Source organism: Eulemur rufifrons, chromosome 2 (genome assembly GCF_041146395.1).
Source record: "Eulemur rufifrons isolate Redbay chromosome 2, OSU_ERuf_1, whole genome shotgun sequence".
Lineage (NCBI taxonomy): Eukaryota > Metazoa > Chordata > Mammalia > Primates > Lemuridae > Eulemur > Eulemur rufifrons.
Window position 1 is genome coordinate 82,923,259 of NC_090984.1, and position 144,179 is coordinate 83,067,437.

Genomic DNA, 144,179 nt, shown 5'->3' on the forward strand with positions numbered 1-144,179 from the left:
TTTCAAGGCTTGTTAATCAAAATACCAAGGAGTCATATTGTGGGATAAAATTTCCTGAGCTTCTTCAGTATAACCCATATAAACCAAAGCCCTAATAATTTGAGGAAGTCCTCAATAATTTTTAAAAGTGCAAAGGGATCGTAAAGTTTGAGAACTGCTGTTTTACATAATGTCTTCTAGTTCAACTCCCTGTTTGCAGATGGGCAAATTTAAGTGTCATTCAAAATTATATTGCTATTTAGTGATAGAGTTATAAGTAGGACATAAATACAAGGAGGAAATATTCAAAATGGCAAGCTGGGGCCGGGTATGGTGGCTCACACCTGTAATCCTAGCACTTTGGGAGGCCAAGATGGGAGAATCGCATGACCTCAGGAGTTTGAGACCAGCCTGAGCAAAAGTGAGACCCTGTCTCTGCTGCAAACAGAAAAATTAGCTGGGTGTTGTGGCTCACGCCTGTAGTACCAGGTACTCAGGAGGCTGAGGTAGGAGGATTGCTTGAGCCCAGGAGTTTGAGGTTGCAGTGAGCTATGATGATGCCACTGCACTCTACCTCAGTGCAATTGAATTAGACTGTCTCAAAAAAAAAAAAGTCAAGCTGGAAGTGCCTTAGGTTATCCCCTAGGATGCTGTTCAAATATTTTATAGAAAAACATCCCGGAATTCAATCTCACAATTATATACCATATTAAAAGATAATTTTTGTCTTCCGGTCCCAGGCTCTTCAGCAGCTGCGGGTTACGGTGTAGACATGGCCAAGTCCAAGAACCACACCACACACAACAAGTCCCGAAAGTGGCACAGAAATGGCATCAAGAAACCCCGATCACAAAGATATGGATCTCTTAAGGGGGTGGACCCCAAGTTCCTGAGGAACATGCACTTTGCCAAGAAGCACAACAAGAAGGGCCTGAAGAAGATGCAGGCCAACAATGCCAAGGCCATGAGTGGACGTGCTGAAGCTATCAAGGCCCTCGTAAAGCCCAAGGAGGTTAAGGCTAAGATCCCAAAGGGCATGAGCCGCAAGCTCAGTCAACTTGCCTACATTGCCCACCCTAAGCTTGGGAAGCATGCTCGTGCGCGCATTGCCAAGGGTCTCAGGCTCTGCCGGCCAAAGGCCAAGGATCCAACCAAGGCCCAGTCTAAGGTCCAGTCTAAGGCCCAGTCCAAGGTCCAATCTGCGGCTTCAGCTGCAGCACCAGCTTCAGTTCCAGCTCCAGCTCAGGCTCCCAAAGGTGCCCAGGCCCCTGCAAAGGCTCCAGAGTAGAGGCCTCTGTCTGCCAACATGAGGACAGAAGGACTGGTGTGACCCCTGGGCTGCTGTCTGCATGGGGCTGGGGTCCTCCTGTACTATTTGTACAAATAAACCTGAGGCAGGAAAAAAAAAAAAAGATAATTTTCCACCAAAAAAGTGTAAAATCATGACGACTATACAGGTGTTAAATGAACACATGTCAAAGGCTTTGTTTAAGTCATCATTAGTAAGGAAACCAGGCAGGTGTTACAACTGGTAAAAGCAAAAGTTAAAAAGCAGATACAGTTGTAGATAAGGAATACTGAAATGAATTTGCAAATGGATGCAATACTAGCTTCTTTCACAAAGGGGGTGACAAGTCAGTAGAGCCTCCGCTAGACAGAATTTAGTTGCATGTCCAAAGCAAGAATTATTTTGCTTTGCTATCAGTTATCTACAACTTACAGCATTATAAAATAGCTCAAAGCAAAGAAAGAGACAGAGCTCCCACAGAATCAGAATTAGGTAACACGGAAGACTATACTCTGGACAATGCATAGTTTTCCATTGAAGTGTAGGTTTTTCCTTACAATTAATTCTCTAGGTGCTAGGCACTGAGCTGAGCTAAGTAAGTCAGAAAAAGAACAACTTGGTGTTTACTCTGCTCTCAAAGATTTTTAAAAAATTTTTTTCAACCATCCAGTGGAATCAGATTGATTGATTGATTGATTGATTTTCAAACCCTCAAGTAAAACCAGATCAAGGATCTTGCAATCCTTTCCTATTACATAACACATTGATAATGTTGGCGAGTACCCCGGTTCTCTCATAGCTAGACATAGGCATTTCTTAGGGTTCATCTCCACCTATTGGCTAATAAAAGCTACCACAGTGCCTGCTGTGCTTCTTGACATCCTACCTAAAGCTCCACCAGGTAATAATATCCCCTCATATTGCAGAAGAGGAAACAGAAGCTAAGTCACATGTCCAAAATCTCAACCGGTAAGGTTCCAACAGGTTCAAACCCCATGTATCCAGCTCCATCTACACTCTCTCCCCTAATTTGATGCCAATCCAGTGGAGGGCCTCCTTGGCAAGAAATGCATTTTGCGGTTAATATTCATACCAGAAAGGACAGTAGTTGGACTGACCATGAGAATCATGTGTTTTTTATTAACCCTTCAACTCAGTCCAGAATTTTTAACAGCTCTCTGCTCAATAATAGACATAGTAGGACCTCAAAAATATGTTTTGGATCCTTCATCTTTCTTGGAGGATGACTACTTCTACATGGTCCCAGGGAGAAGAATTTACAAAGATATTCTCTCAGAGAGATTGTGGACATTGTAGATGGAGTTTAAAGGTTAGGCTGAGGGTTGGCTTAGAGCAGGAGTTGGCAAACCAGAGCCCAGGGGCCAAATCTGGTTGGTTTTTATGTAGCTTACAAGCTATTAAAAATAATGGTTTTTACTGTAAGGGTGTGGAACTCACTAGGAGCTCACAGCATGGTAGAGAAAGATTTCTCACACAAAGATTAGGATATAAAGAAGTAAAAAGTTTATTTTGATTTCTTAGAAAGAGAGAGAGAGAGAGAGACAGAGAGAGAGAGAGAGAGAGGGAGAGACAGAGAGAAGGGAAAGAAAGAAAAGACAGAGGCCATGAAAAAAAGAAAGTACCAGTCCCTGAACAAAAGGTACACACATTTTTTTATGGAAACAAAAAAAATAGTGATTACTATCAGCTGATAATAAAAATGACGTTAGAGTCATTGTGTCTAGATTTTCTCTTTTTCCTTTGCCTGGAGATGTTCTCATTTATATTCTGGCGAAACTGGTCTGATGAGAAAAATTCACAATTCTTTTCTGTCTACTCAACTCTTTTTAAATACTATAAAAACACTCTCAACATGTGATCAATTAACAAAAAATCTCAGATGATTAATCTTAAAAACAAAAATTAAGATACATGCCTGTTATTTAACAAGAGTTAGATAATTTATTTTTCCCTGTTAGTTAATTTATTAACAAGGCCATCCTATCATTTACCTTTATTAATGAGTGAAAAAAATTAAAAGGAAAGGATGCCATTTTGTGACATGAAAATTATATGAAGTTCAAATTTCAGTGTTCATAAATTTTCATTAGAATACAGCTTCACCCATTCATTTCATATTTTCTGTGCCGGCTTCGAAGCTCTAAGGGCAGGTTTGAGAAGTTGTAACAGAGACTGTATAGCATGCAAAAGTGAAAATATCTATTATCTGGCCCTCTACAGAAAAAGTTTGCCAACTCCTGGCTTAGAGTCACTTTCTGTTTGAGAATAATTTCTCAGGAACCCCAGAGTGAGTAGTTCAGAAGGATTGCAACATGGCATGTCCTAAATGTTAGAATTACTTGAGGGAAATGGTGTTATTGCAAGAGTCTTGGTAAGAAGGCCAAGCCCCACCAGAGGCTTGAAATCCTAGCCTGATACCACCGTGGGAAGGTTCTCTGCTGGGTTTCCCGCAGTTGGCACCTCTATCACTCCATGGCTGGTTTAGGTCCTGTGGAATCCGCTTGCATTTAGCATTAATTACAATAATTAAAATTAAGCGGTGCCTCCTGTGTGGGAATTTGCCCGTCCCTGACAGAAACGCTTGCAAACGGTTCTTCTTTCTTAAGAGCACCCTCTGCTGGTCAGTTCTCAGAAAGCGCCACAGCGTCACATTTCCATCGCAAATGGGTTTGCTGCCCGGAAGAATCCAAAGGTAGATTTTTACTTTATTATTATTTTTTTTTTTAAGACGGGATCTTGGCATATCGCCCTGGCTGGTCTCAAACTCCTGGGTTCAAGCCATTCTCTGGCCTCAGCCTCCCCAGTAGCTGGGACTACAGGCGAACACCACCACACCTGGCTCAAAGGTAAATTTTGATTTACAGACAAAAGCACTTTGGGTATTATCTCCGTGCCTGGTCGAGGTTTTCACAGTACATGGGCATTAACACCTGAGGATATAGAACTTCATTGTAGAACTTGGTGAGGGAACAAAACTGTGAATGCAACCTTTTGCATGCAAACCAGCAATCCCCTAGGTAAGCAAGTGAGCCCTAGGTAGGTAAAGCCTTGTTGCATGCTGGCTGCCCAGACAACCTGTTAATAGGGCAGAGCTGAGTTTATTGCTCCCACCATAAGAAAGTCTGAAAGAGCCTCAATAGAAGAGGAAGGTCTGATTCATTAAGACTCTGATGTCTGGTTTAAGGCAGATCTTTTCATGTGGGGGAGGGAGGCCTGATTAGGATTGGGTAAAGATTGTGATCTATTAGTTTAGGGTTGTGGACACAGCAAGGTTTGAGTCTAGGAATATAAACTGCCTGTGGATGACTTGATGAGACTTTCCAGAAATTCCTACAATGAAACATGAAGATTTGCAACCTTGCTCTTCCAGGACAAGAGTCTCTGAACTAGTAAAGTTGTGCTAAGGAAGGTGATGGAATAGTAGATAGTTTTGGTTTTGAGCCTCCTAAGATGGTAAGTGTAGTCTGGGAGGCCCAGTGGGGATGCAGTGTGGGCAGACTCAGTGCCCTGGTGACTTGGGATGAAATATTGGGTCTGCTCTGGGTTTGCAGCTTTGTTAGGAGTGAATGGAACTGTGTTTATAACTCTTTGAGTGTGGGGATGTGGAGATGTGGGGATTCTGCAGCTAAAAGGTAGCCTGCCAGGAAAATTTGATCCTTGTAGGCCACTACAGTGTTGTTTTGACATGAGCATCTGCTTAAGGCTGGAGGCTGCCAAGGTGAATGAGAGACAGCCCCTCGGGATCCCACCCCTACTTGGGAGCAGCTCTACAGAGGCCCTCGTTAAAAAGCTCCAGAAGGTGCACAGACGATAGCATTCAGGCTTGGCTGGATGTGGGGAAAATCAGGGAAACCTGTACAGAGTTGATGTCAAAATTGAGATTCAAAGGGTGATGGGAATGCACCAGGCTGGGAAAGGATGAAGGCAGGGAGACCTCTCAGTCCTAGGAAACTGGATCAGGAATGCTCCCAGCATGTTCTGGGAACAGCAAGTGGTTCCATGTGGCTGGAGTCCAGTGTGCTTTGGGAACAAGGGAAGGAAAGGAAGTTTGAGGCCAAGTGGTCACAGGCCTTGTTGGAGAAGGTGTTGGGCTTTAACCTGGAGGTGGCATAAAGCCCCTGGAAAGGTTTTAGCAGACAAGTGCCATGATTTGATTTGTTCTTTAGAATTCCACTCCAGCTGAGTGGTGAGTGGGTGCAAATGGACTAATAACCAGGAAGTTGTGGTCTCAATAACAGAGGCTGAGGACCTTCACAAAGAAAGTGGCCTTGAGAATGAAGAAAAGGAAAGATTCATGATGAAGAGGTGAGACCACTGTGCCTTGGTGACCCATTGAAAGTGGGGAGGAGGAAGAGAGAAGGATTTCTAGCCCGGATGGTACATTAGACTTTGGTTTCATTAGCTGTGATGGGAAATGTGAGAAAACAAGCGGGTTTATTTAGGAAGGTGGTAAGTTCAGTCTCGGACACGCAGGCTCTGAGGCACAGAGGACGGGGCTCTTCCAAGAAATGCAAAAATGGAGCTTCTCTGAGAGGTGGGGATTGCACAAGCAGATTTAGGCTTCACTGACAGGTAGAAAGATGAAGCCATGGAAAAGACATGGAATAGCTGAAATCAACAAAGGAGAGGATAAATCGAGAGTAAAGATAAAGGCACCCCCTGAAGGAATGCAGGGTCAATAGTTGAGCAAACCTGGCCACCTTAGAAGTTCCTATGCTTCTCCCTCCAGGGAGAGAGGTTCTTATCTTAGGACATGTACCTGCACCAAAACTGGGGGGGCACCTGCCCAGTGAAGAGGGCCATAGGACAATATAGAGGCGTGTGCTTGGAAAAGGAAGGAAAAGAACCCCCCCTCCCCCCTCACAGGATAGAACAGAGGAGGACAGAGAAGGTAATTAGTTTTTGTGGAACAGAGAATTTGGCCTATTTCTTACTCTGGATTTAATCAACTCAGTGCCTGAAAGGCTGGGAAACAACTGAAGTGGGAAAGAAATGCTTCCAAATGAAAGCTGCCTCTCTGGGGACCCAGTGTGCAAGCTGCAGGGGAAGCAGGGCTGTGCCTCAGCTGTCACTCGGGTCTCAGCGGCTGAGCAAGAACAAATGAATGGTCCTGAAGGGAAGCAGGGCAGAGTTGGGAATGCCTGTGTAGAGAGGTCAGCCCACGGGAAGCCCACAGCGTTCCCTGGGACAGCTGTTCTCAATCTCTCACGTCAGGGTCACCTGTAGGGCTTGGGGAAATGCAGATGGCTGGCCCCATGCTCAGAGGTTCAGAGCCAGCGAGTCTGGGGTGGAGCTGGAGGACGTGCAGCTCCAACGAGTTCCCAGCTGTGGCTGAGGCTGCTGGTCCAGAGACCGGTCTTTGAGAACCGCTGGTCTATGAGATCCCTAAAGCAGGGTGCTATGGTTTGAATGGATCCCCCAAAACTTCATGTGTTGAGAACGTACTCTCCAATGCTGCAGTGTGGAGAGGTGGGCCCCCGTTTGCAGTCTGGGAGGTAGGCAGATGGGGCTGAGCGGCTCAGTTTCACAGGCCACACCATGGCAGAGGGTCAGTGTTCCCTGGGCCACAGAGGGCACAGAAGCGGAGTTCCTGACACGGCATGGTATGGAGCAGTGGGATGTTCCCACATGGCTGAGAGAACCTGCAGACCTGGCAGGGGGCACGAGGCAGGCACAGCAGTGACCCAATAATCATAGACTGGACAGAAATGAGAACGTCCTAGGGGGTGCCAGGTTGGGCCAATGAAGACACCAAACTGATCCGCAAGCTGCCATCCACTTCTTGGCATTTCAGAAGTTCCCCCAAATTTAGGTGCAACCCCTGAAAAAAGAGATCATAACTGATTCATCATAAATCGATGGTGATTTATCTTCCACCATGTGTGGAAAGGAGATGTGAAGCATAAGTAAGGTTCACACTGTGGACCGTTGTATCACTTTCTCCAGCAAGCCTTGGAAGGAACAGGCTGGGACAGACTTTATTTCCCAGGGTGCTATCAATGACAGCCCATGACCAGAAGATCCATACTTTTTTGAAAACCAAATTCCAAATATTAATATTTCCTGACTGAGAAGGAAGAGCGTAAAAATGGCAGCAGCTTTAGAAACACACACTCCACTGCACTCTAAAGTCTAAGGCTGCCAGAAAGCTGGCTCTTGGGGGAAATAACTCAAACCCTCATTAACAATCTAAATTATTTATTCCTACAGAGTCATTAGTGGCACCAATGAGGTCAGGTCTCAGGTTCCACAAATGCCATCAGGGAAACTGTGCGTGATTACAGCTGGAAAGGAAAGGACGGGAGAGATTGTTTTTCCTCGGCATTTGCTAACACTTGTGCCCAGCACTGAATATTAGAAACTGAGCACGCAACTCCCAGGGGGCTGCTGCTCTTATCTGCCAAAGCTAAAGTAGGAATGACCCAGCAAACACGCAAAGTAAAGGGAAACAATGTGTTCAAGTAGAAATGAGTATGAACAGCAAAATTTTTCCTCTCTATTATTAAACTCCAATATAGTAGCCCATTTACAATATTTTCCAGGGAGCTTTTTAAAAGAAAAGATGTAGAGGTAAACTGCCTTGCTTTTTCTGAGCCTAGGACAGGAATTGAGGCCAGCATCTCTTTGGAAAATAGGAAAATCTCTTTGAATTAAGAGTCACAATGGTATAGCTGGGAAATATGTCTTGATTGATAGCAGCTATTTCTCTGCCTTTCTTTCTAATGTGCTCATTCTCTCAGCCTTAGAATTTATTTTTCTATAATTGGAAAATTATCCACATGGCTGTCCTGCTCTTCTAGCATTGTCAAGTAGTCAGTGGGAGGCATGAAGGTGAGTAGTTCACACAGCTGGTTCTCAATCGCCCAGATGATGGCTGAAAAGGGAGCAGAGCGCAATTTTCAACAGATAATGCCCCATACCTTAGGCTACTAGACTATGCACACAGCTTTTGACACTTAGCATTGCCGCTTTACCTGACCTCTGCGACAGCCTCCTAAACTGGTCTCCCAGCTTCTTACTCTCTGCCAGCTACATTCTGTTCTCCACACGGTAGCCAGAAGGATCTTACAGCCCAAGTCTCAAGCTTATCACCCTTTTCAAACCTTCAACGGCTTTCTGTTGCACATGGAATAAAGTCCCTACTTCTCGCCCTGGCCTTCAGGCCCCTGCAGGGCTGTCCCTCCACTCTGTCATGCCCTCCTCGCTCCCCACCGGCACCCCCACCCTGCCGGCTCACTGCCCTCCCTGGGCTGGTCTTCCCCAGTGCCCTGACAAAAGGGCCTTTAGCTCCTGCTTTTGCTCACGCTCTGCCCCTTTCCCTCCTTTGGAAACCCAGTAACAGCTCAGATTTTATAACCAGCTGAGATTATAAAATATACGAGGCCTCCCCTGAACACCCTATTGAACGTAGATCCCTTTCTGTGGGTCCCTATCTCCTTTGCCTTGTTGTTGTTTCCTGTCTCCCTGTTGGCCTGTAAACGCCATGAAGGGGAGGATCAGGTCTGTCTTCTTCATCATTATATCGCCAGTGTCTAGCATGGTACAAAAGAGGTGCTCAATAAATACCTGCTGAACGGATGAGCAGATGTTCTCCACCCTCACACTTTACCCAGGTCTGACGTCCCCCTTAGTGGACCCATCATGAACTACCCGGGGCTTCACGTGTCATGAGCACAGAATAGTTATGAGAGACTTTGAAGGGGAAGATGGAGTATCTTGTGTTTTCCATCAAAACAGAGTTTTACTTAAAATATCCACAAGTCTGAGAGCCATGATGGGATCAGGGCAAATCTGAAGGAGCTCCCCATCCCGTCCCCCACCTTCTCTGTAGCTTGCAGGCTAGACTCAATGCTGTGGTTTTAGAACCCTGGAGGTCTGGCCCCAAAGTAAAGCCTGCCATTTGGAGTTTGCCTGTCAGGCCAATGCCTTTTCCAAGATGGTCAAAGGTTTTTTGAGGACCAGGTTACCCAGCACTACAAGTATTTCCCTACAGTAGCAGCCCCTGCCTAACTCCTAGCATTTGGGAGAAAGACCAGTTCTCAGGAATTTGAAACAAAGGGAAATGGCTGAGCCTTTGTGGGCATCTCAGAATTAGCAAGTCTGTCTGCGGATTCACTGAGGTGCTAGGGAAAGGAGAGAGAGAACAGGAACATGCACAGGAGATCAGTAAAGCAGACGATACAAGTTTGGCTATATGTCAGTCAATAGTATATGACATCATAATCTCTGCCTTATTCATTAACTGCATTCAAGAATTCAGAGGTGGCTTTTCTATAATTTTTAGGGGAAGCATCCATAGAATTCTATCATCCAAATGTTGATCTCTGTTGCTCCACCCCCAACCGTGCTTCTCCAAGCCCTCTCCTCTTTTAGAACTTTTTAAGGACACTACATATTCCCTGTTCTCTTTATCCTTCCAACCACTTTTCCCATACTCCAAGTCTCTTCCTCCTACTCCCACTTGAATATGAACACCGGGTTTTCCTAATACGTAGTCTTCAGCCCTCTTTTCTTTCCCTCTTTCCTCGGGGAGCTCATTGCAATGCTTTCAACTACAACTTTATGCTGACGACTCCTCAATGGACATCTCTAGTCATGTCCACCCACTCATGTTCATTCCTGGCATCTCAGGAGTGACTATGGGCTGCATCTACTATCACCTCAAACTCAACAGGTCCAGAACCTGATTCTTCAACTTCCCCAGACTGGTTCCCTCCTAGCTGCACTCCTGTTTGTATGCATTTGTAGGGATTCACACTTCATCACCTCTCCGATGCTCAACCTTCCAGAGATTCCCTTTAAGCCATCCGTCTCATTCTCAACCTATGTTGAGTCCCCTGTGGATCGTTTCTTTTAAATCTCTCTGGACCTTGTCCTCACATTAGGACTACTTCAGTTGTAAGTGACAAAACCCCAAACCAGTCTAGCTCAAGCACAAAAAGGAATTTATTGACTTGCATATCTGAAAAGTTGCATCTAGCCCCTCAGCAAATATTTTTTGGAATGGCCTCTCTCTACCTCTTGGCCCTGTTTTCCTCTGTGTTGTTTTCACAGTTAGACAAGCTTTTCCCCTGCAGGATTAGATGTGGAATATGAATGCTTTCTGTTCCCTGTATGACTATGTAGGTTCCTATTCATTCCTATTCAATTTCTACCAATAAAATTGAACTCCACTGCCCTGCTTTTTGCTTTTAATACTAAATCATGAAATTCCAGAGCCTGACCTTAAAAAAAGAAAAAAAGCAAGTCTTCATATTTAACAAAAAACAGTCTCAGAAAGAGAGGAAGGAGATGTTCTCTCTTCAAGAGACTCCCCCAGGTAGAGAGATCTTTCTGCATTATACAACTTGTTCAAACAAATCTGATTTCATGGAGTGTTCAATTGATAACATTCATTAGAATATAAAACTTGTTTTTCTGTGCACTATAGAGACTTCTGTGGATATTCCTAAGTGTTATCAACTTGTTCTGTTCACTGTCTTTGGAAGAATAATTTGAACAAAGGCATCTAGTAAAATTGCTAAGACTTTAAAAAATGTTACAAGCTGTGAAAATAACCTTCAAAGAGTGACTCGTACCTCTGATGGTTGTCTTTCTTGATAATGTGTTGCCCTGGTGATAATGTGTTGCCCTGGTAATAATGTTGAAATTGCCACCTCTACATTTCTGAAACCATATATACTCTTGCAAATATTTTAGGTTTTGTGAGCCACATGGTCTCTGTTGCGTCTATTCTATGGCACCACTGTAGCACCAAAGCAGCCAGTAAGAAAATGGGCGTGGATGTGTTCCAATATGACTTTACTTATGGACACTGAAATTTGAATTCCATATAGTTTTCATGTGTCACAAAATATTAGTCATCTTTTGATTTTTCAACCATTTAAAAATGCAAAAACCATTCTTATCTTACATAGAACCCTCTTCCCCCAGATACTTATGGGGCTAACTCCCATACCTCCTTCAAGCCTTTCTTTAAAGTTCACCTTCTCAGTAAGGCCTAACCTGACTGTCCCATCTAAAACCACAACCCTTACCACATCCCACTCTCCCAACCATCCCCACCCCTACTCTTTACCCCCTTACCTTGTTATGATTTTCCCATAGGACTTAGCACCTGCTAAAATAGTAAATAATTTACTTATTTATGATTGTGCTGTTTGTCTTCCCCTGCCACATGGTTAGCTCCCTGAGGTCAAGACTATTGTTTATTAGCTGTCAGATACCTCCGAAGTGCCTAGAAGACTGTTTGGCATGCAGTTGACACTTAAAAATTTTGTTGAATAATTCAGCAGATGGATTAGTGGTCTATCAAACCCCTGATCAACCATTAGATTAGAGCTCAGGTCATTGGATAATAAAAGTTAGTTTTCTCTTCTTGCAGTGCATAGAGGGCTTGGTCTTCAGAAATGGGATTATCTACAGTTCACTTCTTGTTGGACACTTCATTCAGGATAGGCCAATTTGACTCCTTCAAATTCAGAGAAAAAATGACAAATGGTTTTTCAAAATAAAAAAAAGAGATTGAATATTTATAATAAGCTACACTTGTTTTCCAAAATTTGTTTTATCCCCTGCCCAAGTCTGGTGGGCCCTTTCAGTGTTTTGTTTGTGAATCTTCCTCCAACTTCTCCACCCCTGGGGATGGTCCAGGCTGACAACCAGGGACAGTTCAAGTGGTTGACAACTTGGAGCCCTGAAATAAAGACTAGGCCAGGAGCAAACAACTTAGTTTTTTGCATTAAAGGGTCACTTTCAGGAAACAAATGGTCAGAGCTGCTTTTCCCCTTTTTAAAAGAAATGCATTATTTGCAATTATATGTATTTCTTTATTATTTTCTTTTCCTTGATAAGTTTGTTTTTTCTTATTTTTTGGCTAGTATTTCATTAATTCTACAACTAGCATACACCACAGTATTTGATTACAGCTGCAACTTTGATCAAATTTTGTTGGAACTGAGACACTCTTGAACTTTTAAAAAATTTATTGTTTAAGTATCTTACTTGCAAAATATAGATTATCTTACAGTGGCCCCTTAAAACTGTATTCTGGCCTTACAGTACATTTTGTATTTCCCATAATTCACTTATCACTTTCTAACTCTAGATTATAAGTATTTATTTACACATGTTTTTTATTACACTTAAATTTCCTGAAAATAGACTATAGTTTACTCATTTGTATGCTCCATAGATGCTAACAGTGTTTAATTAAAATCATGTTGAGATGAAATGAAACATATATAGTTGGCTTACCCCCAAGAACTTCAGTAGCTCCCCTTAGCTTATAATGAGAGGCCTTTCTTAATCAGACCCCTGCCTTTGGCTATCGTCTCATCAGCTGTCTGTCATTCTTTCCCACCCTCCAGCCCCCAGAAGCTCTAGCCCCTCTGGGCCCTCTTGTTGCTCATTTTTTGCCTTTGTACATCCACTTCCCTCAACATAAGTTACCCTTTTGACTGCATGGTGAACCCTCACCACCTTCAAGCAATAGTTCATACTTGTTTATTTGTTAATTGTTTATTTCCCTCATTAGCCTTTTAAACTCCATGAAAGCAGGGGCTTGGTCTGTCTTGCTCACTGCTGTCTCTGAAAATCAGGGGGACTACTCAGGAAGGATGTTAAATATAATAAGAGTTTTTACTATTTCTAAGAGGCATCCAAGAACCACTGAAACATATTAAGCAGAAAAAGTTATGGGCAGGTTTTTGCTTTAGAGAATATTCTTGTTGCAGGGTGCGGGGTGGATGAGGGGAGTGGATTGGAGAAGGCAAGACTGGCCCTAGTTAGACAATTAGAGTAAGCAAAAGTGCTGAGATCCTGATTTGCAGTAGTTATCAGTGAGGTCAGGGAGGAGGTGAGAGAATTGAGAGTTAGGAGAAACAGAATGGCAGGAATTGGTGACCTACTGGATGCTGTGACTAAGGATGCCAGGAGGAAAGGAGGACTCCCAGTTTCTGACTTCACTCAGCGGCCACTGATATCTGGAACTATCACATAGTATTGCAGTTTTATGTTTACCTGTGGCCTACTTCCAACTAGTCTGAAAGCGTCTTACTACAGGGACCTTGCTTTTCAGTCTTTGTATTAGCAACTTTGGAAGAGCACCTACTAGGTAGGAAGAGCAATAAATAAATGAATGAATGTACTCAAACTACTAAACAGTAATTCTATAATCCAACGAGCAATGTAGCCAACAGTAAAACAAACCTCTATATACTATATTCCCTGCACGTTGTATCAAGAAGGGGAGTAAACCAGCTTCCTAGTTGCTTTCTGCCTATTGTACAACTGGGAAGCTGACAATAAAGTTTATTTGAGCGTCGACGTGCCCCGCCGTGGCCCCGCCTTCCCAGCCGCAGCCGCGATTGGTGCGTATTTGCCGAGGGCCGCCGTTCTTAAGCGACGATTGGCGAAGGCCGCCGCCATTCCGGAGCGTCCCGGCGCCAGCCCGCCCTCTCGCCGCGTCGCCGGTGCCTGCGCCGCCCGCTCCACCTCGCTTCTCCGCTCCCGGCCGAGGCCCGGGGGGACCAGAGCGAGAAGCGGGGACGATGTTCCGACGTAAGCTGACGGCTCTCGACTACCACAACCCTGCCGGCTTCAACTGCAAAGGTGAGGCGGCGGCCCCTGCCCGGTCGCGTGTCCCTGACCCGGGCGGAAGTCCCCCCCTTAGCACTCCCACCCCGTCTCCCCTCCGGGACCCTCGGCGGCCTTGTGTGCCCCGGGGCCCTCTGGCCCCCGTCTTCCGGGCCGCCGCGCACCTCGGCTCTCTGCAGTCCCTCTCCCCACCCCGGCCGCGCCCCCGGCTTCGGAGCCCCCTCACCCACTCCAGCCTCGTCATCTCCACTTTCTGCACTTGCTTAACTCCATACACCACTACCACCCGCTGCCCCACCGGCCCACCCACACGCTACCGCCTCGGCACACAAAAGGGAAAACCTTGCTCTTCCTCACTTACCCTTTAACTCCATGTAATTGGACGATACCTTGAACACCTGCTATTATGGACCAGCACGGTGCTGGATTCTGAGGAAGGTGCTGAGTAACTTGAAGACTAGTTCACTGCCTGCCAGGAGCTAAGGGGTCGGGGTTGGGGGGCAGTCAAAACCCACGAAGCAGTTTGAGATCTAGATGGTACACAGTGAAGTCTAGGACCGGCAGTGGAAGGGTAAGCACGTATGGTAACGGGCTAATTACGTTTTGTGGGTCGTGCAAAAAAGTTAACAGCAGGTGAGCAGGAGATTGAATTGTAAATACAAAGTTATTTGGGATTTTACAGCATTAAAATTTTAAAAAGTAATAACACTGCTACTCACTGTAACTCAACTACCTTCCAGTACTCATTTCCTTCTAGAGTTCCTGGCCAGTTGTAGACTCATAAGTTTGAGAGCAACTAAGTACAAGTTGTGATGCTCAGACCATTGTATAATTCTCAAGACCTCGTAATAGAAGCTTGAATTTCACTCAGAAATTGAAAGTAATTTCTAAATAGGATAGCAGTGTTTTATTGATCTCCTGTAGAAGCATATCAAATTACAGTATGTTGTTTTTCTACTTTAACAAGAAAGGATTAGTGGCAATAGAGCCTAGATCTGGATTTGAATCTTTGAGTCTCAGTTTTCTCATCTGTAAAATGGGACTATTACCTACCTCAAAAGAGTGTGGGCAGGATTAAATAAAAAAGTGTATGTACTTAATATGCAGATAACATTACATGATAATAGTAGTCACAGTGTCTGTCTTTCTGAGTTTTGTCATTTAATTTCTTATACTGTATTATTATTTATTACTTATTTATTTTACTTTATTATTTGCCATAAATTTAAGTCTCCCTTCTGCTCCCAAAGGAACTGGAATATTAATAACACTTAAATGGCAAAACCTTGTGCCAGGCAATGTTTTTATCCACATTTATTTCATGTAATCTTCATAACAGCTCTGTGAAGTAAACTATTATTACCCTCATTTTGTAGCTGAAGAATCTGAGGTATAGTAAATATAGGTGATTAGCCCAAGTTCACACAACCACTAAGTGTCTGGACCCAGAATTTGAATTCAGACCAAGATTTGAACAGATCATTGTTAATCTGTGGCTCCGGAGTCTGTACTTTCAACTCCTACTTCTGTCAGCTCAGTTAATTTAGTATTCAGAGGTTAAAAAAATTCCACAGGACCCATTTATCTGTGGAGAAAGAAGTATTTTATCTAATGCTTCTAGTTATTTATATAATATTTTTTGTTGCAGATGAAACAGAATTTAGAAACTTTATTGTTTGGCTAGAGGACCAGAAAATCAGACACTACAAGATTGAAGACAGAGGTAATTTAAGAAACATCCACAGCAGTGACTGGCCCAAGTTCTTTGAAAAGGTAATAAATTAGGAAGTAAAATAAAAATACAGAGAGCTTTTCTAAGAATTTTTATGAAGATGAGCTTATGGTTACTTTGTTCTTTTAAGATAAATAATAATGATCTGTGTTAAGAAAGCTGGATTTCAGGGATGTAGGTTTTTTCTTACCATGTTTCTTTTGATTTTAGAACAACTTATCTTTTCCTACCAAGCTTTTAATATTAGATAGAAATAATTTTCTCCAGAAACATCATGAAGTTTCTTAAATAATGGTGTATATTTCATTTAATGGCCAAAATCAGAATTTCTATATTAGACTAAAAATATAGCAATAATACATTTATAGTACTATCTCCTATATTTAAAAAAGACATTATTGACATACTTGAAAAGTAGAACTATATTGTGTTTATGCTTATATTTAACATATACAGACATGCCTTGTGTATAGTAGAGATAGTCCTGAAACGGTCTGTGTGTATATCATATTTTTGCAGCTAGAATAATTTTCCCATTGACTTAGTTTAATTTTGGTAACATTTTTGAAAAAAAGAAATTGTTTTAAAATTAGTATAAAAATCACATTTTACAATGTCATTATTTACATTAGACATTTTCATCAGCTATATTACTTTGAGTAAGATACTTTTCTTTAAAAATATGGAAACAGCTCAATTTTTCATTTGGTAGAGTAATGTGGTAGGTCCCTAACTTTCTTCTTAAAATCAGTGATTTTATGAATTAGGGGATTGTATAAATCGTATACCAGGGCAATGACCTTGGGCAAGTTTATTAACCTTTCTGTGCCTCAATTTTCTCATCAATAAATGGTAGTAACAATGGTACCTGTCACATAGGGGTGGATTTTTTGTTAATGAGTGATATACCTGTTCACAGAAGGGCTTGGCTCATTGCAACTGCTGGATACTTATTATTGCCACCGCCTCTACTACTAGTGAATTATCTTCCTTTGCTCTTAAAGTATTTTTGAAGTTTTCAGTGGGCTTCTTAAGACTTTGAAATATATAGTTAGGATTTTATATTTGTTTATATTACATCTTATGGCTCATTCATATGTACAAAATAATACAAACTTCTACGTGTAGAAGGGTATTTGAAAAATGTAGAAAAATTCTCTGAATGTAAGTAGGATAACTTAAACATAAATGTATCAGAACTTACCCAAACAGATATTATCCTTCAAGTTGGTTTCTTTGGAATGGTTATGTCATTGCTTAAAGCATATTTGGAAATTCTCTTTTGGAATTACTTTTAGATCATGAGTTACATCTTTTAAATATTCTTAGTATTGACAAATGTTTTATAGTTTGAAGTAGATTTTCTTTTTGAATCATAGCCAAATCTTGTGAATGAGGGGATTACATTTTTGATTAGAAAATAAATTATGGCTAAAAGTTACTGATTCATTAATTATTCCTGAAAGGATTTCCAAAAGGGAGTTGTAGAAGTTTTGACTATTAACATTGTGCCGGAATTAGATTTTAAGGTCTGAAGAGGCTTATTTGAAGGACATTCATTTGGATATATAGCTTCTGATATTTACTTAAAATACTCAGTTCCACACTTCTTCTGTGTTAACATGGCTTACTCTATTCAGTGGCATTTCCATAATATGAAAGTTAAAGTTTAGATAATAATTAACTTATTTGTACTTCCTCCTTTTTTAAATTGTCCTTTTTATTTAATTGTTCTATATGTATTGAGACACGGAATCAGCAAGTTTAGATTCAAGTCCCAGATCTAAGTTGTGTAACTATTGGCAAGTATCAGTATCTCTAGACCTCGGTTTTCTCGTCCGTAAAGTGAGGAAGTTGTTCTAGATCAGTTCAAATTTCAAAAAAGCATAATGGAAATAATTCATTTTTTTCTTAAGATGGTACGCTTAAATGTTTCCTTTCTTTGGGTTATATAATCACATCAAAAGTGTAGTAATATAAATGTTATAAGAAATTTTTAGAGATCCAAACTAAGGTCTCTTTCAACTGTACCATTCTTTTGGTTCCTTGACTTTAGGATAATAATGAAACTGAATTTTTTTTTCTCACAGTATCTCAGAGATGTTAACTGTCCTTTCAAGATTCAAGATCGACAAGAAGCAATTGACTGGCTTCTTGGTTTAGCTGTTAGACTTGAATATGGAGATAATGGTATGTTTTGGGGGGAATGTGTGTTTTAAAGAGAGAGAGAGAGAAGAAAGATAGGAAAGAGGGAGAATGAAAATGTAGGGAACTTACCGGTTTGGTTTTTTGCCTCATACTGTTTTACCTTTAGTTCATTTTTATCACAAGATGTTAGAAGTACTTTCTGTTGTCTTTCATTGATATTTACATTTTTCTTTTAGAATTTGGAAATGATGTCTTCTGGAGAAGGCTAATTGACTGTCTTCTTACAAAGTAACATTACTTTGGTAAATTTGCCATCTTTTGTAGTATGCACCTTAGCTTTCAAATTAAATTCTTGTTAGTGTTTGAGAATTGATGGGATTTTGGGGTGTTGCTGCAGCAGGTCATTTCATAAGAGACTAAAAAATGTCTAATGCCAATATACATTAATACACCATAGGCCAAAATGTGTTACTTATGTTTGATGTCTTATCACAGATACTTCTATCATTAGAAGCTTCTGGATATTAGTACCTATAGTAAAAAAAAAAATTCCATTAAACTCATGTTTCCCCCATTTTATTTTGAAAGGCCTGCCAACATCTGATCATCTTATCGTAACTCCATACTCTCTGTTTTATATTTTTCTCTTTTATAGTACTGTCAGTTCCAGTCCTTCTTATCATTTGCTTTTGAAGCCTTTTGATATCTTTGGCTTCTCCCTTTCCTTCCCGTCCTGCTCCCATTGATCTTTTTCCATGTCTGTTGTATCTTATCTTCTTCATTCCCACTGCCATCACCCTAATTCAGGCTCTTGGTGCTTTCTGCCAAGAATATTGTTATATCTTCCAAACTAGCCACCCATTAGTGTCACCTTCTATTCTTAACTGCATGGCCCACCAAGCTAACTTTCTGAGGTATAAATCTGTTTTGGAGTGCTGCTTCTGGTTTTCAAAGAACAGCTCCGGTTCCATATTGAGAAACATTATTTCCCTTTGTCTACAAAAGGAATTTTAGCTCCTTAGCCAGGTCTTTATGGCCTTCGGTGACTGGTGTCCAACTAGTATTTACGTATTTGACATCCCAGCCAAACTAGAATAACACTGATTCCTGTTTATATCCTTTTTTCCCCGCCCTGAATTTCTTTGTTCACTTTTCCCTTGACTTAATAATGCCATTTCAGTCTATCTCTACTCATCGAAATCCTACCCATCTTTTTAAGATCCAGCTCAAATGCTGTCTTAGTAGCAGTAATATTTCCCTCTGAACTTTCATAGCTTTTAACTCTATGCCTTTTAAGTCATTTGCCACTTTGTTTTGCTTCTATGCCTTATTTGCCCAGTAAATTGTAAGCTGATACTCAGCTTTGTTTCCTGCATGGTACCTCTATTAGTTTCCTCTCACTGCTGTAACAAATTACCACAAACTCAGTGATTTAAGACATAATTAAGTCTTATTTTGGAATCAGAAATCCAAGATCAGTCTCACTGTGCTAAAGTCAAGGTGTCAGCAGGACTGGTCCCTTTTGGAGACTCTAGGAGAAATCTGTTTCTTTGCCTTTTACACCTTCTAAAGGTTGCCTGCATTCCTTGACTCTGGCCCCTTCCTCCATATTCAAATCTAGCAGCATAGCATTTTTCAATCTCTCTGACTCTGCTTCCATTGTCATCTTTTTCTCTTTGACCCTCCTGCCTCCCTCTTATAAGAACATTGCAATTACACTGGGCCCACCTGGATAATCCAGCATAATCTCCCCATCTCAGGGTCTTTAATTTGATCATATCTGCAAGTCCTTTTTGCCATGTGAGGTAACATATACACAGGTTCCAGGGATTGGGACATGGATATCTTTGGGAGAAGTCATTATTCTGTCTGTCACAGTACCTGACATACTTTCTTGCTCACAATAGGTGCTTATCAACTTCAGTAGTTGTTTAATGAATGCAGTATATATGAATGTTTACATGTACTGATTTGGAACATCAGTTTTTACTAGTGCCTCAGACTTAAATTTCAGAAGCCTTATGACAAAAATCTTAAGGAAAACTGTAATTTGAGACTTTTTCTTAACTTTCAATATTAGTTTCCAAAAAAAATACTTGTGCTTTTATTCCTTTAGAAAATAAATGTTGAAATAAATCATAAGCCTTGCGGGCTTGATGTAGTATTAATTGATTTTGAGGACCTTTAACAAGGTCTTTTTATTTATCCTCCTCAGGTTGGTAGGAACTATAGGTGAGCTAATTGGTAATAAAGCATTCTCAGGTTTATTAAAAGTGTTTTTCAGCTATTCCCAAATAAATTCTTAGTCCCATCTCAATTTATTTCCATTTTACTGTTATTTATTCCATTTGTTCTATTTTTATAATCCTTCAGTCTTCAGTGGTAGGTGTCATATGATCGTGTATCTTTACAGTTGATTATAAGTACATCTATTTCTCAGTAATAGTGTGGTTTAATGGATTAATAAAAAGCTTATATATGAAAATGAAATCAATATATAATTGAAAGGTAAATGGTATCAAGAGTATATTAAAAGTCTAAACTACAAAACAAGTTTTGTTTATTAAAATTTAGATTTCAAGAACAGACTTTTGAAAATTGGTTAAAGTAATACTGTTTTTTATCAGTAGGAGGTGCTGATGTTCTTTTGTGGTTTTACATTAATATATTGCCTTCTTGACTTTTAAGTTACTTATTTGAAATTTGCTGAAACCACTGTGAATTTCTATTATTTCTGCTTTACCATTTTTAAAGCCTTTTGCTAGCTTGTCGATTAAGATGATTAAAATCTGACTTAAATTGTTTTCGTTTACTTTTTTGATATTTCAGATTTGTAGAAAAATTGCACAAATAGTACAAAGAATTTTCATATACCCAGGTTCTGCAAATTTAACATTTTACTTCATTTGCTTTATCCCTCTCTCTATACAGACACACACCTGATTTTTTTTTCCTGAACCATTTGATAGTAAGTTGTAGGTGATTCCCTTTTACCATTAAATATGTCAATGTGCATGTCCTAAAAATGACTGTCTTATATAACCCCAGTATAATGACCAAAATCAGAAAGTTAACTCGGATAAAATACTGTTATCTTTAGCTGTTATTCCCATTTCACCAACTGCCCCCGCTCCCCCCAAAAAAATCCCCAAAGCAGACCTGGATTATGCATTGCATTTAGTTGTTATATCTCTTTAGTCTCCTTTAATCTGGAACAATTCTTGTCTTTATTTGTGCTTGATGAAACTGACATTTATTTTGTAGAGTGTCCCTCAGTTTGAGTTTGTGTGGTGTTTCCTTTTGATTAGATTCAGGTTCAGGATTTATACTTTTGTTAGGAATAACACAGAAGTGATGTGTTCTTTTAAGTGCATAATACCAGGAGATATGTGATAGTGATATGTCCCATAACTAGTCATGTTAGCTTTGATCACTTCGTTAAGATTTCTCCACTGTAAAATTACTGTTTTCCCCTTTGTAATACCTTGCCGGGAGGTACTTTGAGACTCTGTCAGTATGCTTTTTTGCTCCTCAAATTTTCATTTGATGATTCTTGCTTGAATCAGTTATTATGTTGATGATTGCCAAGAGGTGTTTTTCTAATTAAGTTATCCTTCTACATTATTTGTTGGCTTTCTACTGTAAGGAGGAGCTTTCCCATCTCTCCAGTGTATTTGTTTGTTTGTTTAAATCTGTGTGGATATATGGATTATTTTATTCAGTGGATCAGAATACTTTTTTATCATCACATATTTTGGTGCTTATACTCCTCCAGATTTGGCCAGTGGAAGCCTCTTCAGGCTAACTCCTGTCTGACTGAAATTTTAAGGCTTTTATTTTCCCCTCTTGTTTCATTAGCAAATCATGTAAACATTATAGCCTAAGGTGCCATTTGGGGCATTTAGTTTAGTGAATTATTATATTATTAAGAGCTTTTGCTCATGAATTCTTTTTAAGTATTATTATTTTTCCAATGAAAGTAATAAAATCTACCTTTGGCATTCTAAATTTCACGTTTCCATCAGATAAGTTTTAGGTTTGTATATGATGGTGGTATATTTGAAGTGTTGCTTTTTTTTGGAAAGCAGGGTTTTTGGATTCTGTGTACAACATTCAAAAGAAGATTGGGGATAAACTTATTTTTTATTGAGTTTGTATTTAATCTTATGTAACCTATACTTACCCTGCTCCTATTCTTCTTTGCCAAGTTTTAGAGGAAGCTCTAAAAGCAGACTTTTCCCCTCTTAAAATTTAGATGTTTGAAATGATTTCCTTTAGAAATATTAATAAAAAGATATTGTGTCAAGTATTTCAGTAATAATTTTAGCTTAATCAAAAAGATTGAATCACACTGTTTTGTTAGATTTCCTGTAGCAAAAATTAATTTTGATTGGATGAGTTGTTTTCTACTTACACAGATTGAGCATCCATAATACAAAAATCTAAAAAATGCTTCAAAATTGGAAACTTTTTGAAAGCCAACATGAGGACACAAGTGGAAAATCCTATATACCTACTTAACACAGACTTTGCTTCATGCACAAAATTATTGAGAATATTATATAAAATTATCTTCAGACTGTGTGTATAAGGTATATATGAAACATAAATGAATTTTGTGTGTAGACTTGTATCCTATCCCCAAGATATCTCATTCTGTATATGCAAATATTCCAAAATCCGAAACATTTCTGGTTCCAGGAATTTCTGAGAAGGGATACTCAGCCTGTAGTAAGTTTGGCTCATTTAAATTCAGTAAATTAGCAGTGTTTATTTTACCTCGAGTTGCAGTTCTACAGATTATATTTTTGCCTATTTTTATAGCTGAAAAATACAAGGACTCAGTACCCGATAACGCAAAAAATGCTGACAGTGCAACTAAAAATGCAGAGCCATTGATCAATTTGGATGGTGAGTATATAAATGCATAAAACTGATCAACAGTTTTGGTTTCCTAAATGGTTTTTATTTTTATTTTATTTTTATTTTTTGAGATAGTCTTGCTCTGTTGCCTGGGCTAGAGGGCCATGGCGTTAGCCTAGTGCACAACTACCTCAAACTCCTGGGCTCAACTGATCCTCCTGCCTCAGCCTCCCAAGTAGCTGGGACTACAGGCATGCACCACCATGCCCGGCTAATTTTTTCTATTTTTAGTAGAGACGGGGTCTTGCTCTTGCTCAGGCTGGTCTCCAACTCCTGAACTCAAGTGATCTACCTCCCAGAGTGCTAGGATTACAGGCATGAGCCACCACGCCTGATCCTTAAATGTTTTTTACTTCTTAGAATGAAGTCTAAGTTTACTTGGTTTTAGTAAATTAAGAAGGCTCCATGCAGACAGCATTTATGTTGCTATTTTATTCTGGTTTTTATGATCAGTTAAATGTACTTCCTCCCTCCCCTTACATATCAATATCTGAATGTGAAAATGCTGTTCTTTGATTTGCTCCTAGTAATTTGTGGTTTTCATTTCTATTTAACCATGGAGGTCATCGTTTGCCTTCCTGGATGTGTAAATTTTTTTAAATCCAATGACACTGTGAGACAAATGGTAACATTTTTCATTATTTTAAGTCCCAGGTGTCTTTTAGTAATTCTTTCCCCTTTTAAAAGTATGAAGATTCTAATTACCTAGATTATGATATGTTAAATATTCTTTCACTGGCTGATTCATTATGACCTATAATTTGGGAGTTATCCTTTTGAATGAATGCGCTTCTTGGACACTCCAGAGCCACTGCTTAGAGAAAAGGTTTTGGCAAACTGCCCGTTGAAGTTATCTATGAATTAAAACTAACAGCCTTGGGAAGAAATGTTGATTAAAAGTGCTACATAAATGGGCCTTGCAGAAAAATTTACAGAACAAGCCTAATGTGAGTTAAATTAGTCATTTATTGGATTTTTCAGTTTGGTCAATGAAATACAGATGTTCTTCCACTTACAAGGGGATTACATCCCCTTGTAAATCGAGGAACATTTGTAGTTAAAAATATCTTAAGTGAGAAATGCATTTGATATTTTGGTACCCATTGTAAAGTTGAGAAATCCTAAGTTCACCCATCGTGAGTCTGGAACCCTCTGGATAGTAATGAGAAAACCATTTATCTCATCAATTTACCTAATTTTTGATACTCTACACTGCTTTATGTTTTTTCTCTTCAGCAGCAGTTTTAAAAATTAGATTCGTTATTACTAGAATATTTAAAATGTTTTTTGTAAGTTTATATGTTCACAAATATGTCTGATTATATGTTTGCAGAGCTATAAAGGGTTTTTGTTGTTCATTTTTAATCTTTTATAGTAAATAATCCTGATTTTAAGGCTGGTGTGATGGCTTTGGCTAACCTCCTTCAGATTCAACGTCATGATGATTACCTGGTAATGCTTAAGGTCAGCTGCATGTTCTTGATTCTTGATAGAAACTGCATATAGAAAGTCTTCATTTTCAAAATATTAACTATTGATAATTAAATTTATTGATTAAAATACAGTAGAGGAATGTGGGACATAAAGCAGATTTCATGATTTTATCTGTATTGGATTGTCTAGTAATAACTAATATCAGGGAATGTTTATTGTGTGCCTGGCACTGTGTTAAATCCTTTGCAAAGATGATCTCATTCCGTTCTCCCAACAATCCTAGAGGTAGATGCTAATGTCCTTTTTAAAAAAAATTATACGTATATGAAGTAATGGAGACTTAAAGGGGATAGATAAATAATGTCTAAGATGACAGAAAGTGATGGAGCTGGGATTTTTAAGCACTCTGACCCTGTGGTCCATTCTTTTTTTTTTTTTACATTACTTCTGTTTAATCAGTCCTTTTAAGGATTCATCACCGGTATTCATTAAGATAGTGGAAAATGCCAAATTAGAAGCAGTGAATTTGGTCAAAAATATATACCCCCAAAATCTCTCTGAAAAATGAATGTTTATGTCTTCTGAATCCTCCATCCTAGATAAGGACACTCAATTCATACCTCCACTTCAGGGAGCCCAGTAATCTGAAAGAGTTCTCTTGTTTCTGAGAAAAAAATGTACTTCAGAAGATTTAGTCCTAGTAATTGTGAAAGTACAGGGGGTAGATCAGGGGAGTGGTACTTAAGATACCAGATTAGGAAATTATTTTAGAGATTATTACTGATTTTACAAGAGATTAAAGAGGTTTCAGTCAGACCTTGTGCATGTATATTACTTTAAACTACTTTGTGATAAATTGAATAATTTCACTCTACCCAGAAGAGATTAAACCATAATTTTACCCTACTTTTTAGAATTATATATATTTAATGTCAGTTTTAACAAGAGAAAGACTGTCCTATTCTTAAATTATTACAATTTTCTATACTGAATCTGAATCTTAACTTGGATTTTCTCAACCCAGATTGGATGCCAAAAGATAAAAAGTTGTTTTCAGTGAAATTTAGCTGTTGCAAAGGCTTATTCTTTACCCAATTATGTAAATTGCCTTGGAACAGTTCTACAATGATCAGGTCAGCTTTAATCATGAACTAAGTGAGAAGAGAAATAGACAATGCATAGCATATTTGGTGTACTTTTGTTAGACTTTGAAAACCCAATGGGAGAAAGTATAAATCAGCTACAACAAAAAGCTTTATAAAATTCTAGTCCAAGCTGCATATTAGACAACCCCTTTCAGTTGTTTTAAGAGGCATTCAAATAATACATGATAATATGGCAAACATCTAAGGTTTGCCAAATATAAGAATCAATATATTAACTGTTTGGCAACCAGACTGTTTAATACATTTGCATTTACTGTTAAATATTGTTTTAATTAATCTTTTCCAAATATACCATTTGTTTTTTATTAAAAAGTTTTTCAAGTTTTCACTTATTTTTGAGTTGTAATTGTCATCCCTCTAAAATTCCATTTTAAGAATCTTGTTTTTTAAGTGTGTGTACATGCATGCATTTGTGCCTGCCATAATGAAATGCCTTGGTGGTTTATAAAAAAAAACACCAACAATGTATCCTTTGAAAGGTCTGAAAACATTTTACTGTAGTGAAGTGAAAAAAGCAAAGTATAAGCAATGTATATGATGGTGTATCCATGCATAAACATACTTGTAATTTAATGGAGTTTTTGTAAGGATACATAAGAATCTGGTAACAATGATTGTCTTCTGGAGGGATAGCTAGGCTCCGGTAGGAATGAGACCTACTTTTTACTATATGTATCCTTCTATAGTTAAAAAAAAAATTTTTTTTTAACCAGGGACATGTATTACCTATTCAAAAAATGCTTTTAATTGCATCATTCCATGTTATTAAATATTAAAAGAGTGAAAAATTTCATTACAACGGCTTGGTTTTTTTAATTTTTAATTTATTAATTCAACTAGGTAATTCTAACCTCATCAGACTGAGCATCTTTATTCTCTAGGCTCAGAGAAGAACGGATGGCAGTTAAACAGCCTTTAATTAGTAAAAACAATGTTTTGGGTTTTTTTAGGCAATTCGCATTTTGGTTCAGGAGCGCCTGACACAGGATGCAGTTGCTAAAGCAAATCAAACAAAAGAGGTATGTTTTTATAAATTCTAAATTAGTTACTAATGAAAATTTCTTCTGGTATTGTCATTAGTTTAAACTTCGCATGTATCTGTTTAAGGTATTCATTCTACATTACAACAACCTAGAGAAGGATAGCTTACTTTAGTGCAAATGAATTTGGTTCTTAAGCAAATTGAATGTATTCAGTCACTTGCCGGGCTGATAACTAATATCAGAGAGTGTTTACTGTGTGCCTGCCACAGTGAGGGGGTCATTTTTCATTGAAAAATGAACTTCATGTTTATTTCATGTCATACCTCAGAAAGGCTACCAATAGCACATCTAATTTCCTGGCATAAAACAGGAAAGTAATTTGAGAAAGTAATTTGGTTAAGGTCACCTAGTTGGTCAGTGGTAGAGCTCAGGCAGTCTGATTTAAGAGCCTGTGTTCTTGTGGAGGATAGGGGATAAGGTTCCATGTGTGGCAGTCCGTAAGCTTTTTGGTCTGCCCAGGTGAGGGGGTAGAGGGCTCTATTGGATTGTAAGGTTCACGGTACAGGTGACAAACAGTACCGTCTTTCAGTCCTGCTTTGTAGGCTGAGAAAGCTATATACCATAACTACCTTCCCCTTAAAGATAATACTTAGGAGATATTTTTTGTTATATCAGAAACCCAAATATCCCTAAAGTTTCATTGACTGTGAGACAGTGCGGAGAATGTCCTCAGGACTAGCTGTAGCTAGAGATATTTGAGTGTGTCTCTAGCACAACCGTCATTCTGGACTTTGGTCCCCACTTCCATCTCCCACTGTCTTTTGTCCTTTGACCCCTTTAGGCAGGCCCAGCAGTGTTAAAAGGTTACTAATTCCAGGGCAGTGTCTCTGAAAGACACTTTTTCTTCTAAAGGTTCTTATTAGCTTATTCATTATATATGAATCAGGCCACTGGAAATTAAAGATCAGCTTATTTCACTCACACTATAGAACAGACAGCAAATTGTTCTGGCATAATAAAATCATTCATTCATTCAGCAAAACTCTGTCTTTGGTTTAAAAGGCAGGCAAATAAGGGCATAGCCAAATCTCTTTGCTCTGGTTTGCAAATTAACATTTAGTTTTCTTTTCAGTGCTCCAAATCTTAATTTTAGTGTCATCTCAAAAGATACCACCCTATAATAATTAGTGTACTTGTTTATAACCATTCATAACTAGTATTTGAGGCATGTGGTAATTTTCAGGGATAGCTATTCCTTGGTGGTCTTTTGGCAGACGGGGAAAAATGGAGCCGCTGGTACCAGACCGCCATATGAAGCCACTCAGTACAGTTCTACTCTTTAATTTTGCTTACTGTACTTTCATACATATAACTTATTAACTATTTTAAAACAGACGGAGCCTAGGTAAGTTTTCATTAATAGATTAGGCAAGTATTGAGCAGTGACTAAAGCATTTGAGTAGTGACAGCTTATATCTTTGAAAGTATAAGTAGTATTCTTTTATTGGTAATGATTTCATACGGTATAATCAGTGAAAGTCCAGATTGCCTGTCATTCTTATTTGGTATCATGAAAGTCACCATCTTTGATATGTCTGTAGGTGCTGACTGGTTAAATGGTTTAGTTTTTCAAAGTAATTTCCAAATGAACTATCGAAAGTTAAATTATACATACAATCTGATAAACATCCTGCTGAGAAAATGTACAGTTTGTAAAGAAATTAATGTGCTCAGAAAGAAACTTGAGGAAAGTAAAGTAGGTAGTCCTATTTTTCCCGGCGTACTGCTTACCGTAGTTAAAATGGAACTCTCCATAGCAGTAGTGACAAAGCCCTGCTGCAATATGGATGTATTATTTTATGTGCCTGGTCTAAAGGATTGGATGGGCTGTAGAGCTTCCTGGTACATTTAAAGGCCCTCACTTCCTAATTGGTTGTTATATGGAAGAACTTGCTTGTCCCAAGATAGGCCCCTTGCCACTATAGCTGGCTGTTTTTCAGAGTTTTAGATGAGAAAAGATTGTTAATTACATAGTCTCATTTTGTCTTTTTTTACTAAAGGGCTTGCCTGTTGCTTTAGACAAACACATTCTTGGTTTTGACACAGGAGGTAAGTGATTTTGTTCTGATTAAACTGTTTTTAGAGACTTGGTGAATACTTGGGGGAAAAATGAGTAAATGGTCTTAAATGCAAAAATTATATATTGATACAGTGTTCTTTTATAAAATAGATGCAGTTCTTAATGAAGCTGCTCAAATTCTACGATTGCTGCATATAGAAGAGCTCAGAGAGCTACAGACAAAAATTAATGAAGCCATAGTAGCTGTTCAGGCAATTATTGCTGATCCAAAGACAGACCACAGACTGGGGAAAGTTGGAAGATGAACACTGAGATTTCAGCTTCTCACCTACTTAGTACAGTTGGGAACCATGTACACTTCCGGCATGTGTTTGTAAATCAAATGTCACATTTTCGAGGGAGGAATCCCAGGAAATTGACAATGTTCTAGAGATTTACCACCACTGCTTTTTTTCCTTAATAAAGTTTGGGAAAGTGGAATTTTTCTTTTTACTAATTAATCTGCTTCTTTCTCTTGTGATTGAGGTAATATGCCAACTTGGTCATAGAGACAATATAGATCCTTAAGTCATAGGAAAACTTAAAAGTTTTATTGGAATAATATAGAAAATGTCTTTATTAATGTATTTTCTGTGGGTACTTCTGTAGAGGCACTTACAAGGATCAGAAAATATAGATTGAATCATTCTAGCACCTTTTGATATAAATAGAAATGCACTGATGCAGAGGTAAAAAAATAATGTTAGACCTTTTGTTGGAAAACCATAAATAATTGGTCTTTCCCATCAGTTCTGCATTGCCTTCTCTATGTCAAGGTTTATGATCTTTAGGATTATATATTTTTACACTCATCACGTTTTAATTTCTTGGCCAGAAAGAATCCATAGCAAAAATCAGATTTAGAGTCTTAAACTCTAACTGGTTCTTAGTTGAATTTGACCTTTTAAATATGACGAATGTTTACAAAAAGTTGCTTTAATAAGCAACAATTAAAATTCTATTACTTTAAAACTTGCAATAACAACCTTTGCTTTTAAAGATACAGTAGTAAAGATTGAGGTATAAACTTTTCACAAAATATACTTAGTCTTTTTGCACTAAAAATGTTCATCTTGTATGTCCGGGAACTTCTCGTGGCCAATTCCTTTTCCACTTTCTTCGCCTTTGTTTGCAGTACATGTTCTTTAGGATCCAGGTTCTGACTGTAAACTCTAAGTCCACCTTTACATTGTCCTGTTTACTTTCTTCCTGTGAGGATAGAATGGAGGGGGGGAGGTGAGTATTTTATAACTAAGTTGCAATAGCAAGTGTCTTTCATTTTGTGTATGGTTAAGCTAGGTAGATATATGAGCTCTCAGTAGTGGCAGCAGGGATAAGCTGGGCCAAGGGTAATCAAATTTCATGTAATCTCCCTGCTAATCCAGAGGAGCATCATGAAGCATGTCCATTTACCTGTGGGGCAATAGGGGTAGACTGCAGTTATCCCGTAGAGATGAGATCGCTGCTCTGGGAGATACTCGTCAGTAAACTGACCACTGTCTTTATTTACTGATATAACACCATCCCTGGTAACAGAAAGAATGAATTCATGGAGAGTCAATCACTAGGTAAAAAAGATACAAGGTTAGAAACAGAGTCAGTTTCAAAAGAGAGAAATCTGCCAGCCGTCTCTGCTCAGGGGTGATGCTGATGCCACACTGAAGGTTGAGAACCACTGGTCTAAAATCAGTTGTTCTCAATGCTAGCTGCACATGAGAATCTATTAAAATACTGTTTCCTGGGCCTTGTGCCAGACCAATTAAATCAAAATTGTAGGGGATGGGGTAGAGGGCTTAGACATGTACTTTTTATGTTCCCCAGTTCCTCATTTGAGAATAGTCTAAATAGTATTTTTCAGTTTTCCTTCGTGGATAATATGTCCACATCTTTTTAAAAAATCAGTTTAGGTGGCATATACCACCCCCCAGCTACTTGAGAGACTGAGGCAGGAGGATCGCTACAGCCTAGGAGTTTGAGGTTGCTGTGAGCTGTGATGACACCACTGCACTTTACCTGGGGCGATGGAGCAAGACTGTCTCAAGAAAAAAAAATATACCTCATGGTGCCACTTAAAGGTAGCCTTTTATTCGCTGAAGAACAGATTTAGATTCGTGTGCTTCCTCTTTAGATAGCTTATTATCAAATAGTTTTGCTACTTTTAAGCTACATGTGAGCAATACTATTAAATTTCTGGGTAAAGTAAAGGCACAATTTCAAAAGCAGTAACACTTGAAGGATGTTATCACAGTTAATGAGATAATGAAACAAAAGCCTTAGCAGAGGACTTAATTACTAGTGTCAGTTTTTGGTAAAACAAGTAATATGTCCTCCAAAACAGCCTGCCTTCTCAGGCGTGTCCAGAGTGTGTTGGTCTCACCTCCTCCAGTCCGTGTGGTAGAAGTGATCTGCATAGCTAACAATGCTGAAGGGGTAATTGAGGTTATTTTGAATGACACGCCGTCCAGTTCCGTCAGGTAGTGTGCACTCCAGTTTTTTGGTTCCTTTTAAAACATTAAACGGGGAAAATGAGATCCTTGCGTGCCATGGAGAAAAAAAGAAAAGCTGCTCTGCCAAAAATGACAGTGGCAGAAGAAGAAACAAAGGTGTTAATAGGAAATAGGATATTTTACTTCCATTGTAATCATACAAATTAGCAACTATAAAATTTCCTGTTCTATTAGTCTCCAGTTTGTTGAATAGCATTTCAGTTTTTAATAGAGATTCAAACCTTTTCTGGAAGAAAAGTATTTTTATAACTTATATGATTTCAAACCTTAGCTTATAAATTGTAAACCTAACATCTGAGTAAATACTTGCCCTCTGTAAGCAATGTATAATAGCCAAGGCAACCTTTTAACAAAAATCCTTAAATATTTTTAAAGAATATATTTTTTCAGTGGGAGGGAAGAAAAGCAACTAAAATGGTAACATGGCTCATATTTTTCAGTGTAAAGGAGTTGGTCTTACAAATTTTGCAATAGCTAAACAATTCAAGAATTTCCAAGTTTCACATTTCTCATGGAGCTCTGGCGTAAATTTCAAATACTCTTTTAAAATGTAATTTGTTTTGGATGGGTTATAAAAGTGATCCATCTGCATTATAGTCCCTTTAATTAGATTATATTTCTTCAAGAACAGTCTTTTTCATATTTAATATAAAAAAGACACATAGCATCTTTTCAATTATGCCAGTAATTGAAAGCACACAACAGAAATAGATAAACCTAGGTATTAGCAACCCAGATTTATTACTAAAGGAAGCCACCTTGCTAACATCACTTGTCAAAGAATGTCCTTGGCATAACAACATACTGTTAGTTAGAGTAATAGATGTTTATAGATAAATTATATTGGCCCCAAAAAATAACTTCCATTCATGTATCTAAGTTTGTCAATTCAACAGTGGCTAACATTTCTTTTTAACTCTTTAAAAGTATGCCGAGCGTTCATGCTGAGGTCAGGCAAGCAGTACAAACTTAACTGCCTGATTCAGACCCCCTTCTCCCTGAGAAAGATTATAAGGACCATTTTAAAATATTCTTTAAAAGTTTACAGACCAAAGAAGATTATGTGCTATACTGCTAAAAATTTATTTAACCCAAAAGGATCTAAATTACAGGATTTGGTTTTATAGTAAAATCTAGTGCAGTGCTCACACTCACTGTGATGAAGGCTTATCTGTTTGCATTCCATCAGTAGTATTACCTGCATCTGCCCAGCAGAGCAGTTTGGAGAAGGGGTCAAAGGTTAAACCATTGGGTAATCCAATGTCTTTATTGATCAGAATTCTTCTGTTTTCTCCATCTAAAGAAGATGTTTCAATTTTAGGAGCTTCTCTATTCCAGTCTGTCCAGTACAAGTTGCTGTAAATAAAAAATCAATATTGTAAAAGAATAGCCATGCAGCCCGTGGCAGCATTTAAGACGGCCCCCAGTGAAACCCCACAGCCTTATAAGCCATGTCCTTGACTTTGGGCTGGATTTAATGTCTTGCTTTTAGTGAGCAGAGTACACAGAAGTGATGTGCTATCACTTCTAATATTAGGTTTCAAAAAACTGGCTTTTGTCTTGGGTGCCCTCTCTCACTCCCTTGGAGGGAAGCTAGATGCCATGTTGCAAGCTACCCTATAAAGAGTACCATGTGCCAAGGAACTGATGTCCCTGGCCAACAGTGCACTGGAGCATGCTTGGAAGTGGGTCTTCCCCCAGCTGAGCCTTGAGGTCACTACACCATAGCCAATAGCTGACTGCAGCCTTGGTTGATACTGTGCCAAAGACACTCCGTTAAGGCACACCCAGACTCCTGACTCACAGAAACTGTGAGACAATAAATGTTTGTCTTAAGCTGTTTTGGGCAATTTCTTACATAGAAATAACTAATACACAGCCATATTTTCCTTTTACCTGTATCACGAGGTTTTTTGACAATTGTCACTCTGTGGAAGAAGTCATTATTGTCTAAAGCATGAGGATCCTTGCCTCTGAGACACCCCTGACTCAACTGCCCAGAAACCCTTAATTTGTTGAAATCTTGAATTGGATCTTGGGCTTAGAATGCAAAGAAATACAGTCGTTAGGAATGGCTTAGCTATAGAAACAATGGAACTTGTCGACACTTGGGCCAGGGATTTGAGAGGGAAATTGTTCTCCTTAACTGTCTCTTTCAGAGAAAATGATGTTTGGCACTTACTGAAGGGGAATCTCAGTTGGCCTGTACCTGGGCACCCAGGGATGGAAGGAAACACTCTAAAAGAGGCACTTATCTTTTAAATGCCTTGTTAACAATGAAAAATAATTAGTTAACAGATAACTAGAAAATAATATGGTTCTGTTAATTGGAAATAGGTTATATGTAAGGAAACAGGTTTATGGTTAGAGCAGAAGTGATGAAAGCACTTTTTATAAAATACTGTTTTATAAAAGCCATAGGAGCGTTGAATGAATCAGTTGAGCTAAAGAGAACCTCAAAGTAGGGAGAGGAAGAAACCATAGGTTTCCCCTGTTGCGAACTTCATCCCTTAGGCCCAACAGATGAAGCAGAGTAAAGCTGAGAACAAAAGCCAGGGGGCAGTTTCCACTTTGTGCTAAGGTGGAGGCGTCCAGGTGGTAGAGCATATCATTGCTTTCTCATTCATGATCTGTCTCCTTCCCCAAAATGATTCAAGATCATTGAAAACACTAAGTCCTGAACAAGTGCACACAGACACACAATCATTTGTGTATTGCTTAAGGAAGAAAGTTGTAAAGATAAAATCTATAGAATGTGAATGAGAAATACCCAGGAAGGCTTAATGACTACTCAACGAAGCTGTTGAGGAAGATTTAACTAACTGTGTTACATTCAAACTTGGTCCAGTGTGTTTATTTTCATTAAAAATTATTTTTTAAAGTCCTTCAGCACTTTTTACTGTTGTGATAAGAAGCAAAATTCTACTTTTTTTGGTCTTTAAACTCTTGGCTGTGATGTGGCTTTCAGCTTAAAAGTATGCCTTTTCCCCACACCATGGACACATGACCAAGGTGTCATTGCTTAAGGGGTGGCAGCTCCCCTAGTTTCATGTCAAGCATCAAGAATGGAATAAGGAACCTCCCAAATTTCAGCAAGGCAAGCCTATGGAAAAAAGAGGGTTTTAAAGAGGACTATTCATTCTTGTGGCAAAGTCAGCTGGAAGAGAGAAACACCCACCTTCCCCAGTGTGTACACCTCAACGTTCAGAACTACCTTTGAGGCTTTGCACTGAGTATTTCATAGTCAAAAGACACTTCGCTGAAAATTAAAGCTGAACACTTTCTTCACTGATTTGAAGGGCTTCTCCAGAATTTCATTTGGTAGAAGCTCCATTTAAATGTGGCAAGAGTTTTTCAAGGTATAAAAATGCTCCCTGGTTCTATCAAGTACTGAAATAGTGACCAAGTCCTACTGAACAGTTGGTGACCTTAGCACTTGTCACAGACAGGGAAAGTTTTTATCTTGACTTTTGCTACAATAAAAATGAAGCCAGAGAAAATGCCCAGCGTGTGAGCTTTGGTTACTTGCACCATCTAACGGAGGTAAACCCTACCGTGGCTTCTAAACGTGTTGTGGAAGGAGACCCACTTCACTTCCAGTTAAAGTGTCATCTCCTTGCCTGATCATTTGATCTAGAGTAGCCCCCAGTCTCTCACAATACTGAGTTCACTACACATCACAATATAGTCTAATATTTTTCTTGTTTGTTCACTCTTATTTCCTCCTAATAGAATATAAGCTGCCTGAAAGAACACACCTCATCTTTGCCTAGAACAGTGCCTGACCCCTGGTAGAGCCTCAATAAATCTTTGTTAAATTAATGCATTTGAGGTTTTACTGTCTTGTTCTGACCTTCCCCACACGGTATTTAAAATCCAAGGGTTTAAATCAGGATGTACAGGTAACAGAGGGGAATGAGGGAAGCCCAACTGACCCTCGGATTGGATCCACAGCAATGGCGCGGGGATTCACCAGATCCGTGTGGAAGAGGACATTGCGCTCAGAGCCATCCAGTCGAGCCCTCTCTATCTTATCCAGGCCACTGTCTGTCCAGTACATCGTCCTGCGGAAGTGGTCGATGGCAAGTCCTTCGGGGCTTATCAGACCTGGAAATAACGCAAAGGCAGGACTGGAGCATTTGCAAGGCATGAGGATGAACGTGTAGCAGAGATTGCTGTTTGAACAGCTTAAGAAAAAAGAATGCCCAACAGTCTTTAAGTCCCAAGAACCAGGTTAATAGAGGAACAGGCCCTGTTACTTTTTCTACCACATCTCACTTCTTTTAGACTAACAGACCTACCAGGCTGATGGCACCAGGCATCCACAGTGCTGGGGCCAGGCAGAATAAACCATCACCGCACCCCGAATTCTTACCATGAGTCTTTCTTTTGAGAAGGGCTCACGTAAGAATTACCTTTTCATTCCTTATATGTGAAAGTGTTTGTTTACAGAGGGGCTAGTCTTGTACAGCTCAATAAAGTGACTTGCCCAGAACTTAAGCTTCCCTGTGGAGGAAGATGGAGGGGAGACTTCAGCATGAAATAGGCAAGTGACTTAGTAGAATCAAATGAAATGCAAAGATTCTGCTGAGTGAAGCTGCTGACCTGAATTAACAATCGTCTCAGGCTCTGCTCCCAGTTCCAGACTGGCACGGCTGATTGTCCGCCCGGCAACATCTGTCCAGTACACCATCCTCTCACGGCAGTCGTAATCGATTCCAACGACTATGGAGCCCTTTGTGCATCAAATCATAGAATTGGAAGAATTAGGACTCTTTAAAATTTCCCAAGTTCACACTCAGCCGCCTCACTCATCTACGGCTGTAGTGAGCAACCCTGCACAGTGGTCTTGCAAGCAGGAGAGCGGAGCAGCTGGACATGTGGGCTTTGGAGGCCCACTCCCTGGGGTCAAACCCATGCTCACTCAATAGCTGTGTAACTTTGGTTACTTAACCTCTCTCTGCCTTGGTCTCCTCATTTGCAAACCAAGGCTAATAGCAGTATTAATACCATAAATGCTTGTAAAGTGTCCCGATCTGTAATTAGCATACAGTAAGCCCATCAATAGGTGCTGTTACAGTTGACAGTAAAAACAAAGTGATTTAATGAAAAAAATCAGCCCCTTTTGGTCATTAGAGGACATGGTCTCAGCAAAATAAGTCCTTAGTATTTTACTGGGCAAAAACTGAATCCTCTCAAATGTCAGCCCCTTTTCAAAGAGCCTTTCTAAAATTTGTCAACACATGCCCACAAAATCTACTCTCCCCTCCTCTGTTAGTAAGATGAGATCTTTCCTCTACCGGAGCTGCAATCACCCTTAAACTTCTGTCCCTGACTCTTGGGAAGCAAGCTTTCAGTTGTACTCTGTATAAAAGAAAGCCTATAATTAGATGGGTTAAGGAAATGGGGTACGGTGGTTATCCAACCTCTGGCTAGGGAAGTCTTCCTCCATCCTTTATAGCTAAATAAATGAGTCTTTTTTAAAAGTTCCAAGCCTGTGATATTCCTTTCCTCAACTCCATACAGTACTTGCTTCATTCAGTTTCTAATCCCGACTCCTGCTCTGAATAAGTCCAGATGTGCAGAGCCAACATCTAGGGACCATCTGGCTGTCCCTGAGGTCACACCAGTTCCTGCCTTGCCTAACAAAGCCTCCTGGGGCTTGGCTTGCCTTAGGCTTCTGTGAGAGCAGTCAGCACAAGAGACTGCATGAAACAGGATTTGGCTCCTGTGGAAAAGCAACCAGTTCATAAGGGGGGGACCTAAGGTCAACTACACTTTTACTTGAAAATTAACAAGTCATTTGCCCCAGGCAAGAGTGCACACATTCATGTGAGCTCCCGTCAACACAGAGAACCTTGGGGTTCATAAACCCATGTCGAGACTTCAAAGTTTCTTGGAGGAAAAGTTGCAGTTCAAGGAGATTTGCTTAAAATATGCTTATAACCCATGTCCCATTTCTCTTTCAGTTCCACTCCCACTACTTTCACCACCCTGCCTGTATCAGAGCCATTTTCAGAAGTGCAGTCATGCCACTTGACTTGGCTAGAATAAAAGATAGTTGGTGACAGCAACTTCTTAGTTTCTACTTCTTTCAAAGAAACTTTTACAAAACAACATGCTAGATTTTACCAGGGAGAAAAAAACAAACTTGAATCTTAAAAAGAAAGGGGGGAAAAAAACAAACAAACAAACAAACAAAACCATCTTTTTCTAAACACTGGCTGCTCCTGAGTTGTTTTGGACCCAAATAAGGAGTTAGTTCATTAACAGAAGTAAATGCAAACATGAACGCGGTACTTTCTCATGGGTGAGCAAGTGCCTGGCATGTGAAGTTTAAAAATGGAATCAGATGATTTTCCCATTGTAAGTGTCAGTGCCTTTCTAGGGAGCCCCCTTCACTTTTCCCCATTTTAGAGAAGAAATCCCTCTCTCCAAAATGGGGTGCCTTGGCAATAGGGAGGCTGCCGGCTCAGGAAGCGGCACCCCCCAGGGAAAGCTCCGTCCACTCTGCAGCATCACATGCTCCCCAGATACTCATCTACACCCGAGTCCGAGAAGTTAGGAAAAGGGTGGGTCAAAGTGACAGAACCAAAATGGGAGGGGAGGGAGCCCAAACAGTGAGGTGACATTAACTGATTTGCCCTTGGAAATTCTCAGCTGATCACAGGAAGCACACCTTGTAGCTAGTCCTCCTGTCGTTTTATTTCCAAGATCTCTGTGGAGATGTCTGTGACATGGAGAGAACCCTGGGGACTTGGGGTAAAATCCTGTCAATTTTCCCTTGGATCACCACACAGCCTCCACATCCCGTCAACTCTGAAATTCCCCTTCCATAGATCTGAAACCCCGAGCAGCAGCCCTGGTTAGTCAGACACGTCTCCCAGCAACAGAGAGCCCCAGTTCTGCGGCGCTGGCATCGGGCCTATGAAGATGGACTGCAGCCCAGAGACCCTGCAGGACTTCCCCGCACCGCCGTCCTCCGCCAGGCGACAGGGCTCCACTGTGCGCACACAGCCCGCCCCCGCGCGCAGCCCCGCCCCCCGCCCCCTGGAGAAATCCACTTTACATGCAGCGACAGCAGGGTCTTGGCTGCGTCTTTCTGAAGCCTGGTGCCATTGAGGGGCAAGTGGCCGATCTGCTGGCCCTGGGCATACAGCAGGAAGGTGCCCACGGCCGGAGGCGTCACGTCAGGCCGGGGCGTCGGCCGGACGGTGGGCGGAGCCACGGTGGGTATACCTGCGGCGGGAAAGAGGAGAGGAAACAAGGACGGGTGGGGAGAGGGGGAAGAAAAGTTACTTTCCCACATACCAGGAGCCTCCAAAAATATAAAAAGTTCTTCACCCTAGACAGATGTGCTCCAGATGTTCTTCACAAGAAATTTTAATTTCTAGTTTTTTTCCAAGGATCAATTATGTAAATTACTTCCAATTACTAGGGAGGAAGAACAAAGAAGAACAGGAGTTTTTTTTTTTGTTGTTTTTTTAAGGGGAAAAAAAACAGAACCGGTATTGTGTCAGCTTCTCTCTGGGGCCCTAGGGTGGCACATGTCGCCTTTCACCCTGCGCTGGGAGGGGACAATAATCGCTTGTTGAGCTTAGTTCCAGATGTTCTAATTACAGAAGCTGCTAATGACAAAAACCAAACACCAAATCCAAATTGGATCTTAGGTGGAGGACCAGATTGTAAATTAACACAGCATACAGTGACGTCTTACATTAGACCTGGTGACCCCTCACGTCCCCACCTTCACCCACAGCTGGCAACATCCCTACCGAAAGACCTCAGATGCCACCGAGGTGAGGGAGGGCTGTCCCCGGCACTTACACGCAGGGGTGGTGCCTGGCTGCGAGCGCGTGCCCTGCACCTCTCTGCCGTCTTTGTCCACACACCAGCAGAAGTCGCTCTTCCCGTGGCACTGCAGGGGGCTGAAATGGCCCAGGTCATCGCACTGGGGCACATACTGGTCGTCCCGGGGTGAGCCACCGTAGTGCTCCAGCAGGTTTTCCCTCCAGCGCTCACAGACAGTGCGGGGCCTCTGGGTGGGCTCTGAGCAGATGGGGAGTAAAAAGCCTTTGATTGCAAGCCAGGGACAGAATGCAGCATGTACTAGAGGATCCCCGTGCCTGGCCCCCCGTAACGAGGTCTCAGCCAAGTCCCTGGACATTGGACTTGGAAAGCAAATGTTCTCTGTGGGAATCAGAAGAAGAGATCATCTTGATGCTCCTGTCTCCCCGGGCCGGAGGGTCTGTCCTTGAGGCCCAGCACATCAGGAAAGAGGTGAGATGAGTGGTGCAGGCTCAGGCAGCCTGGGAAGGGGGATGACCCTCCGCTGGCCAGGAGAGGCCCACATGGCCCATCTTGCCCACGCCCAGGATGCCTCTGCTGACCCAGCACTTGTGCAGATACTCCTTGGGGACTCAGTGGCCTGGGTGATGCTTAAAGCCAGTTGTTATTCTTTCCCACTTGCTTCAGGCTCCAGGACCTGCTGCTGAGAGGGCCGTCTTGAGACTGGCCAGTGTGCGTCTTAGAACGTGTTACTGAAACCCTGGCTGTGCCACGTGACCCTTAGTAGCCATCCACTGGAAAACCGTACTGAGTAAAAGTGAAACTGAGTGGAATCGGTGTGTGGAGCACGGCAGAAGTAGTGGCAAACAAAACTGACGCTTAGCCCAGTTCCTACAAGTCCTTTAAGCTCCTGGGATTATCTCAAAGCCAAACCTTTTCCTGCAGGCCCTAGCTTCCTCCCACGTTGTTCTGTCCCCCTCTTTTTTCTCCAGCATCCTTCCCTCCTGTTCCCACCCTCACAGCTCACCCCATGCTCAAACTCCTGCTGGCTTCTGTAGCAGAGCAGTTTCCTCCCAGGCGGCTTCCACAGTGCTACTGAGGCCCTGCCCCAAACACGGTGGTTCTCTGAGAAGACTCTGATGCAGGTTGTTGAAATAACTTATTTATTTACGGGTAGGATTACCTAAAGGAACTTAAATAAAAGGAGCTGCTTCTCCTTTTTATAATTCCTGCAACTCAAAGCCTATGGTCTGTAGAATCACACAGCCAAGTACCTAGTTGCTACCACCACCTGCATGTATGATAGAAATCTAGAGGAAAGCTAACAAAACCCAGGCCGGGCCTTCCCCATCAAACCTGCTCCTCTCTCCTAGTCTTCCATATTTGCAAATAGCACCTCCATTCTTCCACTGCTCAGAGCCCGTCATGCCTGACTCCTCTCTCTCCCTCGACATCTGATAAGTCAAACAATCTTGTCAGTTCTACCTTCAGAATCCACTCAGAATATCTACACTTCTCATACCCCACCCTGTCACACTGGTCAAGGGCCTGGTCGTCTCGTGCTGGGATTTCTGCAATAGCCTTCTTACTGGTTTTCCTTCTTACACTTGCCTCTGCCCTCCCTCCCCACCCAGCCAGTATAAACTCAACTAGCAGCCAGAATGATCCATTTGAAACACAAAGGCATTTCATGTCACTCCTTTGCTCAAAATCCTCCAGTGACTCTGAAGAACAAGTTGGAAACATTATGCTTGGGCTCCAGCACCTGTAATTCCTTTGGGAAAGCAGGAAGATTGTGAACAAAAATCATCAGAGCTCAAACCCAACTACTTCAACTGCTTCAGGGTTAGGGGAAGCAGATGCCCTTTAGTTGCTACTGTAGCTTAACCAGGGCCTGTGAAAAGCAAAGCCCTTTTCAAGATCTCATGGAGAAGGTAGGATTCTGACTTCCTCATCCAAATGTGTCTCGAGGAACCCAGAGTGGGGAATGCTAGTTCCTCACACACTCACCATCCACCTCAAGGGGTGGGATTCCCTGGAGAAGTTCCCACTGCCACCCCCGCTCCACATTCTGAACTCACAGGATCCATTTTTGGTTCAAGGGACCACCAACAAGGCACATCTGTTTGGAATGCAGACACACAGCACAGCCAATGGGAAATGGGTGTCTCAAATCACTCATATGTAGACATTCCTTTCCTTCCATACTGTTCAAAGCTACTTCTCAATCCGACTATGGATTTCTTTCTCTTTTGCCTCTGGTTGGCATGGGTGTAAATATTTTGAAATCTTGGGCACAGAGCATTCTCACCCCCCTCAAACTGACCCCATTATGCAGATGAGACTAGTCAGAAATGGAAGCCAAGGCCAAACCAGCAGCGGGAGAGAAGTCTGGGCATGAGAAAGTCTGCACAAAGGAACTGTCCCTATTTTAGTCTTAACTTCTCACAGCCTCCTGGCTCCTCTTTGAATCGCTGTCCTTAACACATGCTTGTCCTAATAAATTTCACCGAATTCTGAATCATTCCCCCCTAAGGCGCCTCCCAACCATCTGATTCCTTCAAATCCCAGCTGGAGTTAGATCCAAGACTTTTCAAAGACAAGACAGGAACAAAATAGGATTTCTCTGTAGCGCCCCCCCGCCTTTTTTTTTTACCTGCAGAATCTTTTCCTAAAAATAGAGACATAGAGGGATTAAGAGTATTACTGTGGATCAAGCAATTGCCATTTTTTACCTACATGAATCTGAGAACCACCGGAGTCCCAGCCACAACAAGATTATAGAAAGAAGCAAAACTGTTGGTAATTCTCCTGTTCTTCTTACTCTCACACATTAAAAACTGAGACCAATATTTATGGAAGGAACCCTTCTCAATAGTAAAGATGGCTCTTTGGCTAGCAGGCTCACAGATACAGGACTCATTTCAGCTAAAACAGTAACAAACCAATCCTATGTTCTTCATAATAAAGTTCTTCTATAATAATAAAAAGAAGTTCTACCCTTCTCTGAACAGATCAAGGAGCAGAAAGCTACTGTGTCTGCCTGCTGCTGGCATCAACCGTGAGCACTTAGTAACCGCGCCCTGGCCAGCCGGGGAACTCTCAGATGGCAACAGACATGTTTGTCCTCAGCATCTCACATCATTTGGGCTAACAAAAAACAGATTCCTGTGCCTCTTCTGAGGGCAGCCAAGGCAAGAGTGATTCCCTGCCAACATGTTAGGCTAGGCTAGAGAGGGCTGGGGTTATCAGGTGAGAAAACTAGCTGGACCCACCTACAGATGTCATACTTACTTTTCCTATTGCTACTAACACAGATGTCATATTGCAATTCAGGAGGCAGAGTTAAGAAAGATAGTTACACATAGGAAGGCAGTTTTCCTTCTGGACAAAATGCTGGTCTGTCCAGATCCTCTAGCATCTCAGATTTCTCTAAGCTGCCATAACAGACCCAGAGCAGCAGCCTCAGCCTGACCTATATACTCAACTTCTGGTCTTGTACTGGAGGGGGTCTAAGGGATCACATATGTCATATGTATATATGTCCCTATAACTTGTGTGCACGTGTTATTATTCAAGTGTTCCTGGGAGGAAAGAGGCTATGAAAGGCTGGTGACCAGCCCTATGTCCACATGGGCTGGGCAGGGGTTATAATCTACCTACCACCAGTGCCACTCTGTTCTTGAGCCCCAGGCCTAAGCTGGTACCAGGTTTCTTTCCTGTCTGGCTCACCTGGTGGTGGTCCACAGTGAGGCGGGGCAGAGCCAGGTGCAGTCCGGGTACCAGGGACTTCATTACCATCATGGTCCACACACCAGCAGAAGCTGGTGCTGCCATGACACTGTAGTGGCAGGAAGTTGCCCTGCTCGTCGCACTGGGGGACGTGGAGCCCGGCCCCAGGGTAGGCATGCTGTGCTCGGGCGTAGCGCTGCTGGTGTTCACAGGGTTTCAGGCCCGAGGTGGAGTCTTCAAGGATCAGGGCAGAAGGAGACACAAAGGACAAATAAAAGGTATTGCAACCCATCCACTTTCACCAGCCAACCTCAAAGTCTCCTGTGTTGAAATTTTTTTTTGTACAACTGGAAGATGGCACGACATGAAAAAAATAGCAAGGCACTGGGATTGTGGAGCCCTGAATTCTTATTTTAGCTCTGCCACTGTCTACCTAGTTTCTCTCCAATTTTCCCAGTTCATTGGTAAGTCCCTAGCTGACTCTAAGTGTAAAGAAGCCAGGCCCTCCATGAGCCCTCAGAGCCTGTTGCTGTCTGGATAAAATGAAGAGCAACCCATGGCATCTGTCCAAACATCCAGGAGACTCTGAAGAAAACAAGTCCAACCCCACTCTTCCCCTGAGGCCCCGAGTTGAAGTCTCAGAAGCTCCAGGTCAATGGCAGTCACCAGACTGCACTGAGCTGGCCAAGTTCCCTAAAGCCATCAACCGTGGGTGCTTACTCCCAGCTCACTAGCACATGTGGCTTCTGCTTAATAAATGTCACCTCAATACATCATCTGACTCATACTCATCGAAGCAAAGCAGATCACTAGGGCAGTTAACCAGAGCTGCTGCTGGGTAGGACGACGGAGGGAGCATCTACTCCAGGCCCCGGAGAACCCTCAGTGCACTAGGTGGCGGCAGGAGGTCCCCGAGGGAAGAATCCAACGAAGGCCCCAGACCAGGCTAAACCACGAGTGGGCCAACTGTCACAGAAATATACCACTGAAGGAGCCAGGAGACGAATGTGCCTGATCTGGCCCCGCAAACCTTACCAGGTGTGCACTGAAATCCATCCCCGTGATATCCAGGTTGGCAACGGCAGGAGAAGGAACCAGGGGTATTGTAGCAGGTAGCCGAGGGGTGACATCTGTTTTCCGCGCATTCATCGACATCTGCAGGTCAGGAACAGGGACAGGGGAGGGGAAGGAAGGAAGGAACAGCATGACCTCACTGCACACAATCTGTGCTACTACATGGTCTTGGTACATGTGGATCAGTATCGACCTTTGGGCGCGAGCAGAAAAATGCTGGCACCTAAAGGTAAGCTTAATAGGAAAAAAAAAAAGTCAAGGAACATGTGAGTTAACACAGACTAAAAATGTTCAGTATAGAAATCAAACAGGTGGTCACTCGCAGAAAAAAATATCCTGCGGTATATTTTGAAAACATCTTTCATCTACAGTGAATTCCAGGAAGTTACCTTTGAACTAACCTTTAGACTATAAATCATTAACTTCCTTTCAGTAATGCTACAATAAATATATGTAATGATAGTTTTTCTTCCTTTCACTGTTGGCACCATCTCCCTGTAACATTCAATAACAGAGGCAAAGGAGCCAAAGGCGGCTCCAAAGACTTTTTCAACTAAGAAACACATTTGGTCTTGTCTAATCAGAGCCCCACTATCTAGAATACCCAATTATTCAGACATTTTCTTTACGTCCTACTTTTATAAATATAAGAGAAAAAATAAGAAAAATATTATCTGGGGTTTTGAAACAACACATAAAAAAAGAAAATCTAAATTCGTCAGGCATATCAGCATAAACAATTCAGTCCCCTCCATTCTCCACCTGGTACTATGACGATTAATGTCCATAATCATATTTTTCAAAACTGTAAAATCCTGATACTTCAAACAAAAGCCATTTGTATTCCGTTTATTTAATGAAATCAGCACATGCCAACAATAGCAAGTCACTTCCCCCACCCCCTAAAAAGAAACTGAGAAATGAATTGTTAAAACTAATGCTCAATGGATGAGATAAGCTCTCTTAAAAGGAAGTCTTCTAGAGTAAGAGGAGGATAAACAAAGGGCGTAGGTCTGATCAAGGCTTGGCTGAAAACAAAACAGTAGTCACATTCATAATGATGAACAGAAAATGTTTTTAAATGTGTGAATAGAAAAAACAACAAGAGGGGACAGAATTTCATCAATTTGGTACAGCCTATGGCAGAAACAAATCAGCCTGGGAAACCAGAGATCTGGAGCCCTAACTGTGATGGGACTGGCCTGGGGACGGGGGTAGCTTCTCACCTGGCCCCCCAACGCCCCAGATGAAACCCTTGTAGGCTTCTCCACACCACCTGTATTCTGACTACACTCTCACTGAGCCACCTTCTCATAACCAAGGTGCTATCTCAGGTCCCACTAAGCAGACACATTGGACACTAGACATAGCCCCTTCTGTTCGCTGAAGAAGAATCTCTTACGTCATAATTAGCAAAGTAACATTCTGCTTATCCTCTGCCTGTGGGAAGTTTAGTTTACATACATCAGTTCCTTGGAGTCCAAAAAACTTCTGAATGCTCAACACAGCCAAGTCTAACACCACCCAGAGAGGCCCTGCCTGGTGAGTAGCTGGGTGCCTTCATTTCACCTACACAGGCAGGAAGGTAGGTGTAAATTCATCTGCAAGGATAGACAACAACAAGGTGTTCCAGTTAGCGCCTCAGTTATCCTAAAATAAGCCAACACTGTCATATTTAATTATTCTCAAGGTTGGCTCCATCTCTCCAAAAGGACAACTCAAGTGCCCAGGGGGGGAGAGGCTGGTGAGCATCCAATTCCTTGGGCCTGGCAGAGGCCGTAAAACTGGCTGTGAAACCAAAGCCGTAAAAATTAGCATCCAGCCAAATGCAGGAAATTAAAGCTATTCACAATACGTGCGCTAAAAGTACTTCTAATGGCAACAGGAACCCCAAGCAATGACAGGAAGCAGGAATTCCTGAGACACAAGGCCTATTTCTAGAACCCATGGAGCGGTTTCTTAGGCTTATTTTTGAACTAAGAGAGAGGGGATTCCCCAGAGCTATGGTCCCCTGATGTTCTTGGAACCCACGGCCGGCCCGAGGACAGCCTGCCCACAGCTGTGCTGCCACCGCTGCAGACTCTAAGGTTTTGGGTAGACGGTAACTGCTAAAACTGACCAACCTGGAGGAGAAGGCCCTGAAGAGACTGAAGGCATCACAAGTGAGAAATCCCCGTCCGCAAAAAGCTAGAGAAGGTGAAGGCTCCTGCCTCGCAGGCCACGACTCCTCGGAGGGCCTCACACCGTGACGGAAAATGAACGTCCAGTCGCCCCAGGGCCTCTCCTCGGGAGCACAAGCCCTGACGGGGTTGTGGGGAGCCACAGCTTCTGCCTAAAGAGGGAGTCGTCTTTTCTACTTCACAGGATATCATGCATCGAGGGAGAAAATCTGGACAGACTTTCAGCCCCTCAGCAAGGGAGGAGCTTTCCTCATCGTACCACTGGGGCAGGGGCCACTGACTCTGCTTAGCAGCCACGGGCAGGGGTCTGCAAGGACCGACAGAGACTGAGGGTAAGATGACACTGTTCAAGGAGTAGCAGAGTCCCTTTATCGTTCAGGTAATGAAAGGTACCTCACTCCCAGCACAGTTTTCTCTCTTAAGCTGGTAACGAACCAGTTTGGAAGATGTGTTTAAAATCCTCCATTTTAAGGTCATGCTTTGGGGCTTCAACATCCTTCCCAGGGCCCTAATTCTGAGCAAAACCAGCTGGAGCCGCTTGAAAACAAACCCAACCTCTGGACTCCAGTTCCCCCACCCCCCACCGCACACTTGCCTTTGAGCCCAGTGAAATTCCCTGGTGCCGATTAACTTCAGCCCCGCCCTGGACCCCAACAAAGGTTTCGGCCCACAGGAGCCCCCATCTCTCTGCTCCCTGTTCAGAGTTGAGCACCCTGGTGGCTATACCCCTGTGCGGTGTGTGATGACCCCACCCCAAACCTGAGTGTAATAAACTTCCTTTCAAGCCTCATTTTCATCTCCTGTGACTGTACCAATTTTACCATACCATGCCCACCATCTATGCTCTTAGAGCATAAAGCCTGAGAAAGAATAACGTCAGTACCTTCCTTCAGCCCCCTCCTGAGTGATGACATCCCATCATTACAGATCAACACTCATCTATAGCCCAGCTTCCTCAGCTCACACTTACTCCTCCCCTGGGAAGGCCCCAATGCAAGACAATCTGCTTTTGCACCTGGCAAAGTCACCAAGATCCATAAGGACAGATTTGCCTGAGAAATACCCAGTTTGCACCAATACAAAGGTTGAAATGACTCCAGATTGAGGGAAACCAGAGAAGACCTAACTCTACTTGGATAAAAGCCTCCTGCTAGTGACTCAGACCACACTGAGAACCCAAATCCAAGTGCAGCCTCACCAGAGAGCCTGGGTTTTAACAAACTGTGCCTGGAGAAAAACCCACACACTTTGTTATTTTTAGTTTGATGGAGTAAAAGAGTGTGTGTGCTTCAAGAATGCACATTTCCCACAAAATAGAGCCTCCATCAAATATCCTTTGGTGACTGAAACACACATGCACTATGGAATACCTTTAAATATATGTGCGCACACACACAGTAATGTATTTATTCTCCAAGTTACCTTCATGATTAGCCTAGCCTGATGTACCCATGGGTCTTTAGAAAAATGGCTTGTTTTCTACTGCCCCACAATCTGAAAGTTTGGAAGGCAACCACGTGGTAACTGGCTGTGGCAGGCAGCCTCTGACTCCTGCCTGGTGGTATTGATGGTCTTGTGTAATCCCCTCCCCTCTAGTAACTTGCTTTTATCTAATACGATAAAGTCACATTGGGGGGATGTCATTTTTGTGATGCCAACTTCTATCTTGCTAGCAGACTTTCTAGCTGGCTTTAATAAAGTAAGCTGTCATGTTAGAGAGGCACATATGGCAAGAAACTGAAGGCAGGCAATGACCAGTAAGAACTGAGGCTCTCAGTCCAACAGTCCTCAAAGAACTGACTCCTGTCCATAACCCCGAGAGGATCTTTCCACAGTTAAGCCTTCAGATGAGACCACAGACCTGCCTGTCTCCTTGACTGAAGGCTCGTGAGAGATCCTGAAGCAGGGACCCAGCTAAGCCATTCCCAGGCCCCGACCCACTGAATAGTACATGTGTATTGTTTTAAGCTGCTACATTTGGGGGTAATTTGTTATACAGCAATAGATAACTAATGCACTGCAGAAGCACCTGATGGGTTTGTGAGCTCCAGAGAGAATCCTAAAAGCAGAGAACCAGAGATAAAACAGGGACTACTGAAAATGACAGAAATGAGAGGGCCTCCACAAAGAGTGGCAATACTCTAAAATTCCCAACATAAAAAAATAGCTCATTTCAGGGTCCTTATGTGACCCCCAGAAGGTAACCAAAGTCTTACAGGGCAAGTGGAAGCAAAAAGAAGGGAGAGAGAATGATTCTAGAAAGGATTAGAACAAGCAGTATCTTACCTAAATTAACATCCTGATTATTAATACCTATCACATCAAGGCTGCAATTAATTTTAACTTCTTTGTTTGAAACTAAAGAGCTAAAGAATTAAATACCTTCAAAGCACCACCTCTGCTGACCTGAGCAGCCAGATGTTTAAATATGAAATTCTACAGATACGATTTTTTTCTGCATTCTCATTTCTTAGAGCTGGTAGTGAGCTAAATCAAACTGAATAAGTTCCACAAAGGTGGAAAAAGCATTATTCCCACTGTCAGGCTTGTGGACCTCACCCTGACTCCATACCCATACAGGGGCTCCCCTGTCTATAACAGGGGGAGCTCTTTGGTTGGTCAAGCATCTGTGAATGACAAATCTACCTCATCCTAATTTGGGAAATACTTGAGCTTTATCTAGGGCTGGGGGTGCTTATTAAAGAGGTTCATAGTCTTGTTACGTGACTGGGCCAACTATCAAGATACACAGGAATCCCAGCTGAGGGTTACCACCTGTCTTAGTTCGCTTTCTGTTGCTTACAACAGAATACCTAAAACTGAGAAGTATCTAAAGAAAAAGAATTTGTTTCTTATAGTCTGGAGGCCAAGAAGTCCAAGGTTAAAGGGCCACATGTGGTGAGGGCCTTCTTGCTGGTGGGGACTCTCTGCAGAGTCCTGAGGTGGTGCAGGGCATCACATGGCTGGGGGCCGAGTGTGCTAGCTCAGGTCTCTCTTCCTCCTCTTATAGAGCCCAGTCTACTCCCATGATAACCCATTAATCCATCAATCCATGAATGGAATAACCCATTCGTGAGAGCAGAGCCCTCGTGACCCAATCACCTCCTAAAGGTCCCACCTCTCAATACTGCCACGCTGGGGGTTAAATTTCAACATGAGTTTTAGCAGGGGACAAATATTCAAATAATCCTTCCATAACTCAACTCCAAAAATATTTAGGAAGAAAAAAGGGCTGTACTGAACCACAGCTTTGGATCACTTCAACATAAATTATGTTTCTGAGGAAACCACACAGCAGAGCTTCTGCACGGCAGGAAACATTGAGAACTGGGATCAGGCGGCACCACATAGCCTGCCCCGTCCGGAGAGGAGCAGAGGGCTGGGCTGCCATCACGCGTTTGTCCCGTCAGTGGGACATGTCCTCAGCCTGCTGAAACCTGAGGAAAGGGGGAGAAGACTGAGAATGGAACATCTGGTGAGGAGGAGGAGCCCACGCTCTTCACATCTGCTACGATGCTCCCTGGAGTTCCCAGGCTGTTCTCAGCAACCAGCGCGGTGGGCCCCGGTGGTGGCGGCGGCAGAAGCAGACGGCAACTCAAGGAGAGCAGAGCCTGCCTTTTATGTTTCTATGCCCCACACAGGCCCTGTCTCATTCCAAACACCTTTCCCACCATGCTCTCATCCCCACGGTCTCAGGTTCCCATAACTGTGTGCAGGGCTGACGTGAAACTGAGTTTCAAGCTGATCACATGCCACTGGGTAAGTTCAGAAAATCTTTCATGGTTTATGTAGATTTACTGAATAATCTCTATATTAAAGAACTACTAACCCTAGTTTCACGAACGTTTATACCCAGAGAGTTATAGCTAGTCTTTAATTCATACCCACACATATTCTAAGCTAAATTTGCATGGTTAGTCCTGAATTTTGGTTTAGTGGTTTTATAAAATACTGTACGGAGTCTTAAAGACAGATTTCTGAGAGAAAAGTTTTGATGAATCAGGTATGCATAATATCTGTTTTATCTGTGGAATTCTTTCTTTTCTTCTCTCTTTTGAGAGAAGATAGGGAAAAAGGAAAGAGAAAGAATCATACGTGTGTTTAGAGATTGCATTGCAGAACAGCACAACTAAAAGCGCCGAGTTAAGCCACTACCACAGAGGCTGAAGGATGGAGACTTCCCGACAGGAGCGCGCGCACCTCCCCGCTGAGTTCCCAGCCTGCACTCGCTCCCTGGGACTGAAGGTCACAAGCTGGCAGGGCTCTGCGGTACTCCAGGAACGTCTCCATACAGGCCAACCACACGCGCTGCCAGCCTTGTCCAAGGCAAATCACCCTCAGTGCCCCTTTCAGACTCAAAGGTCACCTTTTCTCTTCCTCTTTTGGCAACTGCGAGGATGTCTGAGTCAAAGGAAGGGAGAGGCCCTTTCTGGGAGAGGCCCGGTCTATGTGAAGGTGTGGATCCTAGGCTGCTTTCAGTCTGCTGAGGCTGACCCGCAGGTACTCACCGGAACACTGGTGCCCGGTGCCCATGTACCCAGGCAGGCAGGCGCAGCTGAACGTGCTGCCTCCGTGGTGAATGCACCGGGCCTGCCCAGCCGGCGCGCAGGTGTGACTGCCATCCTCGCAGGGGTTGGGAGGCGGGGCGATCACTGAAAAGAGAAGCAAGGATTTCAGGCCTGTGAAGGATGAGCCTCACTCCTCACAGCGCGCCCGGGGCCTGTGAGGGATGCAGGTTCTCGGGCCCCACCCCAGAGCCAGTGGGCCACAATCTGAATTCTAGCGAGATTAGCTGGTTCACACACATACTAAAGTTCGAGAAGTGCTGATAGGGGTTTGTGGTTAAAATATTAAGCATGAACATCCCAAACAGTCCTTGATTAAAGTTTATAATACTCCAAAGCAATTGCCAAACACACAAACACACACACACACAGTTTCTCTTATCACTGCTACTTTTTGATGCCACTGGATTATAGAGTGTATTTTTTCTATCATCATCTAGTTCTATCAATGGAATGACTTTGGAATTCTAGTTCTTTTGGATCCATGTTTAGAGCTGAAGCATTTTCTGGGACCCTACTTATTAGAGACAGAGGTCTTTTGCTGGACAAGTGGCATAAGCACCTGTGATTTACAAATCTACCTCATTCTAATTTGAGAACTACTTGAGCTGTATCTAGAGCTGGGAGTGTTTACTAGAGGTTCATAGTCTTGTTACGTGACTGGATCAACTACCAAGACACACAGGAATCCCAACTGAGCCGAACATCCTTGAATGATACCACCAAAAATATTTAGGGGGAAACAAAACAAACAGGGCTGAAACTAAGCCGTAGCTTTGGGTTATTTCTATGTAAATTGTGTTTTTGAGGAAACCACATTCCAGAGCTGCTTTATAACAGACATGGAAACATGAATGGGTTAGGGATAAAGAGTAAGATTCAGCACCATTTTGGCCACAAAGAGAAATGATTCTGGTACTCACAGATGCAAGTGTGCTGGTCATCTGCAAACTCATAACCGCTCCGGCACTCACACCTGTAGCTCCCAGGCAAGTTGACACATACAGAGTTGGGGCCACAGCGATGGAAGCCAGTTGCACATTCATTTACATCTAAGAAAAAATAAGAACAGAAAGGTGCTGCTTAAGTCAAGGATCCCAGAAGTGAAGGTCTGAAAACCTCAATGTTTTCTAACCACTACGATGATCCAATGGGACTGATGGTTGGTGCACTAAACATGAGTCGAAACAGACTTTCTAAACATCAGGTATGAATGCACATTGCGGATGATAAATAAAAATCTATTTCAAGTCATTCATGCGTAAGCCATGGGAGGCAATTTTTGAATGAATAGTCTAAGAATTCTTTAAGTCTTTTAAAAATAATGGATACTTAGAAGAAAAATACACTAACAATTTCTTTAAAATATAAACAAATTTCTATTGCTGCTTTTTGGGCTATAATAGATAAAAGAAACACAATGTCTGAATTTAAACAAAACCAGAAATCATGCTTTTTAGTAAATCTAAGAACTACTTAATACAGGCTCAAAATTAGAAAACTCAAAATATCCAGGAATTGCAATAGTTGTTTGTTTTTTTTTTTTCCACAGCTCTAGCCCAAGATGCCCCTTCTTTCAAACCTAACTAGGCCATGCTTTAGTTTTTAAATAACTGCATTCAGATTAATAGCTGCTAAAATCACGGATCAATGGAGATCATAGAGATGGTAGATGCTCGTCTCCTATAATGACATGTTGCTGGGGAGGGCAAAGTGCAAACCAGGGCTACCTGAAAGACACAGAGATACGGCTCTTACCCACACAACTCCGTCCGTCGCCCTGGTATCCAGATGCACACTCGCAGGTGTAATCTACACCTGTCCCCGGATGGCACCGGGCTGTTGTGTCACATGTGTGGCTCCCATCATAGCAAGGATTCACTGGAGCAGGGTCTGAGTCCTCTGTATGGGTAGAAAGGAAATAAAAGCATAATCTGGCTGTTGCTAAGAGAGTGACACAGAAGGAAGGAGACAGAAGAGTCCATGGAACTGACTGTGTGCTCGTCTGCTTTGTGGCACACCCGGAGGCCTTACTAAATCATAAATATCCAAAGCCAGGTGGGTCACCTGCTTCGCAGTTTTAAACTCCAGAACGGCTCCCCATTGCCTACCCTATAGACAACTGGTACCTTTTCTTGCTTTCAATAGGTTTGGGCCTGGGAAATAAAAATGTCCAACACATCTTTTTATTTAGAAGTACTTTTTCTCTATCATCTCCTGAGATCCTGAGAATAATTCTGTGTGGTGAGCTGTTGCCCCCATGATGGGTCATTTTCACATGAGGAAAGTGAGAAACATGGGAAAAACTGCCTGAGCTCACAGAGTCAAGAAATGGTACCGCAAGGACTCAAATCCCAAACTTCTGTCTCTAAATTTGGCAATCTCTCACTAAAGTTCACTATTTTTATGGGTAAAATCTAATTAATAAAAGTATCTTGCTTTTTAAAGATTTCTAAACCAAGTAAACAGAATGATTTTCCCAGTATTTACTCTTCAGGAATAACCTTGCCATGGACCCATCCACCCACTAGGTAGTGATGACTGAACATCTGAAATCTTCCCTAAAGAACTCTATTTCTAGATACAACGTAATAGCTAATGCTCCTTGAGCATTTATTAATATGTGCCAGGCACTGTTCTAAACTGTGTGCATATACTATTCCATTACATTCTCAGAACTGCATAGTGAAGAAGGCATTATAATCATCATTTTTCTGCAGCACAGAGAATCCAAGTAACCTGCCCAAGGTTTTACAGTCAGAAGAGGTGGATGGAGCTGAAATAAAATAAAAACCCAGACAATCTGGCTCCAAAGCTCATGCTTTCCAGCACTTTGCTGCAGCCATCACCGAAAGAGCTTCACGAAGTTATCTAGTCTAAGCCAATGGCACAGAGAGGTTGGAAGGGGCCCCAGATGCTCAGATGGGATGAATCCATTAACTTTGGGCACTTCTGTGTACTTCTGATTCCTCAGGTGTGAAATAGAGATAAAAATGCTTATATCTGCCAGAACTGCTAAAAAAAATAAATAAATAAATTTTAGAGATCCAATATAATGCATTTGAAAGGAGGTTCCCATTGGCAGGTCTACCCAGCCTCCAGTGACTGCATTCCTCCTCCTTCCTCAGTGGGGCCACTGTTCATCCTCATTTGAGGTTGTCACTTTGTCTCAGTCCCTAGGAATTCTAATCGTAGATTCAAAAGATTTCAGGAGCCCCAACTAAGCCTGTGAACCTTTACGTTGAGACATCTCTGCTACTAAGGGGGCTCAATCCAACTTATAACAATTGTCTTGTACTTCTGTGCCCGAGTCCCTGTCTTGATAGCCAGCTTAGTACATTCCAGGTCCCACCACCCTGCACTCCAGTCCCCTGGCTAACCCCAGACACCAGCACCATGGCACCCGCAGGCTGACCTCGGCAGCGCCACCTCCTGGATTCTCTAGCCTTCCGCTCTGTCTCACCCACATCTCCCCCCGCCCCCCCCGCCCCCCCCCCATGTGGGTGAGACCTGCCCAAGCGACTTCTACCCTAGACCCCAGGTGCTTGCTGCTGCCGCCTGCCCCGCAGACCAGACTCCCTCCCAGGGTGCAGGACAGCGGGCATCTCCCCAGCGCTCGCCCCCGCCCACGTTACGGCTCTTCCCATTTTCTCCGCTAGTCTGCCGTGAACTGGGATGTCTTGGCTGAGATACCCGTGCTTTCTGGTAAACTCCTGCCATCCACTTTGTAAGTAACACCACAGCGTGGTCCTGTACCAGAAAATATTCCCCTATTATTGATGCCCACGTTATTGGCTGAAAACAAGGAGGGCTATGGGTTTATCCTTGGTTCACCTCAATGACGTCGGCTGGAGTAACAGAATCTTTGCCAAAACAGCGGCTGACAAACGCTTCCAACGCTTTGTCAGCATAAGCCTCGCTCCCCGAATCACGCAAACGACCTTGGGAGTCCCTCCCTCTGGACCCCTTGGCAGGCAGAAGCAGCACAGCACTGGGGCTGTGGTTGCCGAGTTAACTTGAGAATATAGACCAGGTCCCTGACTCAGGCCCCAGCACACGTAAGCCCAGAACAACAGGGTCATGTCCTCACTGAAGGCCCAGTGTGAGACAAGAACCTGAGTCTCCCCCTGTTATTTCTCCATTTTAGAAGATTCTCTACAAAATGCCTGGCATACCCCATCAAAGGAGGAAGTAATCCTCAAAATGTTTTAATTTATAAATACTAATGCTTAGCCTTCTTATTGAGTACTTTCCAGCATCAAAATTTCACCATGGCACATTCCAGCAAAGATTAGCGAGTTCACATGGATGTCAAGAGCTTACCACTCTGCTAGGCATTAAAAAAAAAAAAAAAATGCAGCCCAAAAGTTGACTAGCAAACTTGGATAGGATACACTATCCTACCTGAAATTAAGAAAATGTCCATAATTACATGATAACGATTTACAATGTAGTGCACTGACAGGACTGCCTATATAATTTGGAGAACCCGGTGCAAAAAAAAAAAAAAAAAGATGTGGAGCTCCTTGTTCAAAAATTAAAAATTTCATGACGACAACAGCAAAGCATTAAACCAAGCACGAAGCCTTCTGAGCATGGGCCCCTGTTCACTGAACTTGGCTTCCAAAAACGTTTTAAAAATACATTTCTAATACCATTTCACGATTCACTCTTTATGGCTTGTTAGCTTTTCTCCTATTATAGTCAGCAAAGAACAGCATTATCCTTCTTAAGACATTTTGTGTTTCACCCTCACCCTCTTAAACTGTTAGACTCTGACAGAGGATCTGGAACTAATTTACTCATTTAATTAGGAGGGGAAGAGCGGTTTTCCTTAAAGGGACAGTCTGTTCAGCTTCACAGCACAGCCCTCTGCCCAAAGTCTCCCCACTTCTCCCAAAGGACCCCTCTATAGTGGAAGGACAGGAAGCATTTTGGGATCCTGCTCTGTGACCCCCACAAAAAAAGCCAACCCACACTTGAAGCTCAAACAGTCAGGGGCGGCACTGGCGGTCAGAGTGAGCAAGAGCTGCGGCCCTGGTTCCTCGCTGGGAGAGGCATGCTCAGCCTGCATCCTACCCTGGGAAACCCGGCTCCCACACTGGGTGGTCAGGTACAGGCAGCTGTGTTGTTTTACATGCATTCCAACCAGATAACAGCTCCCTCTGGAAAAAGTGAAAGACTCAAGATAGAGCTATGCACTGAGAGAGGAAAGAAAAGAGCTTTTCATTTTGGTGTTTCCTTTGTTTTCTTTTTCCTCATGTTTCTCCTATTCAGGTAGACTGTATAGTATTGCTTGGGGTGGCTGAAGTAGGGTTCAAACACACATTGCCTCTTTTTAGATTTGGTCTAAATGATGAGGCAAGTTACAAGGCCAGGGGAGTACACAGGGAACAGCAGGGCCGAGAAGGGTAAGAGTGTGGGCTCTGGAGCCAGTGCCCAGATGTGAGTCCCAGCTCATACCACTTATTGTGACCTCAGTCTTGTGAGCTGTAAAATGGGATAATAATATGCTTCCCCATTGGGTAAAGGTTGTTGCAGGGCTTAAATGAGTTAATTCACGGAAGGTATTTGGAACAATGCTTGGCAGCAAGTAAACCATCCTTTGCTATTATTACTTGACTTGGATGGAAGGCAAACATCATAAAATTCTAAGGACAAATTAGCAACTTAGTACCTGCCAGTTTGCTGGCTTTCTCAGACCCTTTCTTACTCCCATTTGGTATGTCTCTAGGAAAAAGACATCCAGAGATATATCTTTTCCCTACATGATTCCAGAAACTGAATGGACTCTATGGGCCTGTGTTTCGCTGATGGCTGTCATCACAGATCAGATGTCTACACCCAGCAAAAGACTGAACCGGACATATAAAGAGTGTGCTCCCCAGTAATTTTTGTTTTAATCTTTCCTTAAGAAATACACAACAACAATCTTTTCCTTCCTAATTTATAATACACATTCCTCTAAAATCAACTGACATTTTCGAGTACTAATTGACAACCTTACCATCCCAGCTTTGGATACCCAACGCCTATGTCTCCAAACAAGCTTCCTAAACCAAACCAACCAAGCAAACCAGTAAACTCATGATTCTCATAAGTCACTTCTGCATCCTAGAGAGTCTAGTCCTCTAGACCTTGTGTCTTGTTATTGCATTGCTGAAGTGACTCTTCCTTGTTGAGCTTGCCGAGACTTAAGGAGCCCTCAGCCCCAGCAAGAAAGCACAGACCCGCTCACTCATCAGTTACAGAGTCACCTTTGTGAAGTGCTAATTCTGGGCTGAACAGTATCAATATGGAGACTGAGTAAGGGCAACACTCTTTCTCCTCATATGGCTCTTGCATTCTAGGGGAAAACAAGGCCTACCGGTTTTCAGAATGAAAATGTCCCCTTGATTTGACCAAAGTCATTTCCCATCTCAAGTTCCCTGACTTTACAAGCTCATCCTCTGGCTTGCCTAGGACATTTTCAAAAGATTAGCAGACTTTATCTTTTAGAACAGTTTTAGGCTTACAGAAAAATGGAGCAGAAAGTTCACATGCACCCCCATATCCCCATTCACACAATTTCCCTTATCACTAACATTGTGCATTAGTGTGGTACATGTGTTATCATTGATGAACCAATATTGATACATTATTAATGCTCATAGTTTGTGTTAAGGCTCACTCTGTTGTACAGTTCTATAGATTTTGACAAATGCATAGTGGCCTATATCCAACATTACAGTTATTATACAGAATTTTGTCACTGCCCAAAAAATCCCATGTTCCACATAATCATACTTCTCCTCTCTCTGATCCCTTGGCAACCACTGGTCTTTTTACTGTCTCCACAGTTGAATCTTTTACAGAATGTCATGTTTTTGGAATCACATGGTATGATGCCTTTTCAGACTGGCTTCTTTCACATAGCAGCGTGCATTTAAGTTTCCTCCATGCCTTTTCATCCCTTGGTAGCTCTAGAACATTTTTATATGTATTTTTTTTTTTTAAATCAGTCTTCACAGATGAGGCTAATGCTCATTGAAATTTGAGAACAACTGCTTTAGGGTTTTGTTTCCACCATGGCTTTCTTTAATTGAGACATAACTCACATACCACACAATTCACTCATCTGAAGTACATATTTTTAGTATATTCACAGAGTTGTGAAACCATCACACAATTTCAGAATATTTTCATCACTTCCAAAAGCAACCCTGTACCCTTTAGCTGTTAACTCCCCACACCCTCCCATTCCCTGCCCCCACTCCCAGTCCTGGGCAACTACTAATCTACTTTTTGTCTCTGTGGATTTGCCTATTCTGGATATTCTACATGAATAGAAGCATGCAATGTGCTGTCCTTTGTGACTGGCTACTTTCACTTAGCACGTTTTCTAAGTTCGTCCATGTTGTAGCATGTATTAATACTTCATTCCTTTTTGTGGCTGAATAATATTACATCATATGAATAATTTTTTGTGTCCATTCATCAACAGATGGACATTTGGGTTGTTCTACATTTTGGTTATCATAAATAGTGTTGCTATGAATATTTGTGTACAAGTTTTTGTTTCTCTCCTAGCAAGAGCTAGAAGAATTGCTCTGTCAAAGGTAATTTCGTATATAACTTTTTGAGAAACTCCCATTTTTCATGGTAGCTGCACCATTTTATACTCATAGCAGCAATGTATGAGGGTTCCAATTTCTCCACTTCCTCGCCAACACTTGTTATTACCCATTTTTTATTATAGTCCTCCACATGACAAAGTAGTATCTTGTTGTGGGTTTGATTTGCATTTCTCTGATGACTAATGATGTTGAGTATCTTTTCGTGTGTTCATGGGATATCTGTATGTTTTTTGGAGAAATGTATTTCCGGATCCTTTGGCCATCTTTTAATTAGATTATTTATCTTTATTATTGAGTTACATGTAAGAGTACTTCATATATTCTAGAACAAAGCTCTTATTAAATATATGACTTAACATATTTTCTCCCATTCTATGGGTTATATGTTTTCACTTTGTTGACAATGTCCTTTTAAAGCACAAAATTTTTTAATGTTGATGACAACCAAATTTTTTTTGTCACTCATGCTTTGAATATCATATCTAAGAAACCGTTGCCAAACTCAAGGTCACAAAAATTTACCCCCGTTTTCTTCTAAAATTTTTAGCTCTTACATTTAGGTTCTTGGCACATTTTGAGTTGATTTTTATATATGCTATGAAGTAGGGAGTTCAACTTTATTGTTTTATTTCAGAATTTTATGGGAGTACACGTTTCGGTTATATAATTTGCTTTTGTACAGTTTCAGTCAAAGTTATAAGTGTGCCCTTCACCCAGTATGCACTGTACCTGTTAGGTGTGGACTTTATTCTTTTGTATGTGGTTATTCAGTTGTCCCAGCACCATCTGTTAAAAGCTATTCTTTCTCCGTTGAATTGTTCTGGCACCCTCGTCGAAAAAGCAATTGACTGTGCATGTGAGCATTTATTTCTGGATTCTCACTTCTATTCCATTGATCTGTATATCTAACCTATGCCAGGACCACACTGTCTTGATTACTCTAAGTTTTGGAATTGAGTCTTCCAACTTCATGCTTCTAAGATTGTTTTGGCTATTTTGAGTTCTTTGAATTTCCATTTGAATTTTAGAATCTGTTTGTCAATTTCTGCAAAAAGCCAGCTGGGATTCTGATAGGGATTGTGTTGGATCAATAGATCAATTTGGGAAGTATTACCATTTTAACAATATTAAGTCTTCCAATCCATGAACATGGAACATCTTTCCCATTTATTTGGGTTTTCTCTAATTTTTTAAAAAAAAATGTTTTGTAGGTTGCAATGTACAAGTATTGTACTTCTTTAAAAAAATTTTATTCCTAAGCATTTTATTCTTTTTGAAACGGAATTTCTTAATTTTCAGTTTGCTCATTGCTACTATAGAGAAATACAATTTTGGTATATTGATCTTGTATCCTACAACATTGCTGAACTTTTTTATTAGTTCTAATAGCTTAGTGAATTACTTAGATTTCACACATAAAAGATCATATCATCTGAGAATAGAGATAATTTTACTTCTTCCTTTCCAATTTAGATGCCTTTTATTTCATGTTCTTGCCTAATTGCCCTGGCTAGAATTTCCAAAGCTGTTGAACAAACATGGCAAGAGCAGACATCCTTGTCTTGTACCTGATCTTAAAGGGAACGTATCCAGTCTTTCACAAGTATGATGTTCCTGGGGGTTTTAACACACGAATTTCTATTTTATTTTTCTAGGCACTGGCTCTTGGTTTGGTGAAATCCTTGTCATCCTTTAAGTTTTAGCTAAAATGTCACTTCGTCTGAGACATCTTCCCAGAACCTCCAGACTAGACTCATAGCACCCTATATCTATCACTGTTGTAATAAATATTTGTCAGCATCACTCTCCCTCCTAACTTGGCCCCACCCGATCGGCACATACAGTTGGGGGTGGCTGCAAACCAGCCTCACATACTGTGCTCTATGCCCCAACTTTGGCAGGGACATTGCTCCCTGTTCTAAAGGTTCCATTTCTGCCTCTGTCTCCACTTCAAAGACCCTGCTTTATTTATCCTTACACAATACCAAACAGAGAGTCTGGTACTCGGTAACTCTTAGTAAGCTCTGAATTGTTCTAAGGCTCCTCAAAATTTTACCCAACAAAAAAGGAAACCTTACCTTCAACAGGGCCAATTTGATTGGTCACAGCAAATCTAAGTACTCTTTCTTCATCACTATACAAGGCAAAAACCCGGTCCACGTTCAGCTGCTGGGTGGTGGGGCTGGCAGGGTCCCGGGGGGCGTGCCTGCACACCTGGTAAGTGATGTTCTGCTGGACGCGGTAGGACCGTGTTTGGTTGATTGCACCAAAAGTGAGAGAGTAGTCTCTGGAACTTGTGGAGGTCACAGCTGCAACAGACACATTACACAGGCAAACCAGTACATTTTTAAAAATATTAAATAGACATTTTCACGTGGGGTGTCCTTTTCTGCACAGTTTTTCGTCTAATTCTTGGAGCATGTTCCCTTGGGAACTTCCCGAGTTTACATGGGGAACTTGCAAGGACATCTCAGGAACCAAGTGGATGCACAGTCACAGGGCTGAGAGGGAGGAGGTACTGCAATTGTTGCTGTCATAACCTGTTACTCTGCGCCGGCTGTGCTAGGTGCCCAGTTATTTCTCACAACAGCCCAGTGAGGCGGGCACTGCAATCATGCATGTGGAGGCTCACAGAGGTTAAGTAGCCCAAGATTCAAGGCTGGTACGTGGCAGAGCAGGAACTGACACTCAGGTCGGTCTGACTCTACATCCCAAGTTTTTAACTAATCCATCCTCTACACTGCAGAGGTGATAACTTCCAACACCTTGCACTTCATTAAGTCTGAAGGGTGCTGGGGAAAGGAAAGGATCATTTCTGAGTCTGGGAGTCGAGCCCAGGCCAGTCATCTGCCCATTAGCTATTCTGTGCACATCCAGACCACCACTTCCCACCCCCTTCCCTACATCTCTCACAGCATCAAGGGGCGTAAGAAAGGCACTGCTCAAACCAAACTGCTGTACTGCAGAACAGCAACTGTGATTGAGGCAGTATCTCACATGTAGGTCGTGTCCTACAGAACACGTCATGCTTTATACATTACTGCCCATGTAAAGTACACAGAAAAAGTATTTTTATTCCCATGCTAAAGAGGAGAATATAGCCTCTCAGATATTAAGTGGTCTTCCCCACAGATCACATTTTTGATTATATTTATTTTTTATTGCATGGAGGTTTTTCCAGTGAAAACCAGAAAACCTGCTAGAGAAATTCTAAAAGAGCTTTAACACTTCCCACATATTTTAAATGGCAAATCTAGGATATGAATTCTTATCTTCTGACTCCAAATCTAACATTAGTTTTATAATATTGTGCAATATCTCTGTGATTTTTAACACAAGATGAAATCATCAACTGAAAAAGTTATAAAACAAATATAAATTTCATTGGTCAATATTTGCCCATGCCCCAGAGGGTAGGATGGTAAAAAAACTATATAATTATACTACCATCCCTCCCCTACCCCATAGACAACATTGTTATGATTTGAAAGTATTGGAATATTGATATTCCTATGTATAGCAGCCAGCATTCTGCTCACTTATGATATATATTTGATAATAACAAGAATAAAAATGATATTGAGCCCACATTACATGCCATGCACTGTTCTAGGACATTCCATGTGGTAACACATTTAATCCTCATGCTATCTTGTGAGATAGGTGCTGTCTCCATTTCATAGATGGGAAAACTGGTTACACCTACCCGAGTCCGAGTAATGGTAAAGCTCCTTGTAGGGTGAAACGTGGGCGGTGAAATTTGCTGGGATGTAAGGCACCTGCCCTTGAATGTTGGTCTTAATGCTCAGATAGTTCTCTGGGTCAAGTCCCTCGGCAGTTTGAGTTATACGAACCCTCTCCTCTCCTGGGTAAAAAGTAACTTCCATGTCATGGATAAAGGTAGCACCTGGAGAAGAAAAAAAAAAAAAAATTCAGCACAGGGATGAAAGAGGCCTTGCTTAAATAATTACCAGTCCACACTGCCCCGTCCCAATTTCTACTGCTGTTGGAGATGAAGGAGATTATCTGATATCCAAGACCATCAGCTGTTGGTTCCGTAAGTTCCCCAGATTTTTGACTGAAGAGTATGGTTTCATCCTGCCTTACACCTCACACTGCTTCTCTTTGTAGGAGCTTGTATTGTGTGAGAAATAAACTCTTGAGCATTCTTGACTTTTTCTCTCAGGTTGCCAGACTAAGCAAAAACAAACAAGGAAAAAAAAAAAAAAAAACAAACAACACCCCAAATCAAAAATAGGACACCCAATTAAATTTGAATTTCAGATAAGTATGTCTCATGCAGCATTTGAGGGATACTTATACAAGAAAGTTATTGTTTATTTGAAATTCAAATTTAACTAGGTGTACTATGTTTTATCTACCTACTTTTGACCCAAGGTTTTATTCAAATCTTAAAGGCAAGATCCTAAAGACAGCTCTTGTGCTCTGCAGTTGGAGATGGAGGAAGAACTTTTCTCACGGCACTTTATTTTTCATGCAATAAAGATAAAACCATGAGGCAATAAGCCTTTTCAGGTGGGGAGGTGAGAAACTGAGAAGTATCCTCTGCACCCTGGCCATCAAAGGGTAGAGTCCTCCCACCAGCAGCAGCAGCATCTCCTGGGACCTTGTTAGAGCAGCAGAAGCACAGACCTCACCCCAGGCCTACTGGATCAGAATTTGCATTTTCACGAGACCTCCAGGTGACGTGCGTGCAGGTAACAGTCTGAGATGCACTGGCCTATACTATGACAGGCCAGGGACGTGGGGTGGGAGAAAAGGAAGGGCATTCCTCCCAATGAAATAAAATCATCTCCAAGTGCCCTGGAAGTGCCATTTTTGCATCCCCATTTCACAGACCTGTGCACAATAACTCAAACAAAGCCTGACAAATAATGCTTCAACAAACTGAGGTAGGAGAACACAAATGCTCCAAATGGAATCATCTTATTTCTCAAAACAGCTGGGAGAACATTTAGAAGAAATCACTTTCAAAAAATCAGTTGTGTGAGGCCAAACCATCCCCAGCTACCTCTGGACAGAAAACCACACACCTGTGGCTTTAGAATGCTAAACAAGCAAACGCTCTTTCACTGTGTAAAGACCCAAGGCAGCACTCCAAGGAGCAACACGGCAAAGCAGTGAATGGTACCAATCCTTTCAGAGGCCCTACTCACCTGTGAGGCTGAAGCCATTCTCAGAGCCTGGTTTTTCTAAAGCAAAGAGCCAGCCAAACAGGCCTCCGATTGGAGTGAGGGGCAGAAGGGCCTGGGCTGCAGGCTGCGGGATGTGGCTGATGGCCGTGTAGGCCCTGCCATCGTTGCCCACAACGTAGGCGTGCAGGTCCATGTCACTGAAGCGCACGGTGGTCGTGTGGCCCACGCGGAGGTGGCCACTCACTTTCCCATTGACTCGATGAGGTGCCCCTAAAAGATAGCAAATCCAGTCAGCTGTGGGCATCGCCCAGGCTAGGGATTTGTGCACACAGATAAAATAATTCCCCTGACAACTTCCAAAACTTACTCTTTCGCAAGTCATTTTAATGAATGCCAAACCAATCAATTTTCCATCTATGAAACAATCCTGCCTGCGATCTCTTTTCTCCCATCTTCCCTCTCTCCCCTCCACTTTGGCTCTAATGAGCTGGCCAAAAGAAGGAAACAATTCTGGATAATCCTCCAACTGGGAAGTCAGCCCAAACCAGTTAAATCCTCAAACATTTATTGAGCACCTGCAAGTTACTAGCACCGTAAGTAGTGGAGCTGTCAGGGCCATAGAGCAGCAGGAATATGTGCACAGCAGCCCCAGCCCGAGTCAATCACCTTCCGGCAGACACTGCTTCCCGTTTCCGTAGAAGCTGGACTGGCAGTGGCAGCAAAAGCCGGTGGCGTAGTCCGTGCAGAAGGCATGCCGGGAGCACTGTCCGTGGTTGTGTTCGCAGGTTTCCTTGTTGGCAGCATTATACGTGAAGACTGAAAAATAAAACAAACTTGCATTACAAGGACTAAGTGACTCCAGCATCGTTGCTGCCAAGCTTCATCATGGACACAGCATCTGCGCCATAAAAGCAGTTTAGATTGTAATAAACAAATAGGGTTTTGATGTTTAAGAGACAGGAATAACATTCAACCCAGGGGAATTAACTTGCTTTGGCTGCCGGCGAGGACTGCCTACCGCTCCCGTCCAGATGGGAGACACAGCCTCACTGCAGAGTGGGTGAGCTGAGACGAAGCTTCACCCCCGGGTCCGAGTGCAATAAAATGAAAGCAAACCAGTAAGTACGAGTTAGGTTGATGTTTAAGAAACCACCATTTTGGGGGGAATCAAAAATGGCCAAATATCAACAATTTTATATGGTTCAACTTGATAGTAATGACCTCCTGAGAGGAGGACATAAGAAAGGAGCTAGCAAATCTGGTCTGTGTCTAACTATTCTTCTCTTATTTTAGGTAACCCCGAACTTAAAAAACCTAGCTGGTCTGCTACCCAGATTTATTTTTTCCCCTGAGAGGGAAAGGTCTTAAAATGTTTGGGGAGAAGGGGATGGAGGAGGGCAAAGGAACAGGGAATCAAGCTGCTAGAACTCTCTATGCCCTAGGCAGGGTTCACTGCGATGGGTGTGGCACAAGCATGATTTCCATTCATTGGCAGAGAGCTTGGGCCACAGTCACAGGTCTCCTAGGAAGCCAGGGTGGACCAGGGTAAGCTCAGTGCTCCTGTAGCCATTTGTTCTATTTCCCACTTATTCTGTCCATAAAAAAAAAAAAAAAAGGAAAAAGAAGAGGGCCATTTGTGCTACAAAGAAACAGGGTTATTGGAGCAAATGCCATTGTCCATAAAGGAAATGCCAAGGGGGTAGGGTGTGGCTAGGGGTCTTGGATGGACAGGAGGGGGCTTTCTCCAGGACTCAGGGAATATGCCAATCCCAAGCATGGCCACCAGGAGGCAAAGTGGCTGCACACACCTCCGCCTCCGTGCCCCCAGGAACAGGAGCTGGAGACTCCAGGAGCACGCTGAGAAATTCACTAGGAATTCTAGTGCGAGACACTGGTGGCTGGCATGAAGTGCCAGGAAGGAGGGAGGATACTCTACGCTTAGGAAAAACTAGGTGGTCGTTGTGTTCCAGGTTCAGGTCTGAAGAGGAGGACGCAGGAGGGGAAGGAAGAAGTTGCAAGATCAGTATTTACCCAGGATTCCAGGGGAGCACAGAAAACAAACTAACAGGGGAAGATGGAGCCTCACATAAGGTAACAACATAGCCAGGATAAAGACTTGTATCACCAAATAAAAATATAACAAAGCTAACATCTAAATAGTGTTTAGCATATGCCAGATACTATTCTACAAACTTTGTTAACTTTTAATTTGCACAAGGGCCCTAGGTAGCAGGGCCTATTTTTTAATCCCTGTTTGCAGATAAAAGAACTAAGGCACGGAGGATTAAAGTGACTCACCTGAAGTCACAGCAAGTGGCAAAGGTGGGATTTGGACCCAGGAAGAATCTTAACTACCAAGTACCTGTAGCACGAGCTCTAGGTTAGAGATCTGATCAGGTGTTTGTGGTTAATCAGCGTAGGCTTCAACAAGTCTGATTTGAGTCATACCTTATCAATCAGGCTTAAGGGTAGACAAGAGCAGAGATTATCCAGATGAAGATTACAGCATGTTGGAAAAAAGCACAAGCGAGAAGTGAGAGCAGTGGCAGCAGCATTAACTCCTGGGCAGCGCCAGCGTGCTGCTCAGGGACCTGTGAAGAGGCAGCACGCGGGGGGCCGGCAGGACAGACAGACAACCCTGACGCAAGTGGAAAATCGGATTAGGAAGTAGTAAGAATGAAGTTAGTGACGCAAGATTTGGTACAGAGCCTTGATGGCTTAGCTGACAAATTCCAGTTTGATAAAAATAGAAAATTAGGCATAACTCAACTTTTTTCTCAAATAGGAAAGTGACATAAAACTGTAAGGCAGAAAAAAAAAAACAGATCATGACAAAAATATTATAGAGGTTGCTGTGGAGAAAACTATATATCACTATCTACTGTTGACTTAAGAGAGGAAAAAACCCATTTTGAGTAAAAAGAAATGAATGTAACTTGGGTGTGTCAAAGTCTCAGGTTTCTCCAGCTCAGAAAATGACAACTAAATGTAAACAAGTGGGCTCACGGCATAAAGTAGCCGTCAGGACTTTCTCCAGCGCTCAAGGTAGGAGGGGCTGCAGAGGGTCCCAGGCTTTGGGACTCAACCTCAGCTTTCGCTCAGGGGCTCTGTGGAAACTATGGAAATTCACTGACTCTGCCTCAGCTTCCTCATCTCGAAACTCGGGAAGACTCCCCCTTCCTCACACCTGCATTGCCAGATATCACATTTTAATGTACTTCTGAGCACCAAGGTAAAAAGGCAATCTGATGCAGGTCTGCAGGGTAGTCATTTTCAGGAAATTCAGGTAAAAATAAAAGCAAACTCTACACACTGCTCTGCCCACAGCTAAGGAAATGAGGGTTAGTATTGCATCTCTGATACTTTGGTTATTATGTGAAGACTTGTTCTTTGGCCCAGTTGCTATTCTCAGACTGGGTCTAAAACAGGGAGAGAGGCAATGGAGGAGAGGCTACAGCTATGGAGAAGTAACTAAAACACAAAGTATAGTCATAGCTTTTATACAGGTAAAAAGAGAGGAGCAGAGTAACCCAGCCCGCAGCTTACAAATAAAGCTGTGCAAAGGCTTATAAATTGGTTGGAAACCAGACTGTCTTTTTCTATGATGATATTAATAATAGTAATGGTTAGGCTCCCATGAAAGGCTATTGTGAGACTCAAACTATGATTATGATGAATTAACTAGTTATTGGTAAGCAAACCTGGGAATCTTTCAAAACAGTTTTTCATGGAAAGCCGTATTTTTAGGATAGAACTTACCGAGCCTGGAACGCACACTCACTTGTCCAACTCCACGATAGCCACAGGAAGGAAGGAAAGTGGACTTCCCCTAATCAGGGGGGAGTTCAGGCTTCCTTTATAAGCCTTCTGCCACACCTGCATTCATGCCCGGGTGCACACACAGGTTTGCACACTTAACACTTACAACGGCAGCTTGTTAGGTGAAAGGTAAATGCCTCTTGCAATTTTTATTCATTCATTCAATAATCTGGCACATATGTATTGAGCACGCACTGTAGGCCTGGCCCTGGTCTAGAAATTGGGGATTCGGCAAGAACCAAAAGAGATAAAAATTCCTGTCCTGTGCTTACATTCTCCTGGGCAGCAGTCAATAAACAAGTACATTATTTAGGATGGTGGACGTGTTAAGAGCTGTGCAGAGAAATAAAGCAGGGAAGGACAAGACAGCAGGAGGAGCAAGTGCACTTGGCTCTTTTAAATAGCGTGGTCAGGGACGACCTCAGGGGAGGATGATATCTGGGCAGAGGTTTGGGGGAGGCGAGGCATTAGCCTCCCGCAGGAGTGGGAGGAGGGCACTATGTTGGGCAGGAAGGGCACGTGGGCACGGAGGCGGGATGGTGAGAGGAGAGCTGGCCTGAGCCTTTCCCACTGGGCCTCAGGGGTTACAGGAAGGAGCTTGGCTTTCGTCTGAGACGGGAAGCCACTGGAGGGTTTTGAGCAGAAGAGTGACATGACCTGACTATGACAAATCAGAAGGAGCCAGTGCCTTGGTAGTAAGAAGTGCCAGTAGAGAGGATGAGAAGGGAACAGATCTGGGATACTTTGGAAGTGGAACCAACAGGGTTTATTGATGGATTGCACGTGTGTGGGGGTGAGAGGCAGAGAGGGAGGAGTCCAGGATGATGTTAGATCTTGGTGTGGGAAACTGGAAGGGTGGAGCTGCCAGTTAGACAGGCTGAGGAGGGGCGGGCTTGCAGGGGTTCAGGAGTTCTGGCAACAGCCCAAGGCATCAGGGACATTCACCCCAGCCTTGACAGCAATTTGTACCCTCAGCACGGTGCCATCCCACCCTTCACAAGGAGAGCTCCATTCCTCCTGGGGAATTCTGGGGACCACTGCATCAGGATCACCTGAGATGCCTGTTACCAATGCAAGTTCTTGTAATCCTAGCAGTCTGGGAGGCCGAGGTGGGAGGATCACTCAAACTCAGGAGTTCGAGACCAGCCTGAGCAAGAGCAAGACACCCCCCCCACACACACACACCTCTAAGAAAAATAGAAAAAATTAGCCAAGTGTCATGGCACATGCCTGTAGTCCCAGGTACTTGGGAGGCTGAGGCAGGAGGATTGCCTGAGCCCTGGAGTTTGAGGTTGCTGTGAGCTGGGCTAAAGCCACAGTACTCTAGCCTGGGTGACAGAGCAAGACTCTGTCTCAAAAAAAAAAAATGCAAGTTGTGAGGGCCCACTTGGACCTGTCAGGTGCATCCCAGGAATCTGTGCCTGAGACACTCCACAAGTGCTTCTTAGGCCAACTGGTGTTGACACATAGGATATCCACAAGCCTACCATTTCTGAGCTAGGGATTGCTCATAATGTATTTAAGCAATTTAATCTGACCAATTCGCGGTTCCTGGGGTGGGTAGGATGGCAGAGAATGCTCTTGGCAGTCATTCCCAGCCATCTGGGAGTGGAGCTCCGTGCTGAGGGCCCACTGGGGCCTCCATCCACAAGGATGCAACACGAAGGCCCTTGAGGGAAGGCAGCGCAGAAGCACAGCAGCCAGCCCCTCCCCTGCAGAGGTGGAGACCAGCCCTAGAAATGGGATCCTACATGCAGCTTTGTCAAGGGCAAGAAAAGCAAGACTTCTGGACAATACAACTTCTCAGATTTCTATGGGAAGCAGTAACAGTTTTACCACTACTGTAAGTTTTTGTAGCAGATCTACATTATTCATATTAAATCAAAGATGCTGTATTGTCACATAAGAATTCTATAATGTCTCCCAGAGCAGTGGTTCTCAGCAGGGGTGGGGAGGTGGGGAGGGGAAAGAGGGAGTTAGAATCATCTCGGGACAAATAAAGTGATTCCCATAGGCCCAGCATTGAACCCACGCTAGTTGGAATAGATCTCTGCATTTAGTTCAAATTGCATTTAAATTCAAAGATTCTGAACTTCTTGAAGGCTTGGAATGAAGGTCTGGATCCCAGCTCGATGAGAAGTGCATTAACATCCTTTTCAGTGGTCATTTGTGTGCCCTTTACGTTATAGTTTTGAGCGTATTGTCACACACTTCTCTCTATTCTGGCAAGAAGATATTACCTCCATTTTATAGATGAGAAAACTGAGGCCCACAGAGATTAAATGACCATCTGGCTTTAAATTTCATGCTCCCTCCATTATACCAGCAGTACTCCAGTTCAGGGTGCATTAGAATCAGGGGACCAGGCTTAAAAATGCAGATTCTGGTTGTGAAAGTGGAGGAAGGGCATGGAAATCAGTGTTTTTAGCCAGGACCCAGGTGAGTGAGAGGAAGGTGGAAGAGAGCCCACACTGTGAGAAATACAGTTTCTATTCCTCATCTCTCCTGACCCTACCCACAGGGGCAGGCTGTTGCCAGATCCTCTGGGTCCACGCTCTGCCAGGAAGCTCCTGTCACAGAAAGTCAAAAACAATACAGTGACAAGTCTGCTGGCATCTCGGGGCACAGCGGGAGGGAAGAGACTGGCCAGGCCCGAATGAGCTTTGTCACAGATTTGTTAACTGAGGATTCACAGTTGCTAAAGAATTCTTAACATGAAAATTTTTTAAATCTGGTTTGTTTTTTCTATCCACTGCTTTTTTTTTTTTTTTTTTTTCTCTTCTCATATCCTTAATAGAATGAAAAATAGGTGGGGATGCATAAGGGGAAAGAAACAAAGGCGCTGCCAAAGTACTGGAGACTTGTCCTAGTTGGGAGTTTTTAACAAAAATGGAAAATTCTCCTCTGCACTTGTTCTGACCCATCCTTCAATCTTCATTTTCCCAGAAACACGTAACCACTTGTCTGCAGCCCTTGGCCCGCCTGCCCTCCTCCACCGGGGGCTCCAGCCCAGCCATATGGGCGGCCCCACGGTGCCAACTGGGTTCACTGTGCTGACACGAGGGCTTCACGCGCAGGGTTGACCCAAGGCAGCTGGAGCGACTTTTACTCTTGACAACTTTCACTGCCACCTCAAGAAAAAGAACTGATGCTTTCGCTGCAGGACAGCTTTTTCTGAATTTCCTAACCTCCCAGAATGATTGACTAGTTAGAAAAACCATACCCAACTTTACAATGAAAAATAGCGGTATGCTTTTTCCTCCGGTTTTCATGTTTAGTTTTGATGTGTGTGTCGGGTGGTGGTGCGGCACAGTGATCAGGACCCTGGGTTGGCTGTCATGACACTAACAAGCTCTCTCCACTTTTCGTGAGGGAACAGGCGCCTACCAGGAATCTTTCCATGCTGGTGTCTTCACAGGTACAGGGCTTCCTCCCAGTTCATCCACAGACCCTCAGCAGCCTGGAGGTGCACCCAGGAGAGGGGCTTTTGTGCCAGGAAGACTGGATTGGGCAGCAGGGCCTCTATGAATTCGTTCCAGGGTGGAAGTCAAGTGGACAACACATTCCTGCAGTGTTTGCCAAGACTAGACCGCATGAGGTTTCTGAAAGCCAGGTGTCCCCCTCTTTCTAATTCATCATGCAGATTGAGATTAAATTAAGCTGCTTTTGCACCACTTCAGCCAGTTTAGAACATCTAAGACCCTTGAAAGTCAACCTCATTCCTTGCTGCTGACAACACAGGCAGTCCCGGCTTCCAGGCACGACCTCAACATTACTCTCCCTCTCTGCCCCTCTCTCCCCTTCCACCTCTGCACCTGCACTCTTGTCACTCCTCTGTCCAGAATGCTTTCACACTTTTCCGCTCTCTTAACTCAAACTCTGACTCCAAGGCCTGGCTCAAACCCCTCCTCCTTCTCAAAGACTTCCCTCCCTACAGTTATACTCACAGAGAGTGCCCTTGGCTCTCTGTGTTACATTACAGCTTTCTCTAAGTCTTTCATGGCTTTGCTGCAGTCTCGGTCTTCCTCTTCATAGGCAAGTCAGTAAGTATTTCCAGGCTTCAGCTCTGTCTCTGTAGAATGGGAAGGCTAATGGCATCTACCTCACAGGAAAATTCTGAGGACTAACCGTGATAATGCAATCTGAAGCCAAATTCCCATTTAGAATGGCACGGAGCACTCAGTAAAAGCTACAATAACTCCCACTAGCACCTAGTTCAGAGACGAGTACATGGCAGGTACTCGGGTAACTTTTGGCTTAACAGCAAATCTACTGTTGCTCTTGGGAAGAACAAGACTCCCCAGACAGAGGATGCTGACACATCCATGTATTGCTGGTTCTGTGATCTATGAAAACAGAACCAGAGTGTGACCAGGACATTCCTACCTGGTATAGACATAGTCTGAAAAGAATCTAGGTTTGCTTATTTATTTATTTTTTTAGAGATGGGGTCTTGCTATGTTGGCCAAGCTAGTCTCCAATTCCTGAGCTCAAGCAGTCCACCTCAGCCTCCCTAGTAGCTGGGATTTAGGTGTGAGACACTCAGCTTGGCTAAGAATCTAGGTTTCTGAATGAAAAAAAAAAAAAAAAGTCTGTAAAAAGAGTCCCTAAAGAGAAAAAAATTAAGAGGAAAAATATTTTCTGGGCCTTTAACTTAATCTTAATTTCTTGGTTTAGCAAGATGACTAATATGAAGCTTAAAAGGGAAACTATAATAAAATGCATTATTTCCATGCCCAATATTCCAGTTCTCACATGCATGTAATGAGGTCTGCATTATCTCCATTTTATAGCTGAGGAAAGCAAGCCTCAAACAGGGTATATGGCTTGCCCCAAACAACATAGCGGAGCTGGGAATCAATCTCAAGTCCACCCAGCACCAAAACCATGCACTTTCTATTGCATTAACAGAGAAGGCCAGGCAGATGGCTCCTGGCTGTGTACTTAGTACCAGGCAATGATCTGTGAGTCTCTGCCACGCCCACTCCGCCCGCTTCCCACAGTGAGCCCACACTTGCCTAATGGGCCTCTGGGGACCCAGAGTTTCATTTGAAAAAAATGGTCACTGCCCTCCCCCAAAGTATTTACCAATTGCATGCTTCTCTATTTCACATATCTCCCTAAAGCCCTTTTTTAGAAAAAGGTGGGGGTTTTTTTCCTCCAAGTTTCAAAAACTAGATTTTTTTTCCCCCTAAATGTCTCAGTGTATTAACCAGCTTTTTCACAGGCATTTTGCCATTTCCAAAATGTCAGTAGTAGACTCCATCCAGCAGAGGATAAATGCCATAGTTCATGCCCCAGAAGGGCCACGGCTGCAGCCTTCTGTTCTCTGCTCCCTAAGCCTCCCGCAGCCTGACGCGGGCTGTGCAGCCCCTTCTTACTCTTTGCTAGTGGACTTTGTGGATCTGCTTTCTAATATCCTCAAGCTCTTCCCAGGGCAGGAAACCACAACTCACAAATGAAAAGGCCATTCAGGAATGCATCTTTACCTCAAAATCCCTTTGTGAAAATCTTCGATACTTGGCTCTAAGGTTTATTTAGATACAGAGAACTTACACTGGAAATTTGGGAGATTATCAGAAGGATCTGAAGGTTCTGAAGCCTCCCAAGAAAATTTACATCTTCAACTTTATGGAAATGTGACCCCTTAGGCACAAATCAAGGCAAAATTCCTTGATAAGCACATTCTTCATTCTCTATCCATCCTCTACCCGATTCCTACTGTTTTAAATCTTCCACAATTAACAGCAGCCGCCACGTATTAAGAGCCAAGTAGTGAAGACACTTACGAATTTCACATACATTATCTCGTTTAATCCCCCCAACAATTCATGAGCAATCGCAGGCTTGGCAGTTCCCTGAGCCGCCTCAGGTCACCTGGCGAGTGTGGCACCCAGGATTCAAGCTCGGGTCTGACACCAAGCTCTCCCTCTAATCCTTGCACAGTGCCACATTAGCACAAAATGTTGTCTTCCCTCCTGAAAAAGTGCTTCTCCAAGCAATATCCTGCACATCCACATCACAGCAGAAGGTCGGCTTTGCTAGGTCAGCATGTTTTTGCCACAACAGGGATAGGAAACAGAAAAGATGGAAAAAATTTTAGGTTCAGAAGAAGGCTGTCTCCTCTGACCTCTTTCCTACCATTAGAGGTCAGAGGAGCAGTCCTGGGAACAAATGGAATGAATCTGTGGTCAGTTTCCCATTCACGTCTTTCCATCCCTGACTGGGAAGAAAGAGCTGGCGTGACAAGTCTCTCCCAGGAGGAGAGGGCTGCACGGGGGCTCCGCGTCTGTGTTGCTTAACACGGTCCGCTGTCGGCAGCTCCCTCCGCGCCTCTCCCTCTGGTCAGTGAGTCATGAATCGAGGACAAGGCTCCAGGGAGCTGCATGCCGCAGCTGCACAGCCGTGAACCAGAAATGACAACAGACACAGGTGTTTAGTCATTTTCTCTCCCCATGGGCTCTCCTCTCCCACACACTGCAAGTGTATCTTCCTAAGCAAGGGGGGCGCGAGGGTTGGCCTGTAACTAAGTATGAATCTGGCATGTTCATCTGAGCCAGCACAACTCAATGCTTAAAACTAAAGCAGTAAGCCCTCTGCCACTGGAATGTGTATGAAGCCTCAAAATGTTTTACCTTTGCTGAACTTTCAAAGTGAAATACTTCATTACGATTGAAAGCGTGGCTGGCATAAGAAACCCAGTTCTTCCCCACTCACTTCATGGGGCCTATTTTTTTTAAAACGTTATTAATGATCAAGAGATTCTAAACAGAATCCGCCTGCCAAGATTTATTTGGCAAAGGAAATTTACTCTATCTCCTGAAACACAGGGATTAAAACTCAGTTCCAATCTTCTCTTTGCTAAACTTTTCACCTACTCACTTAAAGAGAAAAATCACAACTCTATGCCAAACCAGCACTGTTAAAATGAAACCTCAGCACCCAGTTTTCTAACACACTTACCCTGGGTGTTGGAACCGATGTCATCTTCCACTCCTACTACATATGTCCCTCGACTCACGGGTGGGGTGTGACCCGGCACAGGGTAATTTGGAGGAACAACTTCTTCGGGATGGGCTGGAGGAACATCCCTTTCTGAAGGCAGGGCCCCTCCACCTGGGTGGGGCTGGAGGCTTCTGTTTCCAGGGTGGGGCGGTGGGGCATCCCAGGAAGGAGCCAGTGACTCTCTGTCCACCTCTGGTGGAGCCAGGCTTCTGGTCCCTGTCTGGTCTGAAGACTCAACTTTTAAATTGGGGGCCTCTACTTCCTCCAGAGATACCCCCTGTTTGGTCTGGGGGTCCAAGGTGGCAGATTGTGTTTCAGGGTAGAATGGCCAATCACTAGGTGTTGGGTATGGTGAAGGGGAGGCCAGGGCAGACTCTGGAGGGGCGATCCCACCTCCTACAGGCTCCGAATCAGCTTCTGGGTGGAAGGCAGCATCAATGCTGCTGTGGCTGTTGGATGCCTCCTCTGGTTCACTCGGCGGGTATTCCACCTCCTCTTCATTCCCATCATAATAATCCAAGTTGTCCTCTGTGTAGTCGCTCTCCAGGGCTGCAGCATGGCTGAAGGAACGCTCCAAGGGAGCCGACGAGTGGGCAGTGGAAAGTTCTCCTCCAGCTGTTGCTGGCTTAACATTATCCAATGGGGAGGTGCTGCCAATATGGAAAGCCCACACTCCAGGGATGCCCAGGTTGCTTAGTCTAAATAAAAAGGAAACAGTTCATTGTAAAAAAAAAAGTGCCCACTCACCCACCTTCCTACAAAGGTAAGCAATTTATTTTAAAACCAAAAGACTATTAAGAGCTGATTTAGAGTTTGCACTGATGTATAAAACCAAATAGAAGCAGGCTTACATGGTAACTAAAAGGACAATCGTGGCCTTGTGATGTAGACTACCTTTTATTTAACAATATGTTTCAAAGGCAGTGTGCCATAGAATGCCAGACCATCAAGTAATCAATCTGCTCTACAATCCGAATGGTTTATCTCAAATCTGGCTATTTGAAAACAAATAGGGAGTGTGGGAATTTTTCCTCTACTTGTCTGGAAACTTGTAACAGACTCAAGGAAACGTATGCTTAAAAATCTCTGCCAAATACTGCAACAGTAACAACTACTACATGCTTTTGAAAGTTGGTTATGTGCCAGCCCTGTGACAAGTGCTGAACATCCTTCAATACAATCTGCAAGGTGGGGGTGGTGACTGTGCTCAATTTTACAGAGGGGAAAATAGGTTTAGAGAGGTTAACTAATCTTCTTAAGATCATATAACTAATATTAATAATTGGCGGAGCCTAGGCATGAATTGAGTTCAAAGTCCATGCTCTAAACATCTACATTATGTTATGCCAGAAAATGAATACCATATACTACAGTCAATCAGCATCTGAATTATCATTACTTTATGGAATGTTAAAGACATCTCACTATTTATTCACATGGACTAATCAACTAATTAATCCACATAGAATGGTGAGTCAATATAAAAAAGTTCAAAGAAATATAAATGCCCAAGTCTAAAAAAACAATGTGAGCAAATGCCAAACAAAGTTAAGGGGAAAATAAAAAAGTAGCTTAATCAAAATATGAAGGATAATAGGTGAGAGGTCTTTCCAGAAACATCTGGAAACAGCTCACTCATTTTTCTCCATAAGAAAAGAACATGGACTCTATTCAGTCTTTCAAATATCCCAGTAATCCATTATTTTAGTCAATGAGACATCCTAAAGAGGACAACTGCCTCCTACAGAGAACAACTACATATTCTAAAAATATGGGAAATCTTGAGCAAACAAAGGTCTAGCTAGCTTAAATACACCAGTTTTTGTACTCCTCTAATGTTTGTACAAAATGCTATGTGCAAATTCTCCCACGCTATGGAATTTCCTCAAAAATTAGTCAATGATGAGTAAGAGTTTAATGACTAATAAGATAACAAGAAATTCATTGAATTGTACAAGAACAAAAGACCTTTTCTCCTTTGGGTAGGTACTCATCATGTTCATGTGGATTTCTATAGTAAAAATATTTTTCAACACAATTCCAGAATATCTTTCTCACATGTGTGTGTATGTATATATGTGTATGGATACGCTCTTGTTGCTGGTGCTGTATTTCATTTAGGGAAAGAGAAGCATAGAAAGCATAACTCTGATCCTGTGTGCAATATGCTGTGTATATTTGGTAAGTACATAAGAATTAATGTTGGTGTTTTATCGGCAAGCAAATAAGAAAAACTAAAGAAGAGAAAATTCTGAAGATCTGAGGATATTGAGTGTATTATCACATTAGAGATATTGCAGCTGTGAAATTTAGAAACAGTTAATTATAGAAGTTAGAAACAGAAAATTATAAAAGCTTCAAAGAATAGGAGAATACAAATTATGGCAGATAAAAGATAAATAAAATAACCTTCTAATTAGATATAAATCACTATCCTGGCTTTTGTCATTATGCATGATAGGAAAGTAACCAATCTGAGTTCATTTTAAAATCCAAGGTCATTTGGAAAGCTTAGTGATAGAAAGAACTTTATTTCCTAGAAAGAAAAGCCAGGCTACAAAACAGGATGACACTGTCTTCCTCCCTGGGATGTCAGGAGAATTAAGTGAGAAAACCACATGAAATGCCTACCATGGGCCCTGCACATAATAAGTACTCAGTAACTACTGTCTTTCTTCCAGGAGATAGAAAAGTATAATTTAAAAAAATGCACATATGTGCATTCATATTTAAATTTTCAGAAGAAGAATATGACAAACATTATGAATTATGCAATCTATGACCTTGGAGCTTACAAGAATGAAGCAAGTGTGAGGAACAGAAAGATTCCATTGACTAAGAAAATAACTTTACTTTTTAGAGATACATACCAAAGTATTTAGGAATGAACTGGCATGATGTTTGTGACTATAAAACATTTAAACAACAAAAAAAAGATGAATATGGCAAAATATTTATAATATATAAATCTAAATGATGGGCATTTGGGTGTTCATTTAGCTAGACTCTCCACTTTTCTGTGTATTTTTGAAAATTTTAATAATGAAAAGTAAACAAAAAGATTATATAGACATTTCTATAATTTTGAGGTACAGAAGGTCTTTCTAAGAATAACACCAAGACCGAAAATCATAAAGGAGAAGACCAATAACTTTGATAACCCAAAACTTACAACTTATAAATCATAAGTAAGTTCAAAGACAAACAACACCTGGATCAAATATTCACAACACATGAGAAGCTTACTATCCTTACTATATTTTTTCTTATTTATGAGAGCTCTTTCTAAACACCCCAATAGAAAGGATAAGGACAAATAAGTCACACACCAAAAAAAAGATATACATAATCATGTGTCACCTAACAATGAGGATACATTCTGAGAAATACATCGTTAGGCAATTTCATCGTTGTAGGAACACCACGAAGAGTACTTACACAAACCCACATGGTATATCCTACTACACACCTACACTATGTGGTATAGCCTATTGCTCCTAGACTACAAACCTGTACAGCATACTCTACTGAATACTGTAGGCAACTATAACACAGTGGTAAGTATTTCTGTATCTAAACATATCTAAACACAGAAAAGGTATCAGTATTATAATCTTATGGGATCACTGTCATATATAACATCTGCTGTTGACCAAAATGTCATTACATGGCACATGATTGTAAATGGACATTAAAGATATGAAAAGGTGTTTAGTTTTGCTAGTATAAAAGAAATTAGAGTGAAAATATGAACATTTTATATGTATCAGATTTACAAACATTAAAAAAAAACAAAAGCCTGTAGGAAATAGACTCTCCCAATCACAGCTCGTAATTACTGGTGAGCACATAATTTGGTAAAACATTACTGAAGGAAATTTTTTAATATACATCAAAACATTTAACTGCATATAATCTTTCTCAACAATTCCACTTTTAGGAATTTAAAGGAGAAATGAGAATGTGAACAATGTGTATTATATTGTTTACTGGAATGATATTTATAACAAGAAAAATCAGAAACATGTTAAATGTTTAAGTTGTCTCTATAATATAGAACATATATTATATAATGTTTGTAGCCTTAAAATGATAATATTGACAGATATCTGACTGAAAGATCCCTAAAGATAGTGAAAAATGTGAAAATGCCACATGTATAGCAAAACAACCATTTTTGTTTAGAAAAGTTTTTATATATACCTAAAATTCTGGAAAACACTGTTAACACTAATTATCACCTGAAGTGGGTAATTTGTACTTTTATTTCGCATTATTCTGCATTTCTTGTACTTTATTTTATTTTATACTAAGCGTGGATTACACTAAAGAAAAATCTGTCAGCCATTTGGCCCCGTATCTTACTCTGCTCTCACCAAGCAAGTCAGAGGTTTCTGGGAAGCATCAAAGATGAAAATAAGGACAGGCACAAAGGAGTAAATGGAAGTGGTGTGTGTGTGTGTGTGGTCTGTGTGTGTGGTGTGTGTGTGTGTGTGTGTGGTGTGTGTGTGTGTGTGGTGTGTGTGTGTGTGTGTGTGTGTGGTGTGTGTGTGTGTGTGTGTGTGGTGTGTGTGTGTGGGTGTTAGTTCTAAGTGGTCTTTATGGCTGTGGTGGGAGAACACAGCGGCTTCTTCCTACAGGCTTTTTGATCCCTTCTGCCTCCTGGACCCTGTACAGACATCAGCACTTATTCCAGTGCTCTGTAGTTTGTCTGTCTGCTCTAGTAGGGTACAAGGTGCTGGTGTGCAGGGCCTGTGCCTTGGAAATCTTTGTAGTTCAAGTGCTTGGCTTGCTGTGAGCTTTCTGTAATGCCTGCGGAGTGGAGAATCTGTGAGCTCCCAAGTAGAAGAGGAGGGTAGAACCGGAGAAGGAGCAAGAAGCTGAGTTTGCTCCAGAGTCTAAACTAAGCGGCAGCCTAGATGGAGACCTAAAGGGACTCAGCATAAAATAAGTAGTTCAGAGCTCCGGACTTGGGCTTGAATTTTGCTTTTGTCACTTAACTTTGAGATCCCAGACAACTTACTTCACTTCCCTAAGCTCCCCTGTAAACTCGAGAAAACAGTAGTACTTACCTCTTACAGTTGTTGTGAGTTTTAATTAAGATAACACCTGGAAAGTGTTTAGCACAATGTTTGGCAAATAGTAAGCGCTCTATAAATGTCATCTCTGAGTAACTGTACCTGGCTTTGGTGCCCTCTTTCTGGTAGTGAGTAGAGGAAAGCAGGGGTCATGCAAAAGTGTACGGTGTTCCTACACCCAGGAATGATTTAATGAAACTGAGAAGCAGTTAAGGGAGGCCAGGAAGTAAACAACATGCTCTGGCTGGCTTCTGGATTCAGGGAAGGAATAAAAGCAAGGACCAAAAAAAATCCCCAAAACCCTGAATTCAATAAACATCCTACCCGACTGTCTGGACTACAAAATGCGATCAGGCTTATTATTGCACCAGCAGAGTAAGTCACCAACGGGACTGAGGAATGGGTTCAATGCATTTCAGGTAATGAAGTCAGAGAGAAACCCTGAGACTTCTGAAAACCGACCAACACATTTTATTTATTTTTTCTAAATTACATTACTCAATTTAATTTTTAACAGCGTCTGTCCAAAAGACTAAATCACAATGTCTCCTCCTGGGAAATGATTAATCTGGCAAACCTCAAATTGGGCAGTTATATTACTGGATATTTTTATGTGGCTCCAAGAACAATGTTTTTCATAGCATGCCTCAGTGGCTCTACAAACACACACATACACTCAGTTCTGTTTCCAGTATCTATACTCAACAGGGCAGGACAAATAAAAGACCTTTCATATTTTGGTGAACTTGATCCTACCAGGATATAATCTAGTTCCTGGTTTTGACCTGATGCCTTGCTTGGAAGCCACCGAGATATCTAATGGTCTTATGGTCACTTTTAGGGCACCTCCTAAAAGTTCTTATATGCAAATAGGAAAGGGCTTCAGCTCCATGTCACTTACTGGTAGAGATTTTTCACAGACTGTTCAGTGCTGGTCAAGCTGAAATATGGTCCTTCTCTCTTTAGGTCATCAGCCTCCCCTCGGCAGAAGCCCACCCGAGCTGGCAGCTGGAGCTGCACGTTGTAAGATTCCTTGGGGCGTGTTCCAAAGAACTGAAGGCCATTGGCAGGATAAAGAAAGAGGGCGTAGGTATCAGACCCATCAGATGCCAAAACTACCTGGAAAGTGTTCAGCTGTGGGGGAAAAAAAAATAGGAAACATCCTTAAAAAAAACAAACAAAAGAAGAAAAAACCAGAATATAACCAAAGCATCATAAAGTGCAAAGGATTTCCCCCTTCCCAGGACTTTTCCAAATTGTCTTTAAACATAACCTTCTTTAAAATTTCCTCTCCAAGTTACAAATCATTTTATAAGCAATATTACTTATTACTAAAAGCATCTTTTATCAGTTTTAGATTAATAGTTCAAATATGCATAGGTAAAACATAGGCTAAAAATATTTTTGAAGGTTTCAAATTTCTCTCATCCAAATCTCTTTCAGAGCTAAGAACAAGGAGCAAAATAAACTTGTCCACTCCCACAGTCACTGCCCTAGTTTACAACCCTAGGCTCTCGGCATCTCTCATCTGGATCATTCATTCATTCATTCATCAGTTTATGAAATGCCCATTATGGGCAGGCACTGTGTTGGGCACTGGCTGATGAATGGCCTCCTACTGTTCTCACAGCCTCACTCTCTTTTCTCGTCCATTACCCTTCCACACCAGCAGCAGAGTTATCCTCATTTCACAGCTGAGGAAAGGGTCAGGTAGCAAGTTCGCGGTGCCAGGCAGCCAGCTCCAGTCTGTGCCCGGCACCACTTGGCCATTCTAACCACTCCTCAGCACGCCCGTGATTTGTAACCTGGCTCCAAACTCCCTCCCCAGGCTCGGTTCCACTGCGTCTTCATCAGACTATTTAATAGTCCCCACTAGCACCATGTCTCTGCTGCTGCTACACTTTGCTCATGTTTCCCTGTGCCCAGAAATCCTCATAGCCTTCAAATGCTGCCACTCAGAGGTGTTTTGGATTCCCTGTAAAATTGTTTGTTCTCTGACCCTCCATAACACCTTTGTGAGTGTTCTAGTTAGCATTTACCTGATTTTGCTTGGTTAGTGGTTTACATATATGTAAACTCCATTCATTTTTCATTTGTACATTCAAACAGCTAAGTGTCTACTAAGCACTAGACATTATGCTGACGATAGAAAGAAGCAAAGGACAAAGAGATGCTGCCCAGGACAGTCTCACACTTTAGAAGAGGGGCTCAGCCTTGGCTGAAATTTTAAGAGAGTTATTGGAGTAGGTAGTGGAGGCCACAGAGGAGAATGTGTGCCCAAGGCCTCAGGTGGGGGTGGGGAGGCGTCGCAGAGGCGGCCTGTGAATGTTATAAACACTGCAGGAGCCAAGGCGGACCAGAGAGACAGACCAGGAGCCTGAATTAGCCACAAACTCGACACCCAGCTCCTTCTAGAATCACTCTTTAACATTCCACTTACATTTGCATTTTCAACAACACAGATTTCTGCCTTTACTTTCATCCAGCTATCTGCTCCCCAACCCCCCAAAAGACCTGTTAATGGTGCTTGTTTATCTCAAAAAGATGTTATATTTAGGACTCTGAGACTACCTCTCTCACTATATCACATTCCTTTTACAATTTGCTAAGGAACTGGGGAGGTATTTTTAAAATACTACTAACTTCATACATAATGTGACTTTTAGAAACGTTATTTATTTGATAAGTATTATATTACCTCCCCATTTTGCTAGACAGACAAAATTAGGCACAGAGAAGAACATTACATTTTACTAAATAAAACAGCAAGGAGGGAATGTTCACTTCCTTTAGTTCTGTCCTGAGTCCTCTACCCTGATAAGTTGCTCTAGCTCTTTTCTAATGTTAATTTTTCTTTTCAGTGTTTAATTCCAAAGCACGGTTTTGAGGTTTTGCTGATAGAACAAAGAAATGTAGGTGTTAACATGCTTTTCAAGACAAAACAAAATACAATAAACCTTTCTTTTGCTGTCTAACATAGAAAAAGTCATCTTTTTTTTTTGCTTCATTCATTCATTCAGTTCACAAGGTAATAGACAGGGGGGTCTGGAATATTTGTTAATGTTCTAGATGTTGATTGTTTCGTCAGCAAAGCTTGACTTTTCCAAAAACAAAAGGCAAAGAATGTTTTCTAGAATTTCTCAAAGCTAAAAAGCCTTAACTGCTGCCAAATGTAAACAAAGGCTGTTCTGCATCATGTCTGTACATAAGATATTCTACATCGTCAATTAATGTGGACTCAATAACTTCAGAGCTTTGCTTGAGTCAGCACAAATAAAGATCAACTAGGGAAAGAAAAGTACTCAAGGAATGTAAAAGAACCTTGTTTTAAAAAGCTAAGCTTTCAAAGCTCCTGGCATTGATCACCCACAATAAATGTAAGATAGCAGAAAATCCTGGTTCTAAGTTTAGAGAAATTCTGTAAGATAAGGAGGTTGTATAGACTGTGAAGAATTGAATGGAAGGGGGAGGTGGGGGGAGAAGTAAACAGGGCTGTGACAGGAAAAGTCTGGCTTTTTGCTGTGCAGTCCGGGTATTTAGCATTTCATTTTATTCGTTCATTCAGCCAACAAATTCATTTCAGTTCATTCAGCCAACAAATTCATTTCAATTAAAATTTATTCAGCATCTTCTATATGCCATCGCTGACACAAACACTTATTATAGGTGGCAAGTATCTAATTTCCTCATTTCCATTGAAATAGGCCAATATCAGAGGAAGAAAACAATTTCCTTTTAAGTAGAATTTACGATCCCAACTCCAAGAGTTGGGCTGTTTAAAAGCCACCCACACACCAAACGATCACTTGTAAAGTTCTCTGTCTGTTCTACAAAATTCTACATCTAATTGCTAAAGAGCCCACTTCATGAGGTCCTGAAGGGCTCTCCTCTCCAAGCACTTCTTGACTGGCTTCCAAACAGGAAAGGTCCTCGCATTCCTAGATACAAGCCTCTGCAAGAGCCCCACAGGCTCTGTCTCTGAAGGGAAACCCTCAGATGGGCTGCCAAACCCGACAAAAGGGTCACTGGTTCCCACCTCCTCCAGGAACCCAGGGCGGAGAGAGGGGCCTCCACAAGGAGAGGAGCAGCACAGAGAGGATCACCACCAGTGGCTGCAGCTTCAAGGTTTCTGCCATCCTGTTATCAGAAAGAGAAAAGCCAGAACCCTCGGCAGAAAACCAGGCAGGAGTCTGACTGTTCCTTCCAGGTATGGGGACATTACTGATCGATGGTGATTTGACACTCAGCAGAGCCAGGCTGATGCATATAACACATGCCCTTCTAAGAGTTTCTAATTTTTGCAATTCATTTAGTTAATTGCAGCCATCTGGCAAAAAATCAGAGTGGTGTCATCCCTCTTCCCAAGGGGTGCCCATAGAGGCATACCAAAATTAAAATGAAAAGTAAGAACAAGGGTGACTCCAACAGGGGTCACAAAGTTCTCTTTCCTGTCTTCCTTAGGGCCACATGCCGTCTGGAGTTGGATCATTGACTTCTGGCCTCCAGTGTTTGGTGTGAAAACTAACCTCCCTCCATTCCTTCCTACGATTCTTCACCTCCCATTGCCTGTAGGACACTGTCACACGCATGATCTTCCCTAATTCATTTTTCTGCACTAAATCCTACAGATCCTGTCAAAAATTCAAAGATAATCACTCAGTGCTATCACATACTTAATATTATACCCTTCCTGACACTGAGTCTTCAGCAAAACTTTAGCATTTCTTCAACCAATTTCCATGTATGTCTCTATTCACTCTGTCCTTCTCAGCTGTATCTCAGACTCAGGTCAAACTCTCTCAGATAGACTGTAAACCTCCACTCTTCTGGCCCTCAGCTCCACGTGTCAAAAAGCTACAACAAAGTCCTGCTTCTACTTCTCATTTCTCACTGGACTCCAACCCCCTCCGTCAATGACTATCATCCTTTGAACCATGTCAACATGCCTCAGTCCCCATGTTGAGGACTTCATTGGGCAATGTCTTAGTCTGTTTTCTGTTGCTTATGACAGAATACCTGAAACTGGGTAATTCATAAAGAAAAGGAATTTATTTCTTACAGTTACGGAGGCTGAGAAGTCCAACATCAAGGGGTTGCATCTGGTGAGGGCCTTCTTGCTGGTGGAGACTCTCTGCAGAGTCCCAGAGGCACTCAGGGCATCACATGATGAGACGGCTGAGTGTGCTATTTCAGTTCTCTCTCTCTCTTCTTATAAAGCCACCAGTCCCAACTCCCATGATGCTCCATTACTCCATGAATGGATTAACCCATTCATGAGAGCAAAGCCCTCATAACTCAATCACATTTAAAGGCCCTACCTCTCAATACTGCCACATTAGGGATTAAGTTTCAACATGAATTTCACAGGGGACAAACTTTCAAACCATAGGGGGCAACCTTCCACTCATCTGTCTTCCGTCACTGCCCCATGACTCCTTCATTCATTTCTCCAGCCCCAGCTCACTCAACTTTCTCCCAGGACATGCCCTGCTCAGAACAATCTCTTGTGCTCCTCATTCTTAATATCCATTCTTTCAGCCCTTTTGACCCAACTTAAATTTCAGACCAACAAAACATTCCCCACAATACTCAGATATGTGTAACCTAGTTCTCTATAACCTCCATCCTAAAATGACAACAAAATAGTACTCCTCCCTCCAAAAAGACACAGCTAAAGTAAACATTAGTCCTCTTTATGTCTTCAATCAGTAAGTATTTCGAAGGTCAACACCTTGACTTCTCTGTTCTATGAAGTGCCTATAACAGTTCAAGAAATCTCAGATTACTTAAATTGATAAACACTATTTGTTCAAATATTTTTCAGATGCAATTATACCTTGACATTCCTGTGATATCAGATACAACATCCTGTCACACCCAACACGCATATTCATGGAGAGAAAGGGCACCAACTGAAATTGTTTTAAATGGTAAAGATGCCATTCCTCTGATATCTTCCAGTTTCCAGTAACTTTGCAATATAAGGTTAGTATGCCAAGATTTAAGAAAACCATGTAGTGCTCCCACAGTCCTTCAAGCAAAGTAAATTACTGCTTGCCAAAATCTATCTCCAAAGAACTATTAAAACAAGAACTCAAGTCCCAGAACTCTTTATTCAGAAGAACCTTCAATGTGGGTAATTGAAAAAACATCCCCAATCCAAACAGAATCCTCGTCTCCTTTCTACATGAAACAGATTCTGAAGCCAACTCAGCATATGGCAATGTCTGAAGAAAGATTTTAATTAGAAAAGTAAAAGGGACATGGAATCCACAAAACTTTCCCCATCCTAACTCTCCCTGCTCAAGAAAGGCCCAGACAAAGGTAATTCAGGAAAACTTGTATTTAAACAGTCCTGTGCAAAGGACTTATATATCATGGCATCCTTACAGGATAGAGATCAGTGACAATGGGCAAGCAACTTAACCTCCTAGAGAGGACAGATGCCATCTTTCTAGAGCTAAGAAACACTCTGAAGAGTTAAAATTGAGATAAATCACAGTTTCAGTCATAGAGTATGACATTTTAGATTTAAGTTTAAATTCACAGAAGGAAGCCCTTCCCTACTCCAGGAATAAGGCATTTCTCCACTTACCAAACCACCCTAACCCTAACCGGATGCCCATTTGGAGTACTTCAAGAGTTGCTGACAAGACTAAACAGTAGGCCAGGTGCGGTGGCTCATGCCTGTAATCCTAGCACTGTGGGAGGCTAAGGCAGGAGGATTCTTTGAGCTCAGGAGTTTGAGACCAGCCTGAGCAAGAGCGAGACCCCATCTCTACTAAAAATAGAAGGAAATTAGCTGGACAACTAAAAATATATAGAAAAAATTAGCTGGGCATGGTGGCACATGCCTGTAATCCCAGCTACTCAGGAGGCTGAGGCAGGAGGATCGCTTGAGCCCAGGAGTTTGATGTTGCTGTGAGCTAGGCTGATGCCACGGCACTCTAGCCCGGGCAACAGAGACTCTGTCTCAAAAAAAAAAAAAAAAAAAAAAAAAAAGACTAAACACTGGGGGCCTGCGTTCTTTTACTTTCTCCAGTTAGAGACTGTAGAAAATATCTAGGACAGTCTCCTGTAAACTAAGGAACATGTAAACTGGTGCCTGGAAGGCAATTAGGCAAAAACTACCAATTGGTAGCTTGGCCTACCAGTCACACTTCCTGGACTATCAACTAAGAACATGTGCAAAGATTTAGCTTTTTAAAAAGTGCTTCATGCTTTTATTTATAATAATGAAAAGTTGGAAATAACCTTAATGACCACCGGGAACACCGGGTTAGTAAACTGTGGTAAATCCACTAGATATAGTATTATACCGTCATTACAAATGTTGTTGTATAAATATATTTATTGACAATGAAACATATTCACAATACACTATTCAGTGGGAAAAAAAAACGGTATGTGCAGGGTGAACCCATCGTTGTTAACAGCAATGGAGATGTGCATAAGAAAAAATTCTGGAAAGCATATGCAAGAAAGTGTTTGACAGTGGTGGGGAAATCAGTGGTTGTTCTTTTTTAAATTCCCTGTATTTTCTGACTTTTGCTTTAATGAGTAGATAGTTAGAAATACTAGTATACTTAGAGGTGATTTTTAAAATAAGCAACCAAACAGTAAACGGCCTTATGTTCTGAGGGGTTCCCAGATCTGCACTCTGGGTCTCATATCTCCTAAGCAGTTTTTCTCAATAGAGTGACCACCTGTCAGAGCCTCAGAAGATGTCTAGGGACAACAGCCTTCTTCACTTTCAAACCACTTCAGCCCTGGTGCCACCAAATGATACATCAGGTTCAGTGCAAGAGCAGACTCAGAGGAAATTCCCAGCCGGTCCCTGGGTTTCCGCCCAGAATTCAAGCCCATCCCTCAATTCGCTCAGTGGTCAAGCATCCCTGGTCACTTACCTCCCCCGAGGGCGCTGCCCCTCGTGTGACCTCCTCATAGGCGCCCACCTGCTCCCAGGTGGCCAGGAAGACGTGGGTGGGGGTGAAGCGTGCGGCAGAGCGCGGGAAGCCTGCGCGCACATAGCGGGTGGCCAGGCCCAGCACTGGCGGGGAGGTGTCCTCGCGGTACAGGACCCGGCCCCTGCCGTTGCTCGTGTCGATGTCGGCCAGGAAAGGGGCGATGGCCGGGAAGTCTGTGGGGAAATCATCGTCCACATACTGAGTCTCCCTGGGGAAGTCCTGGGTGGAGATGATGCCGTTGGTGCCCACCTAGGAGAGGGGCAAAAAAGTGACGCTTGCTCAAGCCCAAGGGCGGCCACCCTGTCGCGCAAGGAAGGAAGGGGACTGCCCAGGGCAAGAAGCTTCCCCTCTCTCACCGACTAGGGAGTCAAGGTTCAGGCAACCAACGCAACTTCGGCGACGGTTCCATCCCCTACCACTACCCCACAGAATGGTACAATAGGTCCAGGAGCCCTAAAACCCGTTCACCATCTTCTAACTGCCCCCCACCCCGTGACAACCCTGGAGCCCCATGTCCCTGAGGAGAAAGCCTCCCGGTCCGAGGAGGGAACACCCCACTTCTGCAGACGTGCACAGCCTTCTCGCGGTCCTAACTGCAAACCCCAGTCGCCACCGGAGCAACGCCGCCACCTCTTCTGCCTGGGACGCGTACGTGGCTGCGAACAATTCTCGCTCTCCCCCTCGAGGTAATTCTTGCTCCTCACAGCTGCCGGTCAGGCAGCAGCATCTCTTCCTAATTGGGTCCCACCAGAGGGACGCTAGGGTACAACCGGGGGTGGGGACTAATTCCTCCCCTCCGAGGGCAAGGTTTCGGTGAGATTGACCCTGTATCAACCACTGGGAAGAAGCAGGGAGAAAAGTGCCGAGTCGCGCAGCAGGAGGGGGCTGAACTTACGTAGAGATTGCTGAACTGGGCTTCGTAGAAGCGCAAGGGAATAGCCAACTTCACCGCGGCTGAGCTCTCGTCGTCGCCTTCCAGCAGGAGCTGGTCCCCCCACAACTCCCCGTGGGGAAAGAGCTCGCCCGGGTGCAGCGCCGCGACCCGCGACAGCAGCAGCAGCAGCAGCAGCAGCAGCAGCGGTGGCAATGGCAGCGCCGGCCGCCCGGCCGCCCGGTCCCCCCGCATGCTCGCTCGGCCCGTGGGCTGCCCCGCCGCAGAGCGCGTCCCGGCCCGGCCCGCCTGCCCACTGGCCGCGCCGCGCCACCCTCGAACCTGGAACCCCGGGGCGCCCAAGCGGGGCGGGATTCCAGGCCCGCCCAGCGCGCTGGTTGGCTGCGGCCCTCGGCCGGCGACCAATCACCGGCTCTGAGAAAGTTCGGCAGCTGCCACCACATCTGGTTCTCGTTAAGTTTTCTAAGGCAGCGGTCGCGGGAGCGGCGGGGCTGGCGAGGTAAAAGCCCGTGGCCGGGGCTGCTCCGAGTCGCTCCTCCTCCGGTCCGCTCCTGAGAGCCTGTGGGTCAGCCTCCCTTACCCGCGGCCCCGCGGTCCCGACAAGCCACCCCCCCCCCCGCCTCAACCCCTGGGACCAAATAGCCCGCAAGGTCCGAGGGCAGCGGCGTTGCAGGAGGTGACCTCAGCGCGCAGGGCCCGCGCGGCGGTGTGTGCAGCGCTGGCTGCGCGGTGTGGCCCTGACAGGCTGGAGGAGCGGGGGCGGGAGCTGCAGTTACGGTATGAGGTTTGCACCCTGCCCTGGGGTCTCGGGCGACCCTGGTCCCCAGGGCCAGGCCCTCGGTCCGAGTAGCAAAGGGGCATTGTCGCAGTCGCCTCGGCCGCTTCGCTCCACCCAGAGTCGCCCTGAGAAGAAGCGCGCCTTTGTACGAAGCGGGAGGGACTGACGCCTAAGTTCCGTCCCCCTCCCGGAGGCTGGCCGCAGGGGAGGACCGGGCCCCCCTCTGAAAATCCCTTCCCCGGGGAAAACCGCAAAGGGGAAGACCATGAAACGCGCCTGTGTGTGATCCGCTCTGTTTGGGGCGTAGGGCGAGGCATTCCGTTAGGGCACCAAGCAGACGTGGGCGAGCCGCCCGGGCGGGGGAGCCCTGGGCTCTCCCGCCCGCCGCCCGCGCCGTCGGAGCTGCCCTGGCCGGCGGCCGCGGGTGGTAACCCGAGCTGCTCCGCAGGACTGGAAACCGCGCGCAACCGCTAAGCCAGCGGCGCAGGAGAGGGGGAACCCCATCCACCATAAACATCACCTCTGCGAAGCCTCAGGAGCCGGAGGAGATTTTATTACCGCTTTTATCAAGAGGTTGAAATATCCCAGTCTGTTTTCTCTCTCAGGCCCCCCACAGGGTCCTTAGAAGCAATGGTATTTAAAAAGAAAGGAAAAAAGCAAGCCCTTGAAAATTCCTTAAGGGACTCTGGAAAGACAGATTTCTCTTTGTAGGTGTTTATTCCAATTTTACAAACTCTTATGGGCCCACAAGATCCTGACCAAACGCTAAAAACCTTGACGATGTCAGACTGTGGGACCCGCAAGCATAAACAAAATGGAAAACTGGCCCAAAGCAGTTGCTTCCTCAGACTGTGGAGAGTTGTATATTTGCTGTTATAAAAATATCTTTATGCTTGCACATATATTTTCTCACTCTTTCTGAGGTCAGGTATTTTCATTTTACCGAGGATGAAATGAAGGCTCAAACCCATTGGGTGACTTGACTTGCCCAGGGTCACCTAAAGTTACTCCCTGATATAAAATCCTTCACTGGCCCCCTGTAGTTTTTCCTAAATCAGCTAATAATAATGGTAATTTACATTTGTTCAGTGCTACTTAGCCAGAAGCTACTGGGGCAGGCAGACTTTAAGATGGTTGCCAATGGTCCCAATTTCTTGGTGATCCCTCCCTTGCATAATCCCTATCCCAGGAGAGCTGGCTGACCTGTGACTTCTAACAGAGTGGCAGCAGTGAAAAGACATCACTTCAGTGGCATCAGGCTAAATAAGATTGTGACTTCTGTCTTGCTAGCAGACTCTCTGTCACTGACTTTGATGAACAAGGTGCCATGTTGGCTGACACCTCAGCCCTGGCTGACACTTTGATTGCAGCCTTGTGAAAGATCCTGAAGCAGAGGACCCAGCTAAGCCAATGTCCAGATTGCAGATCCAGAGAAACTGTGAGAACTATAATATGTATTATTAACACTTTAAGCTATTATGTTTTGAGATAATTTGTTATGCAGCAATAGACAACTAGATATAGCCAGACACTGTTTAAAGGAAACCTAAGGCTTAGAGGGGTTAAAAAAAATCAGTTATTATCACATTTCTGGTAAGTACCAGAGCTGAGATTTGAACCCAGTTCTTTCTGATCTCTAAACCTCTACTCCTAACCACTAAATTATATTGTAGCAAGGCCCTTTGGAAAGTAGCTTTAGCCTATGTTTTTAACTTTGTCTTCTGTCAAAGCCACCTTTCAGCTGAGACTTTAGTTCTCAAAAGCAACATCCTATTTTGTGATTTAGAACATCCTCACATGCAAGTCCTTTTATCTACAGTGAGATTTCCCAGTCAATCTCAAGGCAACACCTACTCTTCCTTCAAGACTTGAACCCCCTCCTTCAGGAGGCTTTCTGGAAACCACAGTTTGATTTAGAAGCCCCTTCTTCTTCCATCCGTGTGCCATGCGTGTGCCATGCGTGTGCCATGATCATATGGTCTACAACACATATCTCCTATAATCCTGATCTCCACATGTCCCCCTCACCACCACTGCGGCATCTTGAGGGCAGGGATTTTGTCTCTTTCAGTGCCTGCCACAATGCCTGCCTGGCTCATTAGATGTGTAAGAAATGTTTGTTGAATGAGTGAAGACAAGTAAGCCAGCCTGGGACTAGGACCCAGGTCTGCTGGCTCAAACTGCAACATTCTTTCCCCTACACCACCTTTCCTGCTAATCGGACCTGACTCTTGTAATCCTCTTTGCCAGGCTGCCTAGCAACTCACCTACCACTGCTCTCCAGTTTTTGTCATTCTTTCATTCATTCATCCATTCAACAACAATTTCCTATGAGTTTACCATGACAGACACAACTCTGCAAGAAATAAAGGAGTACAAGATGTGGCCCCTGACCTTAAACAGCTTATGATCTGGTTGGGAAAACAGAGCATAAATATGAAAAGAAAAGCAATGTTACCATGTAGCATGCATTTAATAGCAACACTGGCAAAAAGAGCCCTTGAACCAAGAGGGTGTCACTAGTTTTGAATCTGATGCTATCTGAGTACAAAGAAATAGATCCAAGGAGCTAAAATGAGCAGTCTTGTTTCTCTATCTGCATAAGGTGGCTGAATTCTCCCTGAAATAGAGGCTTTGGACAGCTGCGCTTAAAGAGACATTCCTTTGAGCCTTTATTCTAATATTGTTTTTAAAAGACTGTATGGCACCAAGAGTAGTTTCTCCTTTAAAATGTCACTTTGTGTCTTTGGGAAAAGAAAAAATCTGTCATAGCTATTTCACTGGTCAAAGTAAATACCGAAGAAATACTTCTCTTGTATCCACAGTTCCCTTTGCGAGAGTAGAATTTCCATGATCTGCTAGACTGACTGAAAAGGCAGAGGCCCCTTTCAGGCTAGAAGCTATGGAGGACTTCTATACCAGTTTTTAGCCCTCTTGGGTTGGGTCCTCACATTTGGGTCCTCAAAGATCTGAGCATTGCTTGAGAAGTACAATTATTTAGTTGCAACACTTTTCATCCCAAACCAGCGATGGTACCAGATGTTTTGCCAATAGACCTCAGCAAAAGTCTAGTTATATATAACTAATATAACAAACTAGTGATATTAGTTTGTGGCTATATTTCTGTTATAAATACCAAAACTTCAAGAATGATGACACTTCCTGTTATTTTAATCAAGGGAATGAAAACGCATTTGCTCCACAGTGTGGCAAATAGATGTTGGTATTCAAGAGCAAATTCTATGTATACCACGGAGTGGTGTTGTGTATATGTTTATATTGGAGGTGGTCTTGGCAGAAAATGTCCCAGTTATTGTTGCACACTGATTCTTTGCATAATTTTACTATGCATTAAATTCCAGGGTGGGTGTGCGAGCATGTAGAAAAAAAATAGACTTGAGCAAATTAGCATGTCTTCCCAGACTCAGGCTTAATTAAAATTAGGTTAAGCCTAAGAAAAACCATGGAGTAAATATTTAAATGTGCAATATGAGTCTTTCAATCTTTTGATAATGAATCACTGTAGATGCAATTTTGCCACAACATATTTAAACAGAGAGAAGGTTGATGTAGCAGACAGCATTACCCTTTTATTCCTTGGTTTCGGAAACCCCATATTGTTCAGGTAAAGGGTAAAGCAAGCCCAGGAGTGGTTGGCTCCTCTCTTAGCACTGGCAGATGAAGTAAGATTGGTGGAAGCCAATCATGATTATGCCTTTCCCCATACAGTGATGTCTCCTGTATCTTCAACCCTTTCCTGTTGGCCCTTTCCCCTATGCCTCTAACTACTTCCCAGTCTTACTTGTAAAAATCCTACTTCCTCGTTGGCTTAGTTTTATTTCTCTGAATTTCAAGCACTTCACTGGAAAGGAATTTATTCTTGCTGCCTGCTTCACTCCACAACAAAAATAATTTTTCCACCTCCATCACTGAACTGCCCAGGCAAAGACCAACAGTGACGTTATACTAATCACACTACCCAACTTGACAGGTAATTTTAGTCTTTATCTTATTGGATCTTTTTGGTGCTTCTGATCCTACTGGCCACTCACTTCTAGACATCCTCTATTCTTTTCACTTCTCTGGCCATTTCTTTGTGGTATCTCCTGTGAGGTTCTTATCTTCTGCCTTCAGTATCTAAAATACAGTGTTACCATGGCCTACGGCTGCTCTTCTCTCTCCATGCTGTCCTTGGGTGTCTTGATTCCTCAAATGGCCTCACCTCCCACGACCTTCAAATAAATCTTCAGCCCTCAGCCTTCACTTGAGTTTTGAACTTATATCCAATTACCTGTTGAACATCTCCCTGAGATAACACCTGAAGCCCACGTCTAGGAGAACTAGATCCATTACTCAGAATTTCTGAGTTTTCAGTTTCAGTTAATGGCAACAATATCCACTCCTTCTTTATCACTGTTAACCTGTCTCAGGTCCTCCATCATCTCTCAGCTGCTAGCTTTTGTGGCAGAAATAATAGGTTAGCTTCCTGAGTACGTACTTCCAACCTCCTTCTCCCTTGCCCACATTTTCCTCAGCTTCTCTTGCAGCCAAAGGTGACCATCTGGTATAGTTCTGACCTAACTACCAGAAATCTGATGGAAGTCTGGTGGTTTCTGGAAAGGCTCTTGTGCTGATAATGAAAGGGAATAGCAGCATCTTTCCCCATTCTTACTGCCTTAAACACGGATGTGATGTTTTGAACTTGGCCAGCCATCTTCTGACTGTAAAGTGACACCTATGAGGACAAAAGCATGGCCAAGCAAAAACACAGAAAGCAGATAAGTATCTGAGCCACTCAGTCACCAGACACCTTGTCATGTGAGAAAACAAACCCCTAATTGCTTAAGCCACAGTTACATGCAGCAGTACCAAGTCCTACCTGATACAGTCTTTCCCTAAATTCTTTCTCTATGTATATCTAAAAACACTTCTGACCACCATACATCCCTGCCTAGCACCCGTTAGCAGAGCTCCCTCCCCTTTGGGTAAAGCTACAGCTATCCGGCCAGGGTAGGAAGGTCGTCGTAGCTTGGCTTCTGTCTGTCGTCTCCTGCCTTTCCTGCCTTACGTCTTTATCAATGCTGAACTGTCTCTAGGTTCCCATCCACACCAGCAGCTGGCCCCTGGTGTGCCTCCGTGTGTCCTGTTCCTTGCCTGGAACACCCTTTCCATCTCTGAAGATCTCTTGTTCCCTCCAATACTCAGTTTAGACATTGCATCCAGCGGCAGCCTCTCTCGGGTCCAGCTTCCATGAAGAACCTCTCCTCTGTACATCCCCAATACCTGGGCACACCCCTGTCTTAGCTCCTCACCTGAAACACTGAAATGGTCCATTTGTGTCTGTCCCTTCACCTGGATAAAGGGCCTCAAGAGTAGTTTTCATGTAATGATACACTATTGTGTATCTTTATTTCTTGTGTCCTCTTATCTACTTAGTATCTCCCTTTCAGACTGTTTCTTACCATGAGCATAGGAAAGAGTCGGACCTTAGAAATGTATTCCTTGACAGTCCCACATGGACACCAGAATGTGAATCAACACTTGAGGACTGGGCTGTCTCCTCCTCATTCTGTGTCTCATGGGTCTAGAACAGTACCTACTTGTTACAGAAGGGCTATTCAGCAAACCTTTGTTGATGTGAGTTGAAAAAAAAAATGCTGTGAAGAAATCTTTCATAACTCCTAGACTTTTTTTTTAGTAATCCACTCCCTGATTCTTTGCATATTTGTTACATTCTCGATTCTTGCTGGAAAAAATAGGGATTAAAAGGTTTGGCTTTTATGTTAGCAGATGAGATCCATTCACTGCTAATTATATTTGAAGATGTTATTGCTAATGGCATTATTTTCCTCTAGAAAGAATAGTGTAGAAAGGCCAATACTGCTCTCCCCTCCTGTAACTCCTACTGAAAGCACAGGCTGAACCACACAATTTAGCACTTAATTTCATATTAATAACATCAGTATCCATCTTTTTCACAAAGACTTCTTTCCTCACCCATACTGTAAGTTCCTCAAAGGTTCTACTTTTCACTTCCTTTAAGACTCCTACCGCTGCCTAACACAATGTTGAATAAATAAAGGCTGGTCAACTTCTAATGAGTTGGGTGACGCCCAAGAGTGACGCCAGCGTGTGCTGTCTCCGTTGGGTAGTGGCTGCGGCTGTGTTTCCAGAGGTTATTGACCTTGGCTGCTTCTTTCCTAGACATGCTGTGCTTCTTACAAAATTGAGTCAACTCATTTCTGTTGCATGTGACCTGCTGGCCACTGTCACTTCCTCTAGAAGTTGGTGCATGAGTCAGAACAATGCTAATGAAGCCAATAGTAATAGTAATAATAATAAAGGAAGCCTTAACTGAAACTTTATAATGTACCCCAGCAGTCCCCAACCTTTTTGGCACCAGGGACCATTTTCATGGAAGACAATTTTTCCACGGACCAGGGAGAGGGGTATCGTTTTGGGATGATTCAAATGCATTACATTTATTGTGCACTTTATTTCTATTATTATTACATTGTAATATATAATGAAATAATTACACAATTCACCATAGGTTGGGGACCCCTGATGTACAGAACTCTGGCTAAGGACCATACATGCAATATATGCATTATTTCATTCACCCAATGAACATGCCTGTTTGCAGATAAAGAAAATGAGCTGAGAGGGATTAAGTAACTTGATCAAGAACCCAGCCAGCAAGGGTTGAAAGCAGAATTTCATCCCAGAAGGTCTGACTCTAGGACCCAAACTTTTTACCACCCAAGACTATAGAGCTGGTGCTCTGGTAGCCCGGTTGCTTTGCTCAGGAACATGGTCATAGACTGTACCTCTAATTCTGCCAACCTGATGAAAGAATTCTAATATTCCCTGTCATTTATAAAGTTGGAATTGTATTATCTTTATCGAATACCATTTTATAAATGCTCAGAAAATTATAAATATCTAAATTTTGTAGAGGAAACATGACTCCATACCCTTAATGAGTTTGCAATCTAGATTTGAAGATAATAATAACTATAATTTATTATTTGTTATGTAGCAGACACTGTAATACACTATTTGCAATCCTTATGACAACATACAAGAGAGGTAAAAAGAGATTCTGAGAATTTAAGTGACTTGCTCAGGCTACAACAGCTAGCAGTAGCTGAACTGCCCCAAGGGGCCACATCACACACAAACATAGTTATGCTTCATTAATCTGGTAACAGGAACCTGGTTCATAACCATCCAGAATGACTGTGAATTCTGAAATGAATCAGAAATCCTCCAAGCATGAACATCAGAAATCACAATAAAGAATGAAGAAAAGAGAAATGTGAAGGCTACAAAATCTCCTCCATCTTTGATTCCATTGAGAGAGATATATCCCCAAGCAGTAGAATGTCCACATCAGACACTATTCATGTTTCTTGATACTGTAATACCACTGCCAAAATTAGCATGGGGAAGAACAAGGTCTCACATCTTAAATAATGTGCAGGGGGCTACATTCCAAAGCTGCTCTTCTTTTTTCTTTTTTACCATGGACACACAGCCTGATAGATAGCCCGTGAGTTCCACAGCGTGCATTCCCCACTGACAAAGTCAGATGGGAAAGGGGTCCCTTCCTCTGTGAGGGTTTGATTACCGAGGAGCCGGAGCAGACCTCAGGAACAGCTGTGGTTCTCAATAATAGCTGCACATCAGAATCACCTGGGGAACTTTTTAAACTCTCAAAGCCCAAACCACATCCCAAACCAATTAAATCAGAATTCCTTGGGTCAGACTGAGGAATCAGAACTAAGATTGAGTCCCACTGTTGTATAGACATCTTATACATACATTTTTCTTTGGTCAAAGTACTGATTGGTTGAATCTATTTTCAATATTTTTTCAAGATAAAAGAGTCTCTTTTATAGTTTATGGTGCAAAGCAGTAAGATTTAAGGAAATTCTTCAAGAGTTTGCACAGATTCAATACTTTTGTTGGGGGGGGGGGCGTGGAAATATGATTTTACCATCTCCGTGGCCAATTTTTATAGGAGAGTAGAAGAAAAAAGCAAGGCTCCCAAATGTTCCCAATTATATGTCAACTCTGTTAACATACATCTGTGGCTTACAGAGCTTCCTTTGATGAACCACACTAAATATTGCCATGTCAGGCAGCAGGCAGAGAATTTGGTCAGGAATTAACCACAATCCAACCCTTGGCAATAGTTTCCAGGACACACCTGATATTTGATATGCAGCCTAAGGGACATATCATTTCTCTATATTCCATCCTTGTATTAACTTAGATCATCATAAAATAATGTACTTGGATTGTATTTTACCACCTGCAAAAAAAAAAAAAAAAAACTTGACTAAGACTGAATTTATGCTTTTGACTTTTTACAGAAGGTCTTTATGAGAAAAATCAACTTGATATACTTTTCTGTATCTTTCTGTAAAACTACATTCAAAGACATTGTCTACTATTTTAATGAATTTTCTCATATAAGGTTTATAAGTAAAATGTCTCCTAAAATTTGGGACCAGGACTAAGTGGGTAGCCAGTCAAACTGGGTGCCTCTTAATTACACTTTGAGAAACTCCATGTGGATCACTTGGCGCCAGCCAGAAAACCCAAGAGTTTAATCCAGAGTTCATTTCATTTTAGAAAAGCATTTGAGTTGGATATCAATTCTTCAAATTTGTTGGGCTGAACACTGAACAAGTCTCCCTTCACACCAACCCAGTTGTCCTCCCGTTCCATTGCTGTCCATGGCACCACTATTTCCTCTGACACTCAAGCTGGAAATGACCATCTGACTTCCCACTCTCCCTCTCACTGATACCCAGTCACTTGACAAGTGCCACAGATCATAAATCCACGGAAATCAAAATGTCATCTATTTTAGCCCCTGATGCATTCCCAGCCTCTACCGCAATACCTGACATACGGTAAATGTGCAATAAATATTTATTGAAAGAATGATGTGGTGACTCATGCCTATAATCTCAGCTACTTGGGAGGCTGAGACAGGAGGATCACTTGAGGCCAGGAGTTTGAGGCCAGCCTGGGCAACATATCAAGATCCCATCTCTAAAAAAATAAATAAAAATTAAAAAAGTAAAAAGAATGAAGTTCGTAGATACACTTCCTACAAAGTGTCTTGTCCCCTTCTCATTCTCACTGTCATCATATAGGCACAAGTCTCGCCACCTTTTCCGTGACAGTTATATCACATGACAGGTTATATCTTGTCATGATATAATGCTCACTGGTCCTTCTTATTCTAATCTATCCCTGCTTCAGTCCACATGCTCCAGTCTATTGGAGTTCAGCTGCTGCTGATTAAACATCCTAAAATACCTTAATATGCCCCATTCTTAGCTCAAAGGCATCCCTTGACCTAGCATTCAAGATGAGTGTTTGAATTGTTCGTACATCTGCTTCTAATAATAACTACATGGAAATGGAAGAGGAAGCAGAGGCCCAACCATGGCAGCTATGAAGGAAGAACTGGAAAGGGTGAGAGTGGGGACAAAGAGCCAATGCCCCTTTCAGGTCGTGGGAATGAAAGACGGGCATGGACATGAAAGCAGGTGGAATCAGTGAAGCACCACAGAGAGGGTGTTTTATTTGTCAGTAATAGATGTCCGTGAAGATAACACCACGTAGGAAAAAAGAAAAAAAAATAACCTCGAGTCAGAAAGAAAGAAAGAGAAAGAAAGAGAGAAAGAAAGAAAGGAAGGAAGGAAGAAAGAGAGAAAAAAGAAAGAGAGAGAAAGAAAGGAAGAAAGAAAGAATTTCAGCCTATCAGAGAAACAGCTGTCTCATTTTAGAAAGACTCTGTTGTAGGTTTTGGTTCATAATCTTACTAGATTAGAACAATCCTTACATTTACAAAGGAGTTTGTGGTTTACAATGTGTGATTCACATGCGTCATCTCTTGTAAGTCATACCAACATCCTTGAGAGATGAGCATTGGTATCCTCATGGAGAGGGTGGGTGACACACCCAAAGTCACCTAGCTAGGAAGGGGCAGTACCTGATGTAATCTGCACTGTGGAATTTTGTTTGTTTGTCTGCAGACACATTATCTGTGTTATCCTGAACCAAAACCCTGGACTTTGGATGTGAAGTTTGGTGCATTAGACCCTCCACCACGGCTGTCTCTTTTCTCTAGCACTCACCATTGCTGTAAGTAGCCCTGGAGTAATCATGCACTGTAAGTAGTAGAAATAATAATAATATATATCTTTTATCAAATGTTTCACGATCCAGGCATGCATTATTTCATTTAATCCTCCTAGCAACTCTTTAAAGAGAATGATATTTTTTATCACCTTTTATATCTATGAAGTGAGGCTCAGAGAAAAAAATTAGCTAACACAGCTACTAAGTGGTGCGGCTGAGATCTGACCCTGAGTAGGCTGACTCAAAACCCTGAGTACTTAACATCATGATGCCATGTTCCCTAGAACCTTATGAACATCTCTGCCTTTCTAAATTGTCCTTTAATTGTGTCATTTGGTCAGGCGTGGCAGCTCATGCCTGTAATCCTAACTTTGAGAGGGAGAGGAGGGAGGATTGCTTAAATCCAGGAATTCCAGGTTACAGTGAGCTATGATGATGCCACTGCACTCTAGCTGGTACAACAGAGTGAGACCCTGTCAAAAAAAAAAAAAAAGTGTCATTTGTCTCCCATTGCCATTTCTTTAACTTTTATTCTGTACAAGAACGTACAGTGTACTGATAAACAGGGACATATATCAATTAATGATTCAGGAAAAATCCTAAGCATTATGTACCCTTGAGCTCCATTATGGATTTGATCTACTTGGATTTCACACATTTTCTTCCTTATTTCATAGACTTGTCACCTTTTAAGACTGAAGGGGGTCTGAGAAATCCTGTAATCTAACCCCCTCATTGTGGTGTGACAAAACTGACTCGGAATGATTCAGTCACTCATTCAAGTGTCACAGCACAAACAGTAACAGAGAAGATGTTCAATTTCCCAGTCTAGTGGTCAGTGAGCCAAAGTTCCAGCCCTCCTGTCCCACATCAAGCCAGAGATAAACGGAGACAGAACAGAATCCTCTCTCAGATCAGCGCAGAGAACCAGTGACGCGCTCTTTCTGAGCTTTCTGGCTACTACTTCTTCAAACACAGAGTACATAGGAAGGGCTTAAGAGCCCTTTGTCCACTTGACCTAGATATCAGAGCATTAACTAGCTAGTTGGGATTGTAAAGAGCTTCTTTAGCCCCTACTTGAAGCATCTGGCTGCCACAGTAAACAGAATAACAGGTAGGATGGAATACGCAGAAAGCTGGCTTCATGCTCTTCCTTCTTTTCTGGCAGGAGGGAGAAGGTTGTTTATTACAAGAAAGGGAATAAAAATAAAACAATAGACAGGCACTTGGAGGAGGGCCCCTGCACTAGCTTAGACCCTCAGGGGTGCTGTTATGTGAAGTGGTCACCCGTTAAGAACATCTGGTGCACCACGGCCATTACTTACGGTGCCATTTTAAAGACTTATTTACACAGAACAGTCTGGTTCAGCCTCTATTTACAAACCCAAATTTGTCAGGCCTGAATCATTAATAAGCTGCTTGAATAGGGTCGGCCTCTTTTTTAGGCTGAGCTGGGACGAGGAAAGCTTAGCCTTACAGCCTCGGGCTCAGCAGATTCTGTTGTGTTATTTTTGGCTTTTTTCTCCTCCTCCTCCTTCTTTTCCTCTTGTTTTTGTTTTGTTTTATTTTAATTGCCCCTCCATATGACAAACTTAAAGGAAAAATCTAACTGGGAACAGTGCAATTATTTTGCCAAACACTATGCTAATTGCTGAAGAGATATCTCATGCCACTCATAAATGCTACAGTTTACATTTTGGAGCCTCAGCAGATACACACAGTGACAATCTACAAAGCTGGCAGAGGAGAGAGAACCTGCCTGTGGCCCTCAAGTGCCTTTTTCGTTCATAGTTTTGACAGAAGGAAGACAGAGATTGAGGAATTTAAGACATACGTGATCAAACAATCTTTTGTATCTGACTAACTGAGGTGTAAGGAAAGGTAACCCTTTGCCTCGCGTGTGAAGGGGGCGCTGCCTGGTGTTAAAGCCCCCTGGACATCACCTGCAATCTGCGTAGCGCATTCGTGAATAACTGAGTGCTGACCTCCACTTAACAGTTTGCAGTAATGTGGGGAGTTTCCAAGCTATGGTTCTGAACTCCCAATCTTCCCTCAAGTAGCAAGAATATCACAGTTAATTTATACTTGTCAACCACCTTCGTCAATCCAAAAGCAATTCCTCTTAACTCTACCCAGAAAATTTACAGGTTGAATCAAGACTTATTGAGAGATTTTTAAAAAAATAAAACATTAATTAGATATTTTTTAATAGCGTGTTTCTTTTTTAAAAGTTATTGAAAAATTTATCGCCAGTAAAATTTACTTTTTTTGGTGTACAGTTCTACGAGTTTTGACAAATGCTAAGAGATGTGTAACCACCACCACAATCCAGGTACAGAATGGTTCCATCACCCTAAAACATTCCCTAATGCTCCACTTTCCTCACTCCACCTCTAATCCCTGGCTACCACGTCTACTGGTTCTCCAACCCTATAAAGGCACCTGTAAGTGGAGTCTTTTCCATAATGTCATATAAATGGAATCTAGCCTTTTGATCCTGGTTTCTTTCGCTTAGCATAATGCATTTGAGATTGACCCATGTTGTTGCATAAATCAACAGTATGTCCCTTTTTATTGCTAAGTAGTATTCTGTTTTATGGGTGTACCACAGTTTGTTTATTCATTCACCAGTTGAAGGGCATTGAGCTGTTTTCCAGATATTGGTGCTTATGAATAAATCAGCTACAAACATTTATGTACAGATTTTTGTGTGAAGATAATTTTTTCTTTCTCTTTTTCTAGGAGTGGAATTCCCGGGTCATATGCTAAATGTATGCTTAACTTTATAAGAAACTAGCGAACTTTTTAATCCAGATGGGCTGTACCATTTTACATTCACATGAGCAATGTGTAAATGTTCTAGTTTCTCCACATGCTCTCCAGCATTTGGTGTTATCGCTATTTTTTACTTTAGCCATTATGATAAGTGTGTAGTGGTACCTCATTATAGTTTTAATTTGTGTTTCTCTAATTATTTAAGGTATTGAGCTTCTTTTCATATAATTATTTGATGTCTATGTATCCACATTTCTAAAGTTTTTATTTTATTTCAAACATGATACACGTTTGTCATTAAAAATTAAAATATTATAGAAATATGTTATATAGAATACAGAGATTTTCTATAATAATTTTCATTTCTAGATATAGCTACCGTTAACAACTCAATGTATATTCCTCCCCTTTCTCTCCATGTATATGCTAATATATATTACTTATATAAGTTTTTTGTAAAAATAATGGCATTTTATACATAGCACTTGAGAAAGTCCTTTTATCGCTTAACAATAATCTTGTATGGTCTTCCACATCAGTATATTATATAGATCTACCCCCATTTTTTCTGATGACTGTGTGGTATTCAGATGTATGCTTTATTTATTTATTATATTTTCTAGTAGAATATAAATTAGGTTTTTGATGTCGAAAAAGTCACGTTTTGACATCTATATGTTTGAACATAATAGCAATTGTATTTCTAATATATTCTAGTAAATTTTTGAAGCTGTACAAACTTCAGGATGAAATTATACATTGCACATTGCCCAGCTTTGAACTGAAAATTATGTTGCAGCAATAAGGACAATTTTAGAAAGATGTGACCCGTTAAATTATGTTGAAATATGAAACAAGTTCCAGTTAATTTCATGTTAATATCTTAAGAGACTTGGAACATGGGTAGCTGCTGTCTCAGAAGGAACAGCAAGACTAGCAGGGAATTTATTATATTGTGTTATTGCTCCCCGGTGTTTTCCACATTAAACAAACTGATTCTGGTATGAACTTTCAATTATTTTACTTAAAGGCAATTCCTTTCTGCATCAATCACACCTATTAACTCATAATATTCTCATGGGGGTTAAAGTACTATCAGTGTCCTCTTTTTTATTTATTTGGTTATTTCTAGTGACTTAACCTTAGGCCCCTATGCTTGCTTACATTTAGAGAGATAAAGGAAAAATACTAACAACCTGTTCATTCTTAAGTAGAAGATTCTTTTGGTCTTGGCCTTTTTAGCCATAGATAGGCATATTTAATCCTAGAAGGCTATACAGAGGTAAGAAAAAAAAAGGAAATATTAGAGACCTTAGTGGGTATTTCCTCTTCCACTCTTGTCTCTTAAGAGTATTTAATCTTTTGATTTTCTAAGCAAATCTTTTGCAGCTGCTTAGTTCTCTCTTCGGGCCAAGGACCCTTTGTTTATAGTAACTGCACCCAAAGAATTCTTACACAAGTTGTACTACTTAAGGTCTTTTGTAAGTCTCAGACTTTATCACATCGTTGGAGAAACAGAACCATACTTTTCTTTCGCAACATTCCTGCTGGTCAAAGGGGAATGTAGAGGATTTAATTCTTTAAATATCAAGTCTTAACCCAATAGCACTTGTGATTTGCATGCATCAATGTATCAGAAAACTTTATTAAGCCTGTGGCTGGATGCACCTACCATTTCCATGCAAAGCGAATTTAGGGTGCCCCAAGAAGGGACCTGGGGTAATACTTTAGTCCATCTGGATTCAGGTGGTTGTCTTTCTTCACCTTAAAACCAGCAAGAATGAAAAAGTCTAAGAAACAAAACAACTAGACCACGCTCATCTAGAAAAGATTAGTTCCAGATATTCCAGATATCTGTCAGTTTACAACTTCTCAGTTCCACGTAAACAATTATTTTGAACCCGTTTTTAAAGCCCTTGAAGATTTTAAAAAAAATTAAGTATCATTTAAAAAAAATCATCAACCTCCAAATTACACAGTGAATTGAGCTAATTCTCAACTCAACATTTTTCCTAAAAGCTCAATGGCTGTGACCAAAGAAGTTCCTTTTGTTCAGCTATGTCTGTTCAACCCCCAAACCTAATATGATACAAACATCTGGATCATAAATGCCACTTTATGTCGAACAGTTGACACTTGTTGAACCATTTTAGGGACGAGATAGCCAAAGCCAGGAGGGGTCTGGTGACACATCCCAGACCATGTAACTCTCCAGCAGTTGAGGACAGACTCAAGTCCAGACCCTTTGATCCTTCCATGTTATTTCCACTGTACGACAGTAATTTTACCCAAAATATTCAGATTTTAAAAATTAAAACCACAGCTAATCATTCTGATGTTTTCTATCACCCAGATACAGGTCACTGTAGCACGTTAAGTTGTTACTCTAAATGAGAGTGTTACAGAGAATCATTCAAAATCAAAGCAACCAGATAATTTATTTGCATCTTTCCAAGGAGGAAAGAGATTGATGATCCAATACGTACACATATAGTCAATGTACACTTTTTTGTATTAACAGTATTTGAGATTTTCTGAAGCACAGATATTGATGTAATTCAACTCTCAAGTCACTTGATGCTATGCATTTATTCCTAGGTGTTTACGTGAAAGCAGGTGGTCAATTGTTGCTCCTTCAGAGATATGAGAGACTTTTCTGTATTAGGTAGGCATCATTCATATCAACTTTTCCATGAAGATTAAGGGCACTGAAATGTAGGCTGTATTAAAAAAAACTAAATGGAGATGGTTTTGTGATTGACTTAGTGTTCTAAGTCATGCATGAAGTAGTTGTTCAGGGTATCATTCTTCTACAGTCTCTGAATTTTAGAAATGTATTGTTTTACCAGTTGTGCATTAAGGAGAACTATATAGCTAGTCCCTTAAAATTCTGATGTAATAGAAACAATTGTTAGAAACTGAGTATTAGTTGATCTGGTAGCAATAAAGAAATCTTTATAGATATTAAAGAAAGTGCAGATAACGCCTCTCTGAAAGGACGTAAATTTACTGTAAATCCAATTTCACTAAATAATTGGTCCCAGTTTTGAAAACTGGAAAAAACATCTCTCCCAATAGATCATAGTATCAGAAGAACAAGAATGTTTCTTGAGTGTTTGTGATCTGTATTTTCACCAGTGTGCATACAGTGGATTTTGAAATGCTTTATTCAGATTATGTGTGAACTTGATTTGTTTTAATAAATAAAGCTGAATGGTTTTTAATGTAGGTATGAGGTCACTGATATATATTTTTTGGCATTATGTAGATAATACTTCATCTCTGTCTAGTCTTACTTGACTAACATTACTTCTCTCCAGTCCCTATTTATTTCTCTGTTTCCCCCCAAAAGCTCATCATCTACATGGTTCATACACTTAGGTCCAGCCTTAGTCTAGCCGTACCACTCCCTCATTTGTGTGCTGTGTGCACTTCACCAAATCACTGAAACTCTCTGAACCTGTGTTTCATTTTGTGAAATAAGGAAAACAATGGCAGTCTCCTCAAAATGGCTGTAGGGAAAATCAAGTGAGAAATTTCCCAGGAAGCTCTTAGGGCAGTGCCTGACTGGATTAGTTCTCCACAGCAGTGTTCTGAAAAGGCACCCTGTAGGAACAAGTTATGGCAATACAAAGAGTAGAATGACTATGAATTTACCACCAAACTACGGGTGACACAAATTTCCTCCAAGCCCCAAAATGTATTTGATGACTATATAACACATAAGGTAAGGAGTAGTGTGCTGGGAGCAGCTGGTACCAGCAAGAGTGGATTTTGTGCATTTCTTCCCAACTCTGTGTTGGAAGGTCAAGTTGGTAGCTTGAAATCAATCATGGTGAGAATATTTATACCATGCGAAACCAGCAAACATGATAAAGCAGGCCTCCCCCTCCCTACCAGAGAGCTGGTGGTTAAATATTCACCAGAACACCACTGATACAGATCAGGTTTGAAGCCAAACAAATCTAGGTTTGCATCCAAGCCCTGACACTTACTAGTATCCCCTGGAGGCGCTCCTTCAGCCCCTGAGGGTCCCTCACCTGGAAAATGGGGATAATAGTACTATATTTAGTTTGAAGGACTGTTGGAAAGATCCAGTAATGTAAGGCATGTGAAACACTTAAACCAGGACCTAGCAAATAGTCACATCAAATAGTAGATGACAATAGTTACTATTATTGTTGTTAGAAAGTCTGGAGTATTTTAAGTATCAGGTGGGTCCTATATATTTCACTTCCTTTGAGTATACTTAACAAAGACATGAATATGATTTTAGAGTGAACTTGTTGGCCTACATTGGGAAAGAATTTGTTTTGTGGGGGAAAAAATTTCTATTCAAGTTCCTTTATTGTTTCTGTTTCAGAAAATATTTAAACAAATATGAACATCTAAACAAAGACAGTTTTAAAGCAAAAAACTCAAGTGCTCTGAGTCTCCTCTGAGCATTTTTCAACAATGTTGGGCCCAAAGCCAGAACATGTTAGAAACTTTTTGAACCTACCCCACCCTGCCTCCACAGCAGTCCTCCCCCATAGGAAAGAATCTGATACAATGCCAAGAAGAGAATCTTCCTCCCAAGAATATCTTAAGGCCTTCATCCTTTTTGTTTAAAAAAAAAAAATAGTTAAAACTTGCGATATTACAGACTTCAAAATACCCAAGGGCACAGAACACAGAGAAAAAATACTGTAGTTCAGTAGAAGAAATCTGCAGTTCAGAAGCATGTGAATGGAGGGCTTAGGCCTCACGTCACTCTTGCTGTAGGACAGGAATAGCCCAGACAACCACCGGGCTGGACTCCTTGTCCACACCCAAGTTCCCCTTTAGCTCCCTATCACTAAGAGAGTATCTAGTCAGCCTCCTGTTGCTGCCCTTGGCCCCTCGCAGCTGGGGGAAGGGCTGTCCATTCACTCCTTGCTCTGCTGCCAGGACATGCACAAGGTGTGGCAGGAAAAGGAGAGAGCAGACGTGGCGGAGCCCGGAAGCCACACCCCATTAGCTGGTGAAAGAAGGATGTGGAAGGAATGGCCCCTGGAAGGTCCTCCAGCGTTGGGGAAGTTCTCCCACTTCCTCTTTATCTCCACCATCTGCCTCCTCCTTTTGCTGGAGGGACTTCCAGCATAACGCGCTCACTGCACCCTCACCAGAGCAGGGCAAAATACAAGCTGCACTGTGGGCAGCTGCCTCTTTATTCTTACACAGAATTTCCCTGGCACATCTACACATGAGCCGCACCACTGCCCCAGACAGGATCTTAGAATTACGCTTTGTTCTACTGATATGACTCAAAGAGGTGAAATCCTTCTTCTGAGGTTGCACAGCTTGTTAATTAACTGTGTGTCTAGAGTTAGATTTTTTTTTTTTACTTCCTTCCAAGAGCAACTTTTCCTAGTCCACACAGTGACTAGAACTTTTCACTTCTAAGATCTTAAATTTCAAGTCTCTTTCTCTGAGTTGACTTTGTGAGTTCTACTCCTTCAGGCTAACCTTGAACCAAATTCCCTTACAGGGACACCCATCCACTTCTGCTTCCCATCAGCACCAACCTCATCTGGATTCACTTCTCCCCACGCAGAGGCTGGACCCCTGTGGGCCTGGCTCCACAGGTCACAGGTCTAATCTGCCTTACCTGGGTCTCCCCAGCCTTGGACTTTTCCCACTTGTAATCTCAGGCTGCTGGGCCTGGCTGGGTTCATGCCACCTTAGCTTGGCACTCATTGCTGCTCAGAACCCCGTCGATCATCCTTCCTGCGCTCACCCCAACACTCACCACGGAAACTTACTGGCTTTTCCCACTCACCCAGTCCCCTTTGCCTCCCCGCTTCTCTGAAAAGCCTGGAGAACTCCTGAATCACACGATATTAAGAACTAGTAGAGCCATTAAATGGATCTCCTCCTACAGAGAAGGAATCAAGATCACTGATCTTCACAACTTAATGAGTGTTTCAAGGCAGAGACAGAATGTCATTTATTCAAGATCGCAGAGCCAGCCAGGCAGATTTTAGAGTAATGTCATCTTCCTCTTGTCCCACCTTTAAGCTCTCTACCCATACATCATCTTCCCCACTTCAAAATGTCCGTCATTCTTCTCTCTTTTCGCTCAGCAAGTATATTTTGAGCATCTACTGTACATTTAGCATGAAGGAGGTGCTAGTCCTAAAATGATGAATAAATCACACCCCTCACCTCCCACATCTACACCTCCCTCCTAGGAGTACCAGGTTTAGCCTATCCTATTTTAAATAAGGAATTCTTCTCATCCCCCCAAATTACATCTATTTGTTAAAAATATCTATTACATGTCTACTATAAACTCTGTGTCAGTTTCCTCCTTTATAAATTATGAACCTCAACTTCTTAAACTTCTATTTTAGACAAGGAGCCAGTAGATTTTAGAGATTTTAGGTGGAGCAACTCTACTGCCTTAGCAGAGAAAGCAGAGACCGAAGCTGCATTATACCTCACTGCTCTGGAAGGGATATAATCTCAGGAAGCAGGAGTGAGGGGCAAGAAGAGGAAGGAAGGAAGGAAGGAAGGAGACTCAACGTATGGATACTCTCAAGAGTTTTCTGCCATTGCATTCAACTGATGCCTTGATCTTGTGGGACCATCCTTTTAAAAAGCCATGATATTTCACACCTGTAATCCCAGCAGTTTGGGGAGCCAAGGTGGGAGGATCTCTCAAGGCCAGGAGTTCAAAATCAGCCTGAGCAACATAGCAAGACCCCATCTCTACAAAAAATAGAAAAATTAGCTGGGCATGCTAGTGTGCATTTGTAGTCCCAGCTACTCGGGAGGCTGAGGCAGGAGGATCATTTGAGCCCAGGAGTTTGAGGCTGCAGTGAGCTATGATGATGCCACTACACTCTAGCCTGGGCAATAGAGTGAGACCCTGTCTCAAAAAAAAAAAAAAAAAAAGCCATGATATAAACTGTGTCTAGGGTAGGGACAAAAAGTGAAGAATTTATCTATCAGTTTCCATCCTCCACAGGCTGAAAGTCTGCCCTGTGGGACATTATTGCCTTCTGCACTTCCAGCTGTACATATTTGAGGACTGAGTAGGGGTCTGTCCATGCCTCAGCATCAATCAGGAAGCCATTGGGCTGGAGACAAGAGGGGTTCATCATGCAGAGAGGGTGAGGCCCTGGTCCCCACAGTGGGACTTGAATAAGACCAGGTGAGGTCTGATGAAGATGTCTATTAACAATACACCTGGCAGGGCACGGTGGCTCACGCCTGTAATCCTAGCACTCTGGGAGGTCGAGGCAGGCAGATTGTTTGAGCTCAGGAATTCGAGACCAGCCTGAGCAAGAGCGAGACCCCATCTCTACTAAAAATAGAAAGAAATTAGCCAAACAACTAAAAACATATATGTGGAAAAAAAATTAGCCGGGCATGGTGGCGCATGCCTGTAGTCCCAGCTACTCGGGAGACTGAGGCAGGAGGATCACTTGAGCCCAGGAGTTTGAGGTTGCTGTGAGCTAGGCTGACGCCACGGCACTCTAGCCTGGGCAACAGAGTGAGACTCTGTCTCAAAAAAAAAAAAAAAAAAATACACCTACCATCCACCTCCCTCCACTCTCTGTTTCCTTATGAAGACAAGAATGACAAAAGTTGTTTGAAGCTGTTACTGAGCTTTCTTCAGCCTATAATTCTATAGTTATGAGTCAGAAAGGGCTCCATTGGATGAGCTTAATACTGACCACCCCAACCAGCTAATCAAATTCATATAAAACTCACATCTTAGTATCCTCGAGGATCAGGGTTGATAGGACTGATCTTTTAACTGATCAGATAACCACTTGAAATACTGCAAAATACAGATGTTGTAAGCCTTCTTCTTTTGAACTTGAATTTTTTAATTTTTTTATTTCAGTGAACTTGAATTTTACTCACTAAATGCCTACTATTAAGAATTGAGTGGCCGGGCGCGGTGGCTCACACCTGTAATCCTAGCACTCTGGGAGGCCGAGGTGGGCGGATCGTTTGAGCTCAGGAGTTCGAGACCAGCCTGAGCAAGATCGAGACCCCATCTCTACTAAAAAATAGAAAGAAATTATATGGACAGCTAAAAATATATATAGAAAAAATTAGCCGGGCATGGTGGTGCATGCCTGTAGTCCCAACTACTCGGGAGGCTGAGACAGGAGAATCGCTTGAGCCCAGGAGTTTGAGGTTGCTGTGAGCTAGGCTGATGCCACGGCACTCACTCTAGCCTGGGCAACAAAGTGAGACTCTGTCTCAAAAAAAAAAAAAAAAAAAAAAAGAATTGAAACACATAGTCCCTAGGCAAAGGATATGCTTTTACTGCGATGTACCAGGAGTGGTCTTTATAGATTATTAGTCCCAATAAATCTTCACCAGAAAGAATGGATTAAGAATGAATCTAAATGAAAATCATCATCTTTGGCATACATTTTCAGTAGCCAATCAGATTATATCTATAATTCTGCATGGCAGATGTGGTTACTCCCCCAATCATCTTTGTTAGCAGAATCCTGATTTTGTTTCCATAGCCACCTGCCCTGCAGCAGCCCAGTATTAGGTCCTAATCAGTCTAAATCTGTTACGGCGCGCTCAGTCATCTTGCTAGTAATTCGTTTGGGCACGGACACATGACACCACCTGGCCAGTGAGATATGAAGGAGAGCCAGCTGAGGGACTTTTGGGAAAGATTATACCTGACAAAAGGTAAACAAGAATGAGGAATGACCTTATTGTCACTGGATGTTGGTGAGTGAGAATGGGATGCTTAGCGTTTCTGCAGCCATCCTGTGACTGGGAGGAGAGCCAGCCTGAAGATGATGCTGACATCCTGAGGAGGTATGGCAGAAAGCTGGACAGATACTGGATTCTTGAGGATGTCTTTTAGCCACAAAACTAACCAAACCTGGAGATGCCCAAGCTGTGCATTTGCTATTAGGGTTAATAAATCCTTCACTGTTTGGACTAGTTGAGTTAGGGTCTCTGTTACTTGCAGTTGAAAGCAACTTGAGATAGCAGGTCAAATTAAGTGCTTTACAAAGGGATACAGCTTACAATTAATTTATATTGACAAGATCACCAGAAAGGCACACTGCTTAAAATTAGAAGTTTTATGAGAATTTTATTTAGAGTTTTCTATGACTTTGGTGGGAAATTAATATTATCTTCTTTAAAATTTTCCAATCTAAAATGATCTATTCTGTGCCACAGAACTTTGGAGTCCTGGAGTCTTGATTGCTCATATATCTGTAAGTTAGACTAGACCCAGAAATGTTTCCTGAGGACGATTTTGATTCTTCCATGAAGAGATGAAGTAGACACTTATTCAGACGACAATCCCGGTCAGGTCCCTTAATTCCAGTAAGAGGATCGTAATCCTACCCTTGGCTCTATCAATTGCAGAACATTTGGATGTGGCTTTAATTAGCAACCCAGGATATCCCACTCCAAGTTTTTGCTAAATACTGCAGCTTTCAACTCTCTGTAGTCCAAGACTTTTGCAGAGCTCAGCTGCAAGAATGAAATGTGCCAAAAGGGCATATAATCCATCATTCTACCGGAGATTAGCAACTTGGCCCTTGGCTCAAGCAAACTGTCTAGAAACCATGACTGTAATGAAACGCCTCCTTCTCCCTCCCAAGCTATCCATCAACCATAAAATTACATTTTGAGGTTATATTTTCAACTGAAGAATGTTAAAGAAACAGCCATCTAAATTTTGTACTATAAGGTAACTCTACTGAAGCAATGGGCCAAAATCTGAGTCGAATCCTAGTCAAAGAAATATAGCGCAGCAACCAAAAAGTAATTTTCAAAATAATTCAGACTCTTGTGTTTCTTAAACACAGTGAATGTGATACTCACTTCACAGCAATATTTCTTAAAATCTCATCTGTAAGTTCATCATCTTGATTGTGGTGGTATTTTCATAAATGTCCACCTATATCAAAACTTATCAAATTGTTTAAATATGTGTGGTTTATTATATGTCAATTATACCTTAATAAAGTTGTGAAAATCAATAAATAAAACTACCAGAAAATAATGCCACTTGTGTTCAACAAGACCCCACAGTTCCTACAGAGTCTCTCAACTCCCAAATCTTTGGAAAAATTCCAGACTTGTCCTAATCTGCCTACCCATTGTCTTTTTCCACCTATATTAGTCAGAGTTCTCCAGAAAAACAGAACCAATTGCATATAAATATATGTGAGATTTATTATGGGAATTGGCTCACATGATTATGGAGACTGAGAGGTATCACACCGGCTGTCTATAAACTGCAGAACTGGGAAAGTCAGTAATGTAATCGAGTCCCAATCTGAAGGCCTGAGAAACAGGAGCACTGATGCCCAAAGGCAGGAGGAGACTGATGTCCCAGCCTAAACAGAGAGAGCAAATTCACCCTTCCTCTGCCTTTTGGTTCTAGTCAGGCCCTCAGTGGGTTGGATGATGCCTGCTCACATTGATGAGAGCATCTGCTTTACTCAGTTTACTGATGCAAATGCTAATCTTTTCCAGAAACACCCTCACAGACACACCCAGAAATGATGTATTACCAGCTATCTGGGCATCCCTTAGCCCAGTCAAGTTGACACATAAGATTAACCATCACACCACACCACCCCCTTTCCTATCAATTCTTCATCATGAAACCTCAGAAAAACTAGTCTGCGAACCACAGGATCCTGCTCAGAAAACAAGAGAGGAGGACGGCCAAAACCAGAGTCTTTGGGGGAGAGGTGAAAGCAGAGAAAGGAGAGGTAGGAGCACTCATATTTTGCAGCCGCCACAAAGAAATGTCCTCAAATTTTAAAAATGTCTTATAATTAAATGTGCCACTGGACAATCCCAACCATGTAGAGTGTGGATCTGGATATATACCTATACTTGGAGTTTTCTTAAGAAAGTGAGCATTCATGTATATTAATATGGAAATAAATTTCAAGTTGAGCATTTTATATGAGTTCTTATCTTGTTTTGTTTTGTTTTGTTTTGCCTCTAATGAAACAATCTCTATTTAGTGACCATGCACCAGTACATTATCCCTTAATTTGCAGCTGCAAGTGGATCAAGTCTTAAGTTTGATTGGCCCCTATTCCAAAGTTTCAAGACCAACTGTGGTCTTGGCCTAACAGTCAGCGTGAAGCTGTGCTCTCTGATCATACCTGCAGCGATGATTTAAGTCTAGCACACAGCAGCCCTTTCATACATCCATAAAACTATGACCTGCATCCTCCAGTCTCAGAGTGGTGCCTGCATTCAAGGAAAAAACTCCAGCAACCAGCTAAGATTTCAAAATAAAGACATCCCTGACTAGTATTTTTCAAACACTATGAAAGGTATATAACTACTATTATAACTTTTTTTGTTTTGTTTTGTTTTGTTTTTGAGACAGAGTCTCACTCTGTTGCCCAGGCTAGAGTGCCGTGGCGTCAGCCCAGCTCACAGCAACCTCAAACTCCTGGGCTTAAGCAATCCTCCTGCCTCAGCCTCCCGAGTAGCTGGGACTACAGGCATGCGCCACCATGCCCAGCTAATTTTTTCTATGTACTTTTAGCTGTCCAGATCATTTCTTTCTATTTTTTAGTAGAGACAGGGTCTTGCTCTTGCTCAGGCTGGTCTCAAACCCCTGACCTCCAGTGATCCTCTTGCCTCGGCCTCCCAGAGTGCTAGGATTATAGGCGTGAGCCACTGCGCCGGGCCTTATAACTGTTTCTTAAAGTCATTTTTATTCTTGTACTTTTTTTTTTTTTTTACGCCTCATGGCTTTCCCAAGCCAACCTGGCCTCCTAAACACCTTAAAGGGCCCTCTCCCTGCCCCAGTTCACACGTATCTTGGCTTCTCATTCCTCTCCCTTTCTTCTCAATTAGTCATCAACAAAATCCAGGGAAAAAAGTCTGCAAAGGCAGAATTGTCTTCAAATGGTGGAGGAAGAGAAGAAACTGAGTAAGCAAAGCCAAAATACTCTCAAGGAGTCGGAGGCGGGGGAAAGCTGGTGACATTCATCTCGTAATAAATTTTCTCCATCACAAATCCCTGCTGGGGTTAGACAAGGGAGTGCATCATCTGTTACATCATTGTGTCCTCTCTCTGTGAGCACTGGAAAACACGCACGTTTCAGTATCACGAAAAGCTGTGCTTCTCCTGAACAGCAGATTCATTTTTGTGGATGCTGGCAATCCTCTACCAGTAGTGCTTTTGTGTCTGCACAGGTCATTAAGAAGTCTACGCCAAATTTACACCATAACTCTAGTAACATGCAATATGGTATCTACAGTATGCAAACCCATGTGCTATTAATAATGTCACATCTGGATTTAATATTTCCTATGCTTATTTTTTTAATCTACCAATTTACTCATCTATTTGTATTCTGTGTAATTTTATAAATGGTTTCAGATGCATTGCAGAATGAGGTGGCATATTAAATGAATGAATGAACGAGTAGAAACATTTGTATCTTTCCCTCTATTTCTTCCTTTACAAGGTTGTACCTGCCTTCTCTGCTTGATTTTTCTACATCGGCTCTAACAACAAGATCCCTATTTCTGTCTGGGATTCCCCGCCTTCTTGCAGTGACCTGGGGTCATAAGCTAGAAGTCATCTTTGGCTTCTCCTTTGCCTTCTCTCTCAGGTGGTCACTAAGTCCTGCCAGTCCTTACTTCAACAGCTGCTGCAAATCTGTCCCTTCCTTTCCATTCTCAATGCCAGATTCTTGCCCAGGCCCTCATCAAGTCTTGCCTAGACCATTGCAATATTTTCCTAACTAATTTCCTTGGCTGCAGACCTTCTCCATTCCAAATCATCATACAGATGTGCATCATTATTCCTAAAGCACCACTCAATGCATATAAACTTCTTTATTTTTTTTTTTTTTTTGGTCTTTCCTAAATTTAAGCCCCCAATTTTTTTAAATGTTAAGATTCTTTTACATCAAACTATCTTGGAGGCTTTCCAGGTGGTCCCCAGGTAACCACAAAGATTTAGCTCCTCACCTTATGAAAAGAGAGATGCTAAAACAATAAGATATGTTTCATGACCTTCATATTTTAAAGAGCTCTCTCAACTACACAAACGACTGAAATAAATATGTCAATGCCTGCTTTCGGGATCTAGTCCAAATCAGGCTTTTTCTTTCTTAAGCGAAGACTAACCTAACCCTCCATTTGGACATTTCCAACTATTGCTAAAACCTTCTCACAATTTGTGCATAAAAGACAATGTTAATTTTAAGGGTACTTATTAAAAACTAGGAACTTATCATAAACCCACTGCCTATCTTACTGTTCCTCTTGATCCTCATCTTGGGCTCACCCACCTTGTTTATCTGCAGTAGGCAGCCCAATTTATTTTTGATCAACACATCTAGGCCGGTTGATTGTTACTTATAAAACTCTTGTATTGTCTGCTTCCTACACACTAATTAAATGCTGCTCTGATCTAAACCCAGGAACCTTACCTCCTGTTCCTAATACAGATGATTCTCATGATGTCCAAGCACTGCTCTAAGCATGCCCTGTTCTGCTTTGACTGATATTCTACTCTGATGAAAACCCTAATATGATATTATTTGGCGATTTCTCACATCTTAAGAATAATCAATGGATGCCTGTAGTCCCAGCTATTCAGGAGGCTCAGGCAGGAAGATTGCTTGAGCCCAGGAGGTTGAGGCTGCAGTGAGCTATGATGACGTCACTGCACTCTAGCCCAGGCAACAGGGTAAGATTCTGACTCAAAAAAAAAAAAAATTTACAGACGTGTTTTAAGATATATTACCAACATATTATTCCTGAAGCTCTAAGAATATAAAATGAGCTAATGGCATCTTATAATCAAAACTGTCCCAGTTTTCCATTTTAATGGGATCTATTAAAATCTCTATAAATTCTCTCACTGTATAAAATTGTTACATAAAGCCCTGAGAGACCCACCTTGACTCTTCCTCTGATAGATTCCATTTGGAACATTCTGGTCCTGTCAGATATGATCAGGTGGATATGCACTCATAAATACAACAAATGCAAGCTGCGGTTTCAAAAGGTACATTGCTGGATCCACCATGTGATACAGACTTAGGAGACCAAATAAATTCAAACAGATTCCAATGAAAGTTAGCCTTCAAACTATGCTGAAAAAAGGCCATTTCAGGTACTCTTAACCACAAGTACTGTTCTTTAAATTCCAAGACATACATGCTTCCCAGTAAACATACTTAGGGTCTTCAATCTGGATCCTACAATCTGCACCACTGTTCTTCTGACCCCCAGGTTCACTAAAAACGCTCCAGAAGCAGAGAACCTCTGGAAATCCTCAGCTTCCTTTCCAATCCTCTTTAGATGGAAAAGATGACTTACTTTAGGTGTAGAAAGTTTCCTTTCAATACCTTTGAATCAACACCTATGATTGGGTTAAATGAATTATAATTTGACTTAAGTTTTACTGTTTGTCTCTTTCTTCTTTACTTCTTTCCTTTTGTATCAATTCTTTTTGCTTTCTTGCTTTTGTTCTTTTTTTTTTTTTTTTTTTTTTTTTTGAGACAAGGTCTTGCTCTGTTGCCCAGGCTGGAGTGCAGTGGTCTGATCTGATCATAGCTCACTGCAACCTCAAACTCCTGGCTCAAGCAATCCTCTTGCCTCAGCCTCCTGGGTAGCTGGGACTATAGGCGCATGCTACCACATCTGGCTACTTTTTAAATTTTTTGTGGGGACAGGGTCTCGCTGTGTTGCCCAGGCTGGTCTTGAACTCCTGACCTCAAGCGATCCTCCTAACCTCAGCCTCCCAAAGTTTAGGATCACAGTCATGAGCTAACATGTCTGGTCACTCTTTTCTTAACTGCTTATTTTCCTATAAAATACTCTAAGCTAAATTTGTCTTTCTCAAAGAATTGCAGTGACCACCAATCTTGCTAAATATTAAATTTGATATATAGCCTCAAAACTCACTAACATATATATTTTAACTTTTGACATATCTATATGCTTTAATAGGATCATTAGCCTCGACCAATTAGCTGCTATTACTGACATTTCTCAGAGCCTCAAAAGAATCTAAGGGCATCAGAAAATAAGGGAATGTGAGACTAATTATGTAAACTGTGGTCCAATTATTTTCCTGTAAAGCTCTGCAGGAATCATTGCATGATTTTTTTTTTTTTTTAACTCTCCTAGGGATTTTGTCCTCAAAAATCAGACCAATTAAGATAAGACTGTTCTCGGTATCTATTGCCATTAAACAATACCTCATTAGATATCACTAAGTCTACTCTTCTTGAATAATGACACAGCCTTCATGTCCTGAACATATTAAAATATCATCTGTTCTTTAGACATGGTAATCTAGTTTTTCCAAGTATTCAAAGCCATTCTTCCATTGCTCATATTTTATTGAGAGCTTGACATGGTAACTCATCCAGAGTGGTTAATATAGTGGATTTCATTGGTTTACACAACGATTCCTGAACTATAATGTATAATACACAATTTATCTCTGACAATGACCCCAATATTAAAAATAAAAAACTCAAACTTGAGTTGATCAGGAGTCTGGTATAAATTTGGTGGCTAAAATAGTACTAAATAATAAAATTGCTCAAAACTATTTATTGGCCAGTTAAGATGAAGTCTGATAATATTTAATGCATTTTATTGTACCTGATAATCAATTGATAAAGGGGATAAAAGTAATTTGCTTAATTAAAACTGATCAAACCAATCCTTGAGGCTTATTCTCTTGATTAGGCCTAGGCTAACTAAAAATTCAATGCAAAATAGGAGGCCAGGTGAAATGGTTCACATTTGTAATCCTAGCATTTTGGGAGGCCAAGGCCAAAGGATCACTTGAGGCCAAGAGTTTGTAACCAGTCTGGGCAACATAACAAGACCCCTGTCTCCACAAAAAAATAAAATAAAAAATTATCCAGGCATGGTGGTACATGCCTGTAGTCCCAGCTACTCGGTAGGCTGAGATGGGAGGCTTGCTTGAGCCCGGGAGTTCAAGGTTACAGTGAGCTATGATGCCACTGTACTCTAGCCTAGGTGACATAGCTAGACTCTAACTCTAAAAAAAAATAATAATTAAAAAAGTATGTTCCACTACAACTATTATGGATCCATAAAAATTAAAAACAAACAAATATGTGCTTGCTTTGGCAGCATATACCCTAAAATTGGAAAGATACAGAAAAGATTAGCATGGCCCCTGTGCAAGGATGACATGCAAACTCATGAAGTGTTCCATATTTTAAAAATAAATAAATAAATAAATAAAAGAGCCATAGAAAGAAAAAAATAGTTTCCCATGTTCCTTTGGTATCTGTAATTATCCTCATACGTGTTTGTCTTCCTCTGCTTTTAACTGATGACATTACACAAAAAGAGACTGAGGCCCTCATGGAAATTCTGCTTCTTTAGGATTTTGTTTTGACAGACTTGTGTGCTTGTTGATTGTCTCTCTCTCCCCCACTAGAAATGTAAGTTCCATGAGAAGAGGAACTTTGCCTTGTGCACCATTATACCCTTGGTCTGCCTAGAATGTAAAAGTGCTTGGAATGTAATAGATGCTAATGACAATTTGTTGAATAAATGGGTTTCCGTCTTTTGCTCAGGTAGAGAACAATGTAGACGTATTCTCAGCACTTGGAAGGAACAGCCCAGCTGGCCTCTTGGTGGTGGCCACGTGTGTGGCTGTGACAGTGGCCAGGCAGGGAGAGCAGTGTTTCAAAACAGAGAAGAGACACCTCTGTGGGGCTGTCAGAACCAGGACTCAGAACACTGGCTTTGTCACTCACTGTTGCTTCAGTAGCCAAGATTGGGTCTTGGACACCAGTACACGTCTTTGGGAATTCCAAAGATCTGTTTAGGAAGAGGCTTTTGAAGAGATTGGACTTCTTGCAGTCAACTGCCATCAAGGCTTAGATATGTGTATTAATGGGACCACAGTTGTATTTGCCAGTTTAAGACATTGGGATTACATTTATACTTTCCATTTTAAATATGTATAATCAGCCTTCCTGACTTATTTGTAAATTTCTCAAGGGCAGGCAGTCAGTATGTATGGGGGGTTTTATTTGGCTGCTGATGAAATGAAAACAACCTTTAGAGGTCTAAATCCAGGGAAATGAAGAACAATTAAAAGTAGGTCAAGCTCTTCCTCTCTCATCCTATGCTCTATTCATGAGGCCCCTGAAAATAATTTTTATTTATTTATTTATTTATTTTGACACAGAGTCTCACTTTGTTGCCCAGGCTAGAGTGCCATGGCATCAGCCTAGCTCACAGCAACCTCAAACTCCTGGGCTCAAGCAATCCTCCTGCCTCAGCCTCCCAAGTAGCTGGGACTACAGGCATGCGCCACCATGCTTGGCTAATTTTTTCTATATATATTTTTAGTTGTCCATATAATTTCTTTCTATTTTTAGTAGAGATAGGGGTCTCACTCTTGCTCAGGCTGGTCTCAAACTCCTGAGCTCAAACAATCCACCTGCCTCGGCCTCCCAGAGTGCTAGGATTACAGGCGTGAGCCACCACGCCTGGTTTAAAAATAATTTTTAAACCATATGATACTAGAAAATGCGGCAGCAAGAAGGTTGACTGGATTAACATAATTGAGCATCTAATGTGATCTGATGATGGTGTCTGATTCTTTATTTTTCAGAATAGCCAAAAATAAGCTGCTGTGTTTCTGTTTATTATTCAGAGAGAGAAGCCCCAAAAGAACCTGACCAAGAACAAAGGGTTGAGCCCAATTTAGCTACTGACTTCTTGTGTGATCCTGAATCCATTATTCAACTTCTTTCCAACTATATTTCCTCCTCTGTTAAACAGGGACATTTTTGTCTGTGTCTCACAGAGTTGTTACACAGGTTAATAAAAGGTAATATAATATAGAAATACTTACAATGTAAACTATTCTATATTAAAAGTGTTGGAGTACCCCCATCAGTCATTGAATGCATTTGAAGCAGTATTTAGGTTGTGGGCTATTTGCTATTACTGGAAAAACCATATGGTCCTCTATGGTGCAAACTTATGCAGGTAACAAACGTCATTGCTTTGCAAAAATATGTTGAAAGCAAAGGGTCCTCTCTCTGCACAAAGTGTGAGGGAAGCCATTGTTTTCAGTCCAGAAATGTTCAACTACAATTTCCAAAGCATTTCCAAAAGCGGAAAAGAAATTTAACATGCTGTACCTTTGAAAGTTACATCTGGCTCAAGCCAGTAACTCATCCGTTTGCTTTTATTTCAACTCCTGGCTCGGAACAAGCAGCGTGATCACTGCTCATCCCTACAGACTGTGTCACTCTCTGTTAACCTCAGCCTCTTGCTGATGCCAGGAAGCATCATCACACAGGAAGCATTTCTTACAGACTAGGCTAAAAAGCTGAATAGGTTAATCGACAAATGTTAGAAAAAAATTATAAATAAGATCTATGCACAGGACATAAACATTTGTAAAGACTCTAAATAGTTTCAGATATTTCCTGTTTTCCTTCTTACTTATCACCAGCCCATCAGCAACATAGTACAGTTTGATGTTTGATAAACACAAATTTAAGAAAAAGAAACAGTTTTATTTCCTTGTGAGTGTAGGAGAGGGAAGCCACCGAGAAGGCTCTGTGTCTTTTAATGTCAGGATAAATGGCAGAATCAGAGAACAGGAAGGAATATCAGATAGATGTTTAAATAGCAGACACCTAGGAGGTTTTCCATTTTATCTTAAAGGATTTTGCAAAGATAGATATTCTATTACCATTTTAAGTGGTCTAATGCTTGAACTCTCTTAGATCAACAGAAAGCTTCTCTTCTTTGCTATGAGTTTAGTATATATTCCATCTCCTCTGAAGAGACAGAAAACAGCTATTTAGCATTAACTTCTTGATTACCATTGGAATATATAATACTGCTGTGTATTTATATATAAATATGTAAAACCTATATAGCACCTTTATAAGGATGAATGAGGAAAGATACCTCCTCTAGGTGGATGCACGTTCTGACAAGCAGATGGTGCCTTAGTATGAGAAAAAAGGTGCTCCTCCTCCTGATGAATTCAGCCTGAGCCATTGGCCTTCTTGGCTGCGACCCCTTGTGCAGTGCACAAACTCCACAACTGTATAGAGTAATTCTTCAGTGCTCCAGATAGTCATTGTCACAGCAGGGCTTTCCAGCAATAAAGGTATCTCAAATCTGCATGGTTCTTTAGAGTTTACAAAACTCTTTCTGGATTATCTCCTTTAATTCCTTCAAGAATCATTTAAGGAAGTATTATCTCTGTTTCATAGATAAAGAAGACTTGAGAGGTTAAAGTACGTGGCTGGGAAGTGGCAAGGCCAGGCAGTGGAAACCAAGCCTTCTATTTCACACCCAGTCCTTACTCCACAGCATCAAAGCTGCTCCTTCTTTCTTCCCCAGTTTAAACACACCAGCTTTGTGGAGCATAGGGCTCCAAAATCCAGACACCATCACAGAGGTCAACTGATGAGTCAACAAGAACCAAGAAGTACAGCTCTTGAGGCTGAGTGAAGTGTGGCTCTCAAGTTGATAAGAGTGTCCTTGCTACTACAGCTTGCCCGCGGTTCCTTCTCTCAAGGATGTGACGTTACTACTTAACACTACAATTTGACAACATTCATCAGAACGCCATGCTTACCCTCGGGCTTTCCTCATTTTGCATAATACCTGCAACATTTCATTTTAGATCCCAAATGCCCACTTCAACTTAATCATTTGTCAAATCCATTTTTAATCCGTTTTCTGACACTCCTCTTCGTCCTGCCTGATTTAGTGGCATCTACAAATTTAACCAATGTAAGCTCAATATTTGATTGATTTTAAGTCATGTGGATTTCTCTGTCTTAGATCTTCCAGTCTTGATAGAATCCTTGGCAAGGGTGTTAAATTATGTAAGGCCATGTCTCTAAATGCATTAGAGCAAGGGTCAACAAACTTTTTTTGTAATAGGCCAAAGAGTAACTATTTCAGGTTCTGCAGGACATATGGTCTCTATCACAACTACTCAACCATTGTAGCCCAAAAGCAGCTACAGACAATTTACAAGCACACGGGCATGGCTGTGTTCCAATACAGGTCCATTTATGGGCACTAAAATTTGAATTTCATATAATTTTCACATGTCACAAAATATTATTTTCCTTTTGATTTTTTCTGCTCTTTTAAATATCTAACAATTCCTAGTTCACAGACTATATAAAAACAGGCTAGGATTTGGCTAGCTTTGCTAACCTCGACACAGAGATCAATACCTACATTAAGATACTGTGAGCTAGAGACAGCTATAACTTTCATCCCTCCCTTCATGGTTTTCCAGGCAGTAAAATCACCAGTATCAAATCTAAAAGCCCAAAGGTAGAAAATAAAATTGCCTTTAATGAAATAGATTTCATATTCAATCTAGAAACAACTACTGCCTTCAAGTTTGATTACACATGGCTGTAGCTAAGTATACTCATTTATTCACATGAGGTTTCAGATTTTCATACTTCCCCTTTCCCTTCAGACTTTGGCTTCATGAAGTGCTCACAGAGAAAACATATGAAAAGATTTTTTACTCCATGTTAATAATAAATAGCTCCGGGCAGAGAGCACTGGCTGCTCTCTGTGTTGCCCTTGGCTCTGGCGTCAGGGTGGCCACGTTGACTTCTTCTTCCTGTCTTGGGTGATTTTCCAGGTCTGTGGTACTTGGTTCCTAGATTGGTTGCATGCTTCTGTGAGTTGAATAATTGATTCAGATTCAGGATGGTGGATTCTGGACAAATTCTTTTTCAAGAGGCATTTCAAGCCGATGGAATGAACTGGGGAGAAAGAGCTGATAGAGAAACAGAGAAACTGCCTGTGGCAGAAAATTTAAAGTGGCCTCCCAGACTAGGGGCCTTATTAGGACTCTGCACCTGAAAACACTATGCACTAGAAGTTGGAAAATCCGCATCCTATGGATTTAGCTATTTGAGGCTTTAGCTACGATGTCTGGATCCTAGACTGATGTCTGAACCTTTGCCTCCGCTCCTTTGCCTCATCCTGTCCTCAGGTATCTCTGCTTCTGGTTTGCCCAATGTGGGGATTTCCCAGTTCCTGCCCTAACTCTTGCCTCCAACTCTGGCCTCCACCTCCATTGGTGTGGCTATACTTCTGAATTAGTGATTCTCTTTCCCTGCTGTTCTGCTCTTTTCAAACAGCAAAGTTGGGTTCTTGGGGAGGAGAAGAATGCAAATTAAAATGAGAAGGTATCATGTTTCTTATCAAATCAGTAATACACATAAATATATAATTTCATTATATATAGTTATAACTATACATATAGTTAATTCTGTTAAGTGTGCCATGAAACGTTTGCACACCTACCTTGCACAGTGCAGGTAGGTGTGCAAATAAGAACACTGGATAACCCTGTTAGGATACAATTTGATATCATACATCAAAAGCCTTAAAATTGTTTGTATCCTTCAATTGCATAGCCCGTTTCTAGGACTATATCCTAAAAGAATACTTAATATAGGAAAAAATCTTTCAGCACAGATATATTCACCTTAACATAATTGTTATAGAAAACAGATAACCTAAATATCCAACCATTGGGAAAAGACTTAGCTGTATTGTATATACTTGATGCGTAGCATATTTATAATACAATAAAAAGTGAAAAAAGCTGGATACAAGATTGTGTGTGCTGTATGACTTCCACCATTTAAGAGAGTATTTGCACCGAAAAGATTGGAAGAAAATATTCCAAATACTAGTTACTTTCCTGTTTGTAGTTGTATGCGCTTCACATGTACTACTATATGCACACTGGTACAGTCAGAGGGAAACACATGGAAAGGTTGGTAACATAATACATTGCCTTTACAAAGCATCTGAACATAGAGTTGCATACACAAAATAAGTGCAATGAGTTAAAAAAAATCCAAACTCTACATCAGGGACATCAAACTTAAATACCTACAGGAGCCAAACCAGCAGCACAAACAAATAAAAGAAACCACAAAGGGACAATGGCAAACTGGCAAGCATGTGCCCCTTCTGACAGTGGCCACTTCTCCTCAACTCCTGCCTGTTGGGAATGCAGGCTCAATTTTTCAACAAGAACCCTATATCTGGATTAAATGTGATATATCTTAATTTTTGCATGCTAAGGTCATTGAATTTAAACTAAAAATATATTGCATAAACCAAATAAAACATGTCAGCTTTTTTTTTTTTTTTTTTTTCTTTTTCCAAAGGTTGCCCATTGACTCCTTCTGCTCTGTATCCGGGTAAAAACGTTGCAGGCACAGAGTCGTTAGAGAGAATCAGATCAAAATGGAAACAGCCACCATGGCTGGGTGATGGGATTGTGGTGATGTCTGTTCTTTCTTATGCTTCCACGTATTCTAAATTTTCTTGAATATGTACGGATGCTTTTATAATGGAAACATGAAAACATTGTTTTTCACCAAATCACAATTTCTTTCTTTCTTTCTTTCTTTCTTTTTTTTTTTTTTTAAGATTTCTCAGAACCTGGAGCCTCTTTTTCTCCTTTCGCTCTACATATTATGGCTGTTAAATTAAACATTTAATTTTTTTTAAAGGCAGATGTTACACAGACAACACCAACAGAGCCATAGGGAGATACAAGACTTGTAGACGCCAGCATAAAACGTGGCAAGTGTGTGAAATGAACAGCGAAATAGGCTGTCGCTCCATCTCTGCTCCTGCTCCCTTGCCCTCTTCCTACCAACACCCAATCAAAAGTAGGGACCACATCCCTTGAGCCTGCTTTATTACAAGAGTGCAGGGAAGTAGGTAAAGTTACGGAATTTATGATATTATAGGAAGAGTTGAAGTCGTGGAAAAAGTGAATGATTTTACATTCTATCCAGAATTATTTTAATAATTCTACTTGGAAAGCTGAGCTATTTCTCCAGATATTAAAAAGAGAAAAAAAGTAACAAAAGGCCATCTGCAATTCTACTCAAGACGGAGCCACAGATGTTAGAGAAAAAGTATAAAGGAAGTCAGATTTGCTCTTCTACAAGTTCAAGAGCCATTAAGGGCCCTTGTAATTTCCTTTACCTTCTCCTTGTAAGTTCAAAGGAATAGTTCAGGTTCTACTTTGTGCTCGGAGGTGGCATGGCCTGTGCATGGGGGAGTCATATTTTCATTCTTCCCTTTGCTTCTCCGTGTGCTCTATTTTCAGGCCTGACTTAGAGCCCCTGGGAAGCTTCCCGCTTGGGCCTAAGGAGCCTGAGCCCGGGTTGGGGAGGTGGGCTTGCTTGGAGTCCTGGGGCACAATGTCGAGCAAGGGGTCGTGAGGTGAAGCGGCTGGGGAAGGGCTTTGTATGACTTTGAATTTCTGCCAGGATTTCTAATGGTCGCCAGATTTTTCCCTGAAAGATTATATGTTTGTCTCAGGGCTGGTATATGTTTAATGATCAGTTCTCCTGATCTGAGAAGAGCCCTGATTTACAGCATTTCCTGATTTTTGCAGTGTCAATATTCTCATCATAGCTGATTTTAAGCTACCAATCTGATGTCACCAAAAGCAGAGTCAGGAAGAGATGTATACAGTGGTTCCTCCAGCACACTGCTCCGTGATGGTTCAGCCAAAGGGTCTGTTGCTTCCCAGTAGGGTTGCTAAGCCTTCTTAAGTTTTTGTTTTGAAGAAGTCCAGCTCAAGTCTCCATTGCGGCTTTCGCTTCCTTTGTTTAGACAAAAAGCACAGTCTTACTCTGTGATCTTTTAAAACTTAGATTGTTTAAACTTAAAATATTTTAACCGGTGTTGCTCTTTTCCTATGGTTTATCTTTTAATTTTATTGATTTTATTTTTTTTACCATTGTTTATTTCAGATGGAGAACACTGGATTTGGAATCACCCCTTCCCTAAAAGAGGTAGATAGTTCACAGCGTGGTCCATAATGAGAGGGCCTCATTATTCACCTAAAACACTTGTGAGCCTCAAAAATAAACAACACCTTTTATTATTTACTTTTATTACAAAAGTTAAACATGTTCTCTGTGGCATACTAGAAAATACAATTTAAAAAGGAGAAAAAAGCCATAAGCAAAATGAAATAAAAATTACCCATCCTTCTAACAACCAGATATAACAACTAGACATAATTAGCATATGTCCTTCTATATATATGCGTGTATACTTGTTTTTGTTCACAAAATGAAATCATACTGTGCAGTCAGCTTGGTAACTCTCTCTTTTCCATGTCAATGAACACATTTTTACTGTGTCCCTTTTAATGTTGTGGTGTGAGTATTCCATTATACTGACACACCTTGATTTATCCAAAATCCTATAGTTGGGCATTTAGGTTGTTTCTTATATTGTGTATCCTTGTATGTATACTTTTATATATTTGTGCGAGTATTCCTTTAGGCCAAATTTCTGAAAGTGTAACTGCTTGATCAAAGAGTCTCCAGCTGTTTTTTTTTTTTTTTTTTCCACCTTTGATTGGATTGCCAAACTGAAGCTAGTGATGAGAGGGTTGGGGAAGTGTAATGGGCTGCACCTGGAAGGAGTTTAATTGCAGTGATAAAAATACTCTTCTAGAGAGTGGAAACAGTGAAATACCTTGTACTTAAAATTATAGCTGAAGGGAGGGAAGAAGGGTGAGGAGATAGGACCTTTATCCAGAAAGGATTTCCTCCAAAGGTGAAAGCAAGCTAAAGTAGGAACCTGGAAAGGTGATGTATTGGGATCTGTGGTCAGAGATCCTGGAAATTTGAGCTTTGGATCTAAGCCCAGCTACCGCCTGGGATATAAATGATATTAGCTCTGCTGTTCAGGTTAGGTATGTGTAACTGTAGTAGTCACCTCCTGTTGCAATTCTACTATGTTTGAGACAACCCCCAGATCTCGGTGGCTCAGAATAACAAATGTTTATTTCTTACTCACCATCTGCGAGTCAGCGGCAGTGACTCCCCTTCATGATGAATGTCAGATTCAAGACATATGTCTCTCCTGCACACCTACGTCCAGCACCCACAATGAAGGTTCACTGGCTACTGGAGCATGAGCTCCCAATAGGGCAGACACATGAAGACCTTGAAGCCGGTGCTCAAAACTGTCACTGTGGTCTTCTCTGTCCACATTCCACTGGCCAAAGTGAGTCATGTGACCAAGCCAGGTGGGGATGGGGAAGCTGATTCTGCTCCAAAGGGAAAGGGAGTAGAGAGAAGTAGTTTGCACTAAATAATATTCAATCAATCACAGCAATTCTGTGAGGTTTTGCACATCTAATGAAGGTGTTGCATGAGCTAGTTCCTCCTGAAAGTGCTCCCAAGCTGAGAAAGAAAAGGGTATACAATAAAAGGGTGAAAACAATGAAATGAGCAGCTTTCTATGTAATTCTCTAGTAGGAAATCTCTCTCACAAGTTCCTAATCACCTCTAAGTTGTACCAGAAAGAAAGTGGGTTGAAATTATTGCCCGAAAGCAAGGTGGATCCTGATTTGGAGGGGCTTTTATATATATATGTTTCAGGGAGCATTCTTAAAGAAAAGAAATACAAAATTATAAATATAAATTAGACTAATAAGTATTTATTTAGAATGGAAAGATAAACCATAAATTATACATTTTGAAAAAACTGAGCAAAGGCATTATATGTAACCAAAATGTTTATACCCCATAATATTCTGAAATAAAAACAAATACCAACATCCAGAATTAATAGATTCAGTCATTCTTCTGGCATGATAGTTCTGACTCCAAATATTTCAAATTTGTTTCTTCTCCATAACCTTCACATTTCACCCTGGACATCAGGAACCCTGGACCCTGTTCATAGTATTATACCACCTCTGACCCTAGACCTTCATATTGAGTGAGTTAATACAGAGAATATTCTGGAAACAATCTAAGTGTCCATCAACTGATGAATGAATGAACAAAATGGAATACTATTCAGCCACAAAAGGGAATGAAGTATTGATTCATGGTATAACATGAATGAATCTTGAAAATATGCTAAGTGAACGAAGCCAGACACAAAAGGTCACATACTGGATGATTCTATTTATATGAAAAGTCTAGAATAGTGAAATCCATGCAGATAATAAATTAGGAGTGGATTAAGAGATTGGGGCTGGCAGTGGTGGAGGAGAAAATAGGAAGTGACTATTAGTGGGATTTTTTGGAGGGGGTAATGACAATGTTCTAGAATTAGTGATGGTAGTTGTTCAACCTTGTGAATATACTAAAACCATTGGATTGTATACTTCAAAAGGTCAATTTTATGGCATGTGAGTTATATCTCAATTTTTTAAAAAGAAAGCATTCTTAGAAGCCATTCCTACATGCAAACAGCTAGAGACAACTATACCCAGAAGTGCCTGAAGACTATATAAATATTATAAAAATAGAAAAAAAAACCCAAAGTGTTTTTCCTACTCTTACATACCACCGAATACACTTCTAAAACCATATGTGTGACATTTCTTTCCACGCACCAAGCAATTCTCCAGCAGACACAAGCTGGATGTCCTCTAATTTAATTCAATTCTGACACTATCTACCTGGAGATAGATAGCATCAGATCCCACAGGTTAAGGGCTCAGTCCCACAAGACTCCCCCCCCCACTCCAGATGCCAGTCGCAAGCCCCGTGTTGCTTTACCAGTGCTTCTGACCGACTAGCTATAAATCAGGATCCCTGGACCCCTTCTTTGGGTCCTATTAATTCGCTAAGACAGCTCACAGAACTCAGGGAAAATTTACACTTACTGGTTTATTATAAAGGACATTATAAAGATGAATAGCCAGATAGGAAAGCTGCATAGGTCAAGGTATGGCAGAAGGGGCTATCTAGGGCCCCCAGCCACCAGTCATCTCATTAATATACAAAAGACGCTCTTATCACTCCAGAGATTCCAATGATGTTAGGAGCTGTGTGTCAGGAACCAGGGGCAGAAACCAAATATATACCATTATGAGCTGCATAACAACATTTCAGTCAAGGAGGGACTGTATATATGACGGTGGTACCGTAAGATTACGATGGAGCTGAAAAATTCTTGTTGACATCATAGCTGTGGCAACATTGTAGAGCAATGCATTGCTCACGTATTTGTGGTGATGCTGGTGTAAACCTAGGCACTGCTAGTCATATAAAAGTATAGCACATACAATTATGTACAGTACGTGATACTTGATAATGATGATAAGTGACTATGTTCCTGGTTTATGTATTTACTATATTATACTTTTTATCATTATTTTAGAGTATATTCCTTCTGCTTATCAAAAAAGGGTTAACTGTAAAACAGCTTCACGTAGGTCCTTCAGGAGCTATTGCAGGGAAGTCCTTGTCATCATAGGAGATGAGAGCTCCACTTATGTTACTGCCCCTGAAGACCTTCCAGTGGGACGAGATGTGGAGGTGGAAGACAGTGATATTGACGATCCTGACCCTGTGTAGGCCTAGGCTAATGTTTGTGTCTTTATTTTTAACAAAAAAGTTTAAAAAGTAAAAAATAAAAAATCTTTAAAGTAGAAATAAGCTTATAGAATAAGGATATAAAGAAAGAAAATAGTTTTGCACAGCTAAAAAGGTGTGTTTTAAGCTAAGTGTTCTTACAAAAGAGTCAAAAAGTTAAAAAAAATTAAAAGTTTATAAAGTAAAAACCTTATAGTCAGTTCAGATTAATTTATTATTGAAGAAAAAATTTTTTTATAAATTTAGCGTAGCCAAAGTGTACAGTGTTTATGAAGTCTACAATAGTGTACAGTAATGTCCTAGGCCTTCACACTCACTCACCACTCACTCACCCAGAGCAATTTCTAGTCCTACAAGCTCCATTCATGGTAAGTGCCCTATATAGGTGTGTCATTTTTTAATCTGGTGTACCTCATTTTTACTGTATTTTTTTGATGTTTAGATGAGTTTAGATACACAAATACTTACCATTGTGCTACAATTGCTTACAGTATTCAGTACAGTAACATGCTAGACAGGTGTGTGGCCTAGGAGCACCAGGCCACACACTACTATTAGGTGTGTACTAGGCTATGCCATCTGGGTTTATGTAAGTTCACTCTGGGATGTTCACACAATGAAGAAATCGCCTAACGATAATACATTTCTCAGAACATAACCCTCGTTGTTAAGTGACATGTGACTATTATTTCTTACTATATCACAATATCACAGGTACATTTTACTAAACCCAAACTAAATATGTTCTCAATTTAAAATCCCTTTAGCCAGATCCCAAAATGCCCTCAGCCACTCAATGCCACATGGCATGAAGAGATAGCGATGGACGGGAAGTCCATGCAGACAAGAACACTGGTTTTACTTTTGCAAATTTTACAAAAACTTATGACCAGGTGAATACCTTGCCAGGGCCCAGCAGGGAAGGGCTCTGAAGTTTAAGCACCGTAGTTGATCCCTTCACGCCCAGTTTCCCACCCCACATCCCTACCCCCGCCCTTGTGTAGACCACACACATTTAAAAAATGTTAAGTGGTCCTGAATCTTTTCATACTTCTTCTTGAAGGGAAATGAAGCAATGATTTTTTAAGTTATTAATTCCTATTTACAATGTACCCTAGAAGATTGACACATTTACCCTAACAAAGAAAAAAGAAAAAAAAAAAACTCTTCTTTGTCCAGGACTAACCTTTTTCCCCCTTCTCTATGAAATAGAGAGTAGCCTCTGGTTGGAATCTTTCTTGGCACAGCCTGCCTCTGCCTAGAGGATCGGAGCCCAGATTTCATCTCACCACGGCGGCCTACGGAGAATTGCAGAGCCCTCCAAATCCTCTCTGCACTGACGACAGCCCCTCCGCCCGCCCTGGCCCAGGAGGAATGCCCTGGCCCTGGCTGCCTCCCTCCTAAGCTTCTTTCCTTCTCACTTGGATTGGGCTCAGGTGCCCTTAAATCCTCCAGCTACCTGGAACCAAACTGCTTCTCAGCCTGGAGGAGCAGCCCTGCCAAGTCCAGGAGCTTGAAATTCAGTCATTTGGGGGGATCATGTAATTCCAAACTCCAAAAAACATAATAGAGATTTTTTTTTTCACATTGAATGTATTTCATTGACCCATTTCCCTGTGACCAAAAAATATTCTTTTGGATGTAAACTTCTAACTTCCCACGTAGGCATTAACAAGAAAACAGCTTTAAGAAAATAAATTGTCCCTCCTTCCTAACCAAACTTGCATCCCCTCTTCTTATGCCACTGGCCATCAGAGGGTTGGTTTCTGAGGGACCTGGATAGTCTACCCAGAACTGAGACTGTCATTTCAAAATGTAGACTGTGTGTTACAAGCTGCAGTTTCCTCCAAATTCCTAGAAATAGTTGTGCTTAAAAACTAGATTAAGAATTTGGCTACATAAAGTCAAAGCTAGACCTGGGGGGGCGGGGGTGGAAATAAAAATAAAAGAATTTAGCTACAGACAAGGAATAAAAGTTAAGGAGGTTGGCTTGGAAAGGAAATCTAAGATGCAGACTTATAAAAGACTGCTGAGAAAGGTAGGCGCAGACCAGGGGTTCTACATGTGGAAGCTGTATACACTTGGAGCAGAAAGGGATCTGAGGCAACAGAGAGGATGTGGATATGACAGCAGCACCTGCCAGGCAGCAATGATGGGGACTCTGCCCTGGAGCCAAACAAGATTAGAGGCAAAGCAACAGGTGGCCGATGACCTCAGGAAGGAGTGGTGAGTACCAACATCCAACAGACCAACCATGAAAGGGCCCTGCCAGGTGACATATCCTGTCGTCCCTCTTCCTAAGAGCAAGTCACAAGAGCAACTCTTACCTCTTTCCCAAACAGGCCACGCAAACGGATGGGGCAGAGTCTAATAGGACATCTCAACCCCAAAGATGAGCCCACAATCAAGAAACACAAAGCATTTGAGAAAATCAACTGCCACGAACAGAAACAATGAACTAAAGAAATGGAAGAACAGATATAAAGAAACAAAGTTAGTGGAGCAATCGGAACAGCACTAAAGACTAGAACCTGGTGTCCTTATTGTTCTCAGGCCACCATTCTTTCCCCTTCTCCACATTGCATCCTTTCCTAAGTCGAGCATGCCCTATAATAGTGGAAGCATTTTGAAGACATCTATGTTCCCAAATAAAAGCTATTTTGGGAAAAGAAATCACATTAGAGTGATTGATGCCCATACACATAGATTCCTACTTTATTTCCTCATTTCCTAATTTGAAGAAGGGCCTTATTATCCACCCTAAAATGTCTGCGCCCCCTTCTATTCACAGGTCACATCACCATCATGGCTGTGGAACTATCTCAACAGCGCTCTGATTCTTCCTGCTGTCTGCAGGCCCCACTCCTCCCACGCTCCCATCCATTCTCTGCACTTAAAATGGCAGACTGCTGATAAGTTGTTGAAACAGGGTAATAGGTCTAAAAATGCAAAAGTCACTCCAGCTTCTCCAAAACTTTCAATATCTTCCTGTAGTTCTTTGAATCACGTTCACATTCCTTAAAATGGCCTGCAAGAGCCTCCAGGATCTGCCGCCTACTTTTTTGTCTAGTCTTATCTCTTGACATTTGAACAGCCACCCCACCCCATCCCCTTTGTTCAATAACCCACCCATGGCAAACTTCTTTCCTTTGTTCCTCTCCTCTCCAAGTGGTTTTCTCTGCTAGGAAAGCTCTTCCCTTCCCTTTTTACAAGGTCAAACCCGTGTTTATCCTTCAGGTTTCAGCTCTGGGAAGCCTTCCTGTGCCTTCAGAGTCAGTGGAGCCTCTTCTGTACACATGGCACTAAGTAAGTACCTCACTCTGCATTTATCTCTCAGGACAATGGGTTTTCTTTTCTGTATCTCCACTAGTGTCTACGCCCCAGAGGGCAGAGACTCCTTTGTCCTCTGTTTTATCCATACAGGAAGCATGGGAAGCACACAATGACAACCATTAGAATAGATGAGCTGTCTGATGCTTTTATCAGTACTTTTGCTGCACACTATGAACAAATTTAGAGACCAAAAGAAACATGGCCATTTTCCTCTCCTATAGAATGGATTTGCAAGCTGTTCTGGGACCTACCTTGCTTTAGAGATCATCTATTCACTCAATGAATTCATTCAGCAAATACTATGGAGGGCCAGGAATATTTCGCATGCTGGGTACGGCAATAAACAGAACAGACACAAAACCTCACCCTTGTGGAGTCAATTTTACAGGAAATTACATAGCCACCAGCCTCCTTTTTCCCACCAATCCCCACAAGACCAACTTGCCTTTCCGCTGGAATCCTCCCCAACTATGGAAGAGTCCTGCTGGGATAGGACATCAAGTTTCATAACCATACTTCTAGCTTTTTAAATTTCATTTCTATTTTTAAATTTTTTATTATGGATGATTTCAAACATATATGAAAGTAGAGATAATAGGATAATGAGCCCCCATATATCTAATACATCAGCACATGGCCAAGGTTGTCTCATTTATACCTCTCACACACTTTCCTTCCCACTGCCCACCAGATGAGTTTAAAGCAAAGCCAGACTTCTAATCATTTCATTCATAAATCCCTTCTGAAAGAAGAGGGTTCTCCTATGAACTTGGAGAATGGATAGATCATTCATAGGTGGAAGGGAGGCAGAGTGGCATGCTACATGGAAATAAAAGCACAAGGAAGGGTTCAGACAGGAAATGAAAACTGTATACACAGAGTGAGGAAGAAACTATCCCGGATGGAAAGTTGGACAAATCAGGTAGAAATGATTATGAAAATTTCCAAGCACCACCCTGAGGACGTGAGTTCCTGCAGAGAAAGTTTAGTTCGATATCCATAGAAAGTTTTAGGTGTGACCAGAGTCAAGCAGTGAGAATCATCCAGGGTGAAAGTGGGCCCCGGGGGACCCAAGAGAAAAATGAATAGAAGGCAGAAACATAAAGGGGCCCATTACTACAATTCAGCATAACAAGCGCTCAGAGCACATGGTGATGGCAAGAATGGAGAGAAGGGATGAGCTAGGGTGCGTTTTAAAGGTTGAAGGGAAAGAATTCATTGCCTGGCCCAGTAGAGCTGTTAGGGAAAGAATAGGAGATGACTACAAGGATCCAAGTCTGGACAGCTTGGAGATTGGGAGTATCATCACAAAGTCAAAGAAAATGGGAGAGGAATCTTTCTGGGAAGCTTTAAGTTTTATTTTGGATTTGATAATGGGATGCAAATATAAATATCTCGTAGTCTGTGGAAGGTGAAGGATTAGAACTTGGGTGAGAGTCATATAGGTTTAAATTTACCCACCTAAAATTGATAGTTGAGGTCAAGTATCTCTATTAGTTTTATGCAGGGAGAATGGAAAGGGAAGGAGGGAGAGGGGAAGAGAAGGAAGCAGGGGAAGGAAAAAGAGAGAAAAGGAGAGGAGAGGAGAGGAGAAGAGAGAAGAAAAAGGAGCAAGTCAGGAGGAAGAAGAATCATGGCTAAGAGAAAAAAGAAGGTAAAAGTACCAGGATGGTAAAATAATCTCTAAAGCTGAAGAGGAGCACCTTTCTAAAGAGAAATTGTGGCCGTTAGTCAAACTCTGGCCGTTGGTAAAGCCCACTGAATATGCATGATGTCATGGACTGTACATTCACAGCACACACAAGGCCACATTCACTCTGCTGACCTTGAGGGCAGAGCACAAGGCTTGGCTGTTCCCCGAGCCCTTGCTTCTGAAGAGAAGAAGACTGTACTGAGAGAATTTTAATTCTTGAATCAGGCTAGTTGTTAGCTATGTTGTGAAATGGGCTAGTTTTCAGAAACTGAAAAATTCATTCTGCTTATAGTCACCGTAGTAAGTAAATGGTGGGTAATAGGCTTGGGAGAAAAATGGGCCCCCAATTGGTGTCAGGGATGGAGTGACACATCCAGGATCCACCAGTAGAGAAGAACCCACCCAGCTTGGAAGAAATGAGTCATGCCCCAACCCGAACTGTGATTCAAATACCACTTGAGTGCCTCATTAGTGAGGTCAGGAAAAACGAAACAAACTGAAACCCTATAAATCATATTAATCATAGGGAAATTTCATCATGGCATGGATTAGGTGGTGATGATGTTACAAATATAACAGAATGAACATCTAAAAAAAGAATAAGAAAAATTGGAATTTTTCTGTGTCTTACCAGAGTCCTATGGAAGAAAGGGTGCTTGGGTTCTGTAAAATTGGTAGTGACAATATAGAGAGAAATGGAGCTATAGAAAAGATGGTTAATCCATGAGGTTATTTTGCTCATTTAAAATTTCTTTGGGAATATCCAGTTTCCTTTTTTCTTCTTATCCTGTGATTACCAAGACTTATTTTTTCTGTTGTTTTTTAAACTGTGTTTATTTAGAAATAATTTAGATTTTTATTATTTACCAGAATTTATCTTTTTCTTCCTTTTTCAAAACCTTTAATGATAGACATTTTCAAACTTAGATAGAAATAGAAATAATAGTAAAATGAACTCGCTCACATGCATCTATAACCGTTTCAATAATTTATCAGCACGCTGCCATTCTTAAAAAGCTATTTTTCTTCCCTTTTCTTCCTCCACTCAGAGTATTTTAAGACAAATCCTGAACATCATATTAACTCACCAGTAAATACTGTAGTATTTACCTACCTTTTACTGATGAGAGCTTTTTAAAAAATGGAATCATGCCATTATTACAGTAATATAACTTAAAGTAACTTCTTCATATAACTGAATACTAATTCTATGTTCAAATTTTTCTGATGATCTGAAAGATGTATTTTAGAGTATGTTTGTTTAAACCAAGATGCAAACAAGGTCCACATGTTTGATTTGGTTATTACATCTCTGAAGTATCTTTTGTTCTCTAAAAATCCATCCCTCTATTTTTATGCCATTATTTCTTAGAGAAACTGGATCTTTTGGCTTATAGAATATCTCTTTCAAAATTTTATTTATTGTGTCTTCATGATCTTGTTAAAAATGTTCTATTCCTCTTATTTCTTATAAACTGGTAGTTAAACCTACTGGCTTGATGAGATTCAGATTTAATTTTTTTAGGCAAGAATACTTTCTAAGTAGTGTTATGTATTTTCTATTATAGAACATCATTGTATGGTCCAGTTGTTGTATTGTTAATAATACCAAGATTGATAAAAGAGTTTAACGAGAGCAATCTAATATTTCCATTGTGAAGTTCTTCACTGACTTTTAACCTAATTGTTTTAGCAAATGTCAGATTTGGTAATCTTGTTCCATGTTCTTGGTTCTTGGTGTGCTCTTGGCCAAAGAATGACCTGGCACACCAAAGTAAGGCAAGCACGAGGTGAAATTTATTGAGAGGGAGCAAGATAGGATTATAGAGCAAGAGCAAGCAATAGGTTTACAGAATGAGAGCAAGATACATTCGCCATAAACAACAAATGGACCTCCTGTTGTGACAACAAGGCCTTGGTTATGGTCTGGGCTTTGTTTTGTATATCTGGATTGGACCCTCCCTGTGGTTCAAACGTCATCATGAAACCACTCTGATGGACACAGTTCGGAGTTATATGACCTGAGTCTTACTGCGCATGCGGATCTCCCATGAGCCCCTCTGAAAGCCCATTTTGTGGGGTGACCTGCCACGGAATCCACTTTCGTCCCTAGAAGACCTGGAATTCCTCGCTGTCTACCTGACACCCAGATGGTGGTCTTTAAATACCATTTCCTAATTAAAAAGACTTGGAGCTCCTTCGAAAAACACCACAAGAATGCAATAAGCCAAATCTAGAATATGGGAAATTCTACAGAACCTATGATCTCATTTCTTCTATAAATGAATAGCTTGAAAAAAAGAGAAAAAGCTAATGTGTGTTTTGTGTAGCTCTTATTTGGTTCCCAACTCAAACAAACCAACTTCAAAGATGACATATTTTAGACAACTAGAGAAAGTGGAACACTGGGTGTTACACAATATGAAAAAATTACTACATATAATACATATAATAGTAGCATTGCTATGTTAAAAAAGTCATCTGCTAGCAATATATTCTGAAGCTTTTACAGATGATATGATATTTGGCATTGGCTTTAATGTACCTAGAAAAGAAATTGGAGGAGACAAAAGTGAAACAAATTTGGCAAACTATTGATAAAATTAGGTGCTGTGAGTTCATCACCCTGTCCTCTCGAATTCTTTTTTTTTTTTTTAGACAGTCTCACTCTTTTCAATGGAGAGATATAAAAATGCTAAAAAAAGTAATTAATTAATCTTATTACTTAAAAAGCACAAGAAAGCAAGAAAGAATCCAGCTCAAATCCTAGGTGCCAGGGTCCAGCAACCAGCGGGATGTGTCTAAAATTCCCCTGTAGCTCCAGCTCAGGGCCTGAACCCTGCTGCGATGTCCCCCAGCCTCCGACCCCAGGCCTAGGGCAACGTGAGAGCTCCTGGGCTGCTGGCTGGAGGCTCTCTGTGTAAGGGCTGCACATGCAGCCGCATAATTCACAGAGCCCTTTTGCACACGGAGTCAATAGCTGGTCACATTCTCCACATTTTTATGCAGATGACGCTGCACATGGTGGATACTGGGGGCTGGGGTAGCTGATGAGGAAATGACCAAGGGCAGCTCAGGAAAAAACCTCCCTAAGGGACATCACCGGAAACCAGCCCCAAAGTGATCTCTTTTGAAACTCGGGTCAGCAGAAAACTCATGTCCTTTTTGGTTTGTTCCTTCGCCACGGCTGCAAGCCTCAGTCATGCTGGAATGTCTCTTTCTCCAGCATCCATCTCCCACACTGCTCGTTTCACCCACCCAAGGTAGAGGAGGCCTCTTTTCCATTTAGAGAACTCCTGGTGTTTCCTGTGGTGATGATTCATTTTTATTCCCTTGAATCTTCCCCAGGGCCAGATCATTGTTTTGCATATCCTTCCCACCCCCAGGAAAGAACAAAAGGCAGTATTTGGTCTTTTGGCCAGAGTCTAAGCTGGACCATTGCATCCCACACACGGCTTGAGCTAAGGGCTCCTCCAGCTCCCCTAGATTTCCCAAAGCATTTTGAGATAAAGTCTAATAGTAGGATACATTTGCTTTCCGGTCGAAGTGATGGGTTATATGATTCATCTGTTCCCTAAGATTTCCAGATATAGTCATGAAATCTGGCCTCTGCCCCTGATGCAAAACCCTTGTGTTTATAAGAAGCAACCTAAGTAACCTACCACATGTTCAGAGTCAGAAACATGCTTCCTGTTCCCCAAGTTTGTAAACTCAGCAAGATAAATTTTCTCTTTTCAGCCACACTTGAGAAATTGATATAGTTGAAATAAGTTCTAAATAAGGCAGGTTTGAATAAGTTCTAACTCAGAATTTTATCTTCTTAATCCTGCCTCAAGCCATAGCAAGACCACCCTTTTACATATCACTGGGACTTTCAATTGTATTTGACTTTACCAAAAAAAAACCCAAATTCATTTCAGCAAATTTGAAGGGTGAGAGAGTGGCTCTGGCCATATAGAATTATATTTGTAGCAGATGGCAAATATCCTCAGAATCACAGAACCTTGGGGTAGGCTGGACTTCAGCCAACATTATCCCTCTCCTTTCACAGGTGAGAAAACTAAAGTCCAAAGGGAGTCGTATTTTAAACCCTAAGGTTGCAGAGGTAGTAAGCGAAACCAGATTCAAAACCAGATTTTCCACAGAAGACTCAAAGCCCACTCTCTCACTCCTGTTACCTTCTGAAGTATCCTCCTTACTGGCTTCCACTTCCTCATTAGTCTCTTCCTGTCCCTTCCACCTGTCATCCGTCCTGCTCCCTGCCACGGCCACCTTCTCTGCAGCACAGCTCGGGGCATATCTGTCCTGGCTCAGAACTGTTCAACAGCTCTCGGCCTGGGCTGCTCCCAAAGACATTTCAGTTGAATCTCACATTGCACTCATGTGCCCTGCCCAGTGCGTGTGGAAAAGTAGCTGCTCCTAAGCAAGTTCTGTGCTTACCTGCAGCTTTTCCCATGTGGTCTTCTCTGCCTGAGATATTTTTCCTCTTTAACAGGTGGGATCCTCCTACCCTCTAAAGTCCCGGTTCAGACACTGCTTCCTCCATATATTCCTCATTCATTCTCCGAAGTGAAAATGGATTTCTTGCCTCCTTGCACTATACACCATGGATCTCTGTTTTAGCAGATATCATATTCTATCTGGTGTAATACTGTAGTTAATTATGAACAATCTGCTTCTTCCCACTAGGCTATAAATTCCTTTAAGTCAGAAACCAGATCTTACTTACAGCCCTAGCAGAGTTATTTGCTCAGAGTAAACAGGAAAAATAACCTTTTTTATTAAACTGGGTTGAAATCCACTATCTCTGGAAACCCAACAGCATTTAGAAATATAATTCTAAAGACCTGAAATTTAGTATTTCATGTGTTTCTATCCTTGATCGTCTTGGGTATACCAGAAGACATTTTTATCTCCTACAATGTGCCATGGATAAAAATAGGGACGATTCTTTTTTCTTTGCTATTTCCTTAGATCATGCTTAGCAAAAAGTTCAACTAAACATGTATTTATTGAATGTAGTATGTAGGAAACACTGGGCTTAGTTGCTGTAGGAGTAAAGAGATAAATAAAACCTGGGACCCTGACCATAAAATAGTTGTGATGGGATAACTTTCAGTTACAGACTCAAGCACCAACCCAGGCATTAACTCTTAGGCATTTTCCAAATATATAACCATTGCCAACCATCCCTTCTTGCTATTAAAGAAAGTTATAAAAGACCAACAGCCTTAGGAACTACCCTTGATTAGGAATCAGAAGACCCTGGGTCTACTTCAGAACTACACCAAGTTTCTATGAATGTGACCTTGGACAAGTCACTGTCTCTGTTCATTGTCCCTTGGTAAAGCAGGCTCTTCATAAAAGAGGAAGAGCTCTTCATGGGTTCCTTCAAGGGCATGGGGCCTCCTATCTGGAAACATTGGGGGCCAATTCTGCAAACTTACAGTATGAGTTAAAACAGTGGTTCTCAAAGTGTAGTTCCGAGACCAGTAGCATCGGTTGGGAACTTGCTAGAAATGCACATTCTCAGGGCCTACCCTAAAGCGTCTGAATCAGAAACTCTGGTTCCTTTGTCTGAGGAATGTGGGGTTCTGGGGCTTCCTTTTCCCCAGGTGGAAGGTGATGCTGGCTCTGTGGGAGGCTGAGCTGACGTAGTTTCTCCCCATCCTCCCAGCTCATGGTCCAGGCAGTTCTGTATCACCTGTAAACACTTCTGTCTGCCAAAGGCACCGCGAGCCAAGAGCACCTTCTCAGGCTCCATCTGAGGCTCAATGGACATAACGATTGGGAAAATACTTTGAAAACTGAGAGAAGCCATCCAAATGTAAATATTGCTCAAGTTGCCAACTCTTTAGGGAGGAGGTGTGTGAAAGGGGAAAACAGAATAAAAGGAAGACACACTGACGACAGATTCTATAAACTATTCTCAACTCATGAAGAATCATCTTTTTTGGCTGTATACATAGCTTCCTTCCCTCAATTTTTTCCTGCTTGTCTGTTTATGCTTGAAACAAAGGTATAACATAGATTGAGTGAACACACAGCGACATGAAAGGAAGCCCAGTAGCCCGCGACCAGTAGGCGGCTACTTCACGTGCTCTGGCAGCGGGATTGAGAACTGTAGCGCCCTCTGGAGGGCCCAACTGGAAAGAGCACTGCCTTTGATTCCATGGCATAGTTTCCCCTCTTGCAACAACTCCCATCACTTGAACAAAGAATCTGAATTGTTCGCATGTAGTTCAGACCCATAACCTACCACGCACAAGAATCCCATCCTCTTCAGTCCTGCCTAAGAAAGACAGATTTTGCCTTTATCAAATGTAAACTTATTTGGCCTCTTTAACTTCTGCCCTCCCTCTTCTAACAAACTGCCTGTGGGGAGCTCCTTGCCAGAGCAAGTGGTGTAATGAGGCGGCAAATGACTCCGAATCACAGAGCCAGAGTTTTAGTCAGACTTCTGCTGTTTACTACACAACTGTGGACAAATCCCACCTTGATCTCGTTTCCCTCAGGGAATTTGAGTGGACCATATGGACAGTATTTGTAAACTACAAGACATTTAATATAAGGAGACATTATCATATTGCTGTTAGCAAAGCATGGGTAGCCTAGTAAAACTATCCTGGTCAAGATCTTTCCTTTTCTTTTTCTTCTCGCCCCCCCAAGGACAAGTTTTCATTCTGTCACCTAGGTTGTACTGCAGTGGTGGGATCATAACTCACTGCAGCCTCCAACTCCTGGGCTCAGGCCATCCTCCTGCCTCAGCCTCCCAAGTAGCTGGGACTACAAGCACGTGCCACTGCACCCAGCTAATTTTTGTATTTTTTGTAGAAATGGGGTCTCACTATGTTGCCCAGGTTGGTCTCCAACTCTTGGGTTCAGGCAATCTTCTGGTCTTGGCCTCCCAAAGTGCTGGGATTATAGGCATGAGTCACTGCACCTGGCAAGATCTTTTATTTCCAAAGGAAGATAGTTTGTAGACAGTCTCAGATCTGCTCCTCAGCCTGCTGTGATACATTGTTTTGGTTGAAGTATGTGAAGAAATTCAGCCTCACACAGATGAGTAGTTGGAAAAGGGAGGGGTGTTTTAACAACTTTTTAGATATTCTTGTGGGTGGTTTTGTTTTGTGGGTTTTTTTTTTTTTTTTTTGAGACGGAGTCTCACTCTGTCACCCCAGGTATAGTGCAATGGCATCATCATAGCTCGCTGCAACCTTTAACTCCTTGGGCTCAAGTGATCCTTCTACCTCAGCCTTCTGAGTAGCTGGGACTACGGGCGCGAATGCCACCACGCCATCTAATTTTTTTCTGTTTTTGGTAGAGACAGGGTTCTCACTCTTGCTCAGGGTGGTCTAAAACTCCTGACCTCAAGCATTCCTCCTGTCTCAGCCTCCCAGAGTTTCAGGATTACAGGTGTGCTAGGATTACCACACCCAGCTTATTCTTGTGGTTAACTATCTTTTATACTATACCAAACTACCAAAACGTTAGTGTCTTACACATTAATAGTAATATGGAATCTGAAACCATATCAATGAACTTTTTATACCCTGTCATATTAAAATCCACTGATTATTTCAAACTTTGAAAAGATCTTTTACTCTTGCATAGGGTAAAATAGTGATTCAGAGTTACGCAAATCTTTAAAACTTTGACACATTTCATTAACAATACAAAAAACATCAAATTCACTAATATCACCACCAAATTCATCAGAAAAGTCTTCAAATATGAAGAACTTGTGAATCTCACTGTGGTGGATACAAGTTTTCCAGATTTCTAATTTTCACTTGTTTATCACAGGCACATATCCTGTTAGTTGTTTTTCTTCAAGGGCTAAGCTCACTTTATCTTTGAGGAAAATATCGGCCAAATACTGAAGTCTGAAAAACCATAATTTGTCTGCCAGTAATTTTTTGTTTGTTTGTTTAAGTAAAAATGGTGTTCCAAAAAAAAGGGGGGGGGATCCTGTTTAGGTTGAACGAGTGTTTTTTTCGGAATGACCATCCTACTTCAGTGTGCAGCAAACTGGGCTGTATTTGCTCCCATTCTGCCACACTGAATATAAAAAGGATGTGAATTCAAGGGTTGAGATTTAATAAAATTAAAAACTTTTACTGCTTGATCAAGGACATTCATTCTTAGGTGAAACTGGCTTTTTTTTTTTTTTTAACTGCAAGTGTATGATAGTGAAGAATACGACAACCACTAGAAAAGTTTTGTGCCAGTACCTTGGTTTGTGCTAAGCTGCCAGCAATTTTAACCACTATCACTTTTGCACCACTTGTGAAGATACCAACCCAGGGAAAAATGACAAATAATATCTTAATATTAGTCTGAAAATAGTTTGACTTCCTGGACCACTGGGTCTCAGTGACCCCCTCCCCGCCAGGAGTCTGGGGACCACACTTTGAGGACCACTGCACTAGATAAGCTTTCTGCCCCAAAGACCAAACTGTAATTTTCTCTAAAACTTCTCCTGAGAGTTTGTCTGAAACAGATCATAGAGAGAGAACTGGAAAAGAGGCAGGGAGACCAACTACTCCAGTCCGCAAGGATTCTTCTGAGGACATCTTTTATCCTCTTCCGCCCCCTGGGGGTCAACCATCAATACTACAGCTAGTCACAAGGGAGGACTGTTCCATGATGGGCTGGGAAAAAACAAGGAAAATGGTTTCCTTGATGAAGTGGCAGTTGCGTTATTTTACAGCCACACTTCCTGCGTTCACTTCTAGATCTGAAGTGTGTTTGATCCTTTAGTAAGTAACACCAGGAAGAATAAACTGTCATCATGAGAAAGGCTGAGGATGTAGTCTCTGGTGAAAATGTTAGGTTTCAATTTGAACCCCTCGGTTCTTGGCACGCCAATGGTCAAAGAATGACCAGGCACGCCAAAGTTAGGCAAGCACGAAAATGAGGTTCATTGAGGAGAGAAAGATACAGGTTTACAGAGCATGGTACATACGCCACGTGTGACGACTGGACCCATTGTCGCAGCAGGGCAGACAAAAGGAAGGGCAAAGAGAGCTTGGCTATGGTCTGCATCTTATTTTATAGTGTGCAGATAGGGACCTCCCTTGTGGTTCAGAGGTCACCATGGAACCACTTTGATTGGACAGTTGGGAGTCACATGACCTGAATCTTAACTATGCATGTGGGTTCTGGGTCACTTTCTGGGCTTTGTGGTACCCATGCCGCTTGGCCTGTGGGGTAGAGAGTCCTCTGCATTCTTTTGCAGCTGGTGCGGCCAAGTTATGATTGACAGATTCATAGGGTATTCCCTCCTCCCCCAAGTATGGAGAACTAGGGTTGGGCAGGACCAAGATTGGGGCAACAGCACCCACTTTCGTCCCCAGGAGAACTGGAATCCCTCACTATCTACCTAACAAAAAGATCAGGTCCCTGCTTAACTCTCGGGGTGTCTCTGCCACCCCTTTCTCCCAGTGGATCCAGGGCTCAGCTGCCTGTATCTTTGAAAACTTTTGCTACCTTGTCATTGAGGAAAAAACTGTAATACCAGAGCTTTTCTCTTACTTTTCTATCCTTAAAGAAAGCAAAAAAAAAAAAAAAAAAAAAAAAGGTTCCAAGGGTCTTCACGTATAAGAATAAAACGGAGGCCAACCTGGGATTAAAATGGCTGTCCTCTGCGCCTCATTCCGTTCTCACTGAGATCTCATGGAGAAAAATAAAATCCACACACAGATGTTCCAGTAATGGCTTTCTTCACATCGCATGATGAAGTGGCAGAGCTGGATATTTGAGAGAAACCTGAAGACCGAGGTTACCAGACGTGGGGAGAGAGGAAAGGGAAGAAATGCCATGAGCACTGGGGTGGTGGGGGAAGCCACTGGCCTGGTGGTCTCCAGGGGGCCATTCCTGCGAGGTTATTCATGTGCAAGGAATCATGTTGCAAAGCTGAACGTAAGTTGGGGACTGTGAGTAACCAATAACGTAGAATGAGATGGAAACTCAGAATGCGCTGTGAGGCCGAGCTGAGGGAGGAGGGATTGGGTGATGAATGAGAACTGGAAGAGAGAGATAATTGAGCTCCTTTGTCAGAAGCCTCTAATCCCTCTTAACTCCCAGGAATTCTTCAGTTACACTAATGTCAAAGGCAAGGATGAGGTTCAGGACAATCCCAATACCTCACTATGCTCTTCAAGGCTCATCTCCATCTGGTTGCTACATATTCTCCCACTTCTGGCTCCAGCTCACCTTGAAATGCTCTAG

At 41.9% G+C, this 144,179-nt stretch overlaps 2 protein-coding genes, 2 non-coding genes and 1 pseudogene across 4 annotated transcripts; 3 read left to right on the forward strand and 2 right to left on the reverse strand.

Annotated features, from left to right (window-relative positions):
* The first annotated feature begins 728 nt into the window (after positions 1-728).
* On the forward strand, positions 729-1,372 carry LOC138379895 (large ribosomal subunit protein eL29 pseudogene; annotated as a pseudogene).
* A 12,362-nt stretch (positions 1,373-13,734) lies between these two features.
* On the forward strand, positions 13,735-28,822 carry RTRAF (RNA transcription, translation and transport factor). Its single transcript, XM_069464889.1, has 8 exons — positions 13,735-13,900; positions 15,534-15,658; positions 17,708-17,807; positions 22,590-22,676; positions 24,064-24,152; positions 26,239-26,307; positions 28,332-28,380; positions 28,502-28,822. Exons 1-8 carry the CDS (start codon positions 13,840-13,842, stop codon positions 28,654-28,656), a joined length of 735 nt encoding a protein of 244 aa, XP_069320990.1. The 5' UTR covers positions 13,735-13,839; the 3' UTR covers positions 28,657-28,822.
* A 603-nt stretch (positions 28,823-29,425) lies between these two features.
* NID2 (nidogen 2) lies at positions 29,426-88,003 on the reverse strand. Its single transcript, XM_069464891.1, has 22 exons — positions 87,773-88,003; positions 86,818-87,126; positions 79,812-80,044; positions 74,226-74,530; positions 73,791-74,141; positions 63,675-63,824; positions 63,030-63,278; positions 61,559-61,759; positions 59,931-60,161; positions 51,995-52,138; positions 51,160-51,288; positions 50,180-50,323; positions 43,453-43,572; positions 42,418-42,651; positions 38,725-38,946; positions 37,967-38,136; positions 35,503-35,632; positions 34,833-35,004; positions 32,096-32,253; positions 30,768-30,891; positions 29,804-29,916; positions 29,426-29,599 (listed from the first exon to the last, which is right to left on the reverse strand). The coding sequence occupies exons 1-22, from the start codon at positions 88,001-88,003 to the stop codon at positions 29,589-29,591; spliced, it is 4,131 nt and encodes a 1,376-aa protein (XP_069320992.1). The 3' UTR covers positions 29,426-29,588.
* LOC138381111 (U7 small nuclear RNA) lies at positions 61,020-61,082 on the reverse strand. The gene has a single exon (XR_011233047.1). It is a non-coding gene; the product is annotated as a U7 small nuclear RNA (small nuclear RNA).
* Positions 88,004-117,613: 29,610 nt separating the features above from the next.
* On the forward strand, positions 117,614-117,720 carry LOC138381015 (U6 spliceosomal RNA). Its single transcript, XR_011232970.1, has one exon. It is a non-coding gene; the product is annotated as a U6 spliceosomal RNA (small nuclear RNA).
* Positions 117,721-144,179: the final 26,459 nt, after the last annotated feature.

Bases quoted from the DNA above. Each gene is read 5' to 3' on its own strand.
- RTRAF (XM_069464889.1), top strand. From the start codon at position 13,840: ATGTTCCGACGTAAGCTGACGGCTCTCGACTACCACAACCCTGCCGGC. The intron at 17,808-22,589 runs GTATGTTTTGGG...CTATTTTTATAG, and splicing joins ACTTGAATATGGAGATAATG to CTGAAAAATACAAGGACTCA. The intron at 28,381-28,501 runs GTAAGTGATTTT...TTTATAAAATAG, and splicing joins TCTTGGTTTTGACACAGGAG to ATGCAGTTCTTAATGAAGCT.
- NID2 (XM_069464891.1), bottom strand. From the start codon at position 88,003: ATGCGGGGGGACCGGGCGGCCGGGCGGCCGGCGCTGCCATTGCCACCG. The intron at 43,573-50,179 runs GTGAGTACCTGC...CCTGACCTGCAG, and splicing joins CACCGGGCACCAGTGTTCCG to ATGTCGATGAATGCGCGGAA. The intron at 38,137-38,724 runs GTAAGTGCCGGG...TTCCCGCCGCAG, and splicing joins GCCAGGCACCACCCCTGCGT to GTATACCCACCGTGGCTCCG.